Genomic DNA, 144,179 nt, shown 5'->3' on the forward strand with positions numbered 1-144,179 from the left:
AAAAAAATTAAAGAGAATTTCAGTTCCAGATGGAGTCTATAGTGATGTTACAAAGATAATATAAGAAACAGAAAGTGGAAACAGATGTGTCATTTTTAAGGAGATGGATTACATTAGCGTAAAACTCTCCAAATGTTCTGTGAGTTGTGACATCTGCAGCAGTGTTTTCAAACCTGGATACTTCTCTCCCCTTCCCTCTATGGGTTTCTGGTTTGGATGGTCTTTTCTTCCTTTGTAACTTCATAGATTTTAAGGGACCATCTAGCCTGACCCTCTCACAGGCTTCAGGACTTCCCACAATTAAGTCCTAAAAAAAAATTGCCTTGAATAGCAGCAGTAGATAAACCATGACAATACTTGCTAGCCATACCAATGAATTTTTTAGATAGAAAAGCAGAAACCAAATGTCTCAGGAAAGCCATCGTCTAATCCTCATCACAGGATTGTCACCACTTTCCCTCAGCCATCATCTCTTCTGTTGCATTGTGGGATGTTTCATACTTTGATGAATCACCTTCACAAACAAAAATAAATTATTCTCTATCTTTCTGCATTGATACATCAGACAGGAACCACCTGTCCTCTGACAGCTGCCAGAAATGGTTAAAATGTGAGCTAAAACAATGAGGTTTTAGTCTATGCTATATTACCAATTGCCCCTTTCATGTCTTAACCAGAATTCCAAATGAAGAACGCTTAACTGTCATTGTCTTTAACCATCAAACATCCCAGTTTATTCAAAACAAGATAGTAAAAGCTGTTTGCTGCAAACCTATGTCAATTGATGCTGACTCCAGGACTTTAATTTTTCCTGTAGAAGTTCTTCAGCAGCTTCCCACAAATCCTCCACCTACTGCAGTCACTGTCTTGTTCCTTTAAAACATTAGTACAGTTTTATTTTTTCTCAGCTCTAGATTAGAATAAATGTTTACAGTGAGGCTTATCAAACTAATTTATTTTAAAATATCTAACTTGAATGGTATGTGTTTGATGTCCTTAAATAAAGGATTACTTACAGAGCAGTTCTGCCTCTCTGGGTTATTACAGACAATAATAGCACTTTCTTTTAGCAACAGAACAATATAATTGCAACTTTTCTTAACATATTTTAAAACTTCCTGCTTCCACTCTACATGTTCTGTCTCTGTGGGTTTTTTCCCCTTAACAACTATTGAATAATTCTTACCTTCTTTAAGGTCCCTTCCAGCCCAAACCATTCTATGATTCTATGATTCTCATTTGTATCACTATCAAATTTGCCTTTCTTCCATTTTTGTGTAAAATATCATCTTCCTGGGTTTATTTTGTTTGTTTCATATCTGTTTCCACTTTCCCTTCGAGCCAGGGTTTCATTCTGTTTAGTTTTGTTTTGTTTGGGTGGTATTTTTTTTTTAAGCAAATATGCCCTTCTCTCTCACTTGTGGTTTTTGAAGCACTTGGTAAAATATTCCTAAGCAGCTCCCAATTATCATTCACATTATTCTGTTTAAAAGATTTTTCCCCAAAGATTTAGCTCTTGATTGTTTTCAGATTTATGAAACTGCTCTTTCAAAGCACTAAGAGAAGGGGAATGTAAAGTTGTTTGTTACATTAACACTGAGTTTGAAATTCCCTTTTACCTAACAAAGTAGGTTCAGTAGAGGGCTCAGTGTTCCAGAAACATTTTCTGATTTAAGAAACAGGTAAAAAGAAATTACTATAACTTTTTAAATATTGAAAATAGTTATTTAAAGAATCAATTGTCATCATCTGTTCTGTTACTTGGTGCTGAAATATTCTTAGAAAAGCAAAGTTAAAAGGAGGGTTTGATTAATCATTTGGTACCAGGTAAATAGAAAAATATTCTTCTTGCAAGACTGGTCAGATCTCAAGAGACACACTCACCACTGCACTTCAGATTTTCACCATTTCTCTTAAATGTTCCTCAAGTGTCTTGACTTTTGCTGGATGCTTGGTGAAGAGTGATACAGGCTTTTCAGTAGAAAAACCACTAGGGAATTGAGGGGAATGGGGTTTCAGAGAGAAAAAATGAATAAGTTTCTATACAAAAAAGAATGAAGTTTACATATTTGATAGAAAAATACAATTAAAATTTGAGTTTTTGAATGTGCTAAGAACTGGATTACATCTATGAGCAGGTGAATAATCAAACTGTTATTATGCTAAATCCCCCTGAGTTTGCAGATGCTTTATTTGCTCAGAAGAATTACAACTGGATGACAGCATTTTTTTTAGAACCTACGCAATCCCAAATTTTTAAACTAATTCAGAAGTGACATGGATAAAAATAAGAAACAGTGATAGAGAATAGCTTCTTCATACTTGTATTCAAAGTTTAATACATTCAAAATTGATCTTCATTGCTGAACCACTGAAATAATCACAAAAGTTTTTCCAGAGTGTTACAAAATTCAATTACGGGTTTTTTTTAATGATTCAGAGCAGAATTTAGATCATTTTTCCAGTGAGCTCCTTAACTAAATAATCACTATTTTCTTAACAGGATTAAAAGATATGTAGTAACTCATATGAATTACAAGAGCATTAGTGGCAGTAGTCATTTGAAGAGATCCAGTGTGGAATAGGCAGAAGTAATTTGGCTGCCAAGATCAATTTCCTTATTATTGTGAGAAAGCTTATGCTTCCAAAACTAATGAATTGAAAGACAGTCAAGATTACACTGCAAAATCTTTTAAATAATTTAGTTGGAAGGGATTAGAGGTGGGCACTTGTGGGAGAGATTCAAAGTCTTCAGGTTTAGTGATACATCAAAACCATTTCCAGACAACTTTTAGGTATGTGGTTTGGATTCTCCCTTTGATATAGCCAGCTACATCTCTCAGTGCTGGCATGATTTTTCTGTGTCTGGTCAGTGAGGAAGATCCAGAGGGGACCTGGGTAGCTGGGGCAGTGAGTGTTTTATTTACAGTATAGGCATAGAGACATTTATTCTTCAGTGGCAACACACATTGACACATCAAGCACAGTGTCCCAGTTGAGAACTGTTCCCAGTTGAGAGCTATTTCAAGAATAAGGGCAGACTCTGTCTGGTCAGCCACCTCTGTTTTGTGTACCTGAACAAAGGAACAGGGTTTTTTTCAAAGCAGTCAATCTTTGCTTCACTTACTATGTCCACAAAGTGAATGATTTAAGCAGGTAATCAGAAAAGTTTTGTAAATGTTTTGAATAAAACCAAACAGAACAATTAGAAATAAAAATACTGGTTTTGCTTAAAGAAAAAAAAAACTTTTCAAAGAAGATGTCACAGACTGAAAGAAAATTTTGATTTAGAGAGGATATCCCCCAAAGTGTCTCTAGTAAGAGTCTGAGAAACAAAAAACTACATTTTAAAATTATTAAGGCTTTCTCCTAGTAGACAAAAATACAATCAAAAAATGTTTAAAGCTGTAGGGACTTTGGTTCCATTAATTAAGGAGTTTTAAATCAACATATTCTAATTCCTAAACAAATGTCTGAGAAACTAGGTTATAGATTGGTTTTGAGGGTACCCTCAAACTCCTATTGCTTTTCTGCACTTCATATTAAAACTCAAGACAATAATTGGAAGTAATCACAGGTTTGAAATTTGCTTTCCAATCTCCCAAGGTAATGGACCAAATTAAGAGACTGGAAAGTAATTTTTTTCTGTGCTCCAAAAAATATTTAGATAACTTGCATAAAGCAAAACCACACTGATAAAATGGTTTCAGACTTTATCAGGATACTTAGACAAGATCACTAGAGCACTCTTTTATGTGTACAGTGCTGTTAAAAACCTTTTGAGTTGAAATCTAAATCTCCTGCTTTCTGAAAAAGCACTCTGGCTATTATTCAAAAGACTGCTCAACACACACACAGTGTGTTAAGATGAATCCTATGTGATCACTATGTATTAGGAGCCCCAGAAATCGCACAACTGGAAAAAAAACTTTCTGAAAACTAAGGCAAGAGGAAGTATAATTTCTTGACCCCAAACCTCATTAAGTAGAAGGCAGGCTACTGACAGGAATTTATTCAAACCAGATGAGCTTCTGGTGCACAGTCCAGTCACCAGCTCAAGAGACTGAGGTTGTCTCTCACCAGTCCTCTCTGGGAGCTGCTGCATCAGGTATGCTCTCAGAAGCTGCATCATATTTCCAGCTCTCCAACTTCTACATATGCTCCAAAGTTGCAGCTTTCCTACTACTGCAAGTCTTGTTTGCCGTGTACTTATTTACAGCTTTGAAGTTATCAAAGCAAATTACCAGTTTCTGCATGCACAGATGTGTCCAGAAAGGCCCAGTAAAACCATTCAATACCCTCCCAGGCTTCTGCTGGATTTCCACACCCAAGGTGTCCACCAGAGTACCACCTTATGCTGCATTTCTCCACAGCTGAGGCCAAGTACAATGTTTGGTGGTCTTCTCTTCCTCTGACGCTCACATTGTTAACACCAGCTCAGGAATTGTGCACTGTCCATTTCCATTTTATAGGTATTGCTGTCTCGTGAGTTACCTTCCTTCCTTAGCAGCTGCATGATAGATGGAGGTACTAAAGAACTCAGTTTTTCAAATGAGAGGAATAAAATTATCATCTTAAACATAGATTTGAGGTTCTAGTCACTTCCACAGTATGAAGGAACAGAAGCATGGACAAGCTGATAGGGGAGGGAAGGGAATGTAGACTTCCAATAATGGAGATACAAAGAGCAAAAGAAAAATCATATACATACACACAGATATACATAAGCAAATAAAAATGGAAACTACTATGAAGGCAAAACAAACTGCAATAGAAGAAGGATTCTAAGAAATGGTGGTGGAAAAGAGAAAAAACCAACAAAGTATTAAAAAAACCCTTCAATCAACTATATTTTTATCAGCCACGCTGGAATTAAATGTGAATACCCCAACATTTTCAATTTAAAATTCTGTTTAGAAAATGCTTTTATTGGGGAAAAAATTACATTATGAACTTTTATTTTTGTTGCACTTAAAAAGCAATAATTGTTTCTTTTCATTCAACCTTTATCAATGGGTATTACATTATATATGTTGACACACAAAAAAATTACTTAGCTCCACTGAGGTGAACAGAAAAACTGTATATGACAATTTAAGTACAGAAATGGTATCCATGCTTTTACAAAAGATACAAGCAGAACATTTCCAACCTGATCAAGCCACTAAACTTGAAAAGTTACAACCAAAAGGGAAAAAATATGACTGATTGAAAGAGTTTTATTAGGAGATCCTGCTGGATTGTGTCAGCTTTCCTTCTATTCAGAATTTAATCTGCTGTAAATCTGAAGCTCACATGGATAGAGTAATAATGACTAGGGGGAAATATAAAGCAAAAGCCTTTCTTACTGAATTCTCATTTATGCATTGTTTTGTTACTCAGCTGTCTCTCAAGCTGGGCAGAGGGAGAGATTTAAGAGAAGTAGCAACTCATCTGAGTGCCAGCAGTTTTCCAGAAGAAAGAGGAAAATGCATTTTCTTTACAAAAAGACAGCTTCTTCAACGTGGCAGAATATGTCTGCAAGAGAAAAACATGTATGATGATTTTAGTTTTAGGACACTGAAATTTTGCAATTGAAAAAGGCTCCCTTCTAAATGAATAAGACGTATGTGAGATCTCTTTCCTCTACTGGTAATGGGCACAGACAGCGATGCAGTGTCACAGCTGCCCCTCTCCCCAAGCCAGTGACAGCACTGATGCTGCTGACAAAAATGAGATTTCCCTGGGTGCACACAGTGTCCAGAAACCAAATAGGAAGCGACAGTGTCAATGAGTTTTTTTATTAATCATAGGAATGCTGAGGAGATTGTCAGGGAGATGAGGGTTATGAGGAGACAGACTGCACTGGAGACTGAAGGTGATGTCTTGAAATTCTGGAGTCAAAGGCAAAATTTCTCCTGGCATCTACAGGGCAAGGAGCTCATCATCTGTATGTAAAACAGTGAATGCAAAACTTACTAAAGGAAATAAATAATTCCCACCTCAGAAAGAATTCTGTTAGGGAATTACTCCCCCTGATAAACATGCCATGATGATTTAAAAGATTTAAAAGCAAACATTTATATTTCCTACAAATGGTGCTCCAAATTAAGCTTAAAATGACCATGAGAAAGAAGTTTCTAAAATTATTGTATGCTTGATACTGCAGCATGCAAAGCTGCGACAAGATTCACAATACTTCTCCAAAGGCTGAATAATGTGGAATAAACTTTAGAGCACAGCAGAGGTATGTCAGTTCTGGTATGTCAAGGGAGATACTTTGAAAACCTCTGTACACACCCAGGCACCTAAGGTCCAACACAATTGAATAATGTAGCTGTAGCCAGCCTTGGTCATAATACATGTATTAATAATCTTATTTTACCTAGTAAGAGAAGAAACTTTACATTGGAAACACCAATAACCCAGAAGAGAATTAGCCTGGATGAGAAGCTTACATACTGGTTTCCAAAAACTAAAATCTCCCCAGCTTCTTCTCTCTCTGCTCATTTTTCTCTGCTGAAAAGTGACAGTGATTGATATCTTCTCCCACCCTAAGTATGCTGTGGTTATTTCTCCTTATGGTTAGAATTAAGCTAACAGCCCAGCTCAAACATTCACCCATTTAGATGAAGTATTTATTAGCCACGAATCCTTCTGTTCTTACACCACCTCAAAGTTCTTGTGTACGTCACTGAGGAGCACAAAGGGAAGGATTCTGGCATTCAGTCCGAGGCTCCAGCACCAAAACCTCTAACAAGGCAAGCAGGCATGGAACGGCTCTGACAGCCCAGATGTTTAAACCATATGAAGCTGCAGAAGAAAATAAAGAGCAGCTGAATTACAAAGGAGGGGAGGATACAATGTTTGTGTATGGTTAAACTACTGTAAACTTTGAAATTTGTATTATGGAATCCATTAGGAAACCCATAACTTTGATTTTAAAGTAATAGTCGTAAGATTCTTACTTCGCCGTTATTTATGGTATAATGAGAAGGTATGTTACTAGAATCCCACAAACTAAATAGATGGATTTCATTAAAACTGTCCTGATGAAGAGTAAAATCGAAGGAAAAAGGAAATAACAACTTTTATTTGATGCCAATTTATTTTCATAGGCTGCTTTGCAAGCAGAAACCTAGGAAGATAAAAAGACAGGGAAAACTTTTCCCGCTCTTCCAAAACAGAGAGAAACTTTGGAATGGTATTTGAAGGGCGGAAATGACCTACTTCCAGTTCTTTCTATTTTAAGAATCTGGCTATGTATCCAAGAGTTGCCTGAAGAATCAAAGCAGTGTACAAATTCAAATCAGGGTTTATTTGTCAACACATTGGTTAAATAGAAAATTTGTTGCTAAGGAATGTGCTGTAAAAATGAATGCTTGAAAGTCTTCCCCAGCAGGGTCCTTCAGGGACATAACTCCAATATTTGCCTTACCTCCCCCCAGCTTTCTCCTGCCCTCTCTTCCTCTTTCCACTCTGATGACTGTCCTGGGGAAGCAGAAACCACAGGAGCATCAAGGGCTTTATGCCCACCTTTCTGTTCAGCTTTTTGCTCCAGAGGACCCACAAGCCAAGTCTGCACAAAGTCCAACCAGGACTGTTGTGGTATCCATTGTGGTTTTTTTTTTGCAGGGATCCCTTCCCACTCAATGAAGCCCCAGGAGTTCACCAATCCCCCCCTTGCTCCAAAACCGTTCCTGCTACAGGGTTTTTTCACAAGACAGAGCTCCTCCAGGAAAACTGCCAAGACCAGAACAAAGTGGCTGCCTTGTCTCATGGATTCCATTTTAAATAAGCAACCAGTGAAGGAGACTGGCAGAAGCCTGGAGGGCTTGTCTCTGTGCTGGTAAACCAGCACAGCACCAATATCTGTGCAGGGAGTGCACAGAAAGGCTGTTCTCCTCTTCCTCCTCCCCAAGAGCAGAGGTTTATGCATGAAACAGATGATGACATAAGCATCACATCTGGGGCTGCGCCTACCCCCTGCCAGGAGGAAGAGGAATGAATGATCCAGCATTTGTATGTTATTATCTTGTGAGGAAACAGGAGGGACACAAGCAACTCCAGAACTGTTACCTTTAGTCTTGAGTTATAATTATGGACCTCATATAATCTTTAGTTAATTTTACAGTAATCAAAGGGTGCTGTCCACACAATTGATTTATTTGTCTGTTTTACAGCTCAAATGGCCACTATCCCCCAGCTAGTCTCCACTGCCACTTTCCCACACCCTAGGTTGTGTTTCTGGCATGCTACAGTTGGCCCCCCAGGCATGCCAGTGCTCTTTGCGTTTCAGCCCGCACTCACCACCTCCCAAGGCAAAGGACTAGAGATGGGTGCAACATCCTAGGTGAGAGCTCAGCCAGCCTCAGGTCAGAGGTGCTAAAGCTCCTCCAGCTTCACTGGAAACGCTTCCCTTTGATTCTACACCTTGATTATTGATATTTAGATTCCAGTGTGACTTGAGCCTTCTTCTCATCTCTTCACTTGTAGCCTACAGACAAACTTTTGGCTTGTTTGTCCTAAGTCTGAGCCTTTGCATTCCATGTTAATATGTGTATCTGTTTCAGATGGCTGGAGCCCTCATGTTCATCTACTCTTGTAGTGCTACCCTCCAATTCTACCCAGAACAGCATCATTTCCAAATCTGTATGGGCCCCCAGTGTGTTGTGCTGAGCCCCCAAGATCAGCGGAAGCTGAAATCAGCAAGCAAACTGATTTCTCACTGAATACCTAGAAAAAAAGATAATTTTGTTTCCAGTTTTTCTTTATGAAGTTGCATCCACTGGTGTGCACATGTGCTTCTCAGATGTATCCCTATGTGCATACACATAATATGAACATTAAAAGAGCAGGCTTTAAAACTGCTCAGTCATTTTGGTAGTTGTGCACTCTCAGCTATTGAACTAATGGCCTGAGCAGCTGATTTTTTGGGGGGATGATAAAACAGACAGGCTGTAAATTCAAACTACGGAAACTTTGACTTTCCCAATTCTTGTTCTTATTCCAATGTTTTAAACTATTCTTGTTGATTTGTTAGGAGTTAAATAATTACAAGAACATTAGAGCCATTAAGTACTTCTCACTTATTTAATTTTAAATATACAGACTTTGGACTATCACTGCCTTACAGTGACACCTTCTGGAAAATCTAGGAGGAGAGGGAAAGCTGCTCCATAAAGAGAATGTGAATCTATGCAGATCAACTTTGGAGCACTTATTCCTGGCAGACTTTTGATATTCAAATACATGTACAGTGCTGTGACAGAAACCCTACAGTTCAGCTCTCTCTAAGAAAACAAATCTATTGCTGTGTCATTAATCTGGTCCTGTTTGTTTTCTTCCATGAAATGGTGCTAAAGTGTAGGGTAGTCATAGTATCATTCTTCTTAGCATCTCACAGAGATAAAAAATAAAATTAGAAGTAGTTGTCTTTGCTGGATTAACATTTATTCTGTTTGCAATTCTGTCTAAAAATAATTCTACATGCTAAGAGAGACATATGTATTAATACTAATTCTTTAAGGGACAGCAATATCTGCAGTACACAGGTTCAGCTGATTAGGCAACTTGCTTGATCAAGCAAGCAAAGCAGGCCTGATAAGCCTGATGAAAAACAGGGGGAAAAACCCCTCAAAGTTCATTAGAGAAGACTAGCAGAGGGTGTGAAAACACAGTTTCCACTCCTGGAGAGAAGCTCAGCTGCTGACAACCTACTGTCATGGCAGAGCTTCCAGTTTCTGGGAGGCTCCCTCAATGTTTAACACACCAAGGAGTTACACTGGCATCAGCAGTAGTTTCTGAGACCACTCTCAATACACTGTCACAGGAGTGGCTCTGTTGTGTTTCATCAGACTTAAAGAAAAGGAAGGCTTTGAAGCTGGCTGCCATTTAAGCAAATGAAAGTTTTACAAAGAAGATCTGGGATTTGGGGATGGCCATGTTTGCTTCATTAGCAGAGTTACATTGATGAACAGCTTGTGCAAGAATGGTGTAGGAGTATAGACAGTTTATTATAAAAAGTTGAAATCTAACTGAAAACAGAGCTGTTAGGCCCCCACAAAAAGTATGGCAGGGTGATTTTCCAAATTCACAACTATTGACATCACAGGAACCAACTGCAAAATGTCTCAACATCTTTACTCATGTTGTCGCTGATGACCCTTGTGCCACGAGTCTCCATCCATTTGTATAACAGTGCTAGCTGTAAATTTCCAGCTCATTAGTTATATATGCAAGCATGAAATCAGCACAGCCATGATGATTTAAACCAGATGAGGGTTGACCTTTAGTTTGGACACAGGATCCTGTGGGAGAGGAAATTGTATTACATAGGAAAGAATCATTACAATTACCACAATAAATCAGGTGAGCTTGACTGTGCTTACAGGAGACTGACCCTTGTGCCCAAAGCCACCAGGGTTGGCTGGCACTGCCTCAGCCCAGAGCAAAACACAGCTGGGTGATGCAGCTGCCAGGCTCTCTGCCCTGAGAGATAGAGCAGGCTGGTGGTGTGGTGGGACCTGCCACCCACGCAGACAGGCTGTACCTGATGTACCTGACAGGGGGACATCCCACATTTCCCACCTCCAGAGGAATTCAGCCTGCACAATTCACCTGTCTGGTCCCAACGTGAAACCAGCACGTGGACAAAACCTGCACTCAGTCGCAAGAAACTGAAATTGTCCCAGTGCTGCCAGCAAGAGAGGACTTCAGTCTTCAGGAGTTGGAAGACTTTGCAACAGAGATCTTTCCAATGCAGATTAGCCCAATTTTTCATTTATTTCCAAAGATTTCTGTTATCCTTTGTGTGTTGGTAGTTTATTTGATTACATCAGAAAGAACAGTTAACCATTCCCCCAAAAAATTGTATTTAACATCACAAAAAGGGGACTTTGCTATGGAGACCCAGTTTCCAGAGGAAAAGAGGAGAAAAATCCACTGAGCAATAAAAAAGTTGTCATATATTTAAGACTGATCAATCCAAACAGATTTGGTTTAAAACCCATGAAGTTTCCAAATTTGTGACTACCAACCCTTGGAATTTATTTATTTAAATCCTCCAGCTTCACCCAGGTGAGGCTTTTCGGTAGACAAACCTGCAGCAGCTGGGGTTTAGAAAATACCATTTACTGTAGGATTTTAAATAAAGCAAAGAATGAGTCAATCCCGATTTTATTTCTACATAAATCCAAGGCCTTTTTGTCCATCTTGTTATTCCAAAGGCTGTGGTCTTTTGTAGCAACCCACTACAAAGGAGTCCAGAAAGTGGTGCACAATAGGTGTTCTACCTCTATGGAGAGAGCAAGATGGAAGGAAACAAAACATGGACTCACTGGAGCTCATGGGAACAGAAAGGCAAAGAAGGAGTAGCTGCAGGTATGATCTATGCCTAGTGAAGAGACTTCATCCCAGTGGCATAATTTAAAGGGGCTTAGTGCTGGAATGCAAACTGGTGGCTCCTAATTATTTTTTTTTTAAGGAGAGTTAAATTTGCCACAATAAGCTCAGAACAGCTTACAATAAATGCCCCCACTGAGGCTCTAGAAGCACCACTGCAATAGAAGCCTGAGAAACTGGAAGAAAAGGATTTTGCAAGGAACAGCTTAAGAGAGTGACTATAAGGTCTTCATTTTTCCTCGAGATCTGCTGAATTATAAGGAAAAATTGCTACAAGGGGTGCATGCATTTTTCATTGATAACTATGACAGTCACATAGCTGTAACAAGAAGTTTATTTCAGCCTCTATGCAAACCACTGATTTTGAAATCATGAAATGAAGGAGAGAAAGAGAGAGGGGGACCAAGACACAGAATGAGAGAGGCTGTGTTTTTGCAAAAGGACACAATATGCTGCCAGGTAACAGGACAGGGAACTTTCTGTACTGTCAATGTAGTTACTGTAAACTGCCCCTGAGAAAATATTTAAATCTAAGTTTCTTTCCAGTTCAAGAAATAATCTTCAAAAAGGACATTTTTACTTTAATAGTAATCCATGTTAATTTACTGCAACAATAACCAGAAGTCAGTTTGCCAGTTGACGTTTTGCTTTTACTATAAAGCTTGAAATGGAAACTGTGGTCTTGATGAAAACTGTAAAATTCCAGTAAATGGGATTAGTCATCGTTTTGTGTGTCCTAGTTCCACATATCAAATAACAAGTGGTGACACCCTCAGCTAGCAAGTGGAAGTAAATATACTTCAAAAGGGGGGAAAAAAGCCGCAGAGAGGATGAGTAACTTTTGACATTTTCATGTAGGAATTTCTGTAGATGTCCCTCTCCCAGAGGAGAAGTCCCTTCCAAAATATTTAGTTCATTGTTGCATTTCTCTTTGGTAGAGTACTGTGAAATCCAGAGCATTGAAATCCTTAATTAAAGCATCTAAATATTTAACTCTTTGTAACCTGGGATCATTTAAGGCTTTTCAAATCAAGATTAGTATAACAAGTAGCAAAGAGAAATGGATTTCAATCTTTAAGATTCCTGCAGATTGTGGAAAACTTTTCTGCCAGATGTCTCTCTATCCAATGCTGCGAGCCTTTAATTTCACCTTCAAAAGAAGATTTCCACTAAAAAAGTAACTACTGCATTGAGCCAGCAGATATTTCTCACACTACTACTGTATGTCTAATCACTTTGATTTTGATGGAATATGATTAATATTTCCAACCCAGAGCTCACTGTCCCCAGAAGAGAACCCTCATATAGTCACTTTCTGCTGATATTGGTTACACAGTATGTTTTGCCAAAGCATGATGCATGTTGCTGCTTGCATAAGCAAGGAAACCCGATTGAAAAACTTGCATTTATTAAGTTTCTGGGTTAATTGACTGTTGCTATTGAGTAAAGCACCTGATTGTTATAAAATTTTAGCATACTGAATGGATCTTAAACAGATTTCCAGCCCAAACCTGCTGTCGAGCACATGGTATAATAATTATAATTATTTTGATCCATGGTCAAATTACAGGACAATAAAAATCCATTTAAAAATTTTAGTTACAAACTTCAGTAATAGACATAAAATGAAAACAACTAGCAAACCCAAACTCTTGCAAGTGCTTACTGGTTTTGTAATTCTAACTTCATGTCATGGATCATAATGCCTCACTAGCATTGGTTAAAACCTCACAATTCCTGGCAGCTCCACAGGACTGGAAACATCCTAAGTTATTTATCTCCATCTTGCAAGAAAGCCATGCTCCACAGCAATCCCAGCCTTCGGCCGAATAAAGAAGGGTCTTTCTCCAGAAACTCAGCCCTGGATGTCTTCCCTTGTCAATGTTAGCTTGAAAATCAGAATGGGAGAGCTCCAACATCCAGGATACCCATGGCCCATCTTTAAATGGGCAGGTGATGGTCAGATAGTGGAATCTCTTCTGCAGTGGAAAAATATCACAACAAGGGGACACATCCCAGTCTTGCCACCCTTGCCAGCTGGCCTATCAGAGTAGTGTACAGGTGAAGATTGGACTGAAGTCATCAAAAACCCACCTGCTTAGCTTCTCTTGGACACATGTACACCTCAAAATGCTTTGTTTTAAATAATAGTTCCAAAAAAGAAAGGATCTTTAGCTTATTGCTGCTATAAACATTAGTTGTGCCATATTCCTATTAGAAAGAATAGAAATTTACCTTTTCCTTTTGAGAAGAGGATAATCCATACTGCATAACTGGGCAGTACAAGCATTGCATACAAGCATTTTGTCTTACATTTGATAGCAGCTTTTTACAAAAGTTGAATGAAGAAAAATATAGTACCTTTCACTACATTCACTGGCAGGCCATGACAAGCAATGCCTGTAGATGGAAGAACAGCTGACACAGGCTGGCCAAGGTAGTTTACATAACAGCAGGAAAAGGCTGTGTTCTCCAGGCTCCCAGTAATTACAGCAGTTAGGGCACAGGGAGCACACATATGCTGCACAAAGTCCAGCAAACCCAAGTGGGGCTGCAGGCAGAGCTGGCCTTGATGCCAACAGAAAATCACAAATGCCATCAAAATTCTCCTTTTAAGCTACAGCTGGCTGCCAACTGTTTAGCAGCTGCAGAGGAAAGGAGGAGAAACAGGGAAATTTTACAATTTAACAGGATATAGCTTTGGTACAAATAATTTCAAGGAGAAATGGAAGAAGAAAGCAAACACATTAAAGATACATTCTCCCCCTTGCTCCCACCATTTTAAGAGGAAATAAGAGAATTGCAGAGAAATGACATGGCCATTTATAAACACCAAATTTCTGTACCAGCTGAAAGACCAATGATAACAGATTAGAACAGATTATACCCTTAGCTAGGTAGAAGAAAGGCTGGAGTTTAACTGCTCTACAAATATCTAAAGGAGACCCTTCTAAGTCTACAAAATACAAATTCACAAGACGCATAAATTTTTGACATTTAAAGAAAGCTAAGGAAGGTGAAGAGATGACTCAGGATACCTAAATCAGAGTAGGAATACCATGTGAGAGACAAGGCACACCAGTGCACTGCTCTAGGCTCATAACATCCGCTGATGAGAAGATGTATCACCCACTAAGCTAAAAAAAGATGCACAAAGGAAGAGTGGGTTCTGGGAAAGAATTTCCAGTAAAGCCACCCCTGCATGAGTAGCACAAATCACATAGTCAGACATAGCAGACCCACCACAGAATAAAAATTAATATCAGAGCTACATGTTGCCCAAGGCTGCCTGTAAAGGGGACCAATAGGAGACCCCAGGGAGAAAATGCATAGAAAATCAGTACAGGAGACCAATGGGAGACCACAGAGGAGAAAACCTGGAGAAACGTGTTGCTGGTTTTCTAAGCATATTGATATGGGAGATTTAAACTCATATGCTAATTATCTTCTCATTAGAAGAGTGCTGTTGCACTATTTGCAGACTAAGTTACTACTCAGCATGTGCACTTTGCCTCCATTCTGTCCCTTAGTAGGGACATATTGATACACACTCCCTCATATGGAACACATTAGACACTAAATATAAAAGCTGTTTTTGTTTTTATATAACTTCACACAGAGAGAAAATAATATCCCACAGACTATATATTAATCATGTTTACTGATCTCTGCAGAGTATTAGTACACTTTGAAGTCAGTCTGTTGTGCCAAACCTCTGTCAGCTGAAGCCATAAATTTTCTGCTTTACTCCTTGTGTAACTTTTCCTTTCTCTCCCCACCCTAGCCCTCAATGAGTGAAGGTTATTTTTGAGCTAGATGCATTTCTATGTTAACCTGCCAAATCATACGAGATGTGTGAATGGTTGACTTCAATTTGAAGGTACCTGTTCAAGTACCCAAATTACCTTTTCCATCCAGTAAATTTCTCAGTCATCCTTTTTGAATTGTTCTGCAACAGAAAGAAAGCTTTCCAAAAGCACAACTCTGCCCATCAGCACATTGTTAGTTAGCCACATTTCAAACCAAAGGCTGCAAGTTACCTTTAGAAAGTAGTGATTATAAATAAAGCATCTGATATGGCTTCTCCCATGTTGTGAAATATAGCGATAACATGCCTTTAACTGAATAGGTATTTTGCATCGGAATACAAAAACATGTTCCAATTTGGAAAAAAACCCAAACCAACAACAACAACAAAACAAGCTGCTAAAATAAAGTGAAAAGTTGTGCTGATAAAACTAAGCATAGAGTTGTGCAGAATTTTCTGCCCTAAGACACGATGGTGTCTAGTAGGGGAAAAGGAGTTATCTTTCAGCCATCAGCTAGTGTAGGCATGCACAGACAGGATAATGCATGCATTATCTAGGCATGCATCCACAGGATAATGGTATCAGCCAGTGGCTGATGTTCCCAACAGCTCTCTGCAAATCCTGCTCCAGTAGGAATACCTCTTGAGAGGCTCTCAGCAAGAGTCACTGAGATTTATTATGAAGTGTAAGTGTATGTATCAAGGCACTTACTGGATGCCAAAGCAGAAGCATTGCAGAGCAGCTCAGGAAAGTCAGTCTAAACTCTACATGCTTCCACCATTTGCACTAGCTTCAGCAGGGCAAACAAAGTCAGTAGCACAAAAACATAATCCTTCACTCAGAACAGAAACATAGTGCATATAAACAAGGAGGAAAGACACACAGAAATCTTGGCTCTAGCTGGCATACAAGTCAAAGTTAAGGAGGCAAAACTAATTTTCCCTGGAGTCCCATCAGCACTAGTGATTGTTTGTGGCTATGCATAGTTAATATCTACATCCATCTGCGTTGCACTTAAAAGTCTAGGCTACTGATTTTGACACTCTGAAGTGTAGTGAAGCAAGCTGCCTACAGTAGCCTGAAACCAGTGGTGAATATACATGACCCCCACTATATTTTTCATAATAAAAATTATTTCAGTCCCTAGCTGCCATTTGACTACAGTTGTTGAGGACTAAAGAGAGCTATTTCAGCTGACAAAGACAAAAATTAAATGGCATCAAAATCTTAGTGACAGCCTCTTTCCTTTGTCTTCTAGAAAGACAGCCCTAGCACAGCTAACCAAACAGAAGCTGACAGAGCAACAGAAAGCTGAAGTACCTCTGAAACTACTGATAGCACCAGAAGTAGCAAAACTAGCAAAACACACCAGAGCACTTCAAACACATTAACTTCATTTATTAATTGATTGATACAGTTATGTTTGTGTGACGAGGACTTATTGCAGGGCTGATGTTAAAAGCTCCTTCAGGATGGACCCAGACCAGCAAACAGGGAAAGAAAGAAGTGCCACCACTTTGGGTGAGGGAATCATGAAGGGGCTTGTATTTGCCAAGTGAGGTCTCTATGAAGCCATGATGAGAAGCTGCTGAAACACCACTTTTCTTGAAGTAGTAATGGGAGCATGCAAGGGGCATTTAGGAACTGGGATACAAAACAAGATTCTTTCCCCAGCTCTGGGAAATTGTCATTAATTCAACACCTTGAAATCCATTAGTTTGACTAATCAATGGACAAACAAATTTCCTTTTTCTGACTATATAGCCAAACAAATGAGGCATCTCTGAGAGTCCGAGCTGTATGATCCCACACCAAGGCCTGTGCTGGCTCTCAGTAAGAACAGGCTTGAAAAGTGTCTGTCTCCATCCCATTGGAGCTACCTGTTCCATGCTGTGTGTATAAACATTGAGTGCCAGAACCTTTCCCCAGCCTAGGATCCACACTATTTTCTACTTTGCTTTTTTTCTGTCATCTTCTGGGGACAAGAACCTCAGATTTTAATAAAGTATTGCTAAAATATTAGAGAAAAATGTTACATTCATTCTGAAACTCTCAAAAAATCTTAAGGACTTGAACCCACTTTCTTCCTGTTACACCCTAAAAATATATACATTGAAGAGGAAAAACTACATGATGATCAGTGTCATCAAATATATTAGTAGGTGAGGCTAGTCAGTGTTACATGATTATGCCATGAAAGACTCTGATGTTAAAACAAATGCACATTATTCACATGGGAGTTATTAAAGAAACAACAAGCTTCTAAATTCCCACTTTTTAGTTTTATATCTGAAATTTTACCTCATATGAGTTTGATTCAGGGCATTATATAGAATGGCTTCCTTGAAAAAAAAGTACCTGCCAGCACACTTATTGCATCCCTATTAATAGCATGCCCAGAGTGCAGACACTCTTCTCACCACAGTATGGATAAAGATGAAAGCTCACAGACACTTTTGAATGCTTTAGAATTTTTTTCTACTTTGAAAGAGTTACTTATCAGGGCTGTGATACAACTCAGAGGAAGTTTTCTGATGAAGCTGAAATGGCCACTCCAGGGCTGGGAAAGGATGTTACTCCAAGACTTCCATTATTCACCAAAGCATTTTTCTCTTAAATGTGCCAGTTTTTGACCTTGGAGGTCAGCAATACACTGTGCATCTGTTGCTGGTTGATTTTCCTGAAGACTCATATCTAAGAGCTTGGGCTGATGTTTCCCTAATTGCATTTCCTTTTTACAACAATTTGCCATTGCCCTATTCAAAAAGGGGTTCATCCAACCTGGAAGTGCCTTTTGAGGCATCTGGGGACAGGTCCACTCCATTATTTCTGGCTGAGAAAGAACTTCCAAGCAGGGCAATCACAAACTTTTACATCATAGTAAAATTAACCAAAGGGTTCTATTCACAGCAGGGGAGGGGGAAAACCCAAAAATAATATACAACTAAATCAGAGCTATCCCACAACAGTGAGATACAAGGAAGCCACTAGGGAGCTTTTATTTGCAATCAGCTACAGGCAGAGAGCTCCTAGTATATGGACAACAGTATGAGGAAACTGACAGCAAATATTACCAAAATATACAAGAAATGCAGGAATGAAATACAGACATTTTTCCCAAATAATTCAAACAAGTGGATGAAAACTACAAAAAAAAAAAAAATCTTCTTTAAGAATCTCTCTTCTTGTAAAAGACAAATAGCTCAAAGCAGGAAGCAAACAGTGTGACACATCAAGGTTATTGATGGTAAATGTTCTTGTTTCCAAGAAGAATTTAGTGTGTTTCAGATCACTTAAATGGAAGTAAAAAAAAAATTACAGAAAATACTTCTGCCAGATACAAAGAGGCCATCTTTTTTCCTGCTTTTCCTTCATTGTTACTTGAAATGCTCCCTTTTTTCTTTGAATATTTTAAAACAAATACCTTTTAAAGCCTGTTTTCATTCACCCAAGTAGTGATATACAAGAAAGGCAAAACACTAATTATCCTATATGTCTTCTCTGTGTGTAAGACCAAATATTTATAGTACATATCTGAGTGAAAAGTTCCACAAGGCAGAAAGCAATCACCATGGGAATGACAGACACAAAATACGGATTAATACTGCAAATCAAAATCTACTGTCTGAGAGTTCCCTTTTCAAAAAAAAAAAAAAAAAAAATAGAGAAACAACCAAACCTGCATCACAAAAAACAAACCAACCAACCAAAAAAAAAAAAAAAAACAAAACCCAAAACAAAACAAACCCACCCAACCAAATAAATAGAAAAATAGTTCACCTGCTCTTGATTTCCTGATGTCATATCCTTAAATCCCTCCAGTGAAAATGTCACTTAGGAACAATATTAAATGTGCAATATTAAATGTGATCAGGATTGAGCACAAAACAAGTTTACACAGACACAGCATAGGAAAACTTTCAAGAGGCCACAAAAAATAACTTGCACAGGCTTTCTGGGAAATAGCATATCTGGAAGAAAAGTCCATTACATGATATATATTATCCAGTGGAAATACCTTATCAAGCAGACAATTAATGTCCAAGCATTTCAAGCTTGAAATCCAATGAAAGTGTATTTACTCTCAAAGCTACTCTTTCAAACTTCATGATGTATTTGTAAACAATAAATTCTTTTAGTACAGGGTTGTGTAAGGTGGCTAATTCTTCTCCATTCACTAGATGGCACTATGAGTCCACCAGTGAATTTAAAGCTCATCAGTATTTTCTACTGTAGTTGTTGCAGATGTCTGTCTGAAAAAGCAATATTATCTTTTTAAGCCTTCTTTAAGAGCTCTTCTGGGGTTTAACTTGATATGTTTTGTCATGTTAAGCAGGAAAGCAATTTTTCCATAAGATATTAAATCCACAAAATGCAGTATGTAAATCACTTTATATTTATATTTATATTGCTCTGAATGGTACTCAAACTTCATAAACTGAAAGATCCAGCATGGGAGGAGGAAGAAACAACAAATTTGTGCTTTAAGCTTGACATTTCTAAATGTTTAGATAGAGAATTTGAGCTTCAATAATAGCAATAATAGATGGTACTTATGTTGTTTGTATTTATTTACTTGCTGATTACGAAAAAAACTAATAGTCCATGTAGTAGGTTTGCTAATTTTTATTGAGAAGAGAAAAAGTGAAAATTATGGGAATTGAATTCAGAGACTGACTTTTCTTAACCTGAAGAGCTAATATCTTGGGGCACTATGTCCAATGCTTTCCAGTGAAGGTGACAGACTTTCAGGGAGGGTGGATGTGCCAGCCCAAGGGTTTGTCACAAAAGCCTGCAGCAGGACTGATGGTACAAGAAAACACACTGAAACCTGCTCTGATTTCCAGCATTGGTTTGGCCAGCAAGCCAATGATTCACAAGGCTGATTACCAAGAGAAAGGTGGAAAGATAAGCCAATTTTGTTTTGATAGCAAAGGAAAGCAGCAGGCCCTGCTGTATGCCTGTGCTGTTTCTCCAGCACTCTTGGTGGGTTACTTTTCCTGAAGACCCATCCAGCTTGTCTGCCCATGGGCTGTGGGTGCAGTGGGTGCAGCCAGGAGCTGGCATGGTCTGTATCCAGCACCAGCCCATGCAGAGGAAAAGCAAAGAAAAAGCAAAGTAAAACCAAAATAAGAAACAGCTGTGGCACTGCTCTGTCCAAGTGAAGACCCAATGGTTGCCCATGAAAGGCCAGAGCCCACTCCTCTGATGCAAAGGTCAAGTCCATCATGAGCAGCAGTTTTAAGTGCTCTGTGGTCTAGCTACAAAACAGAGCTAATGGCAGACATGTACTTGAGACATGAAGAGGGAGACCAGGATGCCAGGGCAGGTCTGACAGGTACCCAGGACACAGGGCAGAGATGCACAACCTCTTGCAAGGTCTTATGAAGGCCAAAATTCCTATCTCATTTGTGTGCCACAGAAAAGAAAGGCCCATTCACATGTGTGTCCCAGCCTTCCCACAGGACAAATTCCAGTCTTGCTCAGGGAGTAAATCATACACTGGCTTTGCAAATGACCAAGAGCCCTTTATAATTATGCTTTCAAATACACTTACCAGTTTGACTACTTCTGAAAATCTGGATCTCAGCTGATGAAATAGGAGATGGGGCAAATCTGACTCTTAAAAGGTGTCAGAATCATAAATATGAAAGAAGAAAATTTCTTCCTCCTAAATCAACACTTCTGTATTAAGCATATTTTCAATGTTTCCAAGCAGGATATTTTTAAAAAATCATATATTACTATTCACAGGAATGTGTGCTTATGAGTAATTCCTGGGGTACTTTAAAAGTATTTATTTGAATGTTTTTCTTCTTCCAGTTTGTCACTTGCTCACATATCAAAAGTTCAGAAAAAGGCACAGAGCACCACTGTGCTCCCAAGCAGCTCCTTGAATAGTCCCTTGGCAGCTGTAACTCAGCAGGAAAGCTTAGGGGCTTGGATGTGTTAATTAGTTGGCAGCTCTCCTCAAATTTTCAGCAGTAATGCTTGTTGCCACAGCTCTGTCTCCAGGCATACACTTTCATTTTGCTGTTTCATCAAGCAAACCCTGAAAAAAGGAAGAACAAGTGCTGAATTTAATTGGAGTTAATGCATTACTTTGCAAGTGCTTCATGGCCGAGTCTAAAGTCTTCCTCCCAGCAATGTGACTGAGACAGCTGCAAATCTCCAAGTAATGACCTCTGCTAAGTGACTCAGTTCAGTCCCACTCCCAGCAGATAAATAACACCATATATCTCCTCTTCAGCTATTTACCCAGGCTTGGGAAGGCAGCAGGGCATGTGAGCCCTGTCCTGCTGTGGCTGCACACAAGCAGCTGTACCCCAGTGAGCGAGGGTGAGGTTAATCCTGCAGCAGAGACCTTGCAGCCGCTCCATGCCTGGATGTTCCTGTCACACAAACTACCCAAGAGCATCAGCAGCCTCCAACACCCATCAGCTTAAACAGATTTTGGAGTATTATGCACAGTCTCCTCAGCACCAAGGGTTCTTTCAGATAGCACGTTACCTGGCACCTCCCACATGGCAGGAGGATTTTTCAGTTTCTGGAAGAAAATGCTGGACAAAACCAAAGTCACCTCTGAGCACTGGAAGGGCCCAGTTTTCAAAAGCTTAGAAATTCATTTCTTCTCTATTTCAGCAATAAGCAATAATAAGTAATTAACACCCTCAGTATTGTATCTATATCCATATTCTGGACCCTATTTAACAAAGTTCACACTGAAAACCTGTCTCTCATGGTTTTCTTCTGCATCTTTTCCTTATGGTCAGGTAGCAATATAAGATAATTTCAGTAGGCTGTAGGGAGTAGAGAAAAGCTCAGTTAATCTGAAAAGAGGTATTGTAATCCACAGCCATATATCAATATTTGCACTTGCTCAAATTAAATACATGCGGTTCAAATAGAGCAGGATATATCTAACATATTTAGAGGGTGGTTAAGGTAAATGAAGTTACTTAGTTTTGTTTGCATGATAAAGTATTTAACCACTGCTCATACACTTTGGATAAGAGGATTTATTCTTAGTTTGGATGTCTGTCTATACAACCTCCTACAGTCTTCCTTCACAGCTGAGAAAAGGTCAAGGAAATAACTTCAGCCGTCATAAATAATTTTCAGTTATGATGTTCTAGCAAATGTACCACTTGAGATGCCATTTGCTTGGCAGAAAACAGATGACAGCAAGTGTGGCCCCTTGAGATGACAGGGCAAGAAGACAAGTTATGTTTTAATTAAAATGGTGCAAAGAACCAAGAGTGTTGCTTGCCTCTGTTATTAGTGTCCAGAGGGAGACACCAATCACAGGGAGAACCCGTAGCCAAAACCAGCACATGCACAGCTGGGCAGCTGCGGGGAGGACTGGCCACTGCCACCCTGCACAGGGTCAAGGCAAAGGCACCTGCCAAGAGAGGGGACCTGCAGCAAGGCTCTCCACCCACAGTGGTCCCAGCCAGACAGTTTTGAAAAAACACTCCCTTTAAATCATTAGGGATATGGTTTGTTTATAAAACATTGTGTCTTAAAGTCTAGAGCTTCTGTTTCTTTAGACTGACTTATGCCACCAGTTAAATATATGTCTTTAAACATAGTATGTGCAATAGGAATGTAAATGTAAGGTTGCTTGTTCCACTAGAAAAATACCAGATCAGTGAAGTGATTCAGTTTTGATATTGCAGTTCCTTTTCATTAAGGAAGTCACCCTTGGTTTGGAGCTCAATAGGCCTGCAAATATTTATCCATACCACCGTACATTAAATATGGAGATATTTAACAGTGCTTAAAACAATATTTGTTACCTTCATTTCCAGACATCAGATTGGGGAATTAGTACAAAATTCTGAAACCAAAGTGCTGGTTTGGTAAACATCTACATTGCCCACAAGAGATAGTTTAAAGAGGTCTAGTATTTAAATATTTGCCCTGTCTTGTCACCACAGGAGTATCTTAGGCACTACAATTATTTTTCCGTTTTTAGTGCAGAAAAGACAGCTCTAACTCGTTGGATTCCCCACAGCTATAATTACCTAATATCTCTAAACTTTTCATTATGTATGCCCCCCTGAATTCTGGGGCTTAAAAGGGGCCACAGAGCTGACTAAAGGTAATAAACGTGACTGTGGTGGTTTCCCGGTGTGATACCCTCTCCCAGGGATCCTGGCTCTTCACAGTCATCGACCAGGGATGCAGTTAGCTAGCACAGAGCCAGAAAAGCAGGCATCAATATTGTCACATAAAATCTGTTTGTTGCAATCCATCCAAGTCAGCTCGGTTTCCAACCAGGAGGTGGCAATCTTGTTTCATACTTTTGCTGTTTTCAGCCAGACTCCAGCATCAGGATTTTGACCTGTGTGTGCTTGCAGAATAAATAATGAAAACCAACTCAATCTTAAATTGGCAGCTACATCTTATTATAGGCATAACATCAAAAGAGAAGAAAAATCCTCATCTCTAAATATAAAGATATATTAAAGTTGAGCATTCCAACCGGAAATAACAATTTTTAAAAGTTGTTCCTGGTAGGTGGAGTTATTTTGCAGCAGGTCTCTTATTTATAATTTCATTTAGGGTGGAGAAACTTATCATGGGCTTATTTCATAGGCAGAACTTTTAAAGTGGAAGTAGATTCAATGGAAAGCTCTTTCTTTACAGGAGGTGGGATTTGCCTTCCTCATGAAATGAGCACAGAGAAGCTTGATATTGGAAAGATACAGTAAATTTGGCTACCTGGAGTAAAATAAAAAATTAATAGGTGTCTGAACACACAAAAAGTATATTTTAATAGATACTCAAAAAAAGGAATACACTACAAAGTAATTCAGCCCTTGTCTACAGAAAGAAATTAAAAGGATTTCCTATTAATAAAGATGAAGGAGCTACTTCTTACACAGGGCCAGATCCCAGCCACCAGCACCTTACCCAGTGAAGGAAATGGAAGATTTACCACAACAAACTCTGTGATCACTATTGAACAAGAGGAAACACAAGTCTGGGATGATTTTTTGCTCTCTGAGCTCTAGTCTTCTGCCATAGCATTTCTGGGCATTTTGGGAAAGTGTGGCCATTCTGCCTTTTCAAGGTCCTGGGTGTAGACAGTGACACACCAAGAGACAGAGGTGTACCACAGAGAACAGTTTTACTGGGACCTTCCACAGGCATCACAGCTGTGCTTTTGCTCTCCAGAGGGATTATTCTAACTCAGGCAACATGATATAACTTGAAACATTTCTGGGTTGAAAAATACCAAGAAGTTCTGTATTTGGAGAAATGAACTTCATCTTGCAAGCTGTGTGTAAAACCAAGAGACAAGCCTCTACAGAAGTCTACCATTAGTAACAAACCATTTCATTTCAGGTATTGCAGATTCCAGAACATTCAACACTAAGGGAAAAGCTTGTTCACAGAGAGCACCAGGAGCTGAGGCTTCTCAGCAGTGTCCCATGACATGCTCAGGGTCAGGATCCCTGCCAGTGTCAAGTCGGGTGTTTGGTGCACCAATGCATGGCTGCACCTCCCAGATCAACACTTGAAATGGGCTTTTCTCTCTGGGACTCAGCTGTGTCTTGCAGCAGATGCTTTTTCATCATCATGTATATTTTTTCAAAGAACTGTCCCAATAACAGTCCTATATTAAGGGAAATAAGATCACACAATAGTAGAACCAAAGAATTTCTGGTGATTTGAGGCACCCTCCATTCAAGCCATGCTGTGGCTGCTGAGGCTCAGGGTTCTTCATGCCTGGCTCTCATAGTTAATGGATGGGTTTGTGCCTGTTACAGCATCAATCCCTCCTTCCTCAGCAAGAGGCTGCTGCTCTGGGCATCAGTACAGTACAGTGACTGTAAAGGACAGAAAGTAAGAATTAGGTCAATAAATTATATGTTTCAAAGCAAAATAATCATTATGTTGTGCACAGACGTTTGCAGTTCATTTAATGAAATGAGAGTAAAGGCCCCAAGAGCAGAGGGTGTGGAAACCTTCCAATTCACAGACGTACACTAACCGCATACCAACTCAACATCAGACCAAAATAAATCACTAAGATAAGAGAAGATTCCTTCTGGAGACTGAAAAGCACTGGAACATCTGGAAAGAAAAAAAATTTAGTTGAATATGTGTTTTGGATGCTTTGTAGGAAAAATATCTGCAAGACACCATCTTGTCTTTAAACACTGAACATGGAGACCCAGGATGTTTCCTGGGGATTAATAGCTGCCTAGGAGAGTTAATGACCCAGAGAAAAGTTGAGGGTCATTAAAACCAGTCAGTCATCAGGTCACTGGGAAATGCCCTCTGCTCAAGTTTGTTACGGTTGCTGACAGCACCCCTCCTTCTTGGTAAATATAAGAAAAAAGCAGCAGCATACTTTTTTCTGCATTGCCAGAAAGCCCTGCAGCCATCCCTCTGTGAGGGGAAATGCTGGGAGGTCACCACCAATGTGCTAAACCTTCCAAAAAACCCAATATAATTTCTCCTCTTTAATTTAGATAATATTGTTATGTTTCAGTGTGCTTAGATTAGGCATAGTCGCACATGAAAAATCGAGGTCACCTTTCAATAAATGCATGATATCCATCAGTTTGAGTATTACTTAAGAAGTTCTTACATAAAATATTAACTTTTTAAATAAATGCAATTACAGTTATTAATTGCACTTTTAGGTGAACAGATTTCTGTCTGAAGGCACTCAAGTATTACCAATTATTAGACCCTGATTTGCCAATGAACATAGGGAGAAACATAGTGCTCTGAACATTTCATTTGTCTGAGGCTTGCCAGTAACAAGGGAAGTACAAGAGAGGCAATAACTATAGTCATGTATTTCCTGCCTTAGTTATACACCATGATGCTGGCACAGGAGTCAGCAGCCAAAAGTAAAGTCACAATTACCCTGGAAACGATGTTCTTTCAGGGAAACCTGCATCTGTCTTTAAGTCAGGGTGGTCAGCCATAAAAACCAGAGGCAGAAAAGTTTCCTTTAATGAGAAGATTTGGTAGTGAAGCAAGTCTAACTTAAAAATGCATGTTTACAAAACCCGAACAAAAAGAGGCAGGGGGGCACAATTAACAAAGGTAGCTTGAACGAACAGCAGCTCTAAGCTATTAGGTACTGCCATCAAAAGACCTTAAACACCAGTTTTAATTCTCAGCCATGCAAAAAGATCCAGGTGAACACAGATGGCTGAAGCAGTGAAATATTGAAGGACTGGAGTTCAGGCAGAGACCAATGAGGGAGTGCCCAGGTCATGCCCTTCCAGCAGTAGAGGCTTCAGGCAAATTTCAGAGAATCACGGAATGATTTAGATGAAAAAGATCTTTAACATCACAGAGTTCAACCATTAACCAAGTTCACCACTAAACTGTGTCCCTAAGTGCCACATCTCCACTTCCCTTAAATACCTACAGGAGTGGCAGCTCCACAACTTCCCTGGGCAGCCTGAGTCAGTGCTTGGCACACTCAGATCATGCATTTTCCCTAATATCCAACCCGAACCACCTCTGGTGCAACTTGAGGTCATCTCCTCTTGTCCTCTCACTTGAAGGAAAAGACTAACCCCCACTTCACTGCAGTCTCCCTTCAGGCATTTGTCAAGAGCCATAAGGTCTCTCTCCCCTGAGCCTCTTCTCCAGGGTAAACAACCCCAGCTCCCTCCTCGTACGGCTTGTGCTGCAGTCCCTTCCCCAGCTCTGTAGCTCTTCTTTTGCCACACAGGAACAGGTTAGAAGAGGGAAGACTGCCAGCAAGTCAGAAATCTCTTCCAACATGTTCCAAACCTTCAACTTTCTGAGTGTTTCTGGAAATCTGTGAAAATCAGGTGTTGTTGTCTGCACATTTTTTACTCAAAGTAGTGGCAATCAGCACAAAATATAAGTAAATATAGGCAAAAAAAATCAGCCTAATAATTTTAATATGGCAAACCTGTGAGACTGGGAGAGATTAAAAAGAAATATGGAAATTCAAAACAGGGAAGCTTCCAATTTCTATGACATAATTTTGCCAAATACCAGGCACAACAAGGAGAGCAAGCATCAGAAAAATCAAGAAAAAATAATCTCTATCACTTAGTGGATGTATCTATCTCATGCATTGCACCAGGGTGACTAGGAAGGTGACCCAGGTCTCCTACCAGTTGCAGAAGCAGGCACCACACTGCACCTGGGCACCAGTCTCTTCACATTTGCTCAAAGTGTGTTTGCTATACACAGAAGGCAGGTCTATGAGGACTATAACATAGTACAGCTGGGACAGTTTCTTGGGAAAAAAAAAAAAAAAAAAAAGACTATTTCAAATCAAAATGAGCATGCGGAGATTTTTTTGAGTATCATTTGCCAAAAACTAACAAAATGTACTTTTCTGACTTTGTTATGGAATCTCTCTGTGGCTTAATTTTTCCTGTTACTGCTTCTACAGGTTCTGGGGGACTAAAAGATCATGTACTCTGAAAACAGCTACAGCAGGAAAAGCAGAGAATTATAATAGCTGCTGTTAAAAATGCAGTCTTTGTTGCAGTCCTCTGGAGATGTAAGATTGCCCTTGTCAAGGCTGGAGGACAAAGCAAGCTGCAATAACCTATATGATGGCAGCCTCAACATGTGTTAAGCTTCAAGCGTCAAGCAGTCACCAGCTGTGACAAGAGTGACTTTTCTAAAAATTCCTCTTTAGTCATCATGTGCAAGCAGAGACTTACTAAAAATCAAAACCTGTAGACTGAAAGATTGTTTCTTCTCAAATATCCATCCCACATCCATGAAATACATGCCGAATGGGAGTAACATTTCAATAGATGTCAGATCCTTTGCCCACCAGGAGATTTTACACAAAGCCAAGAAAATGATAGAGAAAGGCAACAGAGAATGACCTGCTGAAATGATATTCAATACTGGTTCATCCTTAATACAAACATTGCAATTATTTGGGGTTTGGGAAAATGAAAAAGACTTTCTAGAGCCTCCTTAAACAGCCTGTGTGAGCTGGCAGGGCTACTCCCACCAAGATCTTTGCCCTTTTCACCTCCAAGACCATGTGAATAATGCCTGCCCTCCCAATACCACCTGTAACCACAGCCCATGCTGACCAAAATTGCATCTACATTTGCGTTCCAATTTTTTTTCCATCTAAATTCACCAACACCCCCAAACATATCGACAACAAACAAACTAAACACACAAACAAAAATAGTCAACAAAAAGCCCTTCATACAGGTCTTCAGTTTAGAACCCATTTTCAGAAATACATTTTCAATCTGACTACTTATTCTAAAACAACTGCTAACATATTCACTCTGGAACAACTTATGGAGAGGAAAAGAAGCAGTATCATGAAAAATAGGGGCCATACTACTATACAGGACTTTTCCCAAATTAAAATGGGAGAAATTACTAACAGTAGTCAGAGAAATTGTGACAATTATTTTGGCAAAAAAAAGAAGTGAGCTTATCAGGATGGAAGTATCCTTAGCTAGCAGATTTCAGTGATAGTCAGAGCTGGTAACAGATTAGCTTCTGTACAGCAATTTAACAGCCTATATAATAATATGCACTACAACATACATACACAGTAAATTTTAGAAGTTCAGAGTTGACAGAAGACATGAAACATTTGCTTCGGGAGAACAGGGCTGGGCAATTTTCTTCTTTCTTGATCTGGAATGCCAAGATCTACACAAAGGGAAGTTCTGGAGATAACTCTGGCTTCTGTATCTTAAAATTCATAATCTTTCAGTATGTCTGTTAATTTTGCCAGACAGTCTTGCATCTTATTTTTGAAGATAGCTGTTCTGGAGAGGAAGGATTAAGCTATCATAGCCTGAGGTCCAATAAATTAAATTTGCTACTTCTCTGAACGTCACTCTGGGACTGCCTTAAACTTTTCTGGGCACGGGGGTGGGATGTTGGATTTCTCCAGCCCTGCTGTTTTTCATGTGCTTTCACACGGGAGAGAAGGAGAATGCAGCTCTTACATGTGACACACTCAGACTACAACTGCCAGGCAACCTACCCTTCTGCAAATGGCATTAGGAACCTTTATCTTCAAAAAAACAAACTTAAATCAACATTAGCACTATAATTATTTCAAAGCTGATGAATAGGCCACTCTGTTACCTAAAGTCCATTTTAATCCCAAAACAACATAGTTAGGATGGGAAAGACTTTTTAAAGGTATTTGAAATATGCATATTCCATTTCAGGTCCAGGGAATCAAGTTACCAGCCTGTAAGTGAGATAAGGCAGCAAGAGAGCACCCAGATCCTGGGCGGCTGCAGGACTTGGGTGATTTGCTCAGCTCAGTCCTCAGGCTAAGCAAAGCCCTCAATAACACCAGCTGGAACGTGTGCCCTGCAGCCCTGGACAGCTGGAAGGAGAAAAGGCTAGTCACAAATTAAATTAAGAGGTGTAATATAGTGTGAGAAGAAAAACAAATTGAGATTGTGAAAACAGGTGCCAACTGACATTTACTCAATACTCAGTCACACTTTCCTTTCTCTCTCTGTGATTAGCAACTAAGCTGAATTAGGATACATTTCATGCTTCTGTGACCTTCTAGAGCCCCCTTACAGAAAAAGAAAAACACCTGTAGCAAGAACGGTTTTTTTCCAAGAGGGTAAAAGTGCCTACTACTGTGAAGCTAGGCTAGCCAAGACTAATAACACCAAAGCAAGAATATAGTGATGCAACCAGTTAAATTCTATTTTTTTAAAAAAGAGCACTAAAGACAGAGCTTTAAAGTAGTGATGCCTTAAGTTTTAGCTTTCATATTTTCCAGATTTTGTACTGCATTAGTACATAACTCTGAATTTCATATAAAGTGTTGGCAAGTTCTCTTTACAGTTTAGTTAGACAAATCCTTTTCCAGCCCAAGAACCAAGGACATCATTGCAGCTTCAGGCCCAAAAAGTGTAAACAACAGAAAATTGAGGAGAGCAATCTGAGAGGATGGGACTTCATAACCTGAAGCTGTAAGTGGACAATTAACCCCTATATATGTAAATGAACCAAGATTTATAAAAGTGTAAAAACTTGTGACCCCGAGTCCATCTTGGGTGTAGCCCTTGGCTGGGCTCTTGTACTGCCCAAGGTCTATATTTTGAAGGCCTTTTTAATACCTACTTTATTTCTTTAACACTGTCTAGCCTCTGTTCTAGGTAGGCTCTGTAGGCAACAGTATCACCAGGCTGGAAGTCATGGATTTACTTATCTGCATCATTCAAAGCTATCCTACTTGTTATCATTCAGAGAATAAGCTGAAACCCATGAACACCATCCTGAAGCTCCTGGGAAGGATTAAATGAAAAGCAATGAACCAAATTGTTCCCTGCAGAGCCTTGTGCTCTTTCTGTGTTCCTGAAAGCAGAACCATGATTTTGCATAGGCTCAATCTGAGGCTCCATGAAAGAAAGGCTTTACCTGTGAGGGTGCAGGAGATCACCCCAATACCACTACACCTGAATGCCATTTCTCCAGTCACAACACAATTTGGGGAGCAAAACTCTTCTTCCACTGCCAGGGCAGTCTCTCCTATTCAGACATGGAGGCTCCCATGGGCTCAGTGCTGAGCCTGGCCCACTCTCATCTGGGGCACTTTTCAGATGTTCCTCAAGGCTTCTGCTCAGCGCAGGCTCCACACAACCTGTTCCTACTCAAAGCTTCCTTCCTAGGAGGGAAACTATGGCAAATTTTCAGCAAATCGACCTGCAAATACATCTCTTTTGATGACTTGGATGCTAAGGAGACCCCTCACTTTGGGCAGGAAAAGGTTAAATAGAAGATATGCCATATCCAACTGCTAAATCCAGGACAACCTCCTTGTACACCCAGAGCCCATGTAATTTCAGAAAAGCCTCTTTTGACACAAAAGGATTGGCAGGTCTGTGGGAACAGAGAACTTCAGAAGTGCAGCTTTCAAAGCAGACCTTTCCTCTTCCCAAAAGCACCAGAATTATCAGAACAAAAGTCCTCGGTGGAGCTCACCTCTGTCTGTGTGAAGCTGTGACCATCTTGCAAGCATTCAGCCCTATCCTGTGCTCCTCAAACCAAAGATCAAAGTATGATCCCACCCAAAAACAACCCCAATTGTGCAACAATGCACAAAGACCAAGTGCTTTGGAAGAAAATACTTCAAGTGACACCTTTCATTGATTTTTAAGATTACAGACTTTTGTGTAATAACATGAAGTTTTGGAACTCTAGCAATGACAGCAGCATTGAATGAACATTTTTTTCCTAAAACCCTCCACAGCTGAACAGATGATGGCAAGCGTGTACCATAAGACCACTTTATGAAAATATCAGGGGTCTTAGAAATAGTTGACATTCTCGGGCCTTCAGTTTCATGATCTTTATCATAGTAAAATGTTTTTGCTTATTCCTTGCACACCTGCTGTGTGTCAGTTTTCCCCCAGTGGAGCTCCCTTACCGCATGCACTGATCACACTGACATACATAACCACTCTCTTTATACCAAGCAGATCTCAGGCACTATTGGACCATCACACCCTGATAAAAACCACACAACATAAAACACTTTGTGAAGAGAGAGGAATGTAGACCAGGAACGTATCTCAGGGTTAGAATAAATGAGAACAGAGGCCTAGAACTAGCTGCCATGAAGCTTTGGATGAAAATTCATACATATTTCTGAAGTATTTTTTATTTCATACAACCAATTATTCTTATGAAATGTCAGCAGCAAATCAGGCCAGGAGACAAGCTTCTTGAATTTTGAAGCCATAAAGTATAACCAAAACACTGCAGGGAGTGGGAAGGATGGACAAGAGGAAGGGCACAGATCCAAGAACTTCAGTGCCTGACCTCTTTTTAACCTCTGCAGTTCAAGAGGGTTTCAGCTCCTCTACTCCACTTAACTGAGCTCAGTAACTCTGCTGCCTGCCCACAAGTACCTTGTCATATGCATCATTCAACCCTAGATATGCACTATGCAATCTCCTCCAAAACACATCTGCTTTTAGAAACAAACTTGTACTTGTACTTACAACAACTTGAGGAACAACAACGTTAATTTTTGATAACAGGGTTGAAAAAGAGCAAATTTTAAAAAGTTTCTTTAGCAGGTTAAATTGTATTTGCAAATATTTTACATTTTTGTGTTTACATTAGTTTAACAAAACACAGTCTTTCAAACTTATTCCTACACTGAGTAAACAGTTGCTGTAAAACCTACTGAGCACAAACAATTCTAGAATTGACTGGTTTACTTCAAACATTATTAAGTAAAAAATCAACAGTAGAATATTTTTAACTTGATGTGTTGTTCAAGTATGGAAAATCTCAAATAATTATCCTTGCAATATTTTTTATTAGGACTTGTAAATTGAAATTACCTAAAAGATGCAGCAGGCTGTTAAGAATGGAATTTAGCTTACATGTGGAATTGTTAATAGGAGAGAAAAGATTAATTTAAATTAAATTATTTCAGGCCCATAAAATACAGGCACAGAAACAGAAGTCCTAATTATTGTTCTCTCTTACCTAACTTAAAGGAATGGCCACCATGTAGAAGGCAAAAGCATTCGTCAAAACATTGCTCATACAGCACTTAATGAATCATACAATAAAAAGGCATTAAGATTGGCATATTTTATATTTTAACAAAATAAAAAGCATCATTTTTCATTTCTCCATATTTGGTTTTAAAATTGCACAGTTCCCCCAAAGTGGTCAGGAGGGTGGTGCTTAGTTCTCTACTTTGCAACATGCAACATACACTTAGCATTAGGTTATATATATATGTATGTATGTTAGACTTCCTTGATTTAGGTTTCCTTGCAAGACAGAACATGAGATTTGCTGACTGACAAAAACTAATCAGAAGAAACAAACATTATCTCTGGCAATTCCTAGGGGTAGCACTTAATATCTTTTGTCAAACTTTGTCTCTTTCGTCTCTTTTAACAAAAGGGAAGTATTTTCTAGCTGAGAAAATTTAACTAATTTTGATGTGATTTACTAAAGCAGTTTGCAAAGGCTAGGCAGTTTATTTGGAGAGTATTTCCCTTCATCTGTGATAAAACCTACAAATAGCTAATGGGAAAGAAAACAAATATTGCATGTCAAATAGTATTTTTCTGATGTGAAATGCTGAATACAAAATGTGTAATTCTCAGAAGTATAAATGCACACAATATAAGGGATGCACAGAAAATCAATTATGCTGCAAATTTCAATAAATCACTGTCTAGTTTGTAACAGTGTAAAAGCTTAAAGTATTGGAATGGGATGTCAATGGAGGCTTTAAGTTTTCAAAATAAATGTGATGTTAATATTTCTGACCTACCAATTTTTATTCTGCAGTGTTCTCTTTTAAGATTATTCAATTCTCTCTCAAGTTAATGAACTGAGAATATTGTACTTCACATGCTGTTGCTAAATGAGTACAATATTGTACTGTCTGTTTTCTAAGAAACAGGTTAGTAGACCCACTAGGAAAGCCACATCTCTCTCTAAGTAAGTGATCACTTACTTGACCTGGCATCAAATAAACAAATAATCAGCAAAAAATTTCCAGTTAAAGTAATTTTAAAGTTATTATTCTTAATTATTCATTTTTATTATTTAAAATTCATCTTATTATTGCTTCTTATGGATTCTTTTCAGCTGTAGTTCACAATACTAGGAGAATAGTATTATGACTGTCAAGCCGAGTCCACCTACACAAACAGCCCTCTATCTATTACTACACTCCTTAGGCTCAGGATGACACCCTCTAGAGACCACAATATTCTTGGCAATAGCAATACCATTGACAGAAAGTAAAAAAGGATGGATTTCATATCAAGTAGAACAGCACAAATGTTTCTGTGTGGAACAACCCAGGTGCTTCAGCAAGTTCTTTCAGTGGTGACAGCCCCATGTGTTGGTTCTACAGAACCCCTGTCATTAACACATTTCTACTGGCTACACATCCCTCATGAGCAGAACAGTGAGGCTCCAGCACATTGGGGCACTTACAGCTACCCACCACTAGCCTCAGCAACACTTAAAACCCACATGCAATGATTACAAAACTAAAATACTTTTCCTTGAGATCCACAGGAGAACCATGAGTGCATTTTCCTTTACATGGCACTGCACAAAGTCAGCAAAACTGGTGAATTTCCAAATGCATGACATCCCAGTTTCACTTTTGCACTGATACAACTCCACAAGACAGAAGAACATTGTGTGGAGATCTTACCTCTTATTTCCTCCAGATACTCGTGTTTATACATTAGACATAAGCAAGTCTTGTTGGTTTGCAGAAATGATGTTTGGGATTAATGGGAAACCAGTGTTTTAAATCAACATAGATAACATAGAATTGAGTAAGATGTGAAACCAATTTTTTCAAAATACTATAAAGGAATGCTTTGTATGAAGTTCTTGAAAAAAAACAAACATTCCTTTGATAATCAAGTTCCAACTTCACCATCAAACTGAAAAAAAATAACAAACCTGCCATCCGCAGTTTTGTACTTACCCTAATACAGACTGGCTATGTTAAGAATAAGAACCAACAAAGTGAAAGTTCTGGCTATTCTGTGCCTGGAATTACCAGCTAACTTGCAGAACCATATTCTTCCACATGCTGCAAATGAAGAAGAATGTTCCCAATTCAAATAATTTTGATAATCTCTTACCTAAAACTCCCAAAAATTTCATTGTTACCTCTCAATTCAGAATTAACAGGTTTTCAGAGCTCAAGCTGAGAAAATTCAGCACAAACATCTCTAAAGACTACCTTGGAATAATGTTTTTAAAGTGTTATGGTTAGAAAGAAAAGTACAATTTTTGAAATCTACATTCCTTATTGCCAACAAATTCAATATAATCTTGTTCTGTGTTTAAACCCAACTTCAGAATTAATTTGCAGACTAGTCCAGTTCTAATATGCCAAATGAGAATTCTAGTTAGCCCTTGCTGAACCAAGTATCAAATTATTTAACTGACCCATGCAGATTACCCCAAGCCAAACATGCCATAGTAATTCAGAGACATGGCAAGTATCTCAAATCGCTGGGAAACAGTTATTTGAGACCTCTGAATACAAAAGTAGTCAAATGTATTTTGGGGAAGGACACACTGTAGTGCTGTACATGTTTCAAGTGTTTACTAAAGCTTAGTTTCTTTTGAAATACACAACAAAAATGAACTAATTGTTTTCATAAATTCTCTTCTTTCAAAAGATAAATAATGGAATTTCTGTCATGTCAAGTAAGACTGATGCTACGACTGAACTCCAAATAAACTTCAGCAATCGCACTGCATTAGACATCAAAACCAAAGTTAAGTAATGTGATAGACTGAAGATTTAAATAAGCCATAGACACATATAACCCCCAGTTAGCAAAGGGTAGATATTTTTAAGATGCTTTTTAAAAATGCTTACACTCCAAGCTTATAATGGAGTGTACTTTTGCCATGAAATTACCCTAGGATAACAGGTTCAACAAATTAGAACTTCCAATCAGTAAAATTCCTGGTATGTGTCTGTATCCTGTAGCAAAAGTGGTAAACACTTTACTCAGGGGTCAAAGAACCAACATCTCTCTAGCTCAGGACATCTTTTTGATGAATGTGAAACAGCTGGAATAAACATATCAAGGGTAATAATTGTGATCCCATGGTAGACCCAGCTGCTGCAAAAATAAACCCGGGGGAAAGAGCTGAAGATTTAAAAAACCTGCAACATAAACCCCTCTTACATCATACAATCCCATTGTTTCTGCTTCTTTTTAAAATACACTACTCTCTGCAAACACTGATCAAAAATGAATGTAGAGATTAATTTGTTAAGAAGTAAACTCAGTTTATAAAACATTTAAAAACTCAAAGAATGGTTGTTTTATTTAGACAGTAAGTTTTATCTTTAGTGACCTTTCGTACCTGCTAGTGAGGAAGTTGTTTGAAAAAAAAAATGGAGACTCATACTAATCCTGTTAATACTTTATTAGTGTAATTTTTTAGCTTTCTATTGGACAGAACATAAATGCAAACTCCAAAAAAAATTCAGAGTCCTCTGCCATTCAGCAGAAGTGACCATGGCAGCCCATTTCATGTTCATTCTTTGTTACAGAAACGAGAGGAGGGGAGGGGAGGGGAAAAGCATCAATAGAACAATTAGGCACACAGCTGACACTTACTGTACAATGATATGCACAAGTAATTTATAACAGCTTTATGAGTTTATGAGATGTATTCTTCAGATTCTTCCCTTGTAATACATGAGCTTTGCTCACGAGAGCAAGGATCATTGAGAACAAAGGAATTAACAAAGGAGTAACAAGTAAGACTTTTAAAACAAGTCCTTAAATAAACTAAAGTAACAACAGAATGTAGAATTGTTCACCTGAGAAGACATTTTTAACTTAGACTTCAAAACATTAAAAATTCATTTATTTTACAGCTATTCAAATACACATGCATTAAATGAAAATATTGCACAGAATTAAAATTTAGATTGTGGAATTTATATAGTTTCATTTTGGTACACATTCTGGTAGCACTTAAAATTAACTGTTTAATTCTAGCAAACACCAGCAGCACAAGCTTGCGGATGAACCAAATGAAAATTCAATTGCTCATTTTATCTTAAAAATAATTAAGGCTAAAACAAGTGCATTTCTTGACAGTGGCACAATTTTCAGCGGCCAGTCACAGCACCTAAAGGCCAGAAGATATACCCAGACACTGAAGTGCTGTATATTAACATTCAGTTTTGGAGACTTCCTAGGATAATAGGCTGCATGGGTTGACAGCCTGGGTACTTCAAATTGTCGACAGGAAAACCTTTTAAACAAAGATACATACACACTCGCTCTAACAAAAAGTACTCATTTCTGAGGGTTCTTGCCAGCCAACAGGCACCACTGAATTAGAAAGCCACATTCTGTAATTAAATACAGAAGATAAAACTCCAATACATATATACGTATGCACACATGCGTATATAAATGTGTGTATAGGTATATGCAATAAATTAAGTAAAATGACTAATAAGTATGGTGTATTATGTTTAGTTCACATTCCTAGAGATATTATTTTTTTTGCACAGAAATGTACCAGATAACCAAAAAGTAAAAAAAAAAAAAAAAAAAAAAAAAGCCAATTTTGTATATTACCACTATCTTGTTGGAATTTTTCATAGTACCTACAGATAGATAAAAGGTTCCACAGATTTGACAAAACAGTATTTGAACTTCCCACTTTCATACTGCTTAACAAATTCAGTGACTTAAAAGACAAATTAGATTTGGTAGGATTAATGAGATATTTACTGTATCACCAAGAACAACTGCTGAATGATCTTTCATCAGTCAGATATCAGTTATGCGTGAGCACCCTCACAGAGGAAGATACAGGCATGTAAACAATAGGAGCTGGCTATGTTGATTACTTCACACAGAACTCAAGAATTTTGTTAAATTCAAAAGCATTTAACCATCACACTTCCACAGAACCTGCAGAGAGGAAGGGAGAGGGGTTCTTCTATATTTATCAAGTTATCTTCCTAGGGATTACAAAAGAAAGGGATTTAATTTACAGCATTTAGTTCTGCAATAAAGAAAAAAACAAGTGCACTTGAGCCCATGCATACTGTATGAGAATGTTAATGGTACAATATGATCATCATTAAGGAGTATGATAAAAGGCTACATTTCATTAATAGAGTCCATGAGAAAAAATATCTATATAGAAGTGTCAGTCAATTTAACGAGGTCCTTTGAGAGCCTTCTATCTTGTCTCAGAACGCTTTCATCAAAGGTCTATGTTTCTCTCTTGCATGAAAGGACCATTTGCTCCCATTAAGACACAAATTACAACAAGGATCCAGGGATCCTTGATCCATAACTGTATTTTACCCTGTGTTTAGTGTTCAGAAATAAAAGGGACTCTAAAAGATTACCTTCTATTCACTCAAGATAGCAGTGCTCAAACAGTTGGGGACTATGAAAAAGAAAACACAAACTGAGATATGCTGTGGCCAAACAGGATTATTCAAATGTTACTGTATTTTTACTTGGACAGAACTTCTTCCATGAAACTAAACAGATGGATGTGGGGCCTTGATGTCAAATTTTTATTAAAATTTTACACTATGCAAAAAATAAAAAAATTATTTAAAAAAATATTGTAGTTTTATTTCCTTTTTATTTTCATATATACACTGAGATGCATTCAGAAATTTCCAAGTGTTTGCATATGACTAATGAAATCTTTTACCTGTGAGGAACCAAGTAATTCTAGCATTTTTCCATATGAGGCATACACACTAAAAGGTACGGAATCTTTCAATTAGGTAGGACATAGTTCTTTCACATCCCAAAAATGCTCCAGATTTTAGTGGGAAGTTGTGTCTAAACTGTGCCTTAGTGCAATTTCCTCATCTTCTAACATAATATCTATCCTCTTTGAAACATATATTCCTTTCTTTCTACAACTACCAACTTGACTTATGTTCCAATAGACCAATTGAACATAAATATGATGCTTCTTCTCCACTGAAGTTACATGCAAAATGTATGCCAGGTGCTGTAAGAGCAGCATATGGCCCTTAAACACTACAGAATAATCAAAATAAAGGGTTTGTTTCTACTGCACCTCTGCTTTTACTAAAACCCCCATTAGATATAAGGTTAGTTTAATTTTCAAAATATGAAAGATGATGCAAATATGGCATAAAAGCCACCTTACCTCCACTTTTACTCAATAAATGTACTTTTATGATGGGGCTATAGCTTTTTCTCCCTGCTCCTATCAACCATTAGGTTATAGTAATTCCACAGACTGCTTTTCTGGTTAATTCAGCCTTTACAGGAATGTTACAACAGCCCTACAGGCCTCAACACTTGTAACGCTGAACAATTCCATTTCTCACACATTGCACTATCTCCCAGTGCCAAAATACTCTTTTCTTCAATTGTATCACCATAGTTGTGCTTTACTTGAACAGTCTGGCTCTTTGCATTGCTGGCAAAACATTGACTCAGGAACGGAAGGGATGGGCATTCTGATATACTGGGCCAGTTCTCTTCCCTATGTTGTATGAAGACGCACCAAATCATTTAAGACACACAAACCATTCTGGTCGTGGTTGAACTACAAGTGAAGATGAGAAGATCCACAGGTCTTACAGATGCATTAATAATCTAATATGTGACACTAGAAGACTGGTGCAGAAATGACGGCATGTGAGTTTGAAGCCCCAGAGAATCTGCCCAAGTAATTAATCCTGGACAAACAAACACCAGCTTAATGGATTTGAAGTGTCACCTTTTCTGTAAGGAAGGCGCTTGAGTAGAGTGTAGTCTCTGCTTATATCTCTGCATTTGCTTTGACCTTGAATGCAGTTTGTGGAACAACTCAGGGAACTTATTTTGTGGAAATAAGGTTTCTAGGAATCTCTCCAGAAACACATACACCATTCTCTTATTCAGCTGACTATGCTGGAACATTTCGAAGACCCGAAGAATGCCTTTCCGTGTAGTCTCAGCACCTATGATGTGCTTCAGTTCATCTACAAAAAGAGAAGTCCCACAGAAGTTTAAGCTAAATTCTACTATCATGTTAACAACAGACTTAAACTAAATATTAAGTCTTTCAAACTACGCAGCCTGAAATTCAAGGTAACAGTGACTCTACACAACATGACTAAACCAAAAGTTCTCTTACAGAAGAAAGCATTACTTCACTCTTACCCTATACATGTGGGAATCATATTTGCAAGAAATAGTACTGGTTTGGAATATACCCATTTCAGGCACAACTTAATCCTCTAGAAACTTAATGCTGGGGTGGCTCTAAGAGAATTACTGACATTACATGTGAAAATGTCCAATACTTTAATAATTAGAAACCTTTTTATTTAAATACTGTTCATATATCAAGGTTTCTCTGCAGTACTTAAAACAATCAGCAAGAATACTGACATCAGTTTCAGTAACAATGTATCCATATGGATTATGAGGCTTTAATCCCAGACTCACTTACCTGGCATTACCTCCAGCAATTTGGTTTTCCCTGCCACTCTTGTTCTCATTCTAATAGCTTTGTCCCTCCGTGGAACAGTTTCTGCTAAAATGCCATTGGGCCAAAAAGCGTCTCTGCAACAAAAGCAAATCTGTCAAAAATACATTAATATTTTATCAAGTGAAAAGCTCTTTTAAATTTCTCAAGGCTATCTCATAAAATAAATACAAGAAAATAATTTGCACACAACACAACTTCAAATATCAGAAGAGGAAAAAAAATGAAGAATGATGAAGAGGATAAAGAAATCAAAAGCAAGTAGTACACTATGCTCAACCTACCAGTAGCTAACAGATACTTTTTTAGTACAGAATTAGAAGAAATGAAGTTTTAATAAAATAATGCAAATCAAAACTCCTCAAATACCACATAGTTCTTACATAAAACAGACCTATGCCTTGCTTTTACCAGGCTTTATTGCTACTGAGACTCCAATTGCTCCAACAAAATTTTGAAACTAGCAGTTAGCATTTTAACAAGCTTAAGCTGAGAAGAAATAGCTTCAGTGTAGCAGAAAGTCCAATGCAAAAGAAATGCCTCTAATAAGCTATTCTTCCTCAGTGAAAGATGATTTTTTTTTCTGAATAAAAAGTTAGGTATTCTTACAGTTTAATCAAAGAATAACAGTACACTTGTAAAGTATGACCTTTTGAAGAATACATGACACTAGTTTGACTTCCACCCCAACAGAAAAAAACCCAAACTATATGGAAAGAAAAAAAGCAGGTAACACTTTCTCAACACCAATGTAGATGCCATTAAAACTTTTAGGAAATTGACAGTTTCAAATTCAGACTTCAGTTCCATTATATCTATCCAAAGTGAAACAATATCTCAGAGCTAGGGCTCTTCCAGCACTAATTGCTTGCCTTTAAAAACAAGGCACGTACATGCCTTCATCAAGGCAAACAAGACATTATATTACTACAGTGATAAATTATGAAATTTATAAGTATACCTGTACCCTAGCTCTTCTAGACTGGGTGACAAGTTTTTAAGGTAGAGGAGAAAACTTAAAAATACTCTTTTCCATATGAAAATTGCTTTCTCTCACTTAACATCTAAAAAGCAGTGTATGATCCAGCTATATTCTGGAGAATAATAATTTCCTCATGTAAGAGGGAAAGTAAGACATATTAGACATCAACTGGTGAGTGCTTTGTATTTAACACCTGTGATAAAAAGACATACCTGAAGCGTTTCACTGCATCTGCTACTTGCTCAGGAGATGTCATCCAATCAACATGATCAACTATTTTTCTAAAATCAAAGCAACAAGTCTCTTGTTTAATTTTTAAAGCAGAAAACTCACAAGTGAAGCATTTTAATGAGCATTCTAGGGAAAACAAAGCATAATAAACTTTTTCCAACTCTGTAAGTAGGTTCTATAGTACTGCACAATAGGAAGGCAAACACTGATTCTCAAGATAGAAATCTAAGTTCACTGATCACTCCCTAAAGCTAAAGCTTTTTTCTCTTTGGAGAAAGAGATAATGTGATAATGAAGTTGGCTGCAAAGCTGCTGTTGCATCTTCTGTCAGCATTAGATAACTGGCTTGCTTGTAGACTACTCCTCTTCATGCTCTTCAAGGAGTACTCTTAAGTTCTGTTTCTGTAAGTAAAGGACCTACTCAGAATCTCAAAATACTTGCTGCAATGTGTTCAGTTACTTCACACTCCTTAACAGGAGATACAGACTGATAATTGATCAGGCCTTCATTCACCAACCCATACACAAAGCTCTATATCCAAATCTAGGATGCTTACAAAAATGATACATACATCTGTGTATTGCCACAATCCCAGGACTGTTTCCCTAACCAAAATTTGAATTTAGTTTTCTAAGAAACAGAAAAAGATTATTATTCTGCAGAATGCTATTAAATCCCAAGAACTTGCCAGGACAAGCTATGGCCATGAGCATCTGAAATGGCTCTAAATGCAGAAGCAAACTAGAAATACACTACAGCCATCTCTGCAATAAGGAAGCAGCAGCCTGTGCAGAAACTGCTGCTTATACTACAATCTGGAAACAGCAAAAAGTATTCAGAGTTGTTCAAGAGGGCAGCATGTTCTTGGAAGTACAGTTCTCAAAAGAGTTTTCAACTGGCCATAAAATTGAGAAGTCCCTATGCTATTTTACAACATAGTTACCTCATTACAGCTACCACAACTCTGTATGTTTAACAGTAATGATGAAAACATCACAAATATAATTGTGAAGGGTAAAATGAAATGACACAGTGAGGAATGTCCTGAAAAAAAGTAATAGGAAGCGATTTCTCACCATCTAGAAATTAAGTTTTTGATTCACAGGACTAAATTGAAAGTAACAATGCAGTACTACAATTTGTTGTGCAACTAGAATTTGTTGTTTATATTTGCTCACATTTCAGAAACAAATTATTAGAAGGCAAACCTGGAAACTGTGTATTTTTAAGCTGAAGGCAAGAAACATTACTTAATTAACACTATTAATTAGCTTTGCATTTGCATGAGTAAGTGTTCATGTGAAGTACAAAGAACATGGAGTGGCCAAAACACACCTCCTAGGAGTCCCTTTTCTTTCCCACTTCCATCTTTTAAGTGGGAGAGCAAAAACTTAACACAGCAACTCAGTATAGTTCACATAATTTGAAAGCACTAGTATATAATTTCTAGCATGAAAGAAATGTAAGCAGAAATAGTGCAGAAATTATAATACTAATAAATAATATAAATAATAAAAAAAAATAATAAAACAGGCATAGTGATAAAACAGGGCAAAAATCATAAATATTAAGTTACATTCACAGAAACATGAACTCTTACATGTGAAAGCTCTTTTGTAAGATCTTTGGCATGTTAAGATTTACTGTAATTTTTCTTTCAATAATGTTTTGTGTTTATGTCCATTTTACACCACGTTTGCACTCAGTTTATTGATTTCCTCCAAGGAGAAATGCATGCAGATTTAAAGCACAATAATTTAGTATTACCAGGAAGGATGTATAGACAGATACTATACAGTGTCACTCACATGATTGCTCTAAATAAGAAAAGCAGTACCTATTAATTGTGTCACCATATGTTGCTCTAATAAGTTGCTGAAGCAGATTTTTTATATTTCTTCTTAACCACTGATTTCTCTCCTTCAAATCAAAGACTTCATCCATAAGTAGCAGCATTACTCTCAGTGGTATATTGTCATCCACCTGACCACCAAGTAAAAGAATAAACAGTAAACTTTTATTTCAGTTCAAGAAAGCTACAGTTTCAGGAGCTAATTCATCTGTCAAATACTTCAGTATAAGCACAACAATGACAAACACTTCACTCTGTATTTTACTGTAATATGAAATCTTCCCTAAATCTGCAACAACATTAGTAGCAAAGAACTGAAAGTTAAATATAAAACCAGATACACCAAATTTTTAAAATATGACAAGAAGTAACCACTATTTCAAAAGTCAGCAGTTATTACAGAAGTTGCATAAAATTAATACATTTAAGTATGTCCTAAAGAGAGACCTCATCCCTCACCTCTTCCTGGTTGCTCTGCTTCCAACTGCCTTACACAAAAACTCAGGAAGGATCTTTTCTTGGACACCATTTTCTTACAGACACTAGAAACAGTGACATTTCACTGAAATTAACTGCTTTTTATTTAGACATCATTGGAACCTGCTTAACTATCCTGTGCTTTAATGCTTGGAGACTAAAAAAAGGATAATAATTTTACTTTTTTAGTAGATAATGTTACACAGATTGGCCTACGAAAAACATGTTGGAGGGAGAAGAAAAAAAAAATCAAAAAACAAAACCCCCAGCCATAAAACACAGAAACAGTAGTACATGCATTCTTCACAGTTATTCCAATGTTGTACAAACCATTCCAGTGCTAGGAAAAATGTTAATTTTAAAATGAAGTATGCAAATTTATTTTTAAAAAGTTTGGAACTGTTTTGAAGTGCCTGGTATAGTGTCAGAAAACAATAAAAGTGTAGCTCAGTGCAGAATAAGTAACCATTTGTTTGCTTTTAGAGGTGTCAGCTTTGAAAGGACAAATATCAGACTCACATTGTCATCAATTGGTGCTGCAACACGGCAATGGTCAGGATCTGAATAGGTTTTCTGCATCAGAGGTGGCACCTACAATAAAAAACGCGATGTTAATGAAAGCAAAAAATACTTTAGAGTATGAATAAATGAGAAAAAATGTCATAAGCAGTTTGGTTATGAAAATATAAAACAACAACATTTGGTCAAAAGTAACTGCAAGCTAATATATACACAGCAGCTCTTTCACCCTTCAAAACTAATAATCAAGTCTGTATACATTTTCGTATAGCTACCAAAATTATTAACACCTTTAAGACAATCCACATCTAATTTATCAAGTGCCTAGTGCTTCAACTCAAAAACACCTAAAAACTATTATGAGACTGAGATTTCTTTTGATATTTCGTGCTGATCTTGACTGTTGCCTGATTATGGGTTTCCCAGCAAGTACAACTGCAATTATATTGCAAGTCACACACCAGGAAAGTTACTAGCAATGATGAAGTCCAAAGACAGTAATTTTACCCTACAAGTAATTAAAAAAACTCACATATCCTCCTGGGTCCTAATTTATTATTCCCTTTCATGATTTAAGGGTTAATTCTCCCATCTCTGTTGCTATTCTACATCTGCCATATATAACTGTTTTGGTTGTGCAAACCACAGATCTTACAGCTACATACAGGAAGAGGAAGACCAGAGAAACAAAGGGAAGATTAACATGTTCTGAACACAACTATTTTCATAGGACTTCCAAATTGCATATCATGCTACTACCATTTCTCACCTCTAAAGTATTATATTTTATGAATGTAAGAGACGAGGGAAGATGGCAGGAAAGACAGAAAAAAAGTTAATTTAAACCAGAATTCAGCAAGGAATAAGCAGAAAAGAGGCTATGTCTTTATTTTAAGTTTCAAAATATACAGGTTTTTTTCCCTAACAAAAACAGCAGATGCAGGAAATTAGCTGATTGAGAATGGTTAGTTAAAATAAGCCAGGAATCTCATGTTCTTCTCAAGTTACTTCACTGAATTAAGTGGAGAACTGTAACAGTCTGTAGATGCCATCATAAAACACATTACTTAATTGTGAAGACCTCAATTTTTGCAGTAAAATCACTGCTGAACCTTATTAAAAAGCTGCAGGTACAAACCAGATTGATCTTCTGTTTAAAGACTTGACTCTCCTATGTAACATTAGTTTCAGTGAGTCAATAGTGACTCTTCAGTTGATTTATTAGTATGTATTAACCACCAGTACTTTCTTACCTTGAAAAATGATTGCTTTATGTCTTGTCCCAATCTCTCTGACATTTTACCCATGTTGTCTGACATTTTAGTCATTCCCTCTGCCAGGCTGTCAGGGATAGACTTGACTGCATTTGATACATTTCTCATAGAGTTACGCAGTGGATTTACAAACGTGTCCATCTGAAGGGGAAGATGTTTAACCAGAATTGTATAATCTAAGAGGACACCAGCATATTAATACACTATGAGAAGCATGGCATAGCGTACAATAACATAATAGTTGTTCGTACAACTCAAATTACTTAACTTCATTACAGAATGCAGAATACAGTTTTAATTTTACTTCCATTTATATTTCTCATTTGTTACGGCCCTACTGCAGCTATTTACATCTTTCAACAGATGTTTTCCTGAGTCATTTCCATTTCCTATCCCTTGGCTTTTCTTAGCTTATTTTCCTTTTCTTCTCCATTCAATACCAATTCTCCCTTCCAAGCTTTCTACATCCAGATGTTCCAATTCTGCTTTCAACTCTTCATCTTTGCAACATGCCTCTTCTAAATAGAGCTGGAATAGTATGTATCATGGCAAGTATAATTAAAAACAAAAAGTAGTTTCATAGAAACTGTTACAATTTTTCTTCCAGTATATACTCTGAATTCAGTCCGAACAGAAGCACAAATACCAGAGTGATGCCCTTTAAAAAGTTATGCTTATAAAGAATCTTGTAAGCTGGAAAACACATCTTAGTCATTATAGAAACCTTGATAAATATTTAACTATTTCACTGTTAATTATTTAAAGAATATAGGCAGGACAGTAACTTGAGGTGACAATAGAGCTGTAAATGCTTTTTGTATCTAAATTGCTTAAACTTTAGAAATAGCTGCATTTGCAAAGCAGATGCTCACACAAACTGGTCAACTGAACAAAGAGCCACTTGTCTGAAGACAGTTCTGGCAGCTTAAGAAAAAGGATGCAGAGTCCAGAGCTCTGAATTTGACCAATGACTCTGGATGGTTACACCTAAATACATAACAGGGGCTTTTGAAGGGAAATGCATATCGTGTTTTGGGCCAGAGAGTGGAAAGCATGGTAATAGTAGAAGATACAGAGTAAAGAACTGAAACAAGAAATCAGAAGGAATAAAACTATAAAAAAAAAATATTACAGATATCTGACAGAAAGCAACTTGCAAGAAAAACACTTTTAGACTAGTAGAGAAGTTTCAGCGCAATTAACTGGGTCCAATTTCAAAATTTTATTTTCATGTCATACAAACAGATTAACCTATTATAAAAATGGCAATTTTTTTAGTTCTTTATGTCCTCAGATACATTGCCACTGAGTTTTAAAGCAACTCATTTGCAAGATGTTTTCAAAGTGCTGCATAGCTCCTTAATATCAGTTCAACGCATCTGTTTAATGCAATCATTGCATGAATGAATACTCTAAAGTTCCCTTGACTGAACAAAACATTCTTACCTTCCGTGCAAAATCCCCCTTCCCTTTGCTATAGGCTTTATTCTCCAGGAAGTCATACACATAATGGGCTAAAGCTGGAGAAGCTTTCATCATCTCAGGATTTAACAAGAGCTGAATAAAATATTTTATAAAAGATCTTTTAATACATAATTAACAAGATACAATCAAAAACATCACATGTTTTCATTCCTGAATTTTATTCCAACATTACAGCAGTCTCAAGATGGAAACAATGGGCTTCTTAGTAGCTGCCATAATTTTAACCACTATGGTAATTATAGCATCTCACAGAAAAATATATACATTTATCATCAAACTGTCATTTCACAGTGTTTTAACTCATCTTCATTATTTACTGTTAACATGTTCATTGACTTAGTTAACATATTTTAGTGCTAAATGACTCGAAAATCCCGATGAAGAAAGATCTTTTTTTGTTTGGGCTGATACAAGCCTTATCTGAACCGTGTGGTTTGCTACACTGCTCGAGTGCCACAGAAATCCTTACACAGCAGCACAAGAGAAAGTGACCACAAACATGTCAGCGGGGGAAGGTCAATGGCATAAAGCTCAAAACCAACATATCTGGAACCTCATCAGCTCAGAAAAGCAGTGACAGAACTGGCTAAGAATAAACCAAAATACCAAAGAAAATGCAAACTTATGAGACAGTATCAAGTAATTATGATATATTATTTAGTTTTGTGTACCAACACAGCTTTTTTTGTTTTTACAAAGAAAAAACCACAAAGGCACACTACCTCTGAAAAAATAATTCCAAGCACAGAGCTTAAAAAACCTCAGTAACAGCTTACCTGCAAATAAGCATTTAAATCCTTTTTCCTCTTCTCCAGAAACTCTCTGTCCATATTGTTAAATGTTTTTTTGCCAGGAAGTTTTAGTATATTTGCAAGGTTTTCAAACTAGAAAAAACCAGAAGATTATTTTTTCTGTTTTCAAGAATTTCAAGTCTTCATATAAGGACATTCTATTCACCTATTCTTATGTATCATCTAACACCTGACAAAAAGAATTTGCATCATGCCTGGAACTCAGAATTCTTGGAGAAGCCAAACAAGAAGGTATGCTGTCAATAAAAATTGCATTCCCAGGAGACTGTCACAGGTAAAAATTAATTTCTTGTGAAACTCTCTTTTGAAGTACACTTTTGAAATACAAACCAATAGAGTGTGCAAAAGGCTTAGGCTCAAAATCTATCATTATTATTATTTTATAACACAACACAAAGAGAAAACATTTTCAAGAGAACTTGTAAATCTTTCTAAAATCTCTTTCCTCTCCTATCCTGACCAAGCCTATTAAGGAAATGATTAAGTTTTTCTCCCTGAAGAGATGGCAGCACCCAGTTTACACACAGGTTATCTCAGCTTGCTCTGTAAGTCATGCATGATCTGTGCCTTTTCTCCAAGTAATGACAATGATTGGCACTGTACTCTTTGACTCTGTACATGGATGACATGTACTCTGATCTAGTTTTGCAGGAAGAATGGCAGTCCCAGGGAAGGAGAAAGGAAAGATGAGGCCCTAGCACTTAAGGCTGAATAAATCTGGTGAAATGCACAAAAAATTAAAAAGTGACAGGAACAAAACTTGAAGAATCAGGACTATTCCCATACAGAATCCAGACTTCCTGTAAATAGTATCCTTAAGGTGGTAAAGACAGAAACATACAGTATTCTAGGCTTTAAGAAACAATCTGGAAACAGGTTGCATCCTTTTCCTCTTTAGAAAAGACCACCACATTACAGATTTAAAGATATGGATTCCATTCTGTCCCTGCAAGATCTCTTCTTGCATCATTAAACTTTGCAAGGCCACGAAACTCATAAAATGTATGGTCTGCAGAAAGCACCTGAACAGTTCTTTACAACTTTAGAAATCCCATTCCCTTGCAAGTAGGTCATATGGAAAAATAACTGAACAGAAGATGGTCTGGTTTTCATCTGGACTCTTATATCAAACCAGAAGTAATATAAGCAACTAATAGCCTCTATTTTAAATATAGGTATTTACTTCAAATGGCATTTATTACATGACTGACTAAAGGAACTGGTGTGAATCTATTCAGTGCTCTAAGGAAAAATCCTCAGATACTTTCAACTGCTTTGAACTCCTTCAATTCCATTTTGGATCAGCTATCTATTTTCTCTGAAAAACAGTCCTGGACCTTTTTACTAATTTTAAATCAATTATTCTAACTTTTACCCTTAACATGTCAATAAAAGTGTCTTAGATGTATTAGACAAGCACACAAGACAGCAAGAATGTCTATTTTCTTGCCAAGAGTAAGCAAAACTGTTGAACATCTGAGATGCCGCCATAGTGAATCACAGAAATCTGTTTACTTTTTGCAATCTTAGTGCTCTAGGTTAACATTTCTAGTCTCTGTAAATTCAATCAGACTTAGTAACCATAAATGTTGAACTTTCATATTTTGAACATCTTTGCTATTGCCATTTATTTCTACTCATTTGAAGTTATGTTAGTTTTAAATTATTGTCCCATACGAGCAGAATGTTAATTCACTCTAAGATCCAGGATTCTTCAAAAGACTGAATTAATTTAAGAAAATCAATTTGAAGGAGTACAAAAATTAGTATTTTAAACTTATTGACAGCACACTAAGACCATCAGAAATTCAACGGAAAGTTGGACTTAATTTATAATTAATCCAAATATTCAACATGTTTGCTTTTTTAATAAAGCCTTTTCAATTTTTATTATCGCTGTAACTTTAAAATGCTAACTTACCTGCACAGAATTTGTTCTCTATGACTTTCAATTATTAACAGGGTAAAAGGATATAAACTGACACTTCTAAGTTCAAAGGTTATGCAGTCAAATCTGACTTCCGCAAAGGCTTGGTTTAAAAGCACTTCAGTCTCCTTTTAAAAGCACCATGTTTACATGCTTTTTTCATGTCAGTAGGTTCTACTTTGTACCAGTTGGTGAATTACAACGCTCTATTTCTTCCTTCCTTCTCTCATTTTAGGAGGATTAATAGTCTGAGAATACTAGTATAGCAGTAAAAGGCAGATTGCTAGTAGTATAGTGAACTGCTACCAGCTCTCCCTCTTGCAACCCCACCAGTTCTTAACATTCACTTAAAACCTAAATACCTATTTCCCCACCTCAGCTTTTATTTCTTAATCTCTGACAAATATAACTAACTCTCTCAGAGACCAACAGCACTTCCATACAAAGATTTAAAGTAAAATTAAGCTGTATGGGAAGAGGGGGGGAGACTTTCTAAGTTCCATTTCTTTTTCAAAGAGCAATCATATAGTCATCAGTTCTGAAACTACAGGAAAGTGCACCTATAAAGATTTTCATGGGATTGGTTACCTGCTCAGTGATCCTCATGTGAAAGTCATGGAAGTCGCTGTAGCGCCGGTATGTCTTCCACATCTCCTCACTGTTTGCATTTCGCCTGTGGACAGTGATGGCGTACAGGGCATATGTCTTGCCGTGGTCATTACACACTCCTGCCACAGCATATGGGTCAGAGTCAGCATAGACTAGCAGTTTTAAAAACAAAAATAAAAAAGGAACAAACAGAAAGAAGGAAGACGAAAGGACACAAATGTGAAGTGAAGAAATGTCTGAAATGACAGACTTGAAAGATAAAAATGGACATGCAAGCAGAAGACTAAACTATCCCTTGAACTTAAACACTGTATGGTACCCTCCAAAACTTACTACATAAACTTAAATAGAGATTAAGCAGCTTTAAAGCTAGACAGGCTTCAATGACATGCAAAACATAAGCAAACAAAAAAAAATTCAACTTTTAAATAGTAAATAGAACTTAAAATTATTTTAACCTAAAGAACTCAAGGAGGGGTGAAAGACAACTGTGAAACCAGAAGAAATTCCAGTTTGAAAAGTAGTCTAATCACATTGCAAAAGTCTGCCCATCAGAAATGCTTGCAAGCTGCAAGCATTCAGTTTTGCTGTTGGCATCAGTAGCCTGTTATTAACTCAGCAGTTTGTTACTAACTCTAGGATAAAAATCACTTCCCATGCTATTTTAGTTAACTATATATACAGACATGTATACATATATATAATGCATTCTCTGCATGTGCACACACACATTGTATGGAAAAGTCAATTCATAAATAAAAAGAACACATATAGCTATCTGAAATACAAGCAAAATCTTTTTGATCTCCGTTAAATATTTAAGTCTTCTTGGACTTCCTCCCTTACAGAATTTTCCCAGTACAGTTTGTTTCAAAACCTTACATTTTATGTACAGGATAACCTAGAACCAATATTGTTTACACTGCACACCATTTAAATTGGCAACATGTAGTATTTCTAAGTATTGAGCCAATATCCACTACATACAGCTTTCCAGTGGCTAGATGAAAGTCTTTTTAATCAAGGTTTCAGCGGCTGCCTATGCAAGAATTACACACTGGAAAGGTGAACAGTGGGCACAGAGTATCTCGTCTTTGCTATCCAACCTCTAAAAGAGGAATGATGAGTGCTGAATCCCCAGGGGAATGAGCAGGCAGTCAGGAGGGTGCCAAAATACTGGCCGGAGAGCCGAGTCAGGAACCCCCAGCACTACAGATGCTGCACAAACCTTATCCTCTACATTCACTTTGACAACCTGGCCCTGCAGCCACCAGACCACATCCCAGCGGCACTGCCAAGTGGCACCTTCAGAACCACTTCAGGCAGAAAAAGAAAGTAGTTGTCCTGCTGCCCCTTACGCCATAGCCTCTTAATTAGCATTTATTTTGCAACCCAAGACAGTGTGAATCCTGAAACACACAGAGAAAATCCTGTCTGTATATAACCCTCACACACAGGAAAGGATAGTAACTGGGTGAGGAAAAGAACTTGCTCACAGATGCAGTTTAATACGGTCTTGCAATACAAACCTGTACAAATCTCCTACTACAACTGGAGCATTATATATTCAAAGTCAGACTGGTAGTTATCAATACATGCTGTCCTTAAGATTCTAAATTTTACAATTTACGTGGTTCTAAGTTTACCTTTTTTCCTTAGGTTAGAATGATGAAACTTTTAAGTTTAATTCAGAAAAAAAGTACCACAGGCCATTTTAATGAAAAAGCAGAATTTGGTTGACTTTCAACACATTTTCCCCTTTCCCTGAAGACTGACTACCATTACACTTGCATTGCACACTACCCTCACACTACGTTGGAATAGGTTTAATTAAAATGTAAAGTAATTGAATGATTACGTGTAAGCAAGCATAAATGCATAGATTTGAGAGCATATTGCATAGTAAAATCTACCCAGAAAGTATCTGAAGATCAGTTCACAATTTAATTGTCCAATGCAATCTCATTTAACTGGAGTATTTGAAATAATAGCTGAGATTTTTGTTGTTTACTCTCATGTAACAAAGAAAAACAGTTTCTCTCTAGGTAAAGTTTTTTAAAAGATAACAAAAAATGCCATCACAATAACAACAGAAGTCACTTCCTTAAACTAAGTCACTAAGGAAGCACAAAGAATAAGGGAAAAGTATTACACTAAGAGAATGAAACAGTCAAGACTTATAATTCTGTGACTAGAAAGAGAGATATCTTTCAGAATTTCTTTAAATAATTGCTAAAATAACTCCTACTCAATAGTAAGTTTAATGAATGATTCTCCAGAGATAAAAGTAGTAATAATAATAATACTACCATACACAATAAAAATTACATTACTTTTTAAGTACAGATATATAGTCTGTTACTAACAGATAAATACTGGAAAGATTTCCAAAAAGACTTAATGGAAAATATGAATTCAAATGTTTTATGAAAGCCAAAAAAATGAGGCAATCAGGATTTCAAGGGCCTGTAATATTACAAAATTCAAAATAAATGGTGGGAAAAAAAGTTAGCAGACATCATAACAGATTCACTTACCAGTGTCTGAGATGTATGCATGGAGCTGAATTGTCTCATCAGTAGGGACATTTGAAAGGTCATCTAAGGACTGCAGGGTGGGGAGAAAATGTAGGAGGAAAAAATGTGAAAAAATAGAATAAGATCAGAAATACACTGTATTTTAGATGTGCTGTGATTAATCTATTTAATTTTCAAACTTTCAGTTCACTATACTAAAAGCTTAGTGTACTGTAACAATGCAGGTGTCTGTACTACTTGGTTACCAAAGCTGTTCTTTTGCACAGTATATATACATTTTATTTCCCCCATCATTTTCACACATAGTTTTGCAACTACTCATATTTGATCAAGCATATTGGCCACTTCAGTTTGATATCTCAACCCTAATAAAAGTACAGTTAAAAATGGTCTTTTACTGAGCATTGGGAAAGAAAAAAACCAAACCAAAACCAGTAAACCACCCAAACAACTGGAGAGATACAGATGTTGTGTAACAGATACTGTGTTTGGTTTTCACCTTCATAGCATTCTGCTGTCTTTCAAATGTCTTTATGCCCTACACAAATGTTACACAGTAGTAGAAACTGCTGCTTTATGTAAAAAAAAAAAAAAAAAAAAAACACAAAAAAAACCAGCCAACATTTTTCTCAGGAATATTTTCTGTAGTAAAAAATGAACAGGTACATTCTTAGCTGGTTAATGCTCTGTCCATATTTAATAATTACTGGGATCAAAAGAAGCCTAATGGGTCTTTTAGAGAAGTTTTGTTTTTAGTTAAAATTAATACATCTGATTAAAGCTCTTCAAGACTGCTGAAAGACTTGCTTATGCAACTGACAGAAATAGAAGATGGGCCACTATGCATCCTAATCTTAAATTACCAGGTTAAAAAAAAAAAAAGAGTTGGAGTTACCTAAGTAGAATTCACAGACACTCAGGTCCAAGTTACTTTATGTAATTTACCCCAGAATTCTAGAATTCTCTGAAGAAACACATTCAGAATGAACACAGCCATTTGCTATATTTTATAATTTAACCAAGCCAGTTTAATAGTGACTTACCACAAAAAGTTACCTACAATGGGACTCAGTGGTTAGCAGTGCCATTCCCGTATCAAACTAAAACCTCTACCTATATCAATTCTGTTTCCAAATCTCTGTTTCCTTAAACATAAAACAATGTACGAAATCACAATCAAAAGATACGCTGGACTTAAACATGAATTATTTAACAACTCTGCTCTTGCCCCTTCTTCATCTGAATCTTTATCAACTCCACAATATCCCGACATAATACTCCATTGCTTCCTCCTCTAGTTCTCTACAAGGAATGGCTCTTTTCTGCCTCAACCATCTCAATAAGTCTCTGCCTAAATGTCTACTACTGAAGGTAAGGAAAATAACATTTCTGTTATAAAGTCTAGATACCAAATAAAAGGCAGCTTAAAAGTGTCTGAATAACATGTGTTGCAGTAGGGAGTCTACTGAAAGATATGCTTGTAGACTTTTAGTACCAAGGCCCCAGACTGAGAAAAGGTAGAAGAAAGAAAAGCCCTTCTGGGGAAATCTGTTTTGCCACTACATGTTATAGTGCTAGAAGTTTATGTCTGTCGAATGGTAGAACAGATGAATGTATGCAAAAATATTTTGACAGCAGACATCATCTTTACCTCAAGAATCTATAAGTTACTGGATGCTGGAGAGTTATTCTGGTAATGTATTACCATAAATGGGCTTTCCTTCAATCATTATGCTTGCTTTCAATAATTTCTGGACACAACACTCCCACTTAGTCCATTGTTGATTGAGTCCCTTGGCCAGACATGACCCTGTCAGGTATGCTGCTCCATACTGCTGTGTTCAATTTACAAGCAGAGTATCACCTGAGACTGGCTAACAGAAGGTATATGTGGAAACTTGGATAAAGTGCTTGATTTTAAAGCTCTAGGATTTGATTATCAATAAGATGGAAGTGATGTGATGTTACAGGAGAAGACAAGTAACTGCCAAATGCTCAAATGTATTGTTTGCTACAAAATACTGACATTAAGACACTGTTATATTTTTAAAGGCATAACTATTTCTTGTTTTCCTGCTCCCCTTCACTGTTACTCAAGTTCAGATTTCTTTGTGATTACTGAGTGGAGTTCAAGCTGACATATGCTAATGATTGCTAAAAGTTCAACCCAGCCACTTCTGCTGCCCTTCAAGGTCTTGGAACACCTGTGTAAATCCTTGTATTTACTCAATGCAAAGTATCCATTATAGATCCTTTAGAGGAAATCTGCAAGAGTCTGTAAATATTTACAATAATTTTATACTCCCAAAATGTGACCCACTGATTTGATATAGTAGATAAATGTATCAAATTAAAAGGCAGAAATTAAGACTTTTTTTTTTTGTAAAACAACTTTTCCTCAAAACAGTTTTGAGCCTCTCTTTCAAATTCTTCCAGTGAAAGTATGAATTGCAGACAATTTATTTTATAATAGAAACTTTAGGAAACACTCAACTACTGTGGCAAGGCACTATACAGCAACTATTAATACAAGTAAATTAAAAGGTTGAAACCTGAACAGACAGACATTTGATATGAGCTAATATATCTACCATTAGATATATTCACAGGAACACAAGTTAATTAAAACCTAAAAATATCACAACCCAATTTTATTTAATACATTGTCATTAGCTGCAAGTACAGAAATTTCCTGACCTTTAAAGTAACCTTTCCAAGGTCTATTTTCCTTACGTAACAGACTAACACAAGGGAGCTAACTATGTGTACAGAAATTTACTCTTGACATGGAATTCAGCCAGCAAAAACTAATCTACCAGTATTCAAACACCTGTAAAAGCATTGAACACTCTGAACAATATGGACAACAGAAAAGTAAAAGTAGTTCTGCATAAAGAGAAATTTACTAATGGATTTCTTCTATAATGTTCCTAACTCTTTATAATAAATGTAATATTCTATAAATACCCTTCTCACAACAAAACCAAAAATCAAGTCTTTGAAGAGTCCCATGGAAATATCTATTTGCAGTGCAACAGTGCATGGTAAAGACTTTAGGACTTTTTAACTTAGCTTGGAAAGTCACTTGAAGCAGCAGATAGCCACTAGCCAGATAAGCCACAATAATGACAAATCCTCATCCATAAAATATAACTCTGGTATAGCACAACATTATTAGACAGAGTACTTAAAAGAAATTTGAAAGATCTTTTAAAGAGATTAGTCAGTTAAAAGACTCTTGCGAAAAAATATGGCTAAATTAAGTTATCCGTCTGCATCTACCAGGAGTTTGCATAACTTGTATCAGCTAAACACCTCCCCTTCTCTTTACATTTCAAAATGTCAACAGGAATATAATAGAAAAGATAAACCCAGTTTAAATTTTAAAAAATCCAAAACTGACAGAAACCTGAACCCCATAAACAACAAACCCCACAGTGAAACACATTGACATTAATGTTACATGTATTCCTTTAGAAAACACTCATTCCTTTTCATGCAAGCATGACCTTATCAATGCAATGGAACTCCTAAGGAGCTACAGCACCTTCCAAGAACAAACTAGAAGGGCCCAGGCATCACATAATCCAGGAAATTGCATGCAGATTGTAAATATCTATGTAAACCTTCATAAAACAAAAAGGTTTGTAAACATACTGTCATATGCCCAACTGAATCTTGTATACCTTGTGGCTCAGCTACACACTGTCTACAGAAACATGAGTAGGATATATAATAAACATCTTATGATTTCTCCTTTTTAAATAAATGTATTTGCATTTTTGGTTTAGGTACACTCATTTAACAAAGGAAAGGTTTTGACAAACTGACAAACGTCAAGAATCACTTAAAAAAAAAAAAACCTAAACTTGAAATTAGACAGATTAAAAAAAAACCAAAACCACTGACTCATGGCTGGAATAAACTCCAGATACCTCAATGCTTCCAAATCAAGTCCTAATGAAAAAAATATCAACCAACAAAAATGCAATTAAATGCCTCATTTTACAGTCTATTTAAATTTAATCCTTTGCGATTTCTCTTTCAAAGGATTTGTTTTCACCTACTATTATGTAACTCCAAATTTATATCTATTTAAGAAAAGCAAATAGGGATAAGAAATTATGCTTTCCATAAATTAACTGTTTCTGTGAGAAACAATGTAAAATTTCATTAAACATGGGAAAATACAAAAAGATATTTTATCTTACAGAGAAATTAATAACTTGTCTGTTTCAATTTGATTCAAAAACTTTTTCAGAAATTCAACTGCTGTGAAGTAAAACCTGCAATGTACATTAAGTTAAACTATTTTATCACACTTTCTCTACTTTTGAGGAAAAAAAAAAAAGAAATCTAAGCACTTACCAAATTTATGCTGCTAGTAGGAGACCCATTAAAAGACTCTGGGAGCAGTGAGGACAAGGAAAGGAAAAGCCAAGTCAGAAGATTTCTCCCCATTGTATGATCACATATAAATAAAAATGCATCCAAAAAACATTATGAAAAATGAAGGAGAATTGTAGAACTGGGAAAAATGCTGCATGCAACATGCAAGTGTTTAAAATTTCCAGTAAAGACACTTAAAGAAATGTAGGTTTATAAAGAGTTGAAGTAAATACTTCGGATAACATTTTTTAAAGTTTATATCCCCACATAGGATATAAACAAGCTCTGTTAACAAGCTAATTTAAGAGGGAAATTTTCAGTGGATTTTTACTTCAGTAACAAGAATAATGATTTTATCTGCTTTAAAAAGCCATATCTCCTATGTACTTTCAATTTTTATTTCCAGAGAGGAGTATAGTTATGCATTAAAAGAACCCAATATATTGAAGTTTTAAATATTTTCACAAAAAAAATAGAATGGAAGAAATGCGTATTTATTTTAGTGACAAACTAGTTACCAAGACATGACAAGAATTTACATAAGATTAATAAACTTACTACAGTGAAAACCCTATCTGAGTTTACACACAAAAACACAAGGAGGAAAATAAATTTAAGTATCAGAGACACCACAGGAGTATTTAATTTCCTACAACCGGTATGGATAATTTATTTATTTTCATTTTAAAGCAGAGAAAAGAATGATCCCAGGAAATACACCTCAGAGATACAGAGCTCACCTCCTTCACCATCATCTGATCCTCTGAAACTGGGATCCTTCAGCATATCCAGCTCAGCTAACATACGCACATACAACACGTTCTGCTTAAACGAAGGGTAGAACCTCTCGTCTCGCAGCATCAACTCATACACCTTATTGAAACAAAAATGCCAAATTTGGAAATACTTATTGCATTTTTTAATTAATTAAACTAGTTTTCATAAATTCTACTTGAACAAGAAGTACCTGTGCACACGTGTTTCTGACTTATTCTTACTGAAATGGTTATCAGAAAATATCTAACTAGTCAGATGTGCACATCTAGGAAGGAAGTAGAACCATAGCTGTAAATGCTTCTGTCCTCTGCTCTTAACCCTTCCAATTGCAGTATAAACCTATTTCATCTTTATGCATTTCATAACAGGTTACCTCAGTCTCTCCTTGTGGATAAACTATATATGTAGACCTGCAAACACTAAGGGCAAGAGGTGAGAAAAGGGAAAGAAGGGAGAGGAGACACTGTATGTAACTTTTCTTACAATTTCTAGTTTAGCCAATACAATATAGCCATACCTCACAAAGATTTAACCACACTACCTCAAACAATTTACTTTCACAGCATATACACAAGTATCTATACATAGCAGGAATTAATTTATATTTTTTGGATACTCATGTCAACTCTAGCATATTTAATTTTTTTTTTTTCCCATGGACCACTCTTCAAGTACTATCATCTAGTATGAATAGGAAAAAACCCAATCCATACAGTTTTCGGGAAGTTCATTTCCTTCGTAACTTACTGGAAATTTATGCTCTTCAGCAGAATTCACAAGTAAGGCCCAGATTTCACAAGAGGCTTTAATTAGTCTTAAATGGAGTCCTGCATACAACAGTGTGATTCTAAATTCTACAGCTTGTATCACTGATTTGTAGCATGAATGAGAGCACTGAAGTAACAATCTACAATAAAAACATGTCAGACTGGGTATGTAAATTATTGTCAAAATATTAATCAGTAATTTTTCCTTTTTAAATACATGTATTTTGTCTTTTTCTTCAGTACTTGCTGCTTCTAGTCCTTCACTGGGCAAGTTTGCAGAAATGGACGAGTCAAACTAATTTATGGGAACAGTTACAGGATTTAAAATGCAACCATCACATTCACCTTTGAAAAAAAGAAGTAAAACTGAAATAAAACTGTATGTCTTAGTTTACTCATGACATTTTTCTTAAATTAGTGCATTAACACAAATAAAAACATGATAATTCTAAACTGTGTTTCATACTTAGATTTATACAGGAAGGACATCTACTCCTTCTGTCTACTGCTCTGAAAACCATGGACTAACAAATGGAAAAGCAAAAGTTGATGATTTTAAAAGAGTGTGATTTTCACAGAACAGAAAAATGGTTACACAGCCTTTAGGGTTTAGATATTTGACTTCTTTGTTTTCTAGCATCTGTAGTTATGTTTTATACTCCATAGCATTAACAGGTATTATGAAATAAAGGATGAATAGAATATACCTTTCTCTGAATGTCATCAAAGATTTCAGGCGTTGGATCCTCATGGTTCAGTGTTTCTGCAAGTTTTGCTACTAAGTTGTCATCAATATTAACTCTTGGAGATGCCTGTCATAGAGATCTAAATCAACTTTTGCAGCATAAAAATAAGAAAGTTCTACTTTATAAAATAAAATCCAATACAATGCTGCAACTCTCTAAGTAAATTAAATTTATTTTTCACAAGTATCTCTGTAACTGTCTAGAACATATGATAGGAGTCAGATCCCATCCACCCCCAAAACTAAGTTCAGAGTTTGTATTAAAACTTGGAAGTTTCACTATTACACACTAGGAATGGCCTCAAAAACAATTTATACATATATTTTGAAGCAGTACCTAAATCAGATTTACTCAGACTTATAACCAGTTTTTATTTATTTATGAAAAAGATTAAGATTCAGAACTCAAGAACAAGCCAATAAAAAAGTAATAGGATGAAGTTCTGAAACATCTGGGGAAAGTCTAACGGTTTGTCAACTTCCCATTTCTGAGTGAGAGGTGATTTTTATGCACACACAAATTCAGAATAAAGATGTTTTGTCAATACAAGTTGATGAGCAGTTTCTTCCACCGAGGAATCCTTACTGCCTATTGAAAGATACACAGTGGTGATATTTGAGCAATTTACAGAGACAATTGTAGAGAGGCATGGGAAGCTACTTCATTTGATAACCCAATCATAACCTAAGTTTGGAAAAATACTCAGTTCCATTTTTTTAATAACACTTCTTAAGGGAGCAGGCAAGGGTGGAGGACAGAAAAAAGGAAGGAGAAGGACAGCATATACAGAGAGATGCTTCTTTATCCTGTCTTTACATTGTCTGTAGTTTGCATATTCTAGAAAGTCAACTTCTGAGGAACACAGTGCATCTGACAAGGCAGTCAGTGGCAATATGAGCCTTTATAAATGAGGGGGAGCACAAAAGAGGAAGACTTCCTTACTGTTGGAGATGAGAGAGAAGATACATACACAATAGCTTAAATGTCAACATGCAAGCAACTTGTACTACATAACAACCATTTCATATTAACTTAGTCATAACCATATTAAAGAAGTATCAGTACAAAGAATAAACACTGCAGAATGAAGTTATTCCTACCTTTTCTGATAAATATTGCTCATAAACTCCAAATGCAGCTGCTCTTAATAGACCCTTGGTCTGATTAGTCTGATGTTTTCCATCTTTCTGTCGGCTTTGAAGTACCTCCAGTTGTTGCTGTGCTGTAACCCTGTATCCTTCCACTGTCATCCAGAAAAACAGATGTGCTTGGCCACCAGTTTGCTGCATGTAATCTACAGAAAACAGACACACATGACCTTAGTTACTGTTGCACATCTTGGAAAAGGAATTCTCTATGATGTTGATTACATACGGAACAGCAGGATCTGGTTATACACCTTGCCATATAGAGTCAATTAAAAAATACATATACATATTGGTTATATGTATGTGTATATATGTATACATATATACATATTGGTGATATAGTAAAGAAACACCTGAGAGCAAAGGTGGAACTAAGGAGGAACTAAGCACTGAATCCTCAAAAGCACATGTAAAATGTGAATCCATCACTACCGTGTGAGTATAACAGAGTTGCACAGCATGATACAAACTGAATTTCTAAAAAATAGGTTCATAGAATCATGGGATCATTTATACTGGAAAAGATGTTCAAGACTGCCAATCTAACAGTTTCAAGTCCACCACTAAACCATGTTCCTAAGTACCACATCTACATGCCTTCTAAATATTTCCAGGGATGGTGACTACCACTTCCCTGGGCAGCTTGTCAAGCCAATGCATCACTCTTTTGGTGAAGAAATATTTCCTAATACCCCATCTAAACTTCATCTGGCACATCTTGAGGCAATTTCCTTTCACCCTGTTGCTAGCTGCCTAGGAGAAGAGAGGAGCCCTCTCCTCGCTACAGCCTCCTTTCAGGCAGTTGTAGGGAGTGATAAGGTTCTCCCTGAGTATCCTTTTCTCCAGCCTAAGAAACCCTAATTTCCTGTGACTCCCCACATAAGACTTATGCTTCAGACCCTTCCCCAGCTTTGTTGCCCTTCTCTGGACATGCTCCAGCACCTCAGTGTCTTTCTTGTAGTGAAGGTCAGGATTTAAGGTATGACCTCACCAGTGCTGAATTCAGGGGAACAACCACTGCCCTAATCCTGCTGGCCACACTATTGCTGATCCAAGCAAGGATACCATTAATCTTCTTGGTCACCTGGACCCACTCCTCGCTCATGTTCAGCTGCTCACAATCAGCACCCCCAGCTGCTTTTCTGCCAGGCAGTTTTCCACTCCGCTCCTGCCTGCAGCACTGCCTGTGGTTGACACAAGTGCAGGACCTGGCACTTGGCTTTATTGAATCTCATACAAATGATCTTGGGCCATAAATTCAGCCTTCTTCCCTCTAGACAGCCTTCCTGCCCTCCAGCAGATGAACACTCCTGCCCAACTTAAATGTCATCTGCAAATTGACTGAGGGTGTTTATTTTATGGCCAAGACAACCTCCAATTATCACATCACCCCCTGTTTGCAAATACAGGTTCAGACAGGTGCCTTCCTAGATCAGCTGCCTCACCAGCTGTGTCAGGAAGTACATCCCCGTGCACTCCAGGAAGTTCCTGGACTGTTTCCATCTACTGCATTAAAAGGACTATAACCACCAACAAAAGTGATGGATATTCTTAGTACTGACACTTAGCAATTCCAAGTACACTGTCCTGTGAGTTAGCATATTCTTTATAAATAAAACAGATCAGATAAATTAACACTTACCCATAAAAAACTGTAGTGCAACATTGTCTACCAGAATATGGTCCAGAGGGACTGTGCAAAGTTTTCCAAAGTTTGCTGCCAGTTTCACAGTATCTATTTCCTGTAAGACACAGTTCAGTGTGTTCATAGGCTTTTTAAAAATTAACTTTTAAACTTCTACTTACTACAAAGCATATAGGTTAAAAAAAATTACATGACATATAATAAAGTAGTATCTCAATGATTAGCTATTCTCATGATCACTAGTAAATTAAGGTCTAAATTAGAAGATCGTGTTTTCTTAAATATTTGTCTTGAAAACCAGATGCAGCTGTTCTGCTACATGATAAGCTGGATTTTAATACTGCTGTTCATGTAATACTCTACAGATAAAATTAACCCCGAATACCTCATCAACAGTGACAGTAGCAGAAAATTAATTAATGAAAATTAATTTCAGCATTTGACAGGCCGCAGTTCACCACAACTTAAATTAATCTGTCACATTTTCTTCTGCCTATATGACACTTCTTGCTATTAAAGCAATACCTTCAGGTCCTGCTATAGAAGGCTTAATCACTTTAATAGTCAATACATGCAGAATATTGTATTATCTTGGAACCAAATCTAGGCCAAATTAAGAGAGTCAAGAAACTATGTAAAGCCAAATATACCAACTCTACCAACCCTTAATTATAAAACAAGCAAAACTAACAACTAGTCAGTCATTTGCAACCTCACTCTTTTGAAACAAAAAAATTTGAAAACACTTACTTTTCCTGACTGCAACCTCTGAATTCTTGAATCACATACTTTAATAACATATAATAAACTGTTTATTTGATTTTTTATAGTGTTGATATCTGCAAGCAAAAACAAAGACAATTAAGCAATACAGATAACTAAACAAAATCTTCAGGGTTTTTTTCAGTTTAAATACCTTGCTAATGAAAGATATGAAAGAAATTAAGAAGAAGAACATTTTTCTTTTCCCTTTTTCAGATTAACAGTTAACTGACTACCATTAATATCTTAAATATTACCAAAATTCAGAACCACCAGTCAGAAAGTTTTAATTTAACAGAAATACACTTAGAAATTCTCCATACTTCCAAAAAGGAATCAAACACACACCAACCAACAAAACGCATATGAGAACAAAAACTTGAGTTTTATCAATTCTTATCCAGTTTTTTAAAATAAAGTACTTTATACTATGCTGCATCAGAGCTTTTATTTTTTAATTGTTGCAATATTCTACAGCGATCATGCTGGTAAATACATTTCATATTTTGCAAAACAATGCAGCACTAACCATCTCCTGCTGTATCTAGAGATCGAAGATATTGCAATTCTTCACTTGCTTTATCTTTCACAGCTTCCAACTCGCCTATATTATCACTTAATTTAATAATATTCATAAAGGCCTCATAGTTACAGTTGGAATCACGAATCTGAAACACAAAGTTTTAAAGTGTAAGTAATGCAAAGTAGGTAAAAGTACAAGACATGAGTTTTCTTCAAGTGAATTAATTTGATACAGCACTGCAAAGTGGCATTTTGAAAGCTCTTTGACAATAAATTTTCCTTTCAGGACTCAAATTTTATATGGACTGAAACAGAAAAAGCATGCATAGTCAAAAACTATTTCACTGCATCACTTTCTGTTTCCAAGAACTACAACACAGACACATGGAAAGTCCATCAACCTCCTTAACGAAGATCTCCAAAATCCAATCGACCATCATCTACTATTATCTCCTATTATCTCCTTAGCTAAGTGGGCAGAAAATGGTGAGACTGCTAAAAAGGATCCCCTGCAAGTATACATGCTCCCAGAGTAATGGTTTCTTAAGATACAGAATTACAAAAAGAATTAAAACATCCTACAATGTAATCATAACCTACTAAGGGAAAAACGAATCTACATGACTCCTCTCTGGAACACTAATTCAGATACCCTGATAAATACTATTAAGCTATTTATATACATACCATTTTACCAGCATTGGCATAACCTGCTCTAGGGACTCAAAGGCATTTGTGCAAGTGAAGAAAACCTGCTGTGCTGCCGAGATCACTGGAAACTGTGCTGTGAATGCAGCATGGAGATCAGGGAAATGTTGGCAGTTTTACAACACGTGCACACAGGTGCTGAAGGTAAAGACAGCACTAGAACTCAACCATCTGAAGCTAAAAAAGTCACTTCACCGACATCTAAGTGCTCACTTTGATATGGAAATGTAACAATTGGTCTGTACCAAAGAAGTGCATTGACATGAGCTGCACGAAGCAGAAAGAATGAAGAGTGGATACCATCGATCAAACTTAATGGAAAAATCTCCCTAAAAATCTGCTTTTAAAGTAATAGTACAAGCAGTACTTGAACTTAAAACATTTTCTAAAGTTGTGACTTTCACAGTGAAGTAAGAACTTTCAATAAACTTCTGATTTGGTATTGAAGCTTTGTATTTTATTGCAACAGAATTAGTATTGGACTATGGTATGCCTGGAATTAGACCTCTCTTTTCCAGAAACTGATCTTTTAATTCAAGTGTGACTTTATGTTAAAGGTTCCAAAAAGAGTTCAGATTTATTTCAGTCATTTCCTCTTCTAACCTTAATTTCTGCAACGATATCCATTTCATAAAACTTGTATTAATTTTTTTCCTTATCCTTTGGCCAGCACATTTGTTTCTTCATCTCAGAAAACAATTTGGAAAATTAGTTATTTGGGACATCACTATCATAACAGAAATCTTTATAAAAAGCTCAAAATCCTATCTCTGGATGCAGTTGGGGGCAGTGCTCAGTAAATAAAGAATGAGGCCAAGTTACAAATAAAAAACATGCATAGGAGGAGAGGGAAATCGAAAATTGAAAATTCTGGTCCAGATGAGCTATATTTTTTCTTACTAAAGCTAGGTTCCAGTAGAATGTGTGCCAACTTTTACATGAAGTGAAGGAGGCTGGAATGAAGGAATCACTGCACATATACACTTGAAGCCTGCACAGATACACTTATAATTCCATACATAAGATGAACTTGGAAATACAAAGGTATTTTCAGTATAGAATTTGAATGTTCACTATAAGACCAAAACATATGAATAAAAAGAGAGAAGTTGGAGAAAAAAATTAAACTTGATTAATGAACTATACAGGATAATAACATATAAGAGTAAGTTTTAACTTGCTTTCCAAAGAATCAATATTGTTAATTAAAGCATAATTATTCTATTTACGTTAACTTTACTATATAATACTACATTAAAATTTCAGGGGCTTTTCTTGCAGGTGCAATAGAGAGTTATCAAAGTAAAAAAAAAGTTTCTGCCCATTCCATCAAATTATTTAGAGTTAACACACACAGTCCTAAAATAATTGCCCTGAAATTCCTTAGCAGAAAATAAATGTTTCTTAGTTTTCATTCTTGAGGCCTCTTAAGCTTGAAAGGCCAAACTGTAAACACAGTAAAGGGAAACCACCTCCACGGGTACTTCCCAAACAGCCAAGCAGAACAGTTAGAGGACTGACCTTTACATTTTGTTGATACATTTGTCCTCAGTCAGGCAACTTTTGCTGAACAATCAAAATGAGGAGTGCAAATATATGCAAATGCATATCTTTTTTTATGTATGTATAAAATTTAGTATAGTAGCTCTAAGTTCATTATCTCTGCCAATCTATCCATTGGTAATGTTTATACCACTGTGATTAGAGGGAAAATGAGTAAAGCTTTACATGAAAATGTTCTGGAAATACAAATAATTTTAAACATTTTATATCTTACCATCCATATGACATACTGATTAATATAATCAGGATCACTGAGCTGGTTTATTAACGGAAGAAGAATTCCTCGGGAGAGGATTTCCTAAAAAACAAAGGATTTTTATACCATCATTTTTCCATTTATTCATAAAGCTAGTATAACCGAAACAATTTAAACATCACTGTGTAGAGCTTAAAACACAAAAGTGTAATTACAGAGAACATTTAATAGGCACTACCACATTCTCTTCCAATTAACACTACAAGTGTAATTTGTAATTGCAAGAAATTACAAGAAAAAACTCCTCAAGAAAAAACAATCTCAAAAAAACCAGCATCCACTTTCTCATACTTTTGTCATTATAGAACTAAAAGAATCTTCAAAAACATTTCAGACAAACTGTTCACTGCTATTAAACACTTATTGAGACTCTACTGCTTTTAAAATACCCTAATATTAAATTAACTTTAGAAAAGAAGACCAGCAGTTTAAAAACTTTTTATGACTTTAAACCAAAGAATTGGGATGGCTTTTAGAGTCTGTACTTACCCTGACAAAGTATCGCATGATCTTGTTCTGGAAGTCTCCAGGAGGTAGCAATATATACAGTAAAACCTCACACAGATCCCTTAGGAATCCTAGAGAAGGAAAGCAAAAACCCCTTAGCACAATTTCACATTATGTTACTTCACATCTTACCTGCTATCACCAAATGCCATAGATAAATCCTTAATTCTGAATTCAAACATACAATACATGTATCTCTGTAATGCTTTTATTCCAAGCATTACAGTAACCTTTCAGATGGAATATAAGCATCAGTGATGAAAAAGATCTACCTCAAACCCCAGGCAACGAAAAACAAATTACAAGATTTAAAAAAACACAATCTAACTCTAATGCATTGTTCCTTACTTAGCATAATTAGGTTTTTCTCCCCTCCTTCAATACCTTCCCTAAAAATATAGTGCTTTTTGCAGGAAGACTGCAGAATAGTGATAAGGAAGGCACATCTACCAAAAAGTAGTAAGAATCTGCAAAACCATCCCCTCCCTCCCAAGAAAAAATATTTTTCTCTTAAAATTCTTCCAATGAAAGGAGGAAGTCTTACATAGGTATATGATTCATTTTAGTTACCACATTAATATCTACAAATCAGAAGGAATGTATACATATGGTAGATAACCACACTTTGAAAGTCATATGCTAAGGTTTTATTGCATTTCATATTGTGAACACAATGTTAGTATTTAAATTTAGTCTCCCATATTAAATTATTTACTCAGAAGATAATATTGAGAGACCTTCTTCATCTTTGGGAGAAGTGCAGACTAGATCACGACAGACTTCTTTTTCCATTTCAACTTCAACCTCAAAGAATGTATCTACAAGTTCCTCAGCTTGATCTATGCAAAAGAAAATAAAAAGCATGTTTTTGTCAAGACTAGAAACTTAAGAAAGAACTTGAATTATAAAATAAAGCTAACTATATTTCACACACATAAGATATCAGCCCACTCAGACTCAAATAAAAAAAATACTTCCCATTACCTTTCATTTGATTGCCTTTCTCTGCTATCCTTTGCTGAGCTTTTCTGAAAACTCGAAGATGAGTGCCAAAGTCATCAACAAGTCGTGTAGTGAAATAAGGCTGCCAGTCTGTTTCCTTTGACCTATTAGTAAAGGACATCCATAGAAATTATTTTATTGTGAACACAAAGAACAATAATAAATTCCTACCTCTCCTTTCTTCCTGCCAAGAACCACACTGATAGTAAGTATGGAAAAACAAAGAAATAAATCAGTCTCCTAATTGCCTAGCTACTGAAAATCCAAATATTGTAAAAAAACACTCTTGCAACACATTAATATTTATACTTGATTTAGTTGAAAGTCAACACTTGCATCTAGAATAGTGTTCTGATTTGTGACATTGTCAAATATCTGTAAGAAGTCCTGATATACAGTACACAACGCAAAACAAAAATAGCCTCCATATCATTTTCAGCCATACTTTCTACTATTTTGGAAGACATATAATCTAAATTATTTTCTTCTCAACTTGCAGAATATGCACTAGTGAGAAAATACAGACTTCATCTGAAACTAAACACAATCTAATATTATCAACAATTGATTCCACAGATTTTATGAGGTTCTTAGCATACTCTTCCAACAACACACATAGGTTTAGATCAGAAAACAAGTCACCGTTAGATTTACATAAAACTACTTCCTTAGTGGTGTGAAAAGGATAGAGGTATTTTTATGATATCTGTGCCTTACTAGGCAACCTAACAATCTGATTGTGCATTATAGGTTTAATGAACCTTGATGCCAGTAATAGCTTTTACACCACACTAAGTATTTATTGCCTGAACTCTCTCAAGGTGTTATCACAGGAATCCTACAACACTTCCTTTTTTTGTCTTTGTTCCCTTACCTGCTCTTACTTTTCTCAAGGAGAAAGAGATAAGGAACTCTAGAAGAAAGGGAAGGCTACTGCAAAATCTAGATGTGTAAATAAGAAGCAGAGCTGTCACAAAGGGCCATCAAATAAACAATCCAGATCCCCCAACCGCACAAGACAGAACCACACAAAACCTCTGGATGGCAGCCTTATCCCAGGCTCCCAAAGCTGCACCTCTCAGGGAATACTAAATTTCCACTGCACTCATTCTTCCCAGAAGCTGACAAGCTGTATGAAACAGGCTGTAAGAAACCACAGGTGATCGTACTAACCTAAACTGCTTCAGCTATATCCAACTACAGGCATTATAAATACACTACTTTATTTTTTCTGCAGAAGAACTGCTGCAGGCATTTGAAATTGATTTGCTTTCTACAGTAGAACACAATGGCACAGAAGCAGTGCCTATTTTTGAAGAGCTATAGTACTGTAGAAAAGAGAAATAAACTTGCCAGAATTTGACCTACTTTGACACAAACCCAGTGCTCAACACTATCCAATGAAATGGAAAGTGTCAAACAAAAAAAAAACACTGAAGCTGGGTAGTCAGGTCCATTTCATGCATAAGCTTGGTTGCTGTAAGAGTTTATTTAGCATCATTTTCACCATTTCAATACTGTTTCCTAGGATTTTCATTATTTTACTTAATCATACATTATAATATTTATATTATAATTATTTTTTCCTAGTATTAAACCCAGCTCTCCGTCTTTGACCCTCACTGTCAGAAAAGCACACTAACCTATATTTTCAAGCCAACAGAGGGAGGGGATAACACCTTAAAATTGCTAAATTACTTATATTTAGGTGACCCACAACACCTTCGGCAAGGAAAGCAAGTAACAATAAGCACAGTGGGATGAACACCTGAAATAAGAACTTAATAAATAAGTAGATGGATATACAGGCATGTGGCACCTGGGCTGAGAAATCAGCCATACTAAAGAAGTGAATTTCCCAGACAAGTTGCTAATCAAGTAGCAGGAAGTCAGGGAACAGCACCAGAAATAAGGGGTAATTAACAAACTATCCATCTGTCCTTAGTCAATCCTGTTTAAAAAAAATGTTTGCATATGTAGCATTCTATTTCACTCCATGGAATATTATTCTTTCTAAAATACCCATTGTTCTTACATATGGAAGTGCCATACCACTTCTAAAAATCATCTGAGGTGATACACATTCAGACTTACCTTGTTAGCGGCCCTACTCTTTACATGGAGAATACAAAGAACTAATGATTCACAAACTCAATGCTTAAGTTGTAAAAAAGGAAAAAAATAGCAGTTCAGTGATTCTAGACAATCTAAATTTTGAACTGGCCATTTTGCAAAAGATTATGACTTCCAACACTGTCATCTCCATTACTTCCCTAGGGGATCAGCAAGAGATCATATTTCTTATATTATAATCCTAAATTTTTGTATGTTCTTTCTGTAAAATGCACTGAACTAGGCTAGTGGATAAATTTAACCACTTACCTACTACCATACAACACACGGTCTATTGCTGTAAATAAAAACAAATCTTACCTGGCAGAAAACTGAACAAGTGCATACTGAAGAGCCTGTCTAATTTCCAGAAGAAAGGATTCATCATCACTTAGTGTGTAATACCAATACTGTACATAGTCTCTCAGGGAAAATTGGATTACCTAAAATTGGAAGGGAAAAAAAAAAAGAACTAATGAAAAAGAACAAAAAAAAAATATACAAAGGACAAAAAACTATAAAAATATATGTGCCTAATAATGCAATAGCAGTTATCCTAAAAGGTTACCAGAGTGAATGATACTCCTTTGCCATTATGAACTGGGAGTGAAAAACAGAATTCACACACTGAAACTTCTTTTCAGACTGGTTTGCACACTTTGTTTTTATCATCACTACACTGAGAAAATAAAATATACCGAAAACATACTCAAATATTGCCCAAAATCCTGGCCCATCTCCCATGGTTTTTCTATTTATCACTCTCATATATGGTAAAATTTTCAAATTCTATTTGTCACTCAATTACTTCTGCATTGCATAGTCATTACTTGAAAAGTAATAAAGTAGGTTAAATAGTCCTGGTTAGAACTTACCTGTTGCAAAGGCTCATCAATTATGTTTGCACCTGTCAGTCTTCTGTCAATCTTAATAGGTCTGGCTTCACGTTTCATTTCTTCGATGCACTTGAAAGAGATTGGGAAATGTAACTTTGCAGGGTTTAGCTCTAATTAAAAAACAGCACTACTGCTTATGATATATATGTATACACCCAGTAATGACTATATATATTTTCTATATTATTATAATTTATAGAGCAGATAGAATAATAGAATCATTTGGGTTGGAAGGTCAAGTTCAACCCCTCTGCAACGAGCATGGACATCTTGAACTACATCAGGTCGCTCAGAGCCCTGTTCAAACTGACCTGGAATGTTTCCAGGGATGAGACATCCACCACCTCTCTGAGCAACACTATTTTCTGTATTTTTTTCTATATAGTACATAATGAAAACCTACTTCTTGCTTAATATAAACAAGCAAGTGTTTGCTAAGTATTAAATCAGAAGGAAATAAAATTCAAATAGTCAGAAAAGGAGGGAAGGGTGAGACAAAACAGCACAAGGTAGATCTTATGTAAGACTCCAGCTCCCCTCTTGTTTGTGAACTTGACTGTGCAATCTCAGGCAGATAATTTTCAGTTGGGTTTTTGGTTTCTTTATCCACCTCAGTTTATTGTATATGCCAGAAGAGAAGCTACTTTTTTGTACCACTGCCACTCAACAGATGAGCCTTTGGAAAGTAATTGATATGGAGAGAAAGAAATTACTTTATAGAAGGATGTGCAATTCAAGTAGTTAACGCCAAGAATGACTTCATCAGAGCTGACTTTTGGCAAGTGACATACTGTAAAAGAAGTCACTTTATCAGTGCTTCTCTCAAGTGGACTAATACAGTGCCTTTCTACAAAATTTCAATGAAACTGGCAATAAACTCCTCTATTTTCACAAAAATCACAACCCAACAACTTACCATTGTTCAAATAAACCAGTAATTTATTTGATCTAAAGTTATGACTATACTGGGGAGAAAAAAGAACTGCCAAAACCATAAATGAAGGAATTATAAACCATGTATCCAAGCTATTCTATGTGAACAGAATTTGCCTTAAGTATATCTCATTCAAATCACTTAACAGTGAATGGCAGTGAAATATTGGAGGCCAGAAAAAAAAAAAAATCATCCTCCTATTTAAACAACTCTGTATCATAACACAGCAATACTTTGTTGCAAAATTCTGTAAATTTTTTTAACTATCAAGGAAAGTGAACTTTCAATGCTACTTTAATACAATTAAGACTGGGTCACATTCAAACAATTAGCATATTCCACCTATAGACTAATGAATTTGCCAAGTATTTTTGTGTTGATTGCGTCAAAACCACCAAATTATACGGACCTGAATAATTAAACATTTTTACTAAACACATCATAGTACAAAGTACCAGAAAAAAACTGTCAAAATAATTTTAAAGGACTGCATGCATAAAACCACATTTGGAAAACAGAGAGGAAAATACAGCTGTTAAAAAAAGCAGCAGGCACAAGAAAGAGAGGGACACAGAGAATATGCAAGGTTACTCAGTAAAAATTTGAATGTTCATATGCTCATAGGATCCAGGTTTTGCCCTGGATTTCAGGAATTCATCTTGTCCAATGTTCCACTCAAAGCAGAACCAACTACAAGGAGATAATTTTTTTTCATATTCTCTATCTCCAGAGAAATCTTTATGTGCCTGCAGTATAATTTAATTTGCTCTTGATATGTCTGAAAATATCTAAAATTTAGAGTATGTGCTTTTATTCCATTATAGGTACAACAGCTGACTGTGGTCTCACTTGGAAAGCATTGCTGGTTTTACTTCTGTCTTCCAGATGCTGACACAGAAGACAGACTTAAAGGAATTACCCAACTTACATGACAACTGTCTCATTTGACAGTCACCTCACTCACAATAAGCCTGATGTGCTCTACCAGTATTAAATCATTGGTTAGGAAAAATGGGTATCACTTCTCATTACATTTGACACCTCCTTGCTTCATTTTAAGCAGGGAGGAAGCACCTAGGAGGAATGCAAGACAGACCCCACAAAGTGAGATGCAGCACAAATAAATCCAGGCTCCACAAGCATCTTAACTGCACTGAGGTATTTCAGCCTTTTGTTCCACTGCACTAATTGGTATTTTTGAACTCCTCTTTTGAAACTGTTAGCTAACTGTCAAATATGAAATATGCCTCATTTAGACTGTGGTACTATTTCCTCAATCGCAGTCACAGGGTTCCATGAGTGGACAAGACACAGGGCATTTACACATCCGCCTCAAATCTGAGACATGATACAACCCATTGACTTAAAGAGACTCAGAGACTATTTAGCAACCCAACATGCAACTACTGTTTGTAACAAGCCTACTCTTTGTCTTTTGGGTAAAGCTTAGAGACATAAACTATAATAATCAAACATTTCATATTTCTGTTGAAGTGAAACTGTAATTTCAACTGAAAGTGGCATACAAGTTAACAGTTCAGAAAGCTCTAAACTTAGCTTTCACTCAACATTGTTTTAATACAAGCCTGCAGACAACTGTGTATCTTGCAGAGCCAGTTCACTATTGCATTATTCTGCAGGTTCCTGACACAGAAGTTATATATAACTTGAAAAAGAAAAGCAAGTCTAAGCCTAATTTTTAAGCCTCCCTGTGTGTTTGTAAACAAACAAACAAATTGTAGAAAGGTATACAATCTCCCATCAAATGTACCTTAAGTACTCTCCTTAATGTGAGATATTCACTATATATTTTCTAGGAAGTATAATCTATAGCAATCAAGGAAACCTATCAGCACTGAATCTAGTGTTGTAATGTATGGTACATTCTACACATTACATCCAGGCACAACTTTGATTCTCTGTATTATTACTGATTTCTGTAAAATCAAGCGCCTGAACATTTATCTTAACCTAAAGAAAATCTCTAAGTACCAAAAATACCCCAAAACTATCAATAAAACTCTGATGAAAAAAGCATTTTACAAAGAACAAGTATCTCCACATTACTCCTTAGACTACCACAAAATAATTTCATGTTCAGGCAAATTCAGCTTGTACTTGGTTCATGGAAGAAGTATAATCTATACACATCAGCCACTAGAAAGAATATTCATTGTTCAAGACCACTTAGGTCCAGAATTAATTTAAACATTAAAAAAATTTCAAGTTAAAAATATTATTTTTAAAATATACTTTTAAATTGGCAAAGCAAGTCAGCAGAGATTTAATACAGAAATAGCAATAGAAATCACAAAACAACATGTATAGTTTTGGTTGGGACTCTACTTGCACTGTTACTGAAAAGCTTACATACCCTTGTTAATGCTACTTTAAGGCAGTGGCAAAAGAGAAAACACTGTTATAGAAGACAAACAGATTTTATTTGGTGAACAGCTTCAAATAACATTTCTTAAGCCAGTTAAAAACAAATGGCTTCATATTACAAAACATAAATTCAGAGATTAGTCGAGACATGTCAGTTGAGGGAAGTGCTGTGTCAATAGTCCATATTCAAATCGGGTGCCAAACTACTGAATTTGCAAAGAGTACACAAAAAACTCCATAAGATTTTATTCTTTCATAAAGCAACCAGAGCATACATACATACTGAACCCAAAAAAAGTAACACTAACATTAAAAAACATGATTCTTGTTTCAGCATATAGAGGAAATTCAAAAAACAGAAAAACTTATCTAAATTTGTTCTCAAAATACAGGACATTAAGTAACAACCCATATAACAGAAGCACTAAAGTCTATATGGCACCAAGAATATTAGTCATCAAAAACGAGGCTTCATTAACAGAACAGAAATATTAGCTGACTACTGACTTTTCCTTTTTCAGCCTTAACTTTTGTACTTTTCATCTGGAGCAGTGACCTTACTTTACAGTTTAGGGTATGCTTTCAGATTTAGCTTAAAATATTTGAAGACTTAAGTGAAAAGGCCACTTACCAAACAAGCAATGAAGCAGTCAAAGAAAATGTTCTGTGACTAGAAAACACACTGCTGAATCACAAGGTAAATTTCTATGTGCTACTGATAAAGCTGAACACTCACCCCCTTTGATAGACATGAAAGGTAGTGCATGACAGCTAAGAAATAACAGGATGCTTCAGTCAGAATAACTATCAAATTAAATTTAATATAGTTAGCAATCTTTCAATTGAAATGTTTATTCTGATGAGTGCAAGTGGATTAGACCAAGATATATTTAAACTTCTGACCTTAAAAGATGCATTGGTTCATAAACCAGGAATTCCTAGAAATTCTACTTCCTGACTTTTAACAACTTTTTCTGTACTAAACAGATGCAGATTTATCCAGTTAGGAACCCTGAAATTGAGTCCATCAACCAAAATGTCTGTTAGGTATTCAGAAAAGAAAAGAGCTGAAAAGTGGATTCCACTGCTGCTCTGTATTCATCTATGCCTTTCCAGAATTTTTGCTTGGTGTTGAAGAGAGCCGAAGATAACCTCTACATCCTTGAAGTACTGCAAAACTAAATCTAGATTTGTAATAGTTTGACTTTCTTAGGCAGGCAACTTTTTGACCACAATCAAAAGTGGATCCAGTGACTGAAGACACCTGAATAGTTGTGACAATCTTGCACAAAAAAGCAAGAAAGAGCTACCCCCCAAAACAAACCAAGACACACAAGCAGTCTGGAAAGGAATGGTTTAGTAATTTCTTCACAGATATTTGCCAGTCATATCATAATCATTTCTCACAATGACAAAACAATATTTTAATCAATCTTTCCATAACCTATTGAAAAAAATTGTATTTCATAAAGGAAAAATATGGCATTGCATTTCACTTACACATTGCAGCTGACTCAAAAGATGAAAGCAGGCTCTTTTACCTTGAGAAATGAGCACAATTCTTACATTAAAACTGATTATTTCTAATCAAGTTATAAAATCTGATCTAGACGTTAAGACTAGAAATTGTCCTTACCTTAGGGATCCCAACTGATGTACAAGGGAGAAATGAATGTTCACACTGCTCAAGGTATTTTTCTGAATTGCTTTTTCCAAATAAAAGAGTAACCACAAAACCCCTAAAATGGAAAAAAAAAAAAAAAAACAGGTACAACAGCAGCTGCATTTTCTCACCTCTAGAAAATATTTACCAGCAAGTTATAAAATGACAATACATGATAATCCTCACTGCTTACTCTCGTGTTTTTTCACATTGTAACATGCTGCTCAAAATAATTGATACAACCCTAAGCATGAAGTTTCCCAGTCTTGTATTCTCTGTCTTGATATATTCTTACGACACAGAAAATCTATGTAGCATTTTCTATGCTACAATGTGCCTGCTGATGGCACATTGCCTGTGCTCACAAATATTAGCACTTGGGAAGTGGGCTACATACAGAAGTTGCATCAGTTGCATTTATATGAAGAGTTTCCAAAACGATGAAGAAATAAACCCTGCAGGCTGTTCCACTGTAGTGTTAGCCACAAAATCACAGTCCAGGAATAAACTGATGAAGCAATCCTAACTAACCACTGCATATGTTTAGACATTGTGCTTACCCTTGCTAGAACAGCAAAAATTTATTTACAGCTTATGACACTAGGGCACAAAACCACAGCTGGCTTTACTTAGAAATAGAAGAAAACCCAGGGTCTGTCCCAGTTCTAGCATAAGCAGAGCATGCAGCTTTTGAAATATCAAGCAAAGAAAAAAAGATAGTAAGATTAACACTGGGATAGCTAAACACACACAGTTTCCATACAAATTTCAAAGCATTCCATTTAAAGGCCAGCTGACCAGCATTTATGACCACAGGAACTCACAAAGCTATTCCAGGCTTTAAATGTACTGAAGTAATATGTTCTTTTAATATAGATTGTTGTTGATATGATACTCTCACTTATAAGACTACAGAAAAAATCCTATCCAATCTAAAATATGCCATTTAAAGGTTTCAATTCCCAAAATTAAAAAAAAAAAAAATTTTAAGCCCCTCAGAGGCCCAGTAATTCAGAAGCTATGAAGTTAATTCCATGAAAGAAGGGGAAAAAAAAAAAAAAAGCTACTCAAATTATTATCAGTAACTTGACAACAGATGAGTTCACTGAATACTCCATCTCCACTACAGCCATCCTTACCTGCCATATGACAGCAAGAAATAAAAGCAGGTTTAATTGCCCTCCTGCTCCCTGCAACTTTAAAATCATAACACCTATCAGAGTTCACAGAAATGAACTTGCTTAGAAAAATCACAATATTAGTTTCACTAATGTTTTGGTTCATTTTTAATTATTTAAGTTTGGATTTTCTTTTGATTATCTTTGACTTTGCTATTAGAAACCTCAGTTGTCTTTTAAAGAAAACACTATACCAAGTTTAGCCTAAAATCAACTTTAACTTCAAACATCTATCAGCCAGTTGCTTCTCCTTTTTTATTCAAAAGGAACGAAGCCTTGGAAATAACTACCTACAGATTATATCTCTGTTTTCTCTCAAATATTTTGATACTTTCAAAGTTAACAACTCATTCAAAAATACTAATAATACCAATATGGTTAAAAAAAAAAGGCTAATCTTCTTAGCTGCCTTGAACTATTACCAGTTTTATGTTTGAAATGTTAGGAGCTGCTTCTACTCTGGCAGAAACTAACACATTTTATACTCTAATGTAAAATCATGTGAGCATCAGAGAAGGACATAGTCTGAACATTCAGGACATCTGTTAGCTAACCTGAATCTTCTCATGTAAATGCTTATTTAATTCATCAAGAGGATTTTCAATACATGAATGAGAAATCATATTAGTCTTCTGTAAATGAATAGACAAGAAAAAGGGAAAGATTGTGTTTTGCTTAATTTTTAAAAAATTCTTCCAAAGATTACTGGATGGCCAGCTTTTTCAGGGGTAGATTAACAACAGAACAAAGGTAAAAGATAAAAAAATGAAAATCGCAGATTTATCACTTTCCCCTCAATTCTGAAAAGTAACAGTCTCAGCTGAATGCTTTGTGAAAGTCAAAAAGCAGCTACAGAACTATTCCTGATTTGGTCAGCAGTCACAATCATTAATGAAGCCAGACAGTCACATATATATGGATGTGATCAAGTATCAATAATTATGGGATTTGAAAACTGAGCAAATGCTTTCAAATGGCAAAGCAATTTATTTCAAGAAACTTCAACTGAAATTTCAAAGAAATTTCAATTTTATTTCACTTCCTTAGGGCTGAAAGAGGGAAGGAAAGAATAAGATAAGAAACACTCTTAGTGGGAAACACAGATGGTAACAGACAGGCTCAGCACTCAGGTAAAGGGGTCTACACTAGTACTTGAAGGAGAAGAAAAAAAGAGTACCACCCTGTAATATTCTACACAGGTTAAGTAAACAGTATCTATCGTTAGCCTCCTGCTTTTGAGTTCAGTTCCCTAAGTGAATGATCACTGAACAGAAAAAAAGCTAACATTTTATAAATCAGTCTTGAAAAAAAAACAAAATTAAATACAGAGAAATGGTGATTTTGAACTTCATTCATACATACAAATGGTTTCAGTATTCTTTCATGAACACCAAGAACAGTACATTTACTACAAGTCATTTGTGCAATCACAGAGCTGAGTGAATATCAAAAAGAAATAATTACACATAATAGGAGTTAAACAGCATAAACAGAATGATTACATTGACATAGATATGGCATCACCATTATCTTTCTGCACAGCCCACTGATATATTTTTAAGTACTTAGGGTCAATACTAAGAGTGTGACCAGCTGTGATTCAGCATTTTCTTTTGTTAAAACTGCAAAATAGGACAGAAGCTGGACTTCTTGGTACTGGAAATCAGAAACCTTTGACACGGGCGACTTCTTTTTTGAATGAAATATAAAGACCTAGAAAACTGTGAAATTGGGTAAGAACTCCAAGTTTCAACCAAAAATTCAACCACAAAAATCTGTGTCCAAAATTGCTATTTTGCTCTGGAGAAGTGTAAGTAAATATTACGGACACCAGTATAACCATGAACCAAAATTAAATTTTTGTTTTCTAAATTTATATATATGATGTTATGACACATAATTGCTAATCCTAAGTGCAAAAATTACTTCATAACAATTTATGTTTGTTTCTAACAGAAGCATGACCAAGCATTTTGTGAAACTTCAGAGGAATTAATTAAAAAAAAAAGCAGGCAAGAATAATTTAGATATAAACCCATTTGGCCTAGTTAGCACTCACCGTTCTGTGTGCTAAAGTGTATCATTCTTCAAAAGATTAACAATGTAAAAAAGGCCAGACCACAACCATAGCCAAGACGTTTATGCTATAGTAAAGAAGTGATGACATTCTACTGCAAGGGCTGAGACTTCACATCTATACATGAAAGTAAACACTCTGCTCCAACAGATACACTACCACTAGATGAATCCTTAACAAGATCAGTGTTTACTGACTAGCTACAAAAATTAATCAAAGCAGTACGATAACCACAGCAAAGAGATATGAGAGCTGACTTGAGAATGAATGAGCTCAGGCACCACATGCAGTTTAATGGTGCCAAACTGCAGCTGACTTGAGACATGTTCCGAGACCCTGCTTTGACAGTTAGCTTTGAAAAGCCAAACTGAAACTGTGCAAGGAAGAAGAATAACATCTTAAGAAATTATTATATCTCATGTTATTTTCCATACTGCAAGTACTAAGGAAGTGGTAAGACAAAACAGCAAGCAGATGCATTCTTCCCGTTAGATAAACTCTGACTTTTGCCCTGGACAAACAGATAGTAAAATATGCCAACCACACTTGTATCAAGACTTGACAAGACAAAAGCATTTACTTCAAGTTAGTTTTACCTTAAATAAATCCCTTTTCTAACAGACTGACTACTCTGATTTCTCAGAGATGAAATACCAAGCCTAATACAGTTGAAACCCAAGCACAGCAGCTCTAATTCTAGCTACTAAACACTATTACATTTTTTATGAGATATACAGGAATATACATATGTTCTGTATGGTATCAGATAAGTATGAAGGTAAAAAGAATATCCCACTAAGACATTTTAATTTGCCACTAAAAATGTTACAAGGCAAACATCATAATATATTATATTATAATCGTGCTAAACTTCACATTTGCTCCCTTCCTGCCTAAATAGATAATATATGAAAAGTCTACAGCTGCTGAACTGATCTACTTGTTCAAAGTGTAGCATTATTTCCACACACACAGGACAACATCCACTCCCATGAATCAACTGCCTTAGATAGGAAAATGAGATTGTGATAGAAAAGGAAACTTAAGTACTTAAAAGTACCTGGGAAAAGAATTGACACTAATAAAAAGTAAGAACTGAAATTACCACTGCTTTTATGTGAGCATTTTTCCCCTAACATCCACTAAAAATAGCTAAATTGGGAGTTCAATTACAAATATTTTGCTCATAAAGAGGTCTCAAATGGTGAAACATTAATTACATAAAGCCACTTCTGATTTTCAGAGCATGCTCTTTGCTAACACACCCATTAAAATTTTACTTTCACAGCAAATTAAATAAAACACTTAATAATATACTTACCCACCCACAAAGCAGAGGATATAAAATGCAAAGTAAAATATAGCGAAGGGTCCAAAAGTTACTAGAAAAAGCACAAGGCCAAGGCTTCCCCATCCCCATATGGAAAGACTGGTCTGTAAACAAGAACATAGAGAAAAGGAATTATTGTTATATTCATACAACTTCAAGTCTCCAGAGCAATACTTTACTTTCTATAGTGTTTTATACATTTTAAGCAGATGTAAGCTCTGCTTGATGAAATAAAAAATTACCTTTGTTTTTAAGAGTATATCGCTATCACATATGTCTCCCATTATATTGTGGGCCACTAATCCAGTTTAGCAAACATTACAGCATTTTTCTTTCAAATACTGTTCCTCATCTCTCACTTCAGATAAATCTATCATCCTTTGAGGTGCCACTTTTTTCTTTTCTATTCTCCTTTTGTGCTTTTTTGTTTCTTGAGATCCCTTCCTCCTCACCTCCTCCCCCATTCCCACAGTGAGAAAAGTTCTCCACCATCTCCTAGGAAAAAGAAGGCTTTGTGATAGAACAGGAAGAGACAATACAGCCCTGTTTTATACATCTAAACATGTTATTTTCTACAACCAAGCAATACTGTTTCTTCCCTAGATCAAAGGAGGTGCAAGACTAGAAAGGTGTCCCTTTCTCCAGAGTCAAGTCACAGGCGGGTCAGCAGGTGCACCACATAAATAAAAGGGAGGGAAGCTCCTGCAACTGATACCTGGGTAGTGATTGTTTGAAAAGCCCATGATGAAGTTAAAGTCAGTCACAAGAGCACACACGGGGCTGGTGGGATTTTGGGAGTTGATGTCTGGCATAAATGCAGCAGGCAAAACTCCACCTGCACTGGCAGCCACCAGGAGTACAAAAAAGCAGCAAGATTCCGGTTATAGTGTACGTGCATTTATATATACCCATGTATACACATAAATACTTGATCTATCTAGCATATAAACAGATGTGTGCCTGTAGATACCTGTACATATATGCATGGTAATCTAAACAAGCAAGGCAAGGAAAACCTGACTCATCTGAGCTACAATAATTTTTAGACCATCACAATGCTGCAATGCAGTCAACAAAACTTATATAAATTTCATTTAATCTAATCTCTAGTTCAATATGGAAAGCATGCTTCAGCCAAGTCCCAGGAGTGTGAAACACAATGAATACAAGTATTTATAGGCCACCCAAACTGTTCCAGCTCTAAGGTTTTCATTATTTTTCTTTTTGGTTGCTGCTGTTGTCTAATTTACACCTTTCCTAACAGTGATCAAATGACACCTCATGGGAACTCAGACAACTGTGTCAACAAGTAACACTAAGAAAGTATTTAAATAAACTTGTCTTGCATATTGACATTTAGAAAACAAACAGAGTTTGAACACCAGATTTGCAGAGACCCCTCTTTTAGCTTTTAATATGAAGGAGCTGCAGTTCATTTCTCTCAAGGAACTATTTAGATTTTGTCTTTCATTTTAGGCATAGGATTTAAAAAGTCAACATTTTCAAAAAGGTCTTAGAAATCTTGTATAGAATGAAAAAGAAGATACATTAAGACTCCTATATAAAGCAGCTGTGATTATTTTTTGAGAGTAAGATCAAAAAGCAAAATCACAGCTCTGAAGAGAGACCTTGACAGATCTAAAGTGTAATAATCAGAATAATTTAATTCTTCCTAGTTAAAAGTTTAATGGAACATTGAGAAGAAATTCTATTTTCTTCCAAGTTGAACTTTCTTAGCAGGAGATACAAGTCATACCGGCTTTGTTCTTAGTGTTTGAGGCTGGGAAAAATTAAACACACGAGTATGTAGATGAGTGTAATTAAAGTGCTGCAATTAAAAAAAATGCATTGTAAGTTATTCAATTCTCTTGAAGCTGAGGAATTGCTTCAATAGATAATATAAACCACAAAATCATAACCAAGTAGAAGATTTTGTTGTTTTGTCGACTTATAATAAATAAATGCAGTAGATAATTGTGGTCTTCCAGTACATGAAAAGAGCCCACAAGAAAGACACAGAGACACTATTCACAAGGGCATGTAGTGACAGAACAAGGGGGAATGGCTTCAGAGATTAAGTTTAGATTAGATATAAGGTGGTGGTGGGCACCAGAACAGGCTGCCCAGAGAAGTTGTGGATGCCCCAAACCTGGAAGTCATCAAGGCCAGACTGGCTGGGGCTTTGAGCAACCTGGTCTAACAGAAAGTATTCTTGGCCACGGCAGGGATCTTGGAACTAGATGATCTTTAAGGTCTCTTCCAACCCAAACCATTCTAGGACACACCAGTTGAAACAAAGACAGAAAACCTGGCAAATGCAAGAATTAACTAAAATATGAGATCCCATTGCACATCTACATTTCAATACAAAAAGAAGATTCAGCAGATTCATATCCTCAGAAATAAATTTTAAAATTTCTGCAGAGCACTACAAGCATGATAACAAAGATATGCACACAGAAGATAGCATTTAATGATGGTCTCTTTATGTCAAAAACCCATTATGCTTAATCACATCATGCAAAAAAGTTTAAGTTCTAAATATGGGATAAGCACTCTAAATGACTTAATTAAACTAGATGGATGTATAGTCAGAGTTGGATGAATGCATAATTAACAAAGAAAGCTCTGTAACTCTAATAAATAAAACAGTGACCTTTTGTCCTATGCTCCAGTTTTGCAATTTAGCATATGGGTACAGAGATTCAAATCTCATTTGGTATTTTAATAGGATTTCTTAAAAATCACAGACCTTGGTACACTGCAGGAAGCACAACTGATACTGGCCTAATGCTTGTATATTCTAATGAGTACTTTATAGTCTCACAGACTTGGAGACATTCAAAGGAATTAAATCATCAGGAAGGTACCCTTTTTGCTGACTGTAAACAAAACTTTCCCTGACTCCACACTTCTTGAAGGGACTTCAGCAGTAAGGCTCCTAGGGAAAAAAAATGAAAACTTAAAGTTCTTTATACATAAAAACCAACTCTTTTTGAATAGAATGTTCAAACATTACATATATGACTATATTGCTGGTCAGTATGGAAATAATTCAGGCATTTAAATTCAAATCCCACTTACAGCTTATTTCCAAATTCTATTTATAATGTTAATTTTTTAGAAGATGCACAGATTAAGTGAAGCTCTGTTAGTCATACTGAAGTTAGTTGCAGGGTGAATGCTTATAACCCTTAACACAAAGAACAAACCAGTCTTCTGAAGAAATGGTGTAATTGCTGGTGTTTCAGTCACAGCTATGCAGACCCTTTCAAAGAAGCTAACCTGCCCTATTTTGGCAGGGCAAACTTCCAAGCTGACCTGGCACAGTGCTGTTCACTGACTTTCAAGGAATTAGGGACAGTTATCTAAAGCCTGAAGAGGTGCACAGGCCTTAGTGCTGTGGTAGGCATGGTTTGGTACATACTGTGTGCATACACATGGGTAAAGGATGTTTATTCCATGTCAGCAGCTGCTCCACTTCATCAGTTTTAGCCACTTTTGCTTACCACCACTACAGATGCTCTATGCTTGTCTCATCACCATCACTTCTTAGCTTTCAAGTCTAAGATTTTGCAGACTTCTGCAGAATATTACTAAGGTTATATACATATAATAGGTTACTGCAGCATTGTGGCCACACATGGTAATTTTCTTTCCACAGCTGGAGTTGCTGCAGCAAAATAAACTGCATTTGAAGTAAGCTCCAACAGTACACTGCAAAGCTCATCAAGTGTGAGAAGATACAGAAAGGTGAATACTCATAGGTGCTTGATTCAGCTTTTACAGCTAACAAAACTGTCACCTCAATGACACCTGCTTGTTGGTTTTTTGACTAGGTTTTGTCCATTTTTCACACTGAATGGTTTTTCCACAGTATGCAGCCAAGTACTAAAAGCAGTACATAAAGAATTTGCTTTCTTTTTATGCATCTTTGCTCCTTCTTTGGTTTCTGCTTCCTAATCAAGGCAACATTTTGATGGTTAAAGCTGCACGCCATTATGGCTAGTAGTGCTAAGCTAAGACTGACTGCATCACTTAACATGACCATTCACCCAGAAGTTTCTGGAAAGCACTTCTTCCAGAAACAAATACATTTATGTCTTACTAAAAAGTAGCTTCAACAGGTTTCTTATTTGCTTAATCCATCTGACAATCTTTCAGACCTTTGCCCCACACCCATTTTTAAGCAAGATCTTCGGTCTTGACACATCTTTCTCTAGAAATGATTCACCAAAGTAATAGAAGTTTGTTGTTTGGATTTGAACTAGTGCTGTCAATTTTAGCTTGCAATTGGCAGTAAGGTAACACACGTGTCTGGTTTAGGGCAAAACAAATGTTACTCCACAAGTTCAGATGACAGGTTCCTCCTAGCCCCCTCTGCCACTGAACAGAGGACAAGTATTTCTACTTATGTGGCTCTGGGTGCCACCACCCTCCTACTCTGATGAGAAGCTCTTCTTCCAGGCACTTGTCTCTCTTCACAATTCCCACACACATTGGGTGGGAATTGCAGTTTCAGGTTTGGAGACACAGTTCAAGAGGAAATTAGGAACACCCATATGGGAAGGCAGGGCTCTGGAATCATCTGCTTATCAATCTTATTAAAGCTGAAACAAAAGACAATTTAAATCTTACATTAGCACCCAAAAGACTGATTCTGTCTTGGAGAATTATAATTTGTGATTATTTTCACATTTAATGGTCACAAAAGACCAATCTGAGCTTTGAAAGAACAGCAACATTTAAAAACAAAAACATTGCTTTGCTCACAATTCTTTCACTCTTGTTGATCAAATTAAATTTTTCCATTAATATTTTAAAAGTTACAGGAGCTGACCTGTTTCTAACAGACACTGATAAACTATTTTATGCCATTCTGGTAGTTTAAATTATTACGTTTTTTTTTTTAATGCCTCCTCTGGGCTCACATTAAAAAAATTGTCAGGGATTGCATTTACAGTAGATGTCAAGTTTAATTTTGTTAATTCCACACATCTGCCTTTTAATTTGACTTCCATTTTGAGTGCAAATGGAACATGTTCACATATAAACCTTTCTATAATTAAGGTGAGTGTCACTTTTGTCAAGTGATTAAAAAGATTATTTTAGGTTTCAAATTACTGCCTCTTTCACTAGCATGACAAGTAAAATTGGAAAGCTGTACCAACCAGAGTGCCAATTTCAGTGCAATGAAATTGTTACGTTACACGACTCAGAGAAATATTTAACAATTTTGAAGTAAACCATTAACAACTTTCTAGTTACATTCTCCTATCTGCCACAGTTAAAGCAATCATCTGAAATAGATGTCAACATGGTTTTGACTTCTTCATATCATGATTTCCTAACAGCACTAGAGGTCTCTTTTTAACCTCTTTTTTCTTATCCTTTTGCCCTTTTCCTTCCTCAGCCCAAAAAGGCAAAGGAAAAATACACCCTAAACTGCACTCCTACTTCATACTTTTGAAAAATAATTGTGGTGAATCGACACAATATTTTTACTGCACTACTCCCAAGGAAACTCTTGGGATTAAAAAAAAAAATTAAAGGATTTTACATAGTCTATTTTACTTTTATTGATCTAAGTTAAGATTGGAGGTTTTTTTCCCAAAGAAAGATTAAAATACTAGAGCATATAAATATACACTAAAATTTTTTTAACTAAATGAAGAAGGTAATGTTAATTAACGTTAAGAGTTAAGTTTGGGCGATGAAGTTTCTTCTAGGTAAGTGCAGTATTCCCACTGGTCCCTCGCAGTTACAGAGTGGAAACTCTGTTGCAAGCAAGAGTCCATCTGTCCCCTCTCTACCTCACCTCCTCTTCTTCCACTAGACGCACAATTTGTATGTCAAATGGCTTAATTACTTAACAGTTGCATTAATTCAAACACAATCATGTCTAAATGTTCTGAGTTTGGGTTTTCCTGCTGTTCCTCACACTGCATGAAACAGCAAAGCTTTTGGGATCATTATCCCCTACTCTCCCCTACAGCTATTCAAGACAGCCAACAGACTAGGCTCTAATGGATAGGTGACAATTTTTCATCTGTATTCACTATCACTGCAGCTTTACAATTTTATTGCTAAAGCTAATTTTTAGAAGTGCAAACATTTAAATGAAAATACATGCTAACATTCTCCTTAAATATGTAATATTACAGTGTGTAACTAGAAAGATTAAAAGTTATTATCCACAGTACTTTGATTTTACTATTTGTCTAGAGAAAAACAAATTATCTAAAACTTTACTGTTTGCAATAGTCAGAATATTACTATACAATTTGTAATATAATTAAAAATAAAAACATTATGTTCCATATTTTGATACAACTGGGGTTTTTGTAAGAAAAAGACCAATTTTCTGTTTAACACAGTTTTGTAAGAAATGGTAAATATTTTCAGTGTAAAATTTTCTTCTCTCTCACACCTGGCTTTGCCACCATTGCTAATCATTATATGAAATTAGGAAGCAAAATGTTTAATGTTAAACTGACCTTCATTTTATTAACCTTTATTTCCAGTCCTAACAGCTACTTCATTATATAGCAGATGTATCAGCAAGGGACAGAAAGTTTCATTCCATGTAACCTTTTCTTGAGTGGCCCAAGTACTTAGCTTGCTGTGAAAAATAAAGAGGCTACCTTCACAGACGCACACTCTTTCTGATAACATGCCTGCAATTAAAACCCAGTCTGAATCATGTTCTAGTCAAAGGATACACAATTTTGGTCAAATTTAAAAGAAGCACTTGAGCATCTTGGATACCGGTGAGAAATAAGAGATGCAAGCCCCAATTTCAGCTACTTTCTTGAATATAAAAGTGACAAACTCAAACTCATCTTTAATACAAATTCCAAGGAAGTGATCCTTTTTTTTTTTTTTTTTTTTAAGAATCCATACTGACTTGCATCCAATATAATTTATTTACTTGGTCAGAAAGCAAGACAAAATGATAAAAGCATTTTGGATCACTTTAGGTGATTGAAACAGAGCAAGGCTTGACAGGATTACCTAAGGTGATCTAAAGTGAGAGAATAAAATAGTCCCTCTATTTTGAATGCAAGCCAATGAGATAATCTAGACTGTTCTATATTCAGCCTCTGGATAAACAGATTACACCTATTTCAAGATTTTCTGATGCAAAATAGTGGCAAAGGGGAGAGAGGGGGAAGCCTACAAAATCTTTAGCAGGTGAAAAAAAAAAGGTGTGTTCTCCTATATGGTTCAAAATAATGATGTCACAAGTGCTAAGTCAATAAACTGTTATTGGATATTTCATTTGTGACAACTGCTCAAGCAGTATATTAAGCTTTTTACTTTCCTGCAGCAAGGAGTTACCTAAAAGTTCTTTTCACCATTTTTTTTTCACTGCTAAAGAAACCTGATTCCACTGAAAGAACTTTAAGAATCATGAGCTTTGCTTTGAGAACAATTTCTACCACTCCAGCTTCTAATACTTAACTGAATGGAAATTTTTCTGTATGTATTAAATGAGTCTCCACAATAATCAGATCTAGTGGTCATCTCTTTATGATTCTAACAAAAACATGCAGACAGGGCTCACAGATACTACAGAAACAGTTGCATTTCACACGTTTTTAAAAGGTTTCTTGATACCTTAAGAGATAAGATTTTGGAAGGTAGAGAGGAATTTTCTTTAGTTCTAAGCTGTTTTTCCATTGTAGTGGTAATTTCAACTCAGCATCCCTTCTACCAAGCAATAAGCATCTGCCTACTCCTGGAACTTAAATCTTCATTACACTTGCCCAATTTATGCCATTACTAAAAAAAATATATAAAGATTATTTATATAAACAAGACTTTGCACAGTCTTCCTTTCAAAGGCAATGCATTATTGTCTGTGATCTTTACAGGGAGAACAAAGTGGAAAATACGGGTTTTAAGAGGTCTGATGAACAATGATTACTCCTAACATAAATTCATTCTTTTTTTCTATAGAGATGCGACACAATTTCATAGCAGTGGCTGTGTGCAAAACAGTTTGTGCAATCTTGAACTGATAGAATCAGCTTAAAAAAGAATAAATACAAAAAAGATGCACAACGATACAGTTTCTGGAGATTGGAAATCTCACCACCTTCAACCAACAACCACACTGTAACAAAAAGAGAAATGCAGTAAGAGTGCACAGCTTTTGCAAATACAGAAGTGTAAAAGACATGAAGGTATAAAATAAGACAAATTATATCAAATTTGGAACATTTTGGAACTGCACATTGCAGCAGCAGCCATTGACCTTTATTATTTTGCTTTTTCCTAAAGAAAATAGCATGTAAAAGAAAATCACATGTAAATAGCAGAAAATACTTTCGAATTTTATACTGACAAAAATACTAATATTTTTGTTTCTATCACTTGATGACTTGCTTGAAAGCAGCAATAAGCAAATAATTATTTTCAATCAAATTTCTTAAAATCAGTAGTTTCTGCTAAACAGACTGACAGCCATGCATTTCAATAAATATATGCAGGATGTGTGATTTTTTTTTCTGAGAGTTAAATATTTTATGTGTTTATACAAAATTTGCATATACACAAATATTATATATACACACATGAAATCCAATATTGCAGAAAGGTTACTGAAGAATATTAAGTCATTAATTTCTGATCAACCTTTCAGTACTGTGGCTTCGTCAGGCTATAAAATTAGTCAACAAAGTTTTGTGAAGTTCCTTAACCTGCTGGTAATATTATGTTGCTATTTGCAGCAAAATTTTCAACATTATTCCACTAAAGTTAAGAAGCAACCAGTTTGGATGCAGTATTCTTTCACAGTACATACCACAATCTAATACACCCCAAATACAAAATATTCCTCATCTAGATGAAAAAGTTACTTTAAAAATACTAAGCTAAAAATGTTAACTTCAGAGTATTTTTATCAAGGACTGTACAAACTGAAAAGATTGACTCTACTTGCCTTATTAGGTCAGGTTACAAATCTGAAAGAATACAAGTGGGAGAAGCCAATTCACATTATCTATCATAATTGCCAGAAGTCCTCCCATAACAGACATACTCAACAAGACTAAAAATTTATTTCCACATTGTCCCTCTTTATAAAGGCTGTTGTCTCTAAATACAGTCAATCTTACCACCTATCCTTGTAGAATTATTTTGGCAAATAAAATAATGTGGTTAAAAACATTGTTATCCTTTTTACTATCCCTAAAAAAAAGTTTGTGTTTTTTTGTTTGGTTGGTTTTTTAATGTACTAAAAAGGAGAAAAGCTGTAAGCAATAATGTAGTGTTCACAAAGGAAAGCCATGTTGAGTTTCTCACCTGTAAAGCAAAATGTCACCTTAATTGAAGACAGTACCGTAATTGCTATCATGGAATCCAAAAAAACAAAGCTTAACAGAAAGCCACCAGAAATGATTTCTCAGACTGTATTGGCAGCACAAGACCATCAGTAAGAAAGAAGGTCCAGGCCAGAGAGGAAGGAAAAATATATGCCAGTCAGCATCACCTCAGTCCCTAAGAAGGTTGTGAGCAACCAAAAGAGATTTACCATGTGAAAATCAAGTCTGACCAACCCAATTGCTTTCTATGATGAGGCGAGTGATGTTCAGGACTAGGGTGGGGCCTTAGATAACATGCACTTTGCCTTTAGCACAATATCCCACAGCTTCCTTATCACTAAATTGCTGAGGTACAGGCCAGATGAGTAGATTAAAAGGTAAGTGAAAAATGCTGGAGGCAAATACATGATCAGTGGTACAGAGTACAGCATGCAGCCAGTGACTGGGTGGGAACCTTCACAGATCAATATGGGACTGATGATGCCTGAGCAATGTGGGCAATGTGACACAGTGAATTCTCAGTAAAAGGGTGCACAAAATCCTGAAGTGGGGTGAGCACTCATTACACTGGAGGGTTCTGAGGTGTGTCAACAGGCTGGAGAAAGGGGCTGACAGGAACCTCCTCGAGTTCAACAAGAACAAGCACAGGTTTGTATCCAGAGTGGACTAACCCTGGGCCACAATAGAGTCTGGGGCCCACTCTGCAAGGCAGCTCTGCACAAAGAGACCCCGAGGTGTGCTGTAAGGTGAATACGAGTCAGCAGCATGCCGTTGTAGCAAAAGTGGCCGACAGTATTCCATCATCTGTCAGCAAAGTGACCCTTCCTCTCCATTCGGTCCTATGTCCAGTTCTGGCCTTCCTGTTACATACAAATCCATCTGGAAACCAGAATACAATATCCAATTCCACCACAAAGGATTTTGTACTAAAATAAAATACATCCATATTATGAAGCCACACACTGTCTACATTTGTCACCAAGGGAAGGGCAGATTTAGAAAAAGCTTGCTGGTGCTCCTAATTAACATTCTGACCCCCTTTTATGTGACTGAGAAGTAACACCATTTTTAAAGCATTACTTTCTCCTCTCCCTGCTGCTCACCTTTGTATTCAAACATAAGTAAGCAGTGTCTAGACTCTTACCACCAAAATAATAAAGGGCACTTACTGCCTAAACACTGGATTCTGAAGAAACAGCTACCAACACCATATTCACAGATTTTAATATTTTGGCAGATTTGTTTTGTTCTTTCAATTCCAAGACCTCAGTTAGTGCCAGCACCATGATAGTTTCAATTTGGACTTCTGCTTACAATGATCACCCCTTCACTGTAACTGATTTCTTGTCCAAAATGTACTGATAATTTCACAACAGTTCTTAAAAGTATATAGTGCTTTTTAATCAGCATCATAATTCATAAGCTGGAAAATGAAATGGATATTAAAAATAGAACTCCAAAAATCAGAGTATGCACAACAGAGAATTTGTTGTCAGTACACAAATAACAAGTAGAATCCCAAGATGCAAATACAGTCAATTTTTAAGAACCTTAAAACGACTGACAAAATACTAGCACCTTCCTTTGGAGATCATGATGTTACTTCACTGTTTTCTTCAAAAGTTTAAATTTTATGCAGTTCTCTGAGTGCCACAGGTTTTCTCCAGTTACAAAATACAGACATTGTGATACAACCACTATTTCACTACAAATTCCCAGTGGTCTCTGAGAGTACATCTGAACTCCTACACGGCCAAATTCTGTATGACGCATGCTACTGGATGAACACAAAATAACCATGGAAACAACTGTTATACAAAGTGACGCAAACCCTCAAAGCTAGAGTAAGCCTAAAAACTTACTGTTCCTCTCTACTGTTTTTCTGGACAGAGTATAACCCACTTACAGAAAGTAACGGAAGATAAAAAGATCAGTTTAGTGTCAGCAAGTTTTTCGATAGTTCACAATATACGAAAAATCTGCAACCTCTAACAATCAGCTGATGCCTAACTCTTCACAGAATGGACAGTGCAAACACAGAAAATCAGCACTCAGATTTTGCTTTGAGTCAGTGAAGGAGAAATTGTTTAAATATTATTATTTTTCCCAATGGGAAAAATGCAATGGGAATGTAACAAAACAAAATAAAATCTTTCCTTTTCGTGTATTTAATATCCCCCCTTTCCAATACCTCTGACAGTCCTTATCGTTTGTGTGCTTTACCCGCTCACTTTCCAGTGATGTTTGGCCCCCCATCCCTTTTGGGAAGGCTTTCTCGCTCCATGCATCTTTCACAATCCTCTCTGCACTTCTGCCTTTCCCTTAATACCATTACTGAGAAAACTGCTGTCTGCTGACTGCACAACCCTGAGAAATTCCACAGGTTTTATTAGTGGTTTGCTACAGAACACTGCTGACAGCACTGCAGGTAAGTGTAAGTAGAGTGGAGCCTCCTACAACTTCTTCCAAGACTCTACTCCATGATCTCTGTCCATCTGGCTTCTTCTCTGTGGAATAAAAGAGCCTGTTGAGTATCCTAGATGAATCTTTTGGCCTCAAGTAATCATCTTCTTCCTTGTACAAAATCTGGGCCCAGAATCAGCATGTCAGTATTTCCTGGATATCTCCCAGGTTCACATCATACCTCTCCCACAAAGACACAGAAGAGGGAAAGCAAGTGTGAATACCTCCAAATAACATTCACATAAAAGGACAGTTTTTGAACTTGCTGGAATATTTCATACTCATACATAGTGTATGGAATATTTCCAACAAATTTCAATGAATTCAGAGAGAAAGGAAACCACAGAAATGGTTTCCAACTCTTGTCACTTCAAGATTATAGACTGAAACTAATTATAGATTAAACTAATTGAGGCACTTGAATATCTAGGTCCCAGGGCAAGTTTAGAGAAGATATCTAAAAACTTAAATAATTGTCACATGTCCAAGAACAAAAAAAGAAACCTACTGGCACTACCAAACTTTATTTGTCATTTTTTTCTGGAGGCAGAGATGCATTCCGAAACCACAGAAGGGATAATGCATTCCCTGATTCAAAAGAACAAGAATTATTTTGGGTATTGACTTGTTTTAGATCTAACAGAAGGAAATGTAGACTAACACTATGCACTTCCCTAGCACTGAACCATGCAGCTGTTGATTTGGCAACTTATCCTGTGTTCCCACCCGCATATCCCTCCACAAGACTGGTTCTCCAAGGCAAAATAATTCTTCATGCAGTTGCTACTTAGCTGCTAGACCTGAAACAAGAAGCCGTCAGACCTGCTTGTGTCTGATGGAGGGGAGAAAACCACTTCAGTAGCAGCCAAACTAGATCCAGTGAGGTTAAACATGAAATGGCACTCCTAGCATCTTAAATGCCTTTATGCATGGATGACTTCTAAAGAAAAATATATGGCCAATGACAACAGCAGGAAAACAAAAATATATAAAGAAAATAATAAAGAGGGCAATACACAAGAGAAACAAAAGAACAAACAAAAGAACGAACAAAAGAAGAACCACACAGACAGCAAGGTGGAAGCATTCATAGACCAACCCAGGTATACAACTCTACACAAAAACAATGCAGCCACTTTGATCACTGGAAAACAAAAAAAAACATTTGGCATACTGCATCAAAAAACAGAAATAAGGGAAATTAGAGTTACGGGCAGTTCTCTAGAAATCTAGAGAGAAAAAATAAGAAGACTGCAAGCATCATGTTATATTGAGATTGTTAAAATAGAAAAATATTTCAAATAAAAGAGGTGTCAGTAAAATAAAGCACAATTAAAAGAAACAGTGATTGGCAATAGTCAACCGTCATTAACTGGAGAATTCAATAAAGGAAAATATCCAATAAAGTAATGTAAGAGCTTAGAAACATTCATAGACATATTGATTCCTGTTGGTGTCACTATTACTAATTCACAATCTTCATAAGAATTTTTAAGAAGCTGCAGTAGAGCAACTGCCAACTGAAAGACATACCAGTACCATTTAAAGTCCAGACCTTAAAAACAACTTAAAGAAAAAAACATAAAATTCATTTCAAAGTTTTATGGACACATGCAAGTCAAGCATGAAGCACTAAAGAAATTAAGTACATAGTTGTAAGACCATAAAGCAAGGTACCAGCATTAAGTGCTCGTATACACAAAGTAAGGACAAATTATTTCTAACACTCCTACTGCACTCTATTAAATTTAGAAAAAATGCTGACTATGAAGAGAAAAGTTTTGGTAAATGTGAAAATTTTAAATAAAACCTTATTCTCCTAGACTAACGTTATAAATAACTTCTTATCAAAACAATAAAAATTATATTCACAGAAACCAATTTGTTCTCCACAAGAATTTTTAAATTTTATTGAAGACATAAACAAGCATAAAAAGTAATTACCATTTCATTATATGTACCATCAAATTAAATTTGTAATTCAGGCATTACAAGATTCAAACTTCCATAGTATATGATTTTGCTTTACAAATTTAATGAAATTTCCATTTCTTAGCATTATGATCAAAAATACTAATTTGAGTATATAAACACTAAAAAAAAAGTATTTTTCTTCCAAGTATGTTAAAAGAGGTTCGCTACCTCAATCCCCAATAGGTTTCATTAAAAATTAAGGTATCTATCAGTAACAAATACACCAAGATATACTGGGGAGAATGGAACAGAACTACAACCACTTGCATAGATTTTTAGAAAAAAAAATAAAAAGCACACAAATACATATAAATACAGATGTGATCTGAAGCACAAAGAGGTCCTTCAGTGAATTAGGAATATATATAATTTTTACTGATTCCATTATTTTCAAGGTATCACGAAAAATCATTACATAGGCTTCAGAAAGGTAAGCTGATACAACAGTATGAAACACCACAACCTTTGGGGAAACCCCACCTAAAGAAAGTTTTGATTTATAATAATGGACGTGGAATGGTTTAAGTGGGCCTCACATAGGAGAAATAGACTCAAGACTCTGGAGCTATCTCAGCCTGCATTAGCCATTGTTAGAACAGCAGCAGAGCAACAAGCAAGGCTCCCTCATCTCTCCAAGTCAGACAGTTCCAAGATCCTGACAATCAGCAAGACTTCAAAGCAATCACTCTTTCTACAGTAACACAGGTTGGGCACTTCTTTCCCAAGGTATGTACATCACCAGATTTTCAACTCATCCGTGCAGTCTGGAATGCCAAATTCTGAATAAGGGGTGATTGGGAATACCATAGACATTTGTTCCCCATTGCTTTTAGTATCACCTAAGAGGTATGTGAGAAATCATTCCAAGTCTGAGGCACTCTTTCATAATCAGCTGGACAGCTGCTGCAAGAATTTTGCTATTCTAAATTATTTTCTACTTGGCCTTGTATAACAGAGCTGACTGGAAGAGTGGAAATGCAGGGTGCCCTACAGGATATGTAGCAATTCAAACTTCCTGCTCAAGTTCATTCCCTTACATCACAAGAGACAGCCTAACCTGCACTGCCTTAGAGGCACCAGCAGAAGTGCTGAGTAGTCATTCCCTAGAATTGCAAAAATATACTGATGAACAAGAATCTCACAATAGTGATAGTTCTGAAATAAAAACATTCTGACACAAACAGGTGTGATTAAAATAGAATCAGGATCACCCCCTTCCTCCAGGAAGCATGAGATTAAGGGAAGAGACAAAGGAACAGACATAAAAATTTAAAAAATAACATTGTAACAAAAGCAAAACTGCATTTAAGCAGTTAATACTCTTCAAATAATGTTCCCAAACTTATGAACATTCTTGGAAAGAAAATGCATGCATAGCTCGTCCTCCTACTCAGAACTCCAACCACAATGGGATACTGATTCAAGCATTTCAGACATCAATGGTACCTGTGAACTTTTAATTAGGCCATATGAGCCCTCACATGAACAAACACAGTGCCAATTCCACCTGTAAATAAAGAAAAAGTTCTTGAAATTTATTATTTCTAATTATCAAAAAATCCTTCCAAGTGAAGTTGAAGAAAGGACATCATACAAGCCATCTGATGCATGAAGGGATTTAATGGGATTCAAGCCAGCAGAGATGATTTTATTTCCATCTCCAACTAGTGGACTGACAAACTGGTGAGGTTCAAATCAAATTAGTCTTGTGCTCACTGTCCGAGAAAATAGACAAAACAGCAGGACTGAAAAGATTTCAGTGTTACTGGTAAAATAGCTTTAAAATAAACTACTGTATTAACCACTACGGTCAAATTCCATGTTCCATGCTAGGAAATCCCGGAGTTTTCATAACATCCCACATGAAAAAAAAAAAAAAAAAAAAGTTAAAAATTGGTGGGACTTTAATCTTTGTAAAATGTCAGTGTTAGAATACAACAATAAATTTGGTTCACACTATTTTAACTGCAACAATGAGATCACATCTCATTCCACGAACACAATCAACATTGCAACTTCTTCAGAAATCCATCTCTACTCTCTCAGAAGTTTACAGCTACTCCAGTTTTAGAGCAATAATAATCCTTAGCAGCTCCTCCCAAACTGTGACAGCATAGGAATTGACCTCTTGTCCAAAACAAATGGCAGTTATAAAAGCAGTAACCCGGCTGAACTTATCAATTATCTGTGCTTACTCCCAGTACACACATTTCACCTCAAGCTTGTAAAATCACCATCATGCCATCATTTTGAGGTGTGATCCCACAGAAATTATGTAAACATGGTTAGAGTGCTCTTGTTCAAACTTGTCAATATGTTTGCATCATGAAATAATTATTAATTCAGAAATCAGAGTATCAGGCCTAAGATTACAATTCCTTATACTTCCTGAAGCTTCTTGCTTACATAACTGCAAGTGCCAACTGCAATTGATTTTGTTATCATTCCAGTCTTGGTATTCTCAACCAAGCAATGGGGAAAATTCTAGTGACACTGCTAAATATTAATCCTTTTGCTATTGCAAATATCTTAGATACAATATCAATTCTCCCAATGCTAGCTCAAAGAAAACATGCTTTGTCATCTTTTTAAGGGTGGGGAGAAGACAACAAACATATTTAAAAGAGAGATAATTCCCTAGAGTGCAAGCAGACAGAGGAAACATCCCTCAGCTATCTAACCTGGCAAGCTATTACTATTTTTGTTGAAGTAAGGAACTTCATGCTTTTCTTCTTCCACGCTGTTTTGGGGAATGGTCCAGACTGACATTTTAGAGTTGTTGTAGAACTCTACATTAATTCTCAGCAGTTTAGGCCCAACTGTATGATCTAAGAATACTCCTGAGTGTTTTTAGACAGTGTTACTAATAGCCAGAAAAATATTTAAAAGCAAATACTTAGGAATATATGATAACTGCTCTTTGCAAAATGTTAGTTTTTTTAATTTTATAATTTCTCACATACTTTCAACCAACACTTCATAAATTATAGAGTTATTAAAAGAGCTCTAATAGGAACAATTAGGTACACAACACAGACCATCTGTAGGGGAAACCTCATTGACAGAAAATACTGAAGGAGAAAGAGGCTTTTTACCTCCCAAGGGCTTGCAGCTAATGCTCCAACTAGATCTCATCTAGCAAAACACTGGCACTAAAGAAAGCCCCAGCACACAAGTTTCACAAAAGGACAGAAAACTTATTTATTTCTGCACCCTGGTAAATGTCTACACATTTGAAAATGGCTCTACCAGTGGAACATAGTTCAGACACATAAAGCACCAGAACAATCTGCCACTGACATGTATCAAGGAACAGAAAAAGTTAATGTTACAGTACATCAAGCAGTTAACTGTGTTCTGCATCTTTCAGAGCCATACTAATATAGTTTACAATGTGCTACTGTTGCAGAAAGGCTAATTCACTATTATTCTAGAGCAAGTTAAGCTGCTGAGTCAACCTTTATTCTTAAAAATCAGGCTAATTTGCTTAGTTTTTCTCAGAAACAGTTCTCAGGTTAGTAGATACCAAAATTTAACCAAAAAAAAGGTTGTTAAATATAGATTGTTTAATGGAAAGGAAGTAGTGCATGTCGTTAGTGAATTATCTTCATCAGTTGCAATAACAAGAAATACCAACACATCAGAGCTGATTTAATATGGCTCATTTTTAGTTGCAGATAAGAAAAAAAAATTAAATTTCAAAAATCTTCTCAGCTGTCACTAGTACTGCAACAATTTACTCTTGCTAAACTGCGAATTAAGTTGTCACAAATTTAGCTGCTGATAAATTCTGAAGTCCTCCCTAAGCATCTCAAAGTAGTTTAATGAGTAGCTGGGGAAGAAAAAAAGGAACCTTCTCAGCTGAGAAAAAGTGCCCTCTTCAGAGACAACACAGGCTGCAAATGCAGACAGCACAGACCATCAATTTGAAAGGCATCTAAAATATCTTAAGTCAAAATCCTACTGAGTGTTTGGTCCATCAGAATTTAAGACACTACTGACCACCAAGAGCCAGAGCTGTAAAACACCAACTGCTTCCTTGGAGTCTGTGCAGTGCAGTTACCACTACACAAGAGGCAAGCATGACAAAGCCAGTTGTCCAAAAAGACAAGAGAAAAACCACTGCAACTTGTGTCCATCATAGCCTCACCAGATGAGAAAGTGCTGATGCAGTAAGTCACACGGGAACAGGCCACACAGGCCTGGAAAGCAGAGACATCTCACGAACAAGAAAAGGGGAACAAGTGAAAAGGCACGGAATGGCCAGCACAACAGACTAGGGAAATGAGGACTCTAAACACATGCTGACAGAATTAATTCAACATTACTGCAGAAGTTTGTTTTATGGTGAAAAATCTGGAAATGGCATTTGCCAGTTAGGTAAAAAAATGTATGTGCTTGCCATTCAACAGCATGGGTTTTGAATACAACTAAAATAAGATGGGCAGAAAAGACCAAAGAACAAATAAAAAAACCACAGAGTATTTTTTCCGGACAGGAAGTGTGATCTTCCCCTGAAATTACTGATTACAAAGTCCTAATCCTAATTGCATTCACACAAAACTGAAACGAATGTGCTGGGGTCTGCATATACAGATACAGTCAAAGGATGTAGGAAACTGACCCTGAGAAACTCAACACTATGTTACTGCATGATAACAATACATGTAAAACACGATGTGCCTTTCCCTCATTCTTAAACATAGTTAAGAAAAAATATTTTCTAAGTTGGTAGGTTATAAAACTAGCAGTTACAGTAGGGGAAGTGGATCTAAATTTTTAATGGCTAAAAACAAAATTACAGTGATTTTGGCCACTTTAGACAGTAGCAAACTTGACAAGGGCACAAATATCCAGCACCAAAAACTAGTGCAGCTTTTGCTTCTAATGTCAGTTCACCATACAGTCAATCTCAATTTTCATGTATAAAGAAATCACATATCAGTAGACTTGAAACAATATGCATATTCCTCCAAAGTGTGGCAAGGGTTCATGGGTGCAACTGTGTACAGCTTCCCCAGGCTGTTGTAGCTACCAAGTCACCATCAGAACACCCAGAAAAGCTCACAGGGAAAGGACTCCTCCAGTTCACCTTAGGTGGGTATTCCTGACAGCCTAGAGCTGTCTGACTGCCTGAAGAACTCCCCACAATTGCTTTTCAGGCAGGCAAAGCCTGCAGTTTTGCTAGACTCCCTTAAATTACATCTCCTTGGCAAAGACCAAGGCTGGAATACTTCACCTTGAAGCAACTTGTCTACAAATAACATATATACAGGAACTAGAAGAAGGGAACATCAGAACCCTCTCCTCCTGAAACAAGGATAAGTGTCATAACTGGTCATCACACATGCAATCATGAAGCTTTATCTCAAAAAGCCAGTGGAGTGTCATCCACACTGCTATTCACAGAAATTCAACACTGTTAAAAAAAAAATTCAGTTCCAAGATAAAGTGTCTTGGATGAGCACACACAGCCACCACCAAAAGGAACAAACAGTCCAGTAGGAGGCACCGACCCAGAACGTTCTATGCCACCCCTAAAATAACCTAAATTACTATAGCTAACAGTCATAGCCATCACACTCACCAATTCTCTTTAATGCAGCTTATTAATCCTGATCACCCACCAAATACCCTCAATTCAAAAATAGGTCATATATTTTTACAGGTTTAATTCATTCTGCAAATTTTAGCCTCCTGGGGAAATCTGAGAGCTCATGGCTCTACAGAACTGCTTTAAGAATGCCCTAAAACTTTGAGCTGATGCAAATTAAAACATGGAAGATACTGTTTAATATCATTCAGGAAAGCAAAGCTGAAATGTTCAGGTGTTGGAAAGCAAGCCTTTACCCTGCAAGACTTAAGACAACTCACTATTTGGATTAATAACCTCCACTGTAAAATAATATGACAAATTATAAAACATGGGTAACCCAGTCATTGTATTGCAGAACTATCTACACTCAGGACACCTTGTTGACATTAAAAATAGAAAATCAATTGCTCTTTGTAGACAAAACAGAATACAGGATAAAGTCTAATTTCCAGCAACTGGAAAGCACTGCCAGATTCCACCTTTTAGAATGCCTTTGGACACGGCAGACATTTATAGCCCACGCTGATCCTCAAATACCTGCCTGCCTCACAGCTGAGCTGCTTCGGGACAGAAACCCCCCACCAGGCAGAGGTGAACCGGGGCAGTAAACTTCTAAGGATTACCTAATGACACAAACTCCCGCAAGCACAGCCGAACCGCTCCGCTTAAGCCCTTCAAACAAATAAGCACGGAGCCTTTTGGAAGGCACCGCGGAGGAGGAGGCCGGAGGGGCTGAAGCCGGAGCGGGCGTGCGGGGCCCAGGCGGGGGCACGTCCCCGGCGCGGCCCAGGGCCGAGGCGGGCTCCCCGCGGCCAGGTGCGCTCCGCTCCCCGGACGCGGCCCCGCCGCGGCCCCGCGGGCCCTCACCGGGCAGCCCAGCCCGGCCGTCTGCGGACCGCGTCGGAACCGGGACCGGGCCCAGCTGCCGCACGCAGCGGGCACGGCGGGCCGGAGAGCCCCGCCGCCGTCCCGCCCTGCCGGGAGAGGACGGAGGCTGATAACAGGGGCCCGGCGCTGCCCTGGGCGAGCCGGTCAGCGGCTCTGCCCTCCGCGGCCAAGGGGAAAACTGCCAGCCGCCGAGAAAACCCGGCGAAGGGCTGAGCCACGGCGCGGACAGCGAGCCGCTCCCCGCGCTCCCGCACCTCCTTGGCAGCGCTCTTACCTCTGTTAACATTATTACCCCGCTGCGCTGCGGCGGCGCCTCGGCGGCTCTAGCCCCGCAGCATGGTGAAGCCTGGCGGCCGCGCGGAAAGCTACCCCGCACCCTGCGGGGAGGCGAGGGGAGGCGAGCGCCGCCAGCCCCCGCCGCCGCCCCGCTCAGCGCCTGCCCGCCGGCCCCGACCCCGCTGCCGCCCTCGCAGCCCGGCCCGGAGCGGCCGCCATCTTGGGACGGCTAGTGCGCCACCGCCCCGCCCCGCCCGCCCGGCGGGGCCGCGGGACCGCCCCTGCCGGGGCCGGCGCTCCGCTCCGCGCCCGGCCCGGCCGCGCCGCGCCTGCCCGGCGGCACCGGCGGCACCGGCAGCCCCGGCTCCGGCGGGGCAGCGGCGGCCCTTGGCCGGGTGCGGCCGCAAGGCACGCGGCTCGAAACTGCGGGTCGGGTTTTTTCCCTCTTTCCCTTGGTGTGACCTGTCTTAGAGCTCTTCGGTGTCAGGCAGCTGTGCTGCGGGCGCCAATCGAAATATTTTGTTGAATTTCTGACCAGGCAGCACACCTCTCATCCACCAGTGACGTACGCAGCGCTGCGCGTCATTCCCTGTTCTGGATGCTAAGGAAGAGCGCATGTCCTGTCTGGAGCACGAATCCTTTGAGAAGCGGCTGAGGGAGCTGGGGGTCTTTAGCCGGGAGAAAAGGAGATGCGGGGGTGACCTTATCACTCTCTACAAGTGCCTGAAAGGAGGCTGCAGCCAGGCAGGGGTCGGTCTCTTCTCCCAGACAACCAACAGCGGGGCGTGAGGACACAGTCTTAAGCTGTACCGGGGAAGTTTAAGTTGGATATTAGGGAGAATTTCTTCACGAAAGTGTGTTTAGACATTGGAATAGGCCGCCCAGGGAGGTGGTCGAGTCACTGTCCCTAGAGGTGTTTAAGGAAAGACTGGATGTGGCACTTAGTGTCATGGTTTTCTGGAGTGATGGTGACCGGTCGTTTGGACTCGATGGTCTCAGGTCTTTTCCAAGCTCAATGATTCTGTGAAAGAAACTTCTATAAGTCTGTTACCTACAGTATTGTTAAGTAATGGCATAAAGTATGGAACAGAAACATATCTCCTCAGAAACAGAGCCATGTCTGCCCTAGCTCAGAGAACCCTGGGGTGATGTGCCCCCACAGCTTAGTATTTCAATACAAAGAAATATTCCCATCTGAAACTTGCTCTTCCTTTAAGCACTGTTCAGTGGGTTTTTGTTTGTGGTTTTCACTAGACTTTAGGGTGCACCAAAGAAATAGTAATGGTTTGCAGGAAAGATGGAGGAAAAACATCTCTACTATTTTAATGTGAAGAAAACCAACCTTCTTCAATTACAGTATTTTTTCTCTTCAATTAAAGCATAATATGTTTTCTTGCAGAAATGTGAGGGGCATTAAGCAGTTCTTAAGGCTGATGGGTTTTGCAGAAGTTCTGTAATTTTCCCAGATATTGTTAAATACTTAACATTTCGAGGTTGACCACTTCTTAGTTTTATATGTGAGTATTACTGAGTTTCAGTTTTACTCATACAACTGTCAGAGACCCAGCTGTTAGTCATGTGAAGCAAAAGAGCAAACCCTTAATAAATAAACTTATAACTTTATTTGCCTTTTATAAATAATAAAAAATACCATTTTTTCTAAGTGTCTAATGAGCCTTTTACTTCTAAGTCTATAATTTTGAATGTTTCATGTTAGCAGTACTCTTTTCCCCAAGCTGATCCCTCAGGGAATCTTACAGCATACACAACTCTACTTTAAACCATAGGCTTGGCAACAACAGTGCCATGCAGAGGTCTCCCACATGGTATTTCACCACCTTGATAAATTAAAAATTGTTCAAAAACCATTGAGAAAGAGGAGTTGTGAAATACCAATTTCAGTGTATTGCTTTGGTCCCCTAAAATTGTGTAGGTACTTATTTGACCGACATATATGTACACAGCTAGGATCCATATTTGTGGCTTTCATTCTGCTTCAAGTCAAGCAAACAATGCCCTGTGCTCAGATCTCTGCTACAGGAAATCCTGAAGGTACCCATAAAATAGCAGAGTGATCAGTAAATGATCAGTTGTGTGTAATTATGAAAAAATTTCAACACATACTTAGGTAGTAGGAAATAGAATCAAAATACTTAAAGCACCTAATGCTTGACATGTCATTGAGTTAATAAATATGTCCTCTGGGCAAGGCACATTACCATGAACTGATAAGATTAATTAACTATTCCATAAAATGTAAGGGTTAAGCAGAAGAAAAAATCTCATTATATTTATGAATATGTATAAATAATAGTAATTGAACCAAGGTAATAGCTTAGAAAAACAAACTTTCTAGGCACTGTATCTCTTTACTTTGTGTGTTTAGGTATAGCAGTTAAGGTTTTCAAAAGGAATAATCCCTTTTGACAACTTACTTCAAAGATGTATGTATCCAAAGTGTGCTGATGTAAAAGAAGAGCAAATCTTATACAAATCTCCCAGCAAGATGAAGTCACAATTAATACTTTGTACTTGAATTTGCCCCTACTTCTGCTTGGAAAGTAGCAGCTTTACAGCATAATAGTCTGGGAAGCACCTTCTGTTCTTGCATTGCTGGAATAAACCTACCAGTACTTCTGCTGAAAACAGCAATCAGCACAGCCTTAACAGTGTTCCAAATTGCTACTAATGCTAGATTCCATTGTTCTAATTTTTGGTCAATATCATCTCAACTTCAAAAGGGAAAGGCAGTGTAATTCCAACAGCAAGGAGTGAGGCTATGAGGAAGGACTGAACCACATAGACTCAAGGCAGAAGAAGAAGCAGCCTTTTACAGGAGAGGTGAGAAGGGGCAGCAGCTTGGGAAGAGTATGATATCAGGGAATTCTTGAAAAACTGCTGGGAGGAAAAGAAAACAAACCAGCAGTTATGTTGCCAGTTCCCATTCTTATAATAAACTGAAAAGATGTACTTTTTTTTTTTTTTTTTTTTCCCTAGGAAAGAGGGTGTTTCTAAATTAGTGTGAACAGGTCTGGAAATGAGGCTTCAACAGAGGCTGAAAGAATTATCAATGGTAGGCCAGGAGCACTAGAACACTTGTTTCCCTGACTCCATCTTCCAGTGACAATAATTCCATTAGACTTGATGAGTCATCCGTAAGAGAGTTTTATCCATGTCATCATTTTGCATTCATTACACACAGCTCAGGACAGGCACTGCAACAAGCCAGCATTTTAACGTGGCAGCAGGACAGCCACATTAGCACCACGCTCCTCCAGGCAGAGCAGCACACACCTTATTTTTCATGTCACTTCCACAAGCCCACAAGCACGGTGTGAAGTACTGTGTTAAGGCAAGTATTTATATCTGCAATCAAAGGCAAACTTGGCAGAAAGTGTTTGCACTCAGTCCTTAAAATACAGAATTTTTTTCTCTTAGGCCTAAACAAATGCTTAGCTCAACTAGAAGGAGTACCTGAAAGCTGATGGCTATTCACAAATACCTTCATAGTTATAAAACAACTCTGACATGTTGCCAAACATCTTAGTGTTCTTTGCACTCATTATAGTTTTCACTATAAGCTAAAGGAGTGGTCTGATGGTCTAGATCCACATTTTGAAATCCCACAGGGGACATTGGGGGCCACAGGGCTGTCTGCTGAAATGATGGATGAATGCAGCATTAAAATCTGAAATACAGGATGAGAAGATAGAGATAGCACCTTCAGGCTCTACATCCAGAAGTTTATAAAAATTTTGAAAAGTAAAGCATAGAAAGTAAAGAGAGAAAAATATAGTCATGAGGGGGAGGACACAACATGCACAGAAGCAGGGGCATAAGCAGGATTTAGCAATAAAAGAGCAACTGTGCCAACTTGCAGCAAAGCACAAAGGGAGTGCAAATTATTTTCCAGCCCTGAAAGGAGGGCAGTTCCACAACCTAAATAACTGTTAGCTCACCAGCTTATGAAAAATGAAATTGGTGACCTAATTGCCATCATGATAACCTCTGAAAGTGCAGTAGCCTGCATTTGGAGAGCAAAAGGATATGTTCTCCTGACCTGTACAAGAAAACAAGTGAAGACTAAGGAAAGGGGAAACTACAGGCAGGGTTGGGGGACGGACAGACTGAAAGAACAACAGACCTATTTTGCTTTGCAAAGCAGTTTTATGGAAGTGGCTACAACACTGTTTCTAACATCAGTAAGCCTGAACTTCTGTACCTTTCTTTAAAATATAGAAAGATCTTTTACAGAATTATTTCTAAATGCTGTAATTAGTTCTGATTGTCTGTAACAACTGATGCAAACTAAAGTTTGGCTTCTGTTCTCTTGTTTAAGTTGCTTGTAGCTCATGCTGGCAGTATGATTAGAGTTTGAATAGGGTTGTTCAGTTTGGGATTCACTCTTTTTGTTGGGGGAGGAGGTGAGGTGGAGAAGATGTGAAGAATTTGTAGTCATTAAATATTTCATGTGTTAAGTCTTAACTGTTTATGTGCAATTCTCTGTGATTGCATTCCATTCCATTTCAGATAAGGTCACATGACCCCAAAAGTCTACATAGCAACATGATTGAAAGGGGAACTCAAAGTATCTTTTTGTGTGAAATTTGAATATTCCGTTATTTCAGGATATTGCCAGTTCTAAGATCTTTGGTCTGAGTGGCCTGCTCAGAGGTTTTGTTTCTGGTCAGGATCAAAACTGCATAATTTCCAAGTAAATATCTCATTCTCTTTAAACTTTTTCATCATTTACTTGAGATGCAGCACAGACAGAAGATGGAAGGGTCTATGTGAAAGGGCTGCTCGAAGCAATAGAATGTGGATGTTGGGCATCAGATAAATAATTACTGAAGAAGCATCAGCTTTAATTCCTGAGTCATCCTTTGCAATAAGGATACAATATCTCCTCAATGTTCATGTTCTCAGTATTGTTTATGGGAGGCTGAAATTTCTTTTAAAGCTTTTGCTAGCTTATGTCTTTGCTATAGTGAACATTTCGTATTCAAACAGCTGTCTGCAGCTAGACAGGCTAGACACTGTTAGCATCTTAATCCTAGTTCTCTAAGTAAGTATTAGAATAAAGATAAGCTATATTTTTAATACAAAGAGTACTTTAAAAATTGTGCTGTCTCTCTTTCAGAAGTCTATCACAACTAGAGTCATATCAGAATTATAACATAGATATTAGTCATCAGCTGCATAGTTTCTGGCTGGGGATTTTTTTGCACACAAACAGAAGGCTTCCTATGCTATTTGTACACTGCTGACACAAAGGCAAGCAAGGTAGAATGCAACAAACTGCTTAGAAAAGTCACCTTAATTCTTAAAATTCCTTTGGAAACAACCAGTGCAATTCTTTATCTGAATGATACAATAATTTGTAGATTAAACTGTTACATGGAATTTTTATTCTATGTTATGGTAAATTATCCCACTCCTTTCAAGTGGTCGAGAGTCATGAAAGCATGCCTGTGATTTAAAGATATTTCTATTGCTCTTCAGGCTATTTACTGTTACCCAAGCTTGACCTGGTATCAACAGCTTGCCATTGCAGAAGGGTTTGGATTGTTTCTCTCCAGAGATCTGAACCCCTGAGCGTATCTGACAGGTAGATCAGCCTATGTGACAGTCTAAAAGGTATCAAAGGGATTCTTCAAAAGGATACTTTTGGTAACCTCTCAAGCATACATATGTGCAATTTTAGAATGTACTGCAATTTGTGTACATAGATTTTAGTTTTGTTCCGTGATTGTGTTGCAGTGGACTCAGTGTACTTTTCTGGAAAGATGAATTTGTTCGTATCATTATATCAGTTATCCTTCCAGACTTTAGGTGTAGGTAACAAGCAGGAGTTTGGTCCGGAATTTTCAGGTTACAAATTGCTACAGTAACGATTACAGTGATACTGATGCTGTGATTGTTACAACAATGCCAAATTTTGCCAGCAACTTCAGAACAAAATTAGGATGTTCAATGGCACAGGGAACACAAAATAAATTATATCTAAAACATTTTGGGAGGAAATATCCACTTAATAAGACTAACAGCTAGTAAAAAAAAAAACAAAAACAAAAATAAAAACAAATAGGATGCAAAGTTATTTATTATGCATTAAAAAATTAGCATTATTTACCATATTTGTATTCTGAAAAAGTAGTGTCCATTTGGTCCTCTTTACATAAAACCAGATGAAGATATCATCCTGAGAAGTCTAAAATTCCTGACTAACTCTACTGAAGTTAACACATGGCACAAAAGCTTCTTGGTTAGTAAATACATTTTAAAAAAGAATTGAGCAGAGGGATATTAGAAATGATCCTAAATCCTTTTTTTTTCTTTAAACAATGTTTTCTACTGAGTCATAAAGGCCTAATCCATAATCAATAAAATTTCTAGGACAGTTAATCTGCTTATAGGGGATGGATGTGGCTGAGAAAATTAGAAGACTCTAATAGCTATGAGTAAAAGAAATATTCTGTCTTCAGTATCAGCAACCTCAGGTGTTCAGAGCCATTAGCCAGGCCCTAAGAATCATGACATTGGAACTGAAAGTTGTTTACATTTTCTGTATCTCCTGAACCTGTAAGAAATTTTCAAGTCATATTTTCACTAGGCTTTTCTTTGCAGTCATAAACATTACAGAATCTTTTAAAAGTGTATTTCCTCTGGCAATAAATGACTTGGCTCCAAAAACTATAAGAAAGAAGCTAAATATTTTAAGTTATAGTAAACTTTTAGGATTTGGCAAAAACTGTGAGAATACTGGAGAGCTTATTATACTTTCTTTCCATTGTGCATCACTGATGTTTGCATCTTGTCTATGTGTGAAGGACTTTATTAGTACTGTTTGTGCTCTCAGAGTTAAGATTTAGACCTTAGAAGCCACCTTGGGAATTGGCTACATTCTTCTGCTCATTTGCTTTGCTGCTCACTTACAGGAGTTTGTTCTTAACAAACACTGATGCAACTACAAAATATAGAGATTTAATTTCACCACTGGAAACAGCTACAGTATGTTCAAACACCTGAAACAAATATACTGCTTGTAATGCATTAGGAGGAAGCAGCACAGAGGAGTACAAGTCTTTGTTTATTTGAGTAACAACATTTCCTCTGGTTATCTGGGACTCTCACAGTACTCTCCCTGATGGACTTTACAAAGGAAATCAGTGTCTGCTCCTCTGAAGGAGTGTTAAAAACTGGTCAAAACTATGTCAATGCCAAATTTGTTTTCATGTACTACAAGGACTACCAAGTTCCTCCTTCACCAGAAAAACCTGTTCCTTAGGCACTGCCCTTCCTCATTTTTGGGCACACAGTCAGAGAGGTCATTATGAAGAATTTAATTTGGGTGGATTTTATATACAAGATATGTCCCTGAATAAAGATTTGATCCTCTGTTTCCATGGTTTGTTGACTTTAATTTTGACATTCTGTTTTCTCCTTAAGTTTTTCACAAGTTTAGTTTTCTGATTTTGGAGATTTTTTCCTTAATGTTACAGTTTGAAAAAAAAATAAAAAAATAATCTCTGATTGTGTGTAGTCTTCTGTCACTTTACTAGGAGGACTAAATGCCACTCGTCCTTTCTCATAATGTACATCCAGTTCCCAGAAAGACAGACCCATTTCTCCACAGTTTATTGTGAAAGAATCAGAACCTTGTATGCTACTGCTGCTGACACAAGGACATCAGCAATACATCTAAGGTCACAAAGGATCAGTAGGGGTGTAATCTTAGATAGGATTTTGCAGCATGACTCACACATCTGAGTATTAATCCTTACAGCAAAGGCATATCCTAAAGTAGGACAATGAAATTTTCCATGATAAATCCCATAATTTCCTAATAATTCCTGTTCTTTCTTAAAATAGTTCCTCTGGAAATGCCAGTTTGAAAGGAATTTGTAAGCTTAAAATGCATGTTTAGTCTTTCCCTTTCTCCTTGATGTCAGTGAATTTAACAAAGTATATCAGTTTGTCTTCAGGCTTACTTATGTCCCATATTACAAGCAGTACAGATGCTGCAGTCTCAAAGCAAAAGTATAGTCACAGGGATTTTATTTGAAAATGCTGAATGTAAACATCACTTGACCCAGATTACTCTAGAGTCAAAGTTGAGATTGCAAAGTAAAAAACTAAGTTAAAATCTCTGTAGCAGCTATGCACAAGAGTTTGCAATGTAGTTTTGAGTTGAAATTTAGATCTGCTTAGTCATCATAGTGATGAAGATTTTTGTGTTTACATAGATAACTGCCAGAAAAAGCCTGATTTACTCCAAACTCACCAGTGCTTTGGAGGTGAGAAAAGAGAAAAGATGTGTTTTGTCCAAGCCTAACACATGACTGGTCAGAACATTGTTATTTGGAATTTTTATTAAAAACTTATTCTATAAAAATTATTATTTTATAATATATAAAATATATTAACATTTAATTAAAATTTATTAATTTTTTATTAAAAACCTATTAAAAACTTACCAGTTAGAAACAATTAGGTACATCAAGTTCTTCCTCAATACATGATGCAATTAAAAACTTATGTAATGCCTTCAGGTGTTGCCAGAGTTAAAAACCAAACAGCACCTCTAATTTAAGTTGCAAATTATCTGACAGAAGTGACAAAGGACAGGTCTGGAACAAACATTTTCCAGTTACAAAACATAAATCATCTGCACTAGATCTTTTCTTTCTTCTTTCTAGAGCAGGCCAATGAACACACAGTAAGAAAGTATATCAGAAGAAAGAAACAAAACTAAGAAACTAAGTTAGAATAAAAAAACTTCTTAAAAAAATTTAAGATTAAAAAACAATATAATTACCATCCCATTTACATCCAGCTGTGGAAAATAAATATCTTCCTTGCAAAGTCTAGTCTTCCTTGCAAAGTCTATCCATCTCTAATTTTTCTGCTCACTCAGTGCCTTTTTTTTTTTTTTTTTTTTTTTTTTTTTTTTTTTTTTGTTCTTCACCCTGCAATATCTGGATGTAATACTTTCTTAATTCTATTCCTCCATTTTCATAAGGGAAATATGCTTCCTTTCAGTTCCTAAGCCCCCAGTGTGGCAACAACTCCATACTCCTTTCAGAAATGCCTCTTTTTCTCACAGCTCAGCATGAATATGTCTTTTGCTTGCCACCTGGAGAAAGTACCATCCCAGGGGAGTGAGCAAGCTGCCAGGATTCATCTGTCTTCTTCCCCTCCCTCAAACCAAAGAGCTTCTATCTCTGAGAGGAAATGTGCTCTGGGATAAGGCTGATGGTAGCTACCAAAAGCATTTCTGGATAGAATAGTCTCACTATGGAGAAAGGATATGTTTGCTCTGTAACTTTAAACTGTATAGCTTTTCAGGAAATATGAAAGAGCTTTAAATACAAAAATTAAATAGAGTTCATCACTATAGCAGGTTCTGGGGTTGGTTTTGTTGCTTGACCTAAAGCTGCCATCTGTGAAGACATGTGCTTGAGCCATGTGATGATGAAAGATTCTGCTGTAGGCAAGCAAGTTTTTGTCCTTCCTCTTGGAACAGAAATGCTTACTTACATGAATCCTAAAGTCTTAGAAAACTGGGTAAGTAGAAAAAAATGCATTTCTAGTTTGTGATAAGGGTACCACTGGATTCAAACCCCTTCATCTTGGTTACTCGTAATGCTTTAAATCCTTAACAACTTTTGTACGTGTTAACTTTACTACTGGAATAATTTTATAATCACTCAGTGTACAGAACTAATATTTATACTTTAACACAAATATGTTAGTGTCTATATTAGTGTGACCAAAGCACATTTAGACATCTTCTGCCACCTGCTACTGAGAGGGTAGCTCTATTCCAAACAGTGCTTCACAAGCAGATTAATATTTAAAAATATGTGATCAGTTCTCTTCTCCAAAATTTGGAGATTTCCAGGACACAGAAGACTTCTTTAGCAGTCTTTATCCAAAAATAACTATAAAGAGACAGGGCTCTGCTCCACAAGGACATTTATTTCCGTGAGGATAAGGAAAAATACCTTCCTTAGGTGAGAGATGTGAATAGAATTCCATTTATTCATCCAGATCCACATAGCTGGGACTAGACCAGCTATGCAGAACTTGGCAAAGCCTTTGTAAACTGTTTCTTAAACTTTTATGTTATATTGAGAGAAAGTTCATTGTGGAATGAATTACAATTAATTGGAGTGTATCTAGAATGAATTAGAGTCCTGCATGCAAGCTAGAGAAAGTAAAGCTACATTTATTTCTGTGTAACATTTTCATTTTTTTTCTTTGACATTAACACACTCATCATGTATGTAAAGTGCACAGCTGCTGATTAAAAGATTGCAAAAGGAATGCAAAAAAATATTTTTAAACATTCAGAATGAAATAGTTTGAGTGGCATTTTGTGATTTGTTTTCCAATTAGGAATGACATTTAATTTTAAGAGTTGAGCTGTTTTTAAGATAGCATTTTGTTAGCTCATGTGCATATGCCTGCTAGTGTGATTACTGATTGGAACTCCCAGGGTTTTAGGCACAGATACATGGCCCCTTACATCTTTTTCCAATAGTCTCAGTTTTAATGTGTAGGACTATACTTACTGATGTGAATGACACAACCCCAAATTTATTTTTGCTTCCAGTTTTTATGTATTATGTATGTTTCTAGATTATTAAGGAAGCAGTAGGTTTAAGATCTTCACTGACTTCACCAGCATTGGTGGTAGACCTTTCTCTTCAAGAACAAGGTGAAATGCAACTTGTTCTGCAGACTACAAATTGTCATAAGGTCAGTTTTGAGGTGTGTAGGCGTTAGCACTGATTTGACAATTTTCACATTAAAATCCTATTGTTGAGCTAATAAATAACTAATAATGTACTTAATAATAAATATTTTTAAGTTGTTTATCTAAAAATGACAACATTTACAAGGAAACTTTTTAAAAGTACCCCAACTGTATGAGATACTTCATAGAAATAAGGAAAACTATATCTATGCTGTTAACTTGCAAATAAGAAGTTGCAGTGATGGCTCACACTCATGTTAACCTGACATAAATTGACTCTGTCTTCTCACATATCCCCAGCTGCTCACTCCCAGCATCTTCCTTAGTGCTGCTACAAGCAGGGAGGATTTTGAGTGCACACAGTCAGACAAGTTAAAGAGCACATGCACCCATTTTTGCATGTAATCAGCAGGATTTAATCACATTAAACAGACTGTATAATCATGACCTGATTCCGCAAAACTGTGAGTTTGAGTTTTGCATCTTAAATGACTGCACATCTTAATCATGTTATAGCTTATATGGTGCTAAGCACAAAGCAGGAGACCTGTGCTAAGGAAATCTATTTCTACTTCAATTGGATGCAGCTGACACCACTAGTGAAGGAAAATTGTGATGAGGGAATTAGTAGGTTGGATATGGGATTTTTATATAATATCAAAAATAGGTGTACCACAAAATAAAAAGAGGAAGGACAGAGAACCAGATTATTTCCTGTTTTGCTTTCAGAAAATTGTTTTCTTTGAAATGCTTTCATGTCTTTAAAAATGCTTTAAGCTAACTGCCTGAATTAAATCAAAACAGTAATTATGATTTCATGGGTTATTCTGTATTTTTTAGGACTGGGGCTTTGATCTCTGACATGTTATATTATATTAGCATTTATTACAGACCACCATGCTGTTGCTTGACAAATAGGAAATCTTTCATTATGCTGGGACTTACATATAGTTAAAGCATCTTTCTGGGACTATAAAAATAATCTTTTTTCCTTTTTTCCTTAATTCTATAGTTCTATTTTGGTTTTTATGAGCAATAGAGAATTTTTCCAAACCAAATAAAGTGTCAGATGTTATTAATGTATTTGTTGTTGTACAACATGCAGATTACTGCTGTAGGGTGTGTTTTAAATTGTATTTTCAAATTGGTTTTTATAAGATAACAAAAATGCCTGTGTGGGCTCAAATGTGTTTGTGTGTGTGTGTGTGTGTGTGTGTGTGTGTGTGTGTGTGTTGAATGTATGCTCACATGCATGTTTATTTCTCTGTTTTCCGTTAATGCCTTTGAGCCCTCTGGCTAATTCCAACCAAATTAACTTAGGACCATAGTTCTAAAAATAAATATGTTCCTACAAGGCTTGGAAAGTGGCCGAGTGAAATAAGGAAATCTTATCAGTGTTCTTGTTAAAGGAAAAGTTGTTGTGCAAGTGCATACATGATTAGACACTGGAGAAGCTACCTTGAGGACACCCTGTCTAATTGTCTCAGATGAGGGGCTTCTTGGCTGATCCCTAAAGTGGGCGATGCAGGTTAAGATGTATTCAAGATGCATAGCTGTCTGATTTTATGTCTTCTTTCTTTACCAGCTTTGGGAATGTTTCCAAGTCCTCCATTCATGCGCAGCCTTTGATGTTACAGCTGTTAAGTCCATGGAATACCCAGCTCCATTAAATTACTTGAAGACTTTTAAAAGGTGCCTGTTGCCTCCATCCAGCCTGTGTAGATGTTTGTTTCCTGCTGGTAGCAGCACCAAATAGGTTGTGTCCTTCAGGAGCATACATCCAGCCCTGCTACCCTGTCTGTTGTTATTGGACACAAAATGAGTACACAGAAGCTTGGTAAATTCAAAAGAGAAAAAGACCCAGTTTTATTTTGATAATTAAACATTTGATATTTATTGAATTCTAAAGGTGACTGTGGATTGGAAGATGGAATTATCACCTCTCCAACTACACTGGTCTAAAGATCAATCAATCATTTTTCTCTACCTACAAAGAAATATGTAAACTATTCTATTTATACATGAAATTGTGTGGAAATTTTGATTCTCAATATGTAAACATTATCAGAAGGTTAAAGAAGTTTTGTGAAAACTTTAAAACTTTCAAAAGAACTATAAAATAAAACACTCTTCAAAATCAGGGTAACATCTGTCCTCAAACCTCTAAGATGGTCTGTAGTGCATGGCATCAGATAATTAACTGAAACATCTAAAGATAGATTTGCAGAAGCTTCTCAGCTCATTTTCACCTCTGAAGTCATAGGCCAATCTCCATGGACTAGAAGAGACTCGCTGCTGCCAGCCACCTGCAAAGGTCTCCAGAGCACCAAATTTAATAGTTTAAGGAATCGAAAGTGCAAGAAACTCTGCCCTCTTTGATACTTTACAAGTGATTTGTTGTTGGGTTTTCCCACATTTTTCTGATATTTCCAATCCAAATACTGCATGGCAAAAAAGAACTTTTCTCATTAGTATCACATGAGGCTATGGCACTTTTGTCAGACTTCTGGAGCTTATATTATCTTGACTTTCTTGGAACCCCCACACTCACATAAAGTTTCTTTGTTTGTGGTCAAAGGGAAAGCTTTAAGAAATGATGAATTAACATAAAAGCAAATCAAAAAATAAGAAAAAAGCCCACAACTTCATGCTTATAAAAATAATTTAGGATTTTTTGTGATTTTGATTAATGAATTCATATGTTGTATATTGTCCTTGCATATTAGTAGTGTATCTTAACTAGGTAAAGATGTTAAGGAGGACATTCAGAACATCCATAGCAACAGCAGTACTACAGTCACATACTACTTTTAGGGTTTGTTTTTTTTTGCATAGGAAAGATGGTCTCCATTTGGAGCTGTAGCTACTTTAAAAATGTATTCTAAGTTGTAATTTGGTCTTTTCTTGTTATTCTGTATGCAAATATATTAAAAATGCTTGATGAAGTACTAAAACTTTTTTTATGTGCAACTGCATTTAATATAGAAATTGTGAGAAAAAGAGATTGATTTACTGCTATACTTATTTGAATTGATGAGTATTTCATTTTGCAATAGATGTTCCAAGTTCTAAAATACTAAGGTATATAATGGCAACTATTTACCTCTTTTAAAGCAATTATGGAGGACATTTGTGGAAGTAATCATCATCCATGAGTTAAATTATTGCTTTAAAAGCAAACATCAGTAGCTTATTCATGTAATTGTGCATATACGTAGTAAGAATTTGGAAGTGTATTTCTGGAGTTTGTGATCTTTTATGGATCTTTTATGGATCTTTTATGGATTTTTTTTTAATGTAACTTTTGGAGAATGTTGGTATTTCTAAAATATTTTGCTATAGAAACTAATATGGAAGACCACTGATAGAAAAAAACCAAGATCTTATTAAAAACTTTAAATATCTGTGGATGCATTCCACAGTTCAATCAAAAAAACTTATTTATAGCCAAACTCTTTTATAACTAAATATGTGTTTACTTATATACTACAATCAAAACACACAATGGAGAAAAATTATCTTATTAATGATACAGTTTCTTAATATTTCAGTTAAGGTGTGAGGTTGAAAAATAAAATGGTGGAAGCTCTGTAATGCCTTCCCACAAGACCCAGAATTACAAAACCTAATGTTCATGGTAATTTTAAGTTAAAAATTTGCTTTTAAAGGCTTTTTAAGGAGCAGAATAAGCTGTCTTTAAACCTGAAAATTAACATTAAATTTTGGTTTTCTGTGGATTTATAATGTAGCCATGAAATATTACAATAATCCCATGTTGCCACAGGTCCATATAACACACCCATTGCAGAACTCTGGTCTTCTCCAAGACCTTTATTGGCCTCATCCCTAGCAGTGCCTCCAATGTCCACCACAATTTGCAAAAAGAACCCGAACAGCCCAGTACTCAGCACATCCTAAATCTGTCTTAATTCTACCTGTCTTTATGGGATGACTAGCTCAGTTACATCTGTTCTGGCTGGCCAGTGTAAGTAGATCAGCCAAACACTTGTGTTAAATAAGATATAAATGTTTCCATTCTATCTGTCTAAAAAGACAAAATTGCTGTATCTTATTTATCACAACAATTGCTTAGTACAAAATCTCTTGAAGTTTAAAAATTGCATTCTCTGTTGCAAAGCAGATAATTACTAATGAACATTAGTTGCAACTCTTTTCTCTCTCTAGGTGTCATTTTCTTTTTCACTGAGTATGAGGGTATATATCAACTGTGAAACCTTAGTGCTTTTTGCAGTCACTGGTGCTTCCAGCTTCCAAGTTATCAGGAGGGGAGCTTGCACAAGAAGAGCCATTTCATAATTTCTGAGGGAAGTGCACAAAACAACCCCCACATTCAAGTTTAATAAAGTCACATTATCTTTTAACTCTCTTTTGCATTTTTTTTTCCATACTGGCTTTAACATAAAACCCATGAACAAATAAAGAAGTAATTCTGATAGCGATTTTTTAATCCCCTGCATTCAGTTTAATGCATGGGGTCCTAAAGTATAGGATCAAGTATATTATTTTGAGTTGCAAAACAAGTGAGAAACAAACTAAAGCTGAAGAAGGATGCGCCTCTGAACCAACATATCTCATGTGAAGTCACATCATGTTCCCTGGATATGTATTCAGGGATGACCCCTTGCTCTGTGGCTCACGTGTATAATAGACTAGGCCTGCCACTTCCACAGTAGTTTTGCCATCCCTGGATTGAGAGTACAGGATGTCACTGATGAGCATTTCATTTGTGAAGCTTGTTCTACATTGTCTGTCAATCCAATTATAATTATGTTTATTCATGAAAATCTGTAGTAGTTTCTGATGTTCTCCCAAGCTTCTAACATTAGTTCAGGAATACCGTAAGAGTCTTTATTTTGCCAGCTTCATAACAATCTGTCTGAATTTCCTTTTAATCACATTTCCTTCTTTCTTCCCATATAGGCCCCAGGAGACCTAATTTAGTGCATTACATCTTCCACAATGATGGCTCTACTTTTATGCTTAGCTGAAGAATTGAGACAAAATTAAAAATAAAAACCTCTCCAATCAAAGGACAAAGCTACTGATAGCTATATGAATTCACAGGATTTTTTAAAAGTCAGAACATATCACTATTGCAGTTCCTATCTATCAGACACACAGCCATGTCAAAAAAATATATTTCTTATAAATTTGGACTGTTTTCAAGAACTATTGTATTTTATTCTTCACAACAATTGCTTAGTACAGTCTTTTGGAGATTAAAAACTGCATTCTCTGATGCAAAGCAGACCATTACTAATGGGAATTAAGTATTTTCCCAAATCTTCATCCCAACTGGTGTTATTAATGTTTCTAAAGGTATACCTATGTTCAATGACCCTTTTAGAATAATTCTCTTTCTGAGAGGATTTCAGAGATTGATTGTTTATTATTAACAGCTGAGCCACTCAAAGCAAAAGTTTGGAGTTACTTTTTTTCATCATGATGATTGTAATTCCAGATGAGTTCTCATGGTGAATGAAGACATATGGCTCATGTCACAGAGGGCCCCAAGTGCACAGAGAGGCTGCAATTGCTGTGAGAATCCTTACCTGAGACCTGGACCCACACAGCTTCTGCCCCTGCCCTAGACTTCCATTTAAACTCTGTCTTGTCCTTTATTTGAAACTTAAGGCCCTTACCATTGATTGTTACTGGGTGCAGAACTATGCCAAAACTCTCATCTTCCCATGTGTACTGCAAACCTATTCCTTCTCAATCCCCCTTGCTCAACATCACCGAGTATAGTTAATTAAACAAGTTCCCTGTCTAAAAGTTTGCAAGCAATTTATTGCTTGATCTAAGTTTCCACAGTATGATCTGAGAAAATAGAGGAAGGAGTGGTGGAGAATGCAGTAGGAGTGAATATGCTTTCCTAGGAGAGCTCAAGGTACTGGATGCTTCCTTATGTTTTAAAAGGGCTTGCGTGGTGTTTCTCAACGTGCTAGATGACGTTTGTTTTGTACTGAGGCTCTGACTTTTATACTGGGTGGGGCAATGAATTATGCTGATCTGTTTGCCATGTGTAATTCTGCAAGAAACGCTGGAGAAGCGTGGGAAGGTCTGCTTTGAAGGGTCCCTAGCGATGCCCTCCCGCAGGCGCGGGCGGCGCCGCGGTCCCTGCCAGCTGCGCCCTGCGAAACGGGCCGGCACTCAGCCCGCTCCTCCCGTCCTCCTACCGAATTCACTGCTGTTATCGACACTATCGCTAGTTTTACTTTCTTTTTGTCAGGAGATAAGGATTCTTACGGAATAAACCCATCGGCCATTAACTGATACTACTTTACTGATGGGTGCTTGAAGAAACAGGACTTAGCTGGAGATATTTAGATGAAAGAACTTCTTTCCTCGAGGAAAGACTTTTTCCAGACTAATCCTGCCTCTCTATCAGTACTCGGTGTATACATTAATAGTGTTCGAATTTCTGAAGAAGGTCTGTAAGGAAGATTTGGTATGTGTTCAGTTTCTGTGTTTCTTCATAGTGAACTTTATCTCTTAGCCTGTTCAGTGACAACAGATGTCAGAGCAGGTTATTAACTGCTGCTTTTAGCTAAGTTCTGCAATTTGACTTCCAAATTGCAAAACAGAGGGTTCTGCAGCCAGAGGCATATTTAGAGTATAGCAGCAGGTCTCTTCAGTGCAGCACTATCGTCAGTATTACTCACATGATTTCAGAAGTCCTAGGTGAAGTTGGCAAAACATGTGACTAGTGAATCAATTCAGCTGCAGCAAAGCAAATGTGTTAGGCAGGTAGAGACAGGGATATTTGACCCCTTCTCTTGTCTTCCAGATGGGACTGAGATTCAAAATTCCAGACTGTGGAGGTCATAGGTTGTGTTTGTTCACATTAGAATTGGGTCATTGCAGTTTATTTTTATACCACCTTTTTCTTATCCTGCCCATATTTAGGCTGCTTATTGAACAAAGCTACTAGTAGAGTTAGAACCCAGCCTTTGCATAAATCTATTAAAAAAAAACAAAAAAAAAAAAAAAAAGAAAGTGATCAGCTAGAAACCTATATTTTAAAGGAGGTAAGTTGTCTGAATGAAAAAAGATATGCGTTTTCAAATGCTTTGATAATTGTCTATCATTGAACTTAAGTACAGAGATGCACAAGTCTTTGAAGAAATCTGCATGTAAATACTGCAGATGAAAGCAGTTCTACATTCAAAAACGTAATCTGCTTCTAGGGAATAGTCCTGCTTCTAGGAATAGTCATGCATTTATGGATAGTCCAGGTATTCACACTGCTTGTCCTAGGTATCTGAGGCCTTCAAGACTGACGTTCTACAAAGATAAGTGTACTTTTAATACAAAGTATGTATTTCTAATTTTTTGAAAATGTCATGTCATGTCCCTTTCAAACAAACTAAATGAAATTCTGATTCTGAACATCTCAGGTATGCTCAAAACAAAGAACAAAGGATTCTTAGTTACTGCAGACAACTTATACCCCTTGTAATATTCCCTCTTTTTCTTCTCTTTTTAAAGGATTTTAACGATAATGAAACTAAACAAACATTTCCAAATGTGAGACATGGATTATCTGCCATTACTACATGTCTAAATCTTCATTTCAAGGTCACCTGGCTTAAACAAAATTAGGTGGATGAAAAGGAAAGGAATTGCTGTCCATGAAGGGGGTGAGAAAAAATTGTAAGCAGAGCAGACTTAGAAAGTAGGGAAAAAGTAATTTATTACTTTATAACAATAGCTTGATAAACAACTACTTGGACTGAACTGAACTGCACATCTTCCCTGTATCTTAAGGACTAAGTACTTCAATTGCAAGAATAGATGCAACTTTTTTAACATTTAGTGGTTTTGTGCAAACTTTTTCACTATTTCTGTGTCTGTGATGTGAGGAGCCTTCACAAACCATGATGATGATACAGCAACAGTAACAACGTGGCTTTTAGAGATGCTTCTGAAGCATTAGTGACAGACTTAATGTTGCATGACAGCTCTGTAACAGGGAGTAACATGGTTATGTCACATCAGCTACTGTCTGAGATACAATTTATTGGTGGATTATACTGGAAGCATAATGCCTTGCTCCTCTGTAATAACTTGCTGTAAATTACTACAGAGGAGCAAGGCATTATGCTTCCAGTATATAGTGACAATACAATGAGTATGCAAAAACCACCTACTTTTTTGGTTTTGCTTTTATTACTTTACATTTGAATTTTTTCAGGAGTTCACTATTCAATCATGCAGGCCTTTGCTTGATCTGCTGCCCATCAGCTGGAAGGATCCTTAAGAAGCACCTAGATCTTTTAGACCCCTTGTTCCTCTGGGACTATCTATGGGATTCTTCCAAGTAACCCCTTGAAGAGGCCTGAAAGTCAGGGCTGTGATTTTGTTCATTGGATTTGTTTCCTTCTCTCATGATCCTGAACTCCACAATGTCATGTGGAGTCACTGCAGCCAAAGCTACCCTCTGTCTGTTTGCCCTTGCTAGGGAGTGGCCACCAGTGCCCTCCAGAAACCTCCTTGCTCTGCTCTGTTGTCTGTTTATCAGATAACTGGTGGTTCAAGTCATTCCTGATGAATAATTACAAATGTGAAGGTGCTTCAGTTGCCTGAAGAGACCTCATTGATCAGACAATCTGTAGGAGACACCCACCAAACACTGTCCATCCTGATCTTTCCTCTCATCCCAGTCCACAAGCTTTCAGTTGTGTCATTGTCTGTCCCAGGTCAGAATTCTGGGCATCCCTGTTTCTCTCACACATGGAGGGCTGTTCCCTCTCCTTTCCACCCTGGGTCTGTCCATCCTAAAAAGCCTCCATCCACCCCTGACAGCTCAATCATGAGCTGTCTGACCATTCTCCTTCCCCTCATCCATTCCCTGTGCTGTGGATGTTAGTTCAGGAACTGAAGAGGCACCCAGCTCTGCTGATTTAAAAGAAAAAGTATCACATAATTCCCTGTAATATTTTCCCTCTTATCTGTTATTTTTTTCCCCTTTCTGCCTTGTTTTGGAGGTCTGCCTTATCCCTCTCTTCAAAGAATTTTTGCTTACGAAACCTGATCTACCACTTCTTCACTCCCAAGCTGATCAGCTGGTTGTAAAAGGAGAAGGGAGGGGGAGGTAAAACAGCTTAATCTTGTTGGCTGTTCCTTTATAGGTGTTCACTAACTTAGGTTTATTCTCTCTATTCAATCATAGATTTCTTCATAGCTTGTAGGATTTGAAATCTGATTTCCAGTTTGATTGGTAGGGAACAATGCATTAAAATCTTACTTGGAAGAGGCTTCCAGACTTGTGAACATAGGGCATGATTTGGTCAACATTCTATCAGAATACTAGCACAAAAAAAGAGTATGTAATAAGTTGTTCTGCATTAAAGGACTGACAGGTGTTAGTGTAAGGAAAGCTACTAAAGGGGTCTAACTTCTATGCCCCTTTCTGCTATAGACTTCATTATATGCATCTTTTATGTACTTCATGTTGTATCTCTAATAGGGAGATCTTTTAAAAAAAATACCTGTGTAAACTTCTCTGGGAAATCAGATTGCACAAGCCATCAGTGTCTGGAGAAGGTAAGTATTTAAAGGACTGGTTAATGGCCACCTGCAGTGTTCACTGCTGTCCTCAGCTGTCACAGCTGCCTTAATGCAGAGATTACTTTTCTACAGGGGAGCAGAGGACTTGTCAACACTTTCAAGTTACTTGTTGAGATGGAATGAACTTTCCTCACAGCAGCACTGTGGTGCTGAGGCTTGTCTGTGTAGCCCAAGCAATGTTGATAACACACCAGTGTTTTGGCTATTGCAGAGAGATGCTTGCACAGCATCAAGGCTATCTCTTCATCCCCCCACTGCCAAAAGCCAGCAGGCTGGGGGTGGGCAGGGGGTTGGGAGACTGGGAGATCTGTCCCACACTCACCACAGGAATTTGCCATAATAAATAGTAACTATGTGATATCCTGTCCAGCAATAAAAGGTAAGGGATGGGGGTGTGAGGAAGGTGGAAATGGGCAACTTATTTTTAAGGTATTTGTTTTCTGACGTGGTTGCTAGAAGTACTAAGGCTCTGCTTCCCAGAAAATGGCTGAACAGTGCCTGCTGATAAGTAGTAGAGAATAAATCTTCCTTTTTGTTTTGGTATTTATTTTGCTTCTTTGTACAGCCTTTGCTTCTTTTACTAAAGTGCCTTTATCTTGACCCATGAGCCTTTAATCTTCTTTTCTCCCTGCCTTGATGAGGAGGGGAGCTGAAAGAGCAGCTTGGTGGGCACCTGGCAACACCACATTTACTTATATTTATTACTATATTTAATAATAGTTTAAATACAAATTAAAAAATAAAATTCAGAATTTGTGCAGCAGGTATAGGGGGCAGTAGATATTTATTTGCTTTAAAATGCATCTAGGATGAAATTAGCTATCTAATGAATTTATTGAGACTTGTTAATACACAGGCAGTCCCAATGGATAGAAAGTGACTGCCAAATGAAAAACTGACACCCTGGTTTCAAAAATACTTGTTCAGACTATTGATCACCATTAACAGAGTGAGAATAACATATGCCAGTTATGATCTCTAGCTCCTTACTGATTTTTAAATGGATTTATATCAGTCAAGAAATTAGGCATATCATCAGATTATTTTTGTAATCTATATCAAATGTGTACTTACGTTGCCAGTGTTCAAAGACTATGCTGACACCTAGTACCTGGGTCCTGAATATTGTAACAGTGAAGCTCTCTATCTTGAATGTAAATGTAACCAAAATTAACATCAAGGATTTAACTCTAGGTGGCAGTTTATTCCATATTTTTTTAAGTGCTGTCTAAGCAGAAGCATAGTGATCAGCACCCTTTTGTAAATGCAACATTATAAATGCTGAAAGAGAAAAAAAATAAAGCTGTGGTGACATTTATTCTGATTTTTAAATTATATTTCTTCCTATAACCATGTCACTTACCAAATGGATTTTAGCGGGTATGACTAGAGCTTTACTTTCCTGAAGTATTAGTCTTTTCTATAATTCTGAGATGGCCAGGAAGAGCCTGATACTGGCTCTAAAACACTTCTGCAAGTCTTCTTACTGTATTTTTGTCCAAACCAGCCAGTAACTACAAAATAAATAGTCTCTAGTAGTCTTGCAACTGCTGCTTCAAGTATTTGGTGTTGGTTGCTGCTTCTGGGCATTCTGCACAATTTTTTCAGCCCCTGGCTGCAACCTTGCTCTTGAAGGCTCTGATGTTCAGTGTTGAAGATCACCCTAGGTTACGGGGTGGCTTCATGTGGTGGAAAAACTTCTCCTCCAACCTGTGCTCCCAAAGAAAGGCTCAGCAGTCTCTTGTTGTTTGGTCTCAACACAGTTTATTGTTAGTTATCTAAAAGATTGTCTTCTTGAGCTGCTACGGTTTGCTCAGCAGCCCAGGCAGAGGCACACACACCCCTGACACCCTCTCTGTCTGCTGTCTTCTTCTTCTCTCCCCCCGGCCCAGGACTGCTGCTATCTTTTATATGGTACATTACATGTTCCATGTTTACAGTTTCCCCACAATACCTACTACTTATATTAAATGGTGCTTTTCTACTCTAAACCAATCCATAAGTGCCAACATCATCAAGAACATGGAGGTAAGGAAGAAGAAAGAGGAAGGACAGGACCAGCCAAAATTCCTCCATCTTAAAACCTCTGACCACCATGTACAAAACCAAAACCCCCCCTGTACAAGCATTAAAAACCCCCTGTACAGTACTAAAAAAATTCTTCCTTCTATTTGTAACTACTTCTACTATAATATCTAAACTTTTGTGACTTGTTCTTCCTGCAAGGTTGGTAAATCATTCCATGGCTCAAACTCAAAATCACAGCTGTTCCTAGCTGCCTGCCAGGGTCTCAAATGCTTCTGACCAAGGCCTGGAACCTCTAAAAATGTCTGAGAGACATTTTGAGTTCCCACAGTTCAGAATACGCAGGACCATAAAATAATTCAGGCTGGAAAGGGAGAGCCCTGGAGGGTTCTAGTCCTACCTTCTACTCAAGGCACGGTCAGCTAGGAGTCAGGCCAGGTTACTCTTCTCTCTGCAGGGAAGTTAATTTTGCACACTGATGACTTCGGTGTTCAGTTACACATGCAAAGAAAGCCAAGGGAAAGGAATGTCCATCCTTCATTTTAATAGGAAGTAATTACTGAGACTGACAGTATAACTCATAAGTGAGAGACTCAGTGGATACTATTGAGTGTTATGTGCTAGGAAAAATGAGCAGATTTCCTTTTCATCCTACATAGACCTTAGCTAGATGAAGAATTTTAATAGTGGTCTCAAATGACATACCATGACATTTCAGGCATATATTTGAAATGCAGCAATGATCAAGAACGCTGATTTTCAGTTGGAAAATCTAAAATTAAAACTCCAGCAGTTATTGCTGATAAACTCTGGTTTAGTAAATATGAAGGCAAGAAGTACAATTAAAAGGAAATGTTCAAAGTTAGGTAGAAGGGTATTAATTTGGTATATTTTGAAAGTAGAAGCCAGAGAAGAAAGTAAAATTATCAAGAAATAAACAGATGTATAAGCTTTTTTTGTTGTTGTTGTTTTGAATTGATTCAATAGCCAGCAATCCCATCCTGCTGTAAACCAGTGCCAGTGACAAAATATTCTGTGACTTCAGCTGTGGTCACATCAGACTCACTAACTTCAGCACCATTAACTGAGGTGGGAACACTATGCTCTACCCAACCATTATGCAGGGTATACCATAGGTCAGCTGCTTGGTTTAAACTGGAAAAAGTCCCCACTGTAGCCTGAAATGATATATTTCTTTTTGTCTTAAAATCCCTGTGGGAAAGTAATTCAGACTTAATATAGTTTGGGTGATGTTCAAAATTTCTAAAATTAGCTACATATTCCAAAGCTAAATATTGCTTTCAAAAGTGACTAAGTATGTAGGGGTTAACAGAGAGTCTAAGGAACTATGTCACTGTATGCATTGCTGCTGATCTAAGCCTCTTATGGGCTTGCTGATAAGACTGAGAGTTTCTATATTTTATTTTAAATAGATTTGTAAAGATAATTTGAGTTTTTGGGTAGCTATACCTATTTCAAAATACAATATTGAATATTCATACATATCCCATCCCAAGCTTGTCTCCAGTTGAGATGAGTGTGATTACTAAGGAAAATAATAGATTTCTGCAAATGATTATGGGAATCAGTCCCAACAATTTACTTCATTTTAAGAGTCAGAAACTCTCTGTGGATTACCACTCCAATCCTTGCAGATAGTCTAAGTTCTTTAAATGAAGTAAGGGAATTTTAACTTTTCACAGTTATATAAATTTTTAGTTTAAGTATTACTCTGTTTGAAGGCATGTTAGACTGTACACAATCTATCTGGAGTAGAGAGACATGGGCATCAAACTGGCATGTAGAGAGCCTAAAATCTAACCAAATTTCTAGTGCTTATGTAACTCTTGGTAAGATGCCTAAAACAAGCTCTAACAAGCCTAAAACGAGCTTTTATAGATTTTTTTTTTTTCCACTAATGAAAATTTAAGTCAAGGCAAGATCCCTAATCTACTTCAATAATCTCTCTCTTCAGAATCCCCTTTCAGAATTCTCTTTCTGCTCTCATGCCTGCTGGGCCATGACAGCACCACTAGTTCTTGAAGTGGTGTCATTAAAAAAGGTTAGCAGTTTGGTTTTAATTCTACTAAACTTTTTCATATGGTATAGGGGTCTCTTGAAGTTCAGTTTTTTGTGAAAATACAAAAATCCTGATCTCTCAGGCTTTTGGCTCAAAAGAACTTCATTACCAGGGTTTCTTCCATCTCCGTTTCCAGATTCAGAAATCAAGTTAAGTCCATTCGATTAATAACTTCTTGCATGGGTAGACATACTCTCACTTAGTTTTTTCCTCAAAAATACATATTTTTTTAAAATAAAAATTTAAAAAAATGGCCAGTTTTGGTTGTCAAGTACAAGCTCTAGGTGGTACTTTTTCAGTTTTGGAGGTTTTGTGTCTACATGGGAATATGTTAGAAATGTCACCACCCCCATAGCAAAAAGAATGATGCTAAAACATGATTTAGCATGGATTGGATTTTGCTGAAATTATATTTATAGTGAAGGCATCCAGAATTGGTTTTGTTTAAGTCACTCTCATTTTAAATCATTCAGTTATAGGTCAAAACTACTCTAAGCATTAATACTAATTAAATTATCTTGATTTATCATTACTATGACTCATCAAAGCAGTGTCAAATTCTCTTGATTGAACTGCTAAAATTGAAATATTTCTATTACTACATGGAAAACAGTGAAATTATCTTTTAAAAGAAGCCAGCTAAGAAAGGTACAAATTTCCATGGAAAACCAAATTGCTTTGCTTTAAAGTAACTCAGTAGTTAATTTTATGCTCTTCTGCAGTTTAAACTTTCATGTTTATTCCCTACTTCTAATATTCCATTAACTCCCTGAATTCCTACTACTACATAGGCATGTTAGAAACTTGTCATCAATAACCAGAAATAAACAATACAAAAGGTAAACTAAGGTAAAATCAATAGAACAAGTATCTATCTTTCTCTCATTCTCCCCCTGTGCTAAACACATTTGTTACAGCTACCACTGTACCTTTTCCAATGCTGCAGAATTCCTCCAGAGGTGCACATTTTCAAGTAGATTTCCAAATGTGCTAATTCTTTGAAAAGACTCATTTTCCATGTCTCTGAAATTTAGAAAAAAAAATAGCCTGTATTCTAAAAGAACAAGTGAGGTTTATAACCTGATCAGTTTTCTCTGCTCTCCTTTAAACATCACTGTAGAAACACTATGCTGTGTTATCTTCTGTACAGATCACTGCTCTTAGCATTAGGCTATCCATTGCATGTAATCCTGTGTTCTCCTGTGTTTTCATGAAAATAAGAAATTGAGACCTTACCTGCCTATTAGTTGAAATTATGACAAGTTTTATTTTGACAGAATAATTCAGCGGATCAATTCTCCATTTTTTTGTTGTTTCTATGATTGAGTGATGATTTGTATTTATATAATTGCTATATAATATGACTATTTTTCCTTCAAAATTTAAGCTTATAACATGTCCCAGGACTATTTTAAAGATATGAAAGTTTCTTGTACATGAAAATTCAAAGACTGTTTGAAAACCAGATTTGATTCCAAAGTATTCCTTTCGAAAAATAAAAAATATTTGAAGCATGTGAGAATTCAGCTGTCTCAATAAAGATGACCCTAAGTATTCCTTGATTTAGATACAGAATACAAGGAGAGGTGGAAATCTATTTCTGAAGCAGTGGGAGTTATCAGTGAAACACAGGCCTGAAATTGAGAAAAATCCCAACCAAAATGCAGTTGTTATTACCTTTACAGAAGAGCAAACGTGGATTCCCAAAAGAGAAGAATCTGTGTTGTGAATTGGGCTGCAGCAATCTATCACAAATAGACGTAATTAACAAAAAAATAATATCTGAGCTAATCCAAGTGTTAGTATTTTGACTCACTGTAAAAAGTGACTAATGTATTTTCTGGAATTATGCATTTACTGATATTCTCTAATATTTCAGGAGCTGCTCAGTTACCAACAGCATACAAACCTTTCTGAATTCTGTAGCAGCTGAGTACTTAGGTCTTCTGAAAATTTCAGCCTTAAATCAATGTCTCAATGGTTTAAAGGAAGGTTATTTTTCTGAAATAAAGCAAGATTGTAACAGTGCTTCTGGCAGCATTATAAAGAGGAATGGATGCAACCTTGGGAGGGGATCTAATCAATCCATCTGAACAGAACAAGAATATTGTGCCAGGTCTCCTGCAGTCTCGATTGTTGATAATTGATTCTAGTGTGATGTTTAGCTTTTTCATAGCAGCATGAAACTGCTAACTCATGCTCACTTTCTAATAGGATATAACTCTTAGCTCTTATTTCAAATTATCTTAACTGAAATACTGTATTTTTGCACTCTTCTTGCCCAAGCCTAATATTTTTACTTTTGTAATTGTATTTAATCTTTTTTTTTTCATGTCTCTCTGTTAATCAAATTCTCAATAGGAATCTGAGTTATGATCTTCTGCTTTAGCATACCTATGGTTCCTTTAGGTCTGATTTTTTCCTCAGATAAAATAACTCCATTCCCTCAGGTCCTTTCACTGGTCCCTACAGAGAAGAGATCTGTGCCTGCCTTTCCTTAACAAGGAAGTTGTAGCTGCAATGGAGTCTCTCCTCAGTCTCCTCTTCCCCAGGCTGAACAGACCAAGTGACCTCAGCTGCTCCTAATACGGCTTCCCCTCATCTTCGTTGCCCTTCTTTGGATACTCCCTAGCAGTTTAATGTCTTTTTTATGTTGTGGCTCCCAAAACTGCCCCCAGCACTCGAGGTGAGGCTGCCCCAGCTCAGAGCAGAGGGACAATGCCCTCCCTTGCCCAGCTGGCCATGCTGTCCCTGATGCCCCCCAGGACAGGCTTGGCCCTCCTGGCTGCCAGGGCACTGCTGGCTCATGTGCAACCTGACAGTGACCAGGACCCCCAGGTCCCTTTCCCTGGCACTGCTCTCCAGCATCTCATTCCCCAGTCTGTCTGTACATCCAGGGCTGCCCTGTCCCAGTTGCAGAATCTGGTGCTTGCCCCTGTTTAATCTCATATGATTGGTGTGAAGTATTCCCCACACAATTCAATTTACTTATTTAAAAAGCCTTACTCACAAGAACCAAACTGCTCGCTTATTCCTCACTGCATCACTTATTCATGTGTGTGGATTACAATCTTTAGACAGATCTAATTTCTTGTGGAAAATGCACATTGGATTACTGCACAGTGTTGCTACATTCTTGTAGTGTTCATTTCAGAATGTGTTTTACTTTAGGCAAACTCGCCTAGCCTGAGTTATTTTGTTCATGGAGCTGAACATTACAGAAGAAGCCTTGTGAGAAAACAACAATGAACGGTACCATTTAGGCAAATGGTTAATTTTATCTTTGTTTTGCCAAGTCACAATTCATTGTCCTTCTTGATGGTGCAAAACTAATTGGCTTTTATCACAGTTACATTACCTCCAAAGGCACATAAAATTAATGCAAAATAAACATCGCCATGATCAGCGATGGACTGATTAAAAAGGAAATAGATTCACATGAAGCTGATGTTGAAACCTACAACAGGCTGTCTCAGAATTATAAATCAAAAAGTTTTTCAGGTTATAAGCTACGGCTCCATTTATAATTTTACATTTGCTTTAATCTTGGAACACTCTTAATGCATCTACTCTGCAGTGGTTGATATGACTGATGAAAATAAACTATGGAAGAGCAATGTTATACTGCATGACTAATTACTTTATCAGGTTACTTGTTTGCAGCTTTTAAAATGTTTTTGTTCATATAAATAAATCAAAGCCTGTTGAGCCCTGTGTTATATGTGAAACATGATCATATATGACTGTGATACTTCCAAGAGGAGTCTGTCACTTCCAAGAAATTATAATTTGAACTTCAAAATCTCCAGTCTTGTATTTTCCTCCATTTAGTCCCTCTTATATTTTCTGTATTTGCAGGAAGATCCTGTTGAATATGTGAGTAATGTAATTTCTCTTCTCAGAGTTCGTATTGGAAAAAAATAGTATATTAAATTCCTTCTAAAAATTCTCAAATAACTTTGGCAGTTGCTGTTGAGTCTGAATGAAAGAAGGCTTATTAGGCATGACCACTGAGAGGTCAGGATCATCATCTGGCTTTTTAAATTTAAAAATCAAAATGCCAGTGACTTTTTGTAATCCCAGTCTTCAAAGAAGAGTGCAGAAACATTCTTGGAAAAACAGATATTTCAACTTGAAGGAAATAAGTTATATTTAATCAAAAGTGGCAGTTAGTTTTATGTGAAGCAAGTAAAATTCTAGAAAAGTTGAAGAAAGATATATATTTATATGGGATTTGTATTTGAAGACTTGACAGTTACTCTGTACAGGATAATTGATTTTAGAAAATATGATTCTTAATTAAATTGAATGGCGTAGAGACTGTTATTGGGGAAAATATAGAAGAGCTGTTAAAACCCACAGAGAAGTAGAATAAGTTCAGAAAACATTGTGGTCTACAAATTCATACACTGACACTTAACAACCAGACAAATATGTAGAAGACTACTGCAAAGAGGTAAGAAATTAATTATTCCCACATGCAGTGGTGATTGTACAAGGAGTCTGGCACTTAAACTCTAAGAGAAGGTGCTCATATGAATGTATTCATTCCTGGAGAACAGGGGAAAGAGAAGCTTCTCTTCAAATTATTTCTGGAGAAGGCAAAGCCAAAGCCTTATCACCTTCATTACAGAGGATCCAAACAGGACATCTTGTTATCCAGAAAAGAATATACTGGAGATTACAGGCTTAATTAGATACATCTAAATGTAATATTTTCTATAATATTTAATATGCATTATATTAAATACCTCGAAGAGAATGTGTTAAGGCATTGATGTGGGTGCCTGAGTGAATCCCAAAATGTGGATTCAGAGCCTCTATTATGAGAGTGACTGCAGGGAGCAATAGGGAGACAGACAAAAACTGGAGAATGAAGTTTCACAAGGAATTCCAATATCCATATGCAATTTTCCAGAAGAACAGCCTGTAATTATTTTTAGTGAATTCTGTTTATTTTATATACAGTTTTTCATTTCAATCTTCAAACTACAACCGAGGTATGCAGTTTTTTATGTTGTTTTACCAGCAGCTTTGTCTATTTTCATATAACAAGGTGGGTGGGTTATGTTGCCATCAGTAAACCAATTGTGTTCTGTATTATCAAAGGCAGAATTAATACATAAATTGTGTGCAGGCAATCTGGACACAACTAAATTGTAGGGGTTATGCCTTCTAACCTGATGGTCTGCACAGGATTCACTCATAGTTCCCAGAAACTCAGCATAGAGGATACATGGTCAGATAGTGGCTTTGGGGTTTGTATTTTCTTTTTTGCTAGGCAAAAAATAATGGTTCCTTGTGTAGGTAACAATGAGTAACCAAACAGCCTCAGCCCTTCTGCAAAGCAGCAGCAGAGAAAGTTTAAATTAAACAAGGCCACTCTTGTGGTAAGGATTACTAAGTACTAAAATAGATGTCATGGGGGGTTGTGTAAGCTTCGCCTTTAGAGGTTTTTGAGAGCAATGATAAAGTAAAATCTCTCTCAACTCTGACATGGCACAGATGATCTATTTTTCTGTGATAACTATTTTATTTTCTAAAATCCAGCACATATAGCATTTTATACAAAATAAAATGCATAACATTTAATATTGGTGGCGTGGGGCATTCAAAATATTACCTTTCTCATAAAACCCTGAGCATGTGATAAAGATGAACTGAACTCTTGTGTCTATTTAATTATTTTCCAAATAAATAGTCTATTTTTAGAGAGAAAAACTCCAGAACAGAATTAATTTGTTGCTTGTGTATTTGTATAGTCATCTTTTTATAGTCACAGAACACGAACATCACTGTCTTTAAGAACAATAAACAGCCACAGCTGCATTCCCTGCAGTTGAATTAGTAAACAGAAGGTAAAACTTCTCAAACAGCATTTAAGTCATCCTGTAATGAGGGAATTAATGCGGAACAAACATAATTGAGAAACATAGCCATTTGAGATAAATATGTTTTCATCTAAGTGCTTGTTAATCTACTGACCCATTCTGAATCTGAAAATATTATTGTTGTCTTTTTGACATATTTCCCAGTTATTTTGCTCTTGTACAGCACATTTGTAAGGATTATACAGCAAACCTTCCACTCTCTTTCCATCAAGATCAGCTCTTTATCTCACACAGAGAAGCTTTCTTGCAAGGACATTCAGCTGAGGCCTCTGACAATCACAAAACAGACCTTCCTATAGCCCTCCTAACACAGAGCTGAGGCTGGGTCCTCTGTGCTCCTCTCATGGACATTAGCCTGCCTAAAGTTAGCATCTTTGTATCATAGCAACACAAGAGAATGCAAAGCACGAATAATACAGTGTTCTGTTATGAAGAATAATTGGAGAATTCCTGAATTGACTTTTATGTTTGAATGATTTTTATGTACAAATTCATGAAGCAAGTTCCCCATCAGATACATAAATAATGGCATTCCAGCATTAAGTCAGCTTGTAGATGAGAGAAACAGCCTCTTTTTTTCTTAAAATGTATGGCTATGTCACCTGCTCCTCAGTCACTCAAGGAGAAACAAGTTCCACAATGTTATTGTGATGAGGGCAGGTCAGCTGGTTATTTTTAGCTTGAGCAAACTCCCACAAGAGGAAACATTCTTTACCTACAGCTTATTAGCATTCAGAACTGCACCACTCCATCCATTTGAACATCAAAACAGCTATTTTAGTCTTATTTTTATAACCAAATGCTTACTGTTCAGTATTAAGGAAAAGGTGACTCCGAAAAAAACAGCATAATATGTTTCTGATCTCAAAAGCAAAATGCAAAGATTTATTACTAAAGTCTCTGGCAATGGAGTAATTAGTACATAAACATAAGGACAGCTACTACCAGACATTAATGACTATAGCCATTATACTAAATAATTAAACTCCCCAGGAGTAAGGAATGGAATTTTAACTGCATTTTTAAAGGTTTATTTTCATTTTTTTCATATCTACGTACATACAATTTTGATGGAAACTAGCATTTATATTCAAACCCCTTTATATAGGTTTAGTGAGGATGACATTTTAGGATAGGCAGGATCTTTTCTATTGTGCTCCTTGACCTGGCTGCATAGGTTCACAGATCTGAGAATTTATCTTTCTACTCTGCCAACTAGACACAGGTACTGCAGAGGGAATTCCAAATTAGCACCTGGAAAAGTTTGGAAATATGATCTACATTTTTATACTAATTAAAATTGCATACCTATACAAAATCAGGTGTGGGAATGTTCTCAGAATGAACAGCTCAAAAACTCCTGTTTGCTGTCATCACCTGGGTGTATTCCCACTGCAAGGTTAGATAATGTCTGATGTAGTGGACATATACAAGGAATCATAAAAACAAAACCACAGAGTGAAAAAACAATGCTTTCTTTAATTACTATACTGCACTGGCATTAGAGTTGATTAGAGATGTAAGCTTCAGTCAAAATTTTTAGTTGTTCATTGTTTACCAGTAGAGAGCAGAACTTTACTTCCTTCCAAAAGAAAGGCAACTTAATTAAAATTTCTAAAATATCTCCTTTTAAAAAAAAATTACTTTCAATTCTCCTTATAGATATTTGTTGATAATACTTCTGACCATTAATTCCAACATGACATCAAAGGGGCTCTGTCATTCAATTTTAATTTGCTGAAAATTCTGAGCATTGCATTTATCATAGACATCTTGAGGTCCTACGTGATTCTTTCTTACCCTCATCCCACAGAAAATACTTCTATTCCCTCCTCTTATACTAGGATTTCTCTTTTCTAACTTCGCTCTACCACGTCTTATTTTTTAGGTCATTCAGGATGCTTCTGTTTACAAGCTGCACAGTGCAGATCAATAGAGAGAGGACGATACAGTTTCTCTGGAAGAGTTTACTAGCTGGCAAAACCTGAGACATCCCTCTGTTTTCAGCTGCAAAGGCATTTGGAGCTGCTGGAAATCTGATCACAATGTCAGTATCTAAACTTGTCCTTTATTTCTAATATTTTCTCCTCCAGCTTCCATTGACCCCGGTAGCCACTCAGGGGCAGAACTCAAAAGTTTTGTTACATTATGTGCAACAGAGGAATCAGAGCATGTAGGTAGGAGACTGGCTTTGCTAAGCAAGCAACATCACTGCAACACAAGAATGTTGAGAAGTTCTCAGCACATAAGGGATATATAATCTGAGACAAAAGGAAAAGAAACAACCCCACCCAACACCCTAATTATTAATTTCTTCAACTGATTTATGGGCAGATATTAACTTTAACCAAATCTAAATGAATCAGAATTAGTAATTTTGTATGCTCACATAAAACATCAGATAAACAGATAGACCTGACTCTTCCTGGAATGAGCTTTCCATTTTATAAGGATACTACTAAGGAAATGTATTGGTTGTCAGTGTCTCAGTATAAACTCATAAAAGCTGATAGAAGCATCAATTGGTCTTCTTCCTTTAAGCATCTGATGTTGTATCGAATGCCTTGCTGCAGTTGTGGATGTTGGAGGTGTTGGATTGTCCTTTCCAGTCACATTTAAGGAAATGTATTTGGCTAATAGCAGTTAATAGTTTGTGAGGCTTTTCCTGTTTCTAAACTGACTCTTTGATGTCAGAATATTATTTTATGAGTTGTTTGATCTAAAACTCAGCTTTAGATTGACTACACAGTGTAGTCATCCTACCTCTCATTCAGGATTGTAACGTGGCATCACTGTGGACACCCATTATGGCTAATTAACTGTTTAAGAAGGAACCAGTAGTGGTTGTAATTTGGAAGTAAGAGACCCTGAACTGGTAGTTCTGGAGTATAATGTGTAGGAGTCTTGCAATTAGAATGAAACAGGTGGAGAAAGTTACTCAATGCAAGCTTGTGCTCTTACTTGTCCAGTAAATCTTTTTCTTTTGGCTTCCCAACCCAATTTTTAGACAAACTCCAGTCAGAAGGAAATGTTTAGCATATTATTGACCTCTCTAACTATCAGAGGAAGAGTTTACCATGTTCTTCCTCAAATGCCCCATGACTGCACAGTACAGATGTGCCAGGTGACAAACAGTTCTCACCAACAGTGCACCTGGCCAGGCCAGGCAAGAATGAGCAGGTCAGTACTGAGGACCCCCAGGACTTCTTTGTATGCAGCTCTGCTGCCATGTCTCCACTGCAGCCACTGTGTATGAAATAGTACCAGTTCTAGTAACCACACTCTCCAAAGCCCAGATTGTTGTTGAATTTTATCAACGTTCCTGTTAATAAAACTTGACTGCTGGATTGTTTTTGGTGAATAAACACAGAAGAACCATGTATGCTGCCAGAGCGAGTTGAAGCAATATTGCTGGGGAGTGTTCGCTGTAGCAGTGGGGAGTTTTAGTGCTCAGTACTTCAAGGAAGTACAATTTAGTCATGGACCTGGTAACAGCTCGTGTACTGCTGATCCATTAGGGCAGTTAATTGGTTATGCATTGGTTGCAATCCTGACTACATGGGTTGTTACTGCCCAAGAGACAGGTCTCATTTCCCTCATCCAAAATGTTCTTTCCAACAGTTCACATCATGGGATAGGAGCATATCATCAACAGCTCCCATATCTACCTATCTCATATCCATCTACAAATGTTTATGGTATATTAGGATGACTATATGCACAGATTAATACTTCTTAACACAAATCCAGAGTAACAGAATGGTAAGTATTGGGGTACTCTTCACCTTTTTGACCTCAGTTCATGTTGTGATATTCAGAACACAAGTTTATCAAAAGCAGCTTGACATTCAGAAGTTTTGGGTGGTGTCAGTAAACATCCTTTCTGTTAAATTGCTATTGGTTTCCTCAAGCTAATAATTCTTTTAGTCTGAAAAGTTCCAACTCCTGTCACTGGAAAAAAACTGAAAAGAAAAAATGAACCAAAAAAAAAAAATTCTTAAATCTGACTTGCAACCCCTAATGAGAAAAGAAAAAAAAAAATCTGTCATCTCATTCAGAAGAAAGAAAAAATGCTAGCTTTTTTTAAGTGAAATAAATGCTTTCTCTAAACATGATCGCAGTTGACAAAATGCTGGATGTTTAGGTGGCAATTATAGCCCTTTCAGAGTCTGTCAAATCTTGTCAAAACACATGTTATAAATGAGGACAGATTTAGACATCCTTTCTGACAGTTATGTGTAGGATGTGGATGGTTGGCAGTTAAATTTCAAATGCAGGGAAATTTTCCTTCCAATAAATCTTTGCTTGTTTATTAAGAGGGAGTTGCCGTGCACTGAATCTTGAATCTACCATGTGCAGCTTTTCATCCTTACAGCTTTTGACATTTCACTTTAACTTTCTTTGTGACAGCCATCTGAACATTGTTTTAGGTAAAAAGTAACCTACGGTGCTCTGGAGATGTAAGAATTCTTTTGGTGTTTTCATACCGAGATGAGAGTAAGAAATGTGTCGTATTATACACGGATGGATAGATAACAAGAAAGCAAATAACTGAGATTGCAACAATGCTGATTGAAGGGAGCAGCTTCATGATGCACACAGAAAATGGGATAATGCGCTAGCCCACATTCATCATGTGATATGTGCAAAATGTTGATGAAGTATTAGTAATAATACTGTGCATCACAAAGCACAATTCATATGATGACAAACTACTTCGTGTGTCATTAAAGGCCAGACCTCATGTGGATTTCAAAATGTTTTTGATGGTAAGAGGACAAACAGCATGAGGAAAAGAGAGGTAAGAGGAATCATATTGCCATGGGCAATAGTTCTGGCTGGGTCAGAGAGAACTTTTGTGGAAGCTCTGAAGGTGCTGGAGCAGCCTCAATGTTGCGATGAGTACAGCACAAGACTCATCAACTGCCACTGCCTAAATCTGCTCACCAGCACAGACAGTGAAAAGCTATGCATTCACCCTTTCTGCAAAGGCTGATAAAGAGGTGAGAAAGAGACAGGCAACGTCTCTCAGTTAGGTGATGCCCAGCATACATTGCATTATATATTGTATATATTGTTATATTGGAGAGAAGGCAGCTACAGCTCCTTTAGTACCTACTCCAAATGCCAAAATTCCCTTTGAGCTCCCAGAAGCATCTCCTGGAAGAAACTGGTAAGAGGAAAAAAAATCTACTTATCCATTTTGTAGCCCTCTCTCACTGGAATATGACACATTATAGACTAAGTTTTATGAATGGTGGTGTATAAAACCCCAGTGAATTAGGTAAGTGTAAAGCTAACATTTCATAGAGACAGTGAGGAAGAGATGTAATCTATGATATCAGGACCTTGTGATTCTCTTATTTAGCTGTAGTAGCAGTTTAACATAAGACAGTTACTCACGTGCAAACTGTTAAGCAGATCTATGAGTTGTTTGCTGGACCAGAACCAAAGTGCTCATTGCGTTGGAGGGCGGAACCCATAAACTGGAACACTGTGGGCAGCTATACCTTTTGCAGAGCTGAAGTTTTAGCACTTTCTATTTTCATAAGAGTGACAGTGTTATGTAACTAGCATATAGATGAACTTGTATTCATTCCTAAAGATCGTAAAATATTCAAGAATATTTGTGAGATTCTATCTTGAGTGATACAGCTTAAGCCCTTGAATTCTGAATGGGTTGCTCTCCTGTTTTTGTCTGGTTACAGACCATTCACTTAGCCTTAATGACATGCATTCAAATAAATGCTTGCTATTTCACAAATGTGAAATTAAATTTACTATTTCTGTGCTCCAAGACATCAGCATTTATTACCTCATTTGGGAAAACAGCTGAGTTATTTGGTTCATTTATACTCTATTCAAATACTGCTTTGAGAACAGGGACCATCATCTTGCATCTCAGAGCTCTTCATGAATAGGGGTATATATTCCCAGGTATCCTTCCTTCTATTTACTTGTATGAAAAAATCTTAGGGGGTAAAAGATTACAGGATGTCTCAGGTATGGGTAATTAATTTGCTCACACACTACTGAAAAGTAACATGTCAACCTTTTTTTTTATTTGTTGAGTTCCTTACTCAGCTGAGCTTGTATCTCTCTACTTGACTTAATGGGTTAATTTACTATGTGTGAACAAATTCTACATGACTATGTGTGAATAAATTGTGGTGTCTCTTCTTCACAATCATTTAACCCATGAATCCTGGTTGGCAATAAAATATTGCAAAATGTTTGTCTGTTCAAGAAATATTTCTGACTCTTTTTAAGGAAACGCCATACTTGCATGTATGCATTCAGAAATTAAAAAAAAAAAAAAAGAATTAGCTACTTCAGAAGTAATCTTCACATTATTGGATTGCTATGGGAGTACACCATCTAATTTTACAGCTTTAGGCAGTAATACTGATTGTTATGAAGCTTATCAGAAAATTAGAAGCACCAACAATTTCAATTCTTTTTAGTTTAAAAAACTAATCTTTAGGATTATAATCGTTTGAGGATTGTCAGACTTGCTCTCCTATATCTACTCATATATTTCTAATTACAGTAAAAAATAAAGAAAAAACATCCCATCATGATAAAACAACCAACATATTCTTAGATAATGTCTATAAGAGAGAATTGACTGGACGTAGGAAAAATTAAAATGCAATAACAAAACATTCACTTTTAGATGGAAGCACTTTAAGGCTCCTTTCAGTAAATGGTTTTTCTTCAAGGCGAATAGATCTTTCACTGCTGAGGGATATAGGTGTTTCTGTACTATACCTGTTCAAAATTCTGACCTCCAAATTCTTACATTAGAGACCCACATACACCAGTTAATGGCACTGCTGTTGATGCTGAGGAGGGAAAAGGATATTGTGCCATTCTGTCACTGTGTCTGCTCTGAGTGTCACAGGGGCCATATGGATCAAGATGGTACTCTTCAATGAGTGGGAAAAACAACTCATGGGTACATGACGTTGTCCTTGAAGTTAGTGCTACCATAATTAAATACACAGGTTTGTGGCAGTCCAGTGTTCTATTTTCAGGCCGCTGAAGGCACTACAAAGCCTTACTGACTCTGCCTTCCCTCCCATGGATCTCACCTCAGTCTATCACCCCATTTCAGCCACTTCTGAGGCTGTCATTCTTTTAACCCATGAGGCAATTGCATGTTATGTTGTGCTGCCACAGCCCTGCCATCACTGACTGCATTCCCCCCAGCTTTATCCCCAGGAGACTGCAGTCCCAGGGAGACTGCAGCCCATATGTCTCTAAGGTGCCCTCCATTATGAAAAGAAATCTGAAAGGTGAAGAATCAGCAGCATAAGTAATCACATCTCGTCTCTGGTATGCTCTATGTGAACTACATGATGAAACCACAGAAAAATTTATCTGAGCTAAAGTCACTGTATTTAATTGACATCAGAGAGAAAAAAAAATGTAACTGTAGATTTGGATTCTCAGTTCTATGTTCCTGTATTTGGAAGAATTTTGTATAAATCACAAGACCATCATTGTGTATTGAAGAAATTACTGGATATCTCCTCCCGGTCCAGCTGCTGACAGCTGGAATTTGGAAGTTGCTTCTCTACCATTCAAAACTACATGCAATTGCAGGTAATTTTCTTCTGCATCATTGGCCAAAGCACTGGCCCAAACTTCCAGAGAATGTAAGATATTGCAAGATATTAATGTCCAATATACAATCAAATGCTAATGAGTTACTGGTTATTTTTCTGCAAGATTTAGGTAAAAATGTAGCAGCCATTCCTTATGGTGTACTGGGAATGGCCAAGAACTTAACACGATGCTGCAAGGTGATTTCAGGTAGAGAGAAGGTAAAGAGCAATAGAGAAAACATCAGAAAATATAGTTGGGATTATTTGTTTTGGGCAGAGCAAAGGGAAAAAACCAAATTCTTTGGACCTAATGATTGCCAAAGATAACCATGTTTGAATTAATTGTTCTATTGATCACTGTTAGAGGTGTCACAAGCAGATCTAACACATTTTGTATATTTTTACAGGGACTGTTATTGATAAGTTTTCATTAACAACCAGAGACAGTTAATAATATGAAGAAGTACTGAGATTCTAAATTTGATACCAGCCCTCAGTTTCTGCTGAAAAAGTACTTTTCTAGATGTACCAAAATAATTCTCATTCAGATGGTTCTATTGTCACTGGAGTTCTAATGGGGTTCTAAAGAAAATTATTTTTGTGTGGACTGATGATAAGGGTCACCTCCTTCAAACTCAGCAGTGATTCACTCAAACAAACAGGAAGTCAAACAAAAACACCCAGAGACATGCATGGATGAGCAGGGACCTCCTGGACAAACTCGCCTTACAGAGGGTGGAAGTATGGACAAAGAACCTGAGGAGAATATAGAGAAATTGTTCAAGTAGGAAAGCACCATGTAAGGAAAGTTAATAGATTTAAAGGTAGAATTAAATCTGGTCAGGAGCATCAAGGGCAACAAGAAAAACTGTTATGGGTATGTCAGTGATAAGAGAAAGACTAGGGGAAAAGTGTGCCCTACCAGATGGAAACGGGAGACGTGGTTACTTGGCAAATGGAGAAGACTGAGGTATTCAATGGCATTTTTTGCCTCAGTTTGGACTGGCAAGTGCTCCAGCCACACCAGCCAAGTCACAGAAAGCTAAGAAAGGGACTGGGAGAATGAAGAACCGTCTGCTGTAAGAGAAGATAGGTTCAAGGTCATGTAAAGAACCTGGAGGTGCACAAGACCATGGGACCTGATGAGATGCCTCTGCAGGTCCTGAGAGAACAGACAGATTAGGTGACTGTGGCACTATCCACCATATTTGAGAAATTGTTGCAGTCTGGTGAAGGACTGGAGCAGGGGAAATGCAACCCTTACTTGCAACATAAGAAGGACATGGACCTGGTGGAGTGAGTCGGGGGGCAGGGTCGCAAAGATGACCAGAAGGCTGGAGCACCTCTCCTAAGAGAAAAGGCTGAGAGAGTTGGGTTTATTAATTCAGGTAAAGAGAAGGGTCCAGGGAGACCTTACAGCAACTTCCAGTACCTAAAGGAGACCTACAGGAAACCTGGAGACTGATTTATTACAAGAGCATGTAGGGATAGGACATGGGGTAATGGCCTTATACTGAATGAGGGTAGGTTTAGAATAGATATTAGGAAGAAATTCTTTCCTAAGGAGGGTGGCAAGGCACTGGAAATTGAAACAGTGAAACTGGTTGTCCAGGAAAATTGTGGAAGCTCTGTCACTGGAAGTGTTCAAGGCCAGGTTGGATGGACCCTAAGCATGATTTAGTGTGTGGCATACATGCCAAAAGCAGGGAGTTTGAGATAACACGATCTTTGAGGTCTTTTCCTACTCAAACCTTCCTATGATTCTACAGTTCTATGATTTACCATTCTTTATCATGCTACCAGGAATAATGCTTCATCATTCTGTTTCAGCAGTGCTGACAGTATTTAGCTTTGTACTAAATCCTGCCAGACATCAGCCACAGCTAGAGGCACAGACACAGAATTATAACAGCATGACAATTTTTATAGGATACAATAGTGAAAAAACCTCTTTTTAATACAAGATAACCAAAAGTTTGGTCATTGCTGACCAGTACAACACCTTTAAAGACAAAATGGGTTTGAGTCATCATAATGAAGTAGTTTCCTTACAGATTTTTTTTAATATACTGAGAACTGTCTGTGCTCCAAGATTCTAATGGTATCATAGTATCAGAACATGAAACAGCCATCAAAAATGCACAAATACTTTTGTGAGGCATTGGCAAATGATCAAAACGTGGCATTCTAGAGAATGAACAATTGTCCTTCTTGCAACCTGGACAAGAAGCTGTACAAATTCAAACTTAGTAGGGATGGTTTGGAGAGAAAATTTGGGAAATAGAGTACTTGAATTTTGTGTTACATATATGCTGCTGACAAATAAGTAAGATAATAATTGTTCTATTTAGCAATAGTTTTGACAGTTTATGTCATATATAGGCAGCACAATCACATAGAAATATGCATGTATTATTGTTGCATATAAGTAAAACCTTACAAAAGGAAGGTCTTATAAAATCATGGCTCAGGCTTTCTACTTCAGCTAAGGAGAAAAGGACTATGGGGAAGTGACTCAGCTGAATTAGAGGTAGAGAAACGAGTTATGTAACCATTGGGTGCATGGTGGCTGGTTGAATCATGTTTGTTATTATTTAAAACTATGTAACTGATAATCAGCTAATTGCTTAAAAAGGCCAGGTTTTTGGAATAAAGTGGCTCTCCTTTGCACCTGCCTGGGGGCTCTGCATCACTACAAGCCCTCACCTCACATATTATGTTTTGCAAGTAATCAATAGAAACTTTTCAATTAATAAATCCTTGCTTAATATGAACCTCTATAGATGAGTTTAAGATTTTCTAGAGTTTTGGTTATAGTGATTACTTAAGTTGCATGTTCTTAATCCTCAAGAAAATATGTCACAACACTTTTCATTTGAACAGGCTTATACAAATAAATGTGTGTGTTAAAGGAGTTCTGTAACAGATAATATTACTGCTATTGTATTAGTCTCACTTTTCAAAGTAGCTGAATGTTCTCTAGTAGCTACATTGTATGCAGAAAAGATTTAGGGCAGAGATCAGAGTTTCTCTCCCTTACATATAAAGACAGAAATCCAGAAAGAACAGCCTTTGTCTACTTTTCTTATATAATTCAATACTGTGACTCAGAGGAATAGGAGGAGTTTCAAAGGTTATATACAGGTGAATTTTGTTATAATCATGAATTATTTTTATACAATAAAAAGACTACAGGAAGTTGAGATAAACTTTTTCACTTTGAGTAGGGGAATGAAGGGGTGGCTTTCAGCTATAACCTGGAATATATCTGTATGTTCATGCTTAAATATTATACATATGTTTATACCTACTTATGCATAAATATAAGATATATATATTTACCTGGTACACCAATATGCTAGAGATCATATGCAGGTATGCATATATATTTATATTTATGTGTGTAAGATATTATGCTGTACTGCAATTTTTTTTAATAACCATTAACACAAAAAAATATAAGGCTCCAAAATGTAGACTATGTCACTCCTACAGAATAGGTTGTATGCAGTGAACAAGTACATTTTTTATTCTTTAGGGTACAACAGATTGTGTGAAAACTTTCAGAAACTGGGAATTCATTCAGTAAAGTGACCTCAACAAAGTTATTCGGTTATATGAAAAATAAGTTATTTTCAGCAGCATTTCCTCAATTTCTGTAGCTGAGAGATAATAATCATAATGCTTGAGGAAAACTGTGGAGGATACAGAAAAAAACCAAAAGAATGGAACTGTGGAGGACACACAAAAAACCAGAGTGGAATATTTGAAACAGACTAATTACAAATAGGACTTTTTGTAAGTAAAAGGCACCCCTTGTTAAATCCCATTTCTGACTCTTCCCCCAAAATCACCCTCAGATTTTTCAGGACTCTATCAGTGTCTCTAAATTGAATGTATTAGTATTGTTGATGTCCACTTCTTCCTGTAGTGTTAAAATTGCAAAACACTACAATTTTAGAAGGAGTGTCCATTTGATATTCTTGAACAATATATCATCTTAATGGCACATGAATCTGTAAACTAATAACAACTACAAATCCAGAATTTATGTAAAAGTAGACGTGTCTCCTTGGTGGTCTACAAATAAGAATTTCTTTCTGGCCACTTGACTGGTAAAAACTCCCCTGTAAGACATAATGTAATAAAAAAGAATAACAGACAGCAGACACTGCGGGTGTGTTCAGCACCTACAGTTGAATGAAAAGTTGTTCTCTGAAACTATTTCTCTTTATTGTTTGAACAGGGTTCTGAGGGCAATGTTGTCACCTAAGTTAGGGCAAAAGAGTTTCACTTCTCTGAAAGCAGGATGCCAATACATATTGTGGTTTGGAGGATGCATCTGTTGGAGTATGCTGATCCAGTATGATAAAGAAATGTTTTTTTTGCATTCACTGGAGAGTAAAAGGTTTGATGTTGCAGGCACCAAGGCTCTGTGACTCTCATTGGCTTGGACGAGTACAGATGGTCCTTTTCACCTCACATGATTACCATGTCACCTTCCTGGGGTGTGCTGAGCATCTGCTGTGAGGTACTGAGCAACCTCAAACCTTATTAAAGTCATTGGGTAGAGCCCTGAGCTATCTCATGAGATGAGTTGCACTATTTATACTCTGAGAACATATGTATACTGTACTATTAGTGCTAATATTTTTGTCAGAACACTTTCTTAAAGCAAAATGTGAGAACATTTGTGGGAAGTAATCACAAAACAGGGTTGACAGCTCCTTCCTTCTCTTACTCAGTCACAAACGTTTTTCCTTTCAACAGATGATGAAATGTAAATGGAACTGGTCATTTTCAGAAACTGGTGTTATTTTATTGATAATACATGAACACCAAAAGGGAGCTGACAAGGCTGTTGCCAAGTAGAACTGATAATTGTAGGGTGTCTGCAGCCTACCTTAATTGAAAGAGGAGTTGCATAGCCTGACAGTAATACCTGAAAGCGGGAACTGCATACTGCATTTACAAAAGTTCATAAAAGACAGGGCGACTAAGCCCATCTCTTCCATTTCCACCAGATTAACAGTTACATGTCAAATTTTATTTTACCAATAGTCTTCCATATCATGGAAGTCTATCCCTGTCTGAAAATCCAAGACCTTTCCTCTTGGCTGAAAACTGCAGGAAAAGCTCTCTTTTCGTGAACATCATGGTTCATACTGCCCTGGTACTAAGCTGTGGGATCTCAGGCAAGAAACAATACTGGAAATCAGCAATTCAGAACAAGAAATGCCAGGAAGGAATAATAATGTCACCGAATTGTTTTGTACATCAGAAAATGGCTTGCTGAGATACTCTCATGGAATTGTTTGTTGCACTTGATCATCAATGAATCATCATCAGGTCCAGGCTGCCTGCATTAAGCTTTTGACAAAAGCTCCCAGCAGTAACTTCTGCCTGT

At 37.0% G+C, this 144,179-nt stretch overlaps 1 protein-coding gene across 5 annotated transcripts; it reads right to left on the reverse strand.

Moving 5' to 3' along the window:
* Positions 1 to 36,119: 36,119 nt before the first annotated feature.
* SNX13 (sorting nexin 13) lies at positions 36,120 to 101,041 on the reverse strand. Of its 5 annotated transcripts, none has more exons than XM_031503845.3 (26): positions 100,809 to 101,040; positions 80,276 to 80,388; positions 75,673 to 75,775; positions 70,697 to 70,786; positions 70,143 to 70,264; positions 67,692 to 67,813; positions 67,445 to 67,546; positions 66,690 to 66,778; positions 66,159 to 66,242; positions 63,681 to 63,819; positions 63,140 to 63,228; positions 62,387 to 62,486; positions 60,697 to 60,890; positions 59,558 to 59,662; positions 58,047 to 58,179; positions 57,286 to 57,323; positions 52,918 to 52,987; positions 50,360 to 50,532; positions 47,809 to 47,916; positions 46,994 to 47,104; positions 45,527 to 45,688; positions 44,274 to 44,345; positions 43,263 to 43,408; positions 41,406 to 41,474; positions 40,176 to 40,288; positions 36,120 to 39,702 (listed from the first exon to the last, which is right to left on the reverse strand). In XM_031503845.3, the coding sequence occupies exons 1-26, from the start codon at positions 100,818 to 100,820 to the stop codon at positions 39,455 to 39,457; spliced, it is 2,907 nt and encodes a 968-aa protein (XP_031359705.3). In that variant the 5' UTR covers positions 100,821 to 101,040; the 3' UTR covers positions 36,120 to 39,454. The 5 variants fall into 5 exon arrangements, 4 of the variants coding, with proteins under 4 accessions (XP_031359705.3, XP_031359706.3, XP_085423829.1 ...); XM_031503846.3 differs by having other exon boundaries at positions 50,360 to 50,499; positions 100,809 to 101,038; XR_014951587.1 differs by having other exon boundaries at positions 39,563 to 39,702; positions 40,176 to 40,305.
* Between the last annotated feature and the right edge of the window lie 43,138 nt (positions 101,042 to 144,179).

This window comes from Lonchura striata, chromosome 2 (assembly GCF_050655825.1).
Source record: "Lonchura striata isolate lonStrDom1 chromosome 2, ASM5065582v1, whole genome shotgun sequence".
NCBI classification, from domain to species: domain Eukaryota; kingdom Metazoa; phylum Chordata; class Aves; order Passeriformes; family Estrildidae; genus Lonchura; species Lonchura striata.

What these genes read in the sequence shown, in the direction of transcription:
- SNX13 (XM_031503845.3), bottom strand. An exon ending in CTACTAGCAGCATAAATTTG is followed by an intron (nt 52,988 to 57,285) that starts GTAAGTGCTTAG and finishes CCCACCCTGCAG; the next exon opens with TCCTTAGATGACCTTTCAAA. An exon ending in TGCATACATCTCAGACACTG is followed by an intron (nt 50,533 to 52,917) that starts GTAAGTGAATCT and finishes TAAAACTGCTAG; the next exon opens with TCTATGCTGACTCTGACCCA.